Raw genomic sequence first — 102,882 nt, forward strand, 5'->3', positions numbered from 1 at the left:
TCTTTTTTTAGTCGACAGTTATTGTGACTAATGAAGTGACTCAGAGTGGACTTTTCTCATTTGCTTGGGCTCTATGAGGAACCAGAACTTTGATATCAGCAGTGTCCCTTTGCACTTATCCACCTCCTCAGGGAGTCCAGGTGAATTTAGTTATGTCTCTCCTGGTTCTCAGATCTCCCATATTGGTTGATGATCCTGAATTTTATTTGATGGTGGAGCAGGTTATTTGCCCCCTTCCAGGTGGAAGACACCAGGGGGCAGGCTCAGGTGAAATATACCAGGGCATACCTGTTAGGCAGAGTGGTCGGCTCAATGAGGTGCATCACAGCGCCGGGGACCTGAGTCATGTTTCCTGTTTTCTTGAAGAACATTCCTTAACCAAATAAGGAAAAATTTCTATATGCGATAGCATAAGGAAGGCGTTGCATGAGCTCATTCTGCCTGTCCAATCAGGTATCGCCAAGTACCCTGTAACTGAGACAAAGAGCTGACTGTATATAAACCGCCATACTGCTTTGTTCGGGGCTCTCGTCTGATTCTGCTGCGTCGGATGAGGCTTGAGCCCTAGCACGCTAGAAATAAAAAAATTCCCTTCTTGCCTTTGCATTACCACGGTGGACTTGTTCGCTCTCTCGGTCGGTTTGGAGATACGGGCTCTGTGCATAAGAATACCCACTCATGGTATAGACACTGAGTGGGGCTTAAGTGAAAGATATTGAGGAGTACCCTCCCAGTTGAAAGATACTGGTGGGGGGCTGGTTGGAAAGATACCAGGGAATACTCACCCAATGGAAAGGTAGTGGGGAGGGGAATCAGTTGAAAAAGACCAAGGTTGCTCATTTGTAGGAGTTCGAGTAGTCTTTGCTGAGTAGTTAGATAAGAGGCTGATCTGATGCTTTTCCTCAGTTCAGGTGCCTTAATAAAATTTGTCAGGATAAAAGTTAAGAGTGAATTTCATCCATGACAAATTCAGCTTAAAATGGGAAATAGAGCTTCTCAAACACAGAAACAGGGGGTATCAGAAAGCAGCCCTAACACTTCAGTCAGGGTTATGCACGTACAAAACTTATACTTGCAGGTACCTTCTTAATTGGGGAAATTACTCTAAAGGAGAGCTCAACCTAAAATGTCCAAATTGAGGTTCTTTTGATATTCCAAAATTGATGTTTTTGCACATATACTTAGAAAAAGCTGGCTGTAAAAGCAGACAGACTGAATGGAATGCTTAGTTTGGTATCTAAAAAGTTCTAAAAGAGGAAACGATAGAGTAACTTCTTTCCAAGAAACCAGTAAGAAATTGCCTGAAGCTATATCAGACCTAAAAAAGGCCACTAGCATTGACTCTGCCAGGTTCAGTGGGACTGGGAAGTCACCTTTGGGGTATTTATGCCATTTGACTTTTGACTTCTGGGCATCTCTTTGTTACCCTCTTGGGGAATTTTTTGCCATTTGGCTTTTGCCATTTGTTTTACTTGGAGTGTGATTTCTGGCTGGTTAGGTTCTGGTTTGGTTTGGTTACTTTTGGTTTGAGCATGCAGATTGATTTGAGTGTGCAGATATCTGGTACAAACTGCTCAAGCTAAAATGTGAAGTGCTTCCTCTAAGGTTCCACACCCAATCTGGGAACATTTTGGGAAAAACTTTATATGACTGGTCAACCTATAGTTGTGATCCACTGACAAAGAAAAGTGGCTTCAAAATATCATATCTTTGTTGCCACAAGATGGGAAAATGGACCCACCTCTCAGGAGGAACAGTCCATGCTGGGGACCAGTCTGCCCTTGTTATCAGGGACAATTTGAGCAAATATTGTTTAAATTTTGGCTATGATACCATGACCACAGGGGAAAAAACACAGTATGGCCATGATATTAAGACTCTGGATAAAATTAGTTAAAATGAAATATTTTTGAAATTACAAAACTGATTCTTCTTGCATGTACAATTAGAGAAAACTAGCTTGTTAAACAAAAATATGCCTAGGAGAAAGTTTGAAGTTAACTGTTATCATATCCTTGGAAAACACAGTCCTCTTTTGCCTGAGACTTCAGCCTTGGGCAAATTAGTAGAACTTCAAGTCGAGTTTTAAAAAAGGTAAAGAAACATTTTAAATCTCAAGAGGTAAACTATGAGATCTCTGTCTGGTTTATGTATGTCTTAGTGCGTCTTTGTCTTTGGATGATATTGCTGAGGTTAATTTGTAAATGAGCTGTAATTTAATTGGCCTAAAGAAAAGTAAGCACTTACAAAGCAAACAATTCTAAATACAGGAGAAACTAAGCTAAATGAATTTCAGGTTCACGTGAACTGGGAAATATTCAGTATCAAATTAATACTTGGTTTTAATGTTTGTTTGTTGATTTATGTGTCGGTATGGTCAAATAAGACTATTCTATCTGTTACAAACATGTCAACAAGAAAAGTAACTCAATGTGGAAAACTTTAAGAAAACTAAAATACATGTTTTCAGTAAAAGAAAGTGTGAGGAATAAACAAATAGTGAAAAGAGTTATGCATGATCAGGATTTCCTGAGACTGGACTGAGTTTAGTTGGGTAAACAAATCTTGTTGGGAATAAGCTAAGACTTGGATTTGCCTTTTTCTTTCTGCTCAGAGAAGAGTTTTCTGAATGCCATTTTTGATAATAGATTATATGAATCTCTTTGCTTTTAAGTGATTTGAGATCTCTGATTAATTTGATTAAGAAATTAGTATTGTCTCATAATGACTGATCTTATTTAACCAAGTGTTTTAAAACTTTTTGACAAGCTTCCCAAATATCAAATTTTAATTAAAGTTCTTCTGATTTCTAGCTAATTTTGGGATGCTTCAGAAGGCCCCTGAAACATCCCAAAGAGAGATTAATTAAGTTCATTTGGTATGTTAAATTGCATGGGAAGTATTGTCAAATGAGTAATAAATCTCCTCAGGCTATATAGTATGTGTATGTGCGCTAAGTTGTTTCAATCGTGTCCAACTCTTTGCAACCTTATGGACTGTAGCCCACCAGGCTCTTCTGCCCATGGGATTCTCCAGGCAAGAATACTGGAGTGAGTTGCCATTTCCTTCTCCAGGGGATCTTTCTGACACAGGGATCGAACCTGCGTCTCTTACATCTCCTGCATTGAAAGGCGGGTTCTTTACCACTAGTGCCACTGGGAAGACCTAGATAGTATGGTAAATGTTACTAATATAGATATCCTAGAAATTACATGGAGTGCCTAAAATTCTATGTCCTGGTAAAATACTATCAGTCATAATTCTAGTTACTATCTTCAAATGTTGTCACCGTAGTACCTAAGTTTCAGATTTTCAGCATGCCTAAAGTCTTTTGTCATTATAGACAGTTATGGTTTTATTATGATGCTTTTGTAAACATGCTTCCTCTTTAGATTTATAGAAAGGACTTTTGGATAAATACAAGTTTCTGATTTTTAAACCATAATGCTGATCTGGGTAAAAAATTAAAGAATTCTAATGGGAAATCTGATGGTTTCAAAAGATGAACAAAAGGGCTGAATGAACTGGTGAATATGCTTATAACTTTTATGGTTTCTATCTGAAAAACTACTGGTTTGAATCTGTGTTTTCCAGGTATAAGGAAAACCTTTCCCTCAAACTAATTATGACTTCCAGTAATTTGGTAAAATTATATACTTTTGTCAGCAAAATCGAAACATTTACCTTTTCTCTCTATCTGATACCTCCAGATATTGGAAACTATTAGGTTCCAGTAGCTTTATCAGATAAGTTAGGAAGACTATCTCACTAACAGGTACAGAAATTTCAAGGAATTTTGGAGACCTTGAGAAGGGAGGAATTTACCTCCATCTCTTTTTCCCAAGAGAATGCACTGGTCATAGCAAACACCCTCTTCCAACAACACAAGAGAAGACTCTACACATGGACGTCACCACATGGTCAACACTGAAATCAGATTGATTATATTCTTTGCTGCCAAAGATGGAGAAGTTCTATACAGTCAGCAAAAACAAGACCGGGAGCTGACTGTGGCTCAGATCATGAACTCCTTATTGCCAAATTCACTGAAATTGAAGAAAGTGGGGAAAACCACTAGGCCATTCAGGTATGACCTAAATCAAATCCCTTATGATTATACAGTGCAAGTGAGAAATAGATTTAAGGGACTAGATCTGATTGATAGAGTGCCTGATGAACTATGGACAGAGGTTCGTGACATTGTACAGGAGACAGGGATCAAGACCATCCCCATGGAAAAGAAATGCAAAAAAGAAAAATGGCTGTCTGTGGAGACCTTACAAATAGCTGTGAAAAGAAGAGAAGTGAAAAGCAAAGGAGGAAAGGAAAGATATAAGCATCTGAATGCAGAGTTCCAAAGAATATCAAGAAAAGATAAGAAAGCCTTCCTCAGCGATCAATGCAAAGAAATAGAGGAAAACAACAGAATGGGAAAGACTAGAGATCTCTTTAAGAAAATTAGAGATACCAAGGGAATATTTCATGCAAAGATGGGCTCGATAAAGGACAGAAATGGTCTGGACCTAACAGAAGCAGAAGATAGTAAGAAGAGGTGGCAAGAATACACAGAAGAACTGTACAAAAAAGATCTTCATGACCAAGATAATCATGATGGTGTGATCACTCACCTAGAGCCAGACATCCTGGAATGTGAAGTCAAGTGGGACTTAGAAAGCAACACTATGAGCAAAGCTAGTGGAGGTGATGGAATTTCAGTTGAGCTATTTCAAATCCTGAAAGATGATGCTGTGAAAGTGCTGCACTCAATATGCTGGCAAATTTGGAAAATTCAGCAGTGGCCACAGGACTACAAAAAGTCAGTTTTCATTCCAGTCTCAAAGAATGCTCAAAGTACTGCATAATTGCACTCATCTCACATGCTAGTAAAGTAATGCTCAAAATTCTCCAAGCCAGGCTTCAGCAAGTTCTCGTGAACCATGAACTTCCAGATGTTCAAGCTGGCTTTAGAAAAGGCAGAGGAACCAGAGATCAAATTGCCAACATCCACTAGATCATCGAAAAAGCAAGAGAGTTCCAGAAAAACATCTATTTCTGCTTTATTGACTATGCCAAAGCCTTTGACTGTGTGGATCACAATAAACTGTGGAAAATTCTGAAAGAGATGGGAATACCAGACCACCTGACCTGCCCCTTGAGAAATCTGTATGCAGGTCAGGAAGCAAGAGTTAGAACTGGACATGGAACAACAGACTGGTTCCAAATAGGAAAAGGAGTACGTCAAGGCTGTATATTGTCATCCTGCTTATTTAACTTCTATGCAGAGGACATTATGAGAAGCGCTGGGCTAGAAGAAGTACAAGCTGGAATCAAGATTGCCAGGAGAAACATCAATAACTTCAGATGTGCAGATGACACCACCCTTATGGCAGAAAGTGAAGAGGAACTGAAAAGCCTCTTGATGAAAGTGAAAGAGGAGAGTGAAGAAGTTGGCTTAAAGGTCAACATTCAGAAAACGAAGATCACGGCATCTGGTCCCATCACTTCATGGGAAATAGATGGGGAAACAGTGGAAACAGTATCAGACTTTATTTTTTTGGGCTCCAAAATCACTGCAGATGGTGACTGCAGCCATGAAATTAAAAGACGCTTACTCCTTGGCAGGAAAGTTATGACCAACCTAGATAGCATATTCAAAAGCAGAGACATTATTTTGCCGACTAAGGTCCATCAAGTCAAGGCTATGGTTTTTCCAGTAGTCATGTATGGATGTGAGAGTTGGACTGTGAAGACAGCCGAGCGCCAAAGTTCAGTTCAGTTCAGTTGCTCAGTTGTGTCCGACTCTTTGCGACCCTAAGAATCACAGCACGCCAGGCCTCCCTGTTTATCACCAACTCCCAGAGTTCACTCAGACTCACGTCCATCGAGTCCGTGATGCCATCCAGCCATCTCATCCTCTGTCATTCCCTTCTCCTCCTGCCCCCAATCCCTCCCAGCATCAGAGTCTTTTCCAATGAGTCAACTCTTCGCATGAGGTGGCCAAAGTACTGGAGTTTCAGCTTTAGCATCATTCCTTCCAAAGAAATCCCAGGGTTGATCTCCTTCAGAATGGACTGGTTGGATCTCCTTGCAGTCCAAGGGACTCTCAAGAGTCTTCTCCAACACCACAGTTCAAAAGCATCAATTCTTTGGCACTCAGCCTTCTTCACAGTCCAACTCTCACATCCATACATGACCACTGGAAAAACCATAGCCTTGACTAGACGGACCTTAGGCGGCAAAGTAACGTCCCTGCTTTTGAATATGCTATCTAGGTTGGTCATAACTTTTCTTCCAAAGAGTAAGTGTCTTTTAATTTCATGGCTGCAGTCACCATCTGCAGTGATTTTGGAGCCCACAAAAATAACTTCTGACACTGTTTCCACTGTTTCCCCATCTATTTCCCATGAAGTGATGGGACCGGATGCCATGATCTTCATTTTCTGAATGTTGAGCTTTAAGACAACTTTGTCACTCTCCTCTTTCACTTTCATCAAGAGGCTTTTTAGCTCCTCTTCACTTTCTGCCATAAGGGTTGTGTCATCTGCATATCTGAGGTTATTGATATTTCTGCCATCAATCTTGATTCCAGCTTGTGTTTCTTCCAGTCCAGCATTTCTCATGATGTACTCTGATTATATAACAATAATGTATGAGGACATGTTTCTCCTTCTTAAGAACCCTCTGACTAATCATGTTATCTTAAAATGTAAGTTTTGGGGTGGGTCTGGTAAGACCTTTTTATTGTTAGTAACCAATTGAAAAAGTATATAAGGCCTTGATAAGACTAGCGGGTGGAGCACTCTCTGTCCCCATCTTATGTCTGTGTCAGAAGATTTCCCAATCCCTTTTTCACTGTAATAAGATTTTTGCCACAAGAAGCTCGGAGAGCCTGAAGCCTCATCTCTGGTTCTAAAGCTAAATTTTCTTCTTCGGCGATCACAAATCCAACACCATTCACCATAAACTATCACTTTGACATGACTTTCTTAGCCCCACGAGGTTTTTTTTTTGTTTTTTAAGTTCAGTCTGAGACTCTTCATAAAAGCTTCAGCAAAGCAAAAAGAAAAGTCTATGACCAATTATGGTTATATAAATCATCAAGTTTATTGAAATCAGACTTATTTTGCAAACAAAGTAGTCTTAATTTGGCTATGTTTGGTAAAAATGAGGGTAATTTTAGGGAGAAAAAAAGTTTCAATTAATGTTAAATCTCAGTTTGTTAATGGAGGTCTGTATCTACTGAGAATCATTTCCTGGGTAGTTCTTTGCTGTTATGGTATATTAATGTAAAATTTAATGAGTTATTAAGGATATTCTAAGTTTGTTACTGAAGCTTATCTCAGGAAGCTATCTTTGGATGAAGATCAGATGCCTCACGACCTGCAACCAAGACTGGAAAAAGATAATTTAAGGGATTTTCTCCAACCTGGAATGGAAGGACTTTTTATCAGGTACTCTTAAATAGCTCATGCACAGTGAAACTGAAGGGAACTTGACTCTTGGATTCATATTTCCCACTTAAAAAGGGCCCCTGCACCAGACTGAACTGTAGAGAGGACTGCTCATCTCAAACTCACTTTGAAATGGTGATTGAATAGAGGAGGAACTACCTGCACACCAGGATGAGAAGAGGAAGTAGCCAACTTGCCCAAGATGCTGGACCTGATTTGTATGATCATTTATAATGATTTCTTGACTTCTTAGACCTTTGCATATAAATCAAATGCTTTCTAACATGGATTCAGTTCTATGCTAGTTTAAAAACTCAACCCAGTTGTTGGGTTTGTGGCCAATTACCGATATCTAATATTTCTAAATTACCTTGGTGGATTTCTCTACTCTAAAGCTCTGACTGGAGAGTCCCTAGGAAATTTATTTTAGAAGAGAGTTCAGTCCTTTTCTGTTTACTCATGATATTACTAGATGGGATTCTCTTACCTGGCCAGTTAATAATACCTGCTCTGACTTTGGCCATAAATTCAAATTTTCTTTTAGGGTCATTTAAACCAGTCAATCTTAAAGGAAATCAGTCCTGAATATTCACTGGAAGGACTGATGCTGAAGCTGAAGCTCCAATATTTTGGCCATCTGATGTGAAGAACTGACTCATTGGAAAAGACGCTGATGCTGGGGAAGACTGAAGGCAGGAGGAAAAGGGGATGAGAGGGATGAGATGGATGGATGGCATCACTGACTCAATGGACATGAGTCTGAGCAAGCTCTGGGAGTTGGTTATGGACAGGGAAGACTGATGGGCTGCAGTCCATGGGATTGCAAAGAGTCGGACATGATTAACTAAACTGAACCAAAACTCAATCAGAATGATGAGTTAGGTCTCAATCAAAAACTGTAACCTCTCATCTACTTAAAAGAAAAAGCCTCCCAAAATTATGGGATAGACCTATATGGTTAACACCAGGCTGGGGTCATTTAAGTTTTAAGCACCCCCCCCACCTTTATTTTGGGAACAATGAAATTATACTAAGGATAACCAGCCTAGTAACATGAGGGAACTAAGCTAGGTACCTTATGGACAGTGTCAATATATAATTTTCCTAAAAATAATACATAATACAGATTGGTACAGAATAGACTAAGATCACCTAAGAACATACTGGGCTACACCTAATGGAAGTTCTTGGCTTAATTCTCACTTACGACTTTAATAATATTGCTAGCTATGTTATTCATACTTTGCCTGTTTTATAAGATTATTGTTTTTTGCATTACCAGGTATGTAACTGAGGCTTCAAGGAAAATAATGATGACTAAGCAACTTGCAGCAGTTGATGAAATACATAGTTCTCCATATGACCAATGACTATAATAGTTTAACTCTAGATATGAGAAGATGCAACAAGGGGCAACATTTTCCTGGACCATAACTAGAAAACAGGTGTCCAGAGATTTTCGACTATTAAGATCTAGACCAGTAATAGCACATTGAATGGCCTATGAGCAAAATCTTTTCCAGAACTACACATGAGCCTTCCTAGCAACATGGGACAAAATGGTCATGAAATGTCTCCCAAAGTGTGGTCAAATTTATTACCAGGAGGAGACCCTGCCAACTACAAATTGGTGCTTGCTGAGGGCATTTGGCGGAGAAGGCAATGGCAACCCACTCCAGTACTCTCACCATGGACGGAGGAGCCTGGTAGCTGCTGCAGTCCATGGGGTCGCGAAGAGTCAGACATGACTGAACAACTTCACTTTCACTTTCATGCACTGGAGAAGGAAATGGCAACTCACTCCAGTGTTCTTGCCTGGAGAATCCCAGGGATAGGGGAGCCTGGTGGGCTGCCGTCTATGGGGTTGCACAGAGACGGACATGACTGAAGCGACTTTGTGCAGCAACAGCAGAGGGCATTTGCTGTCTGCCTCTGCGGGGACTGAATCCTCTGCTGCTGGAGCTGTTGATCTTCAACACACCCTGAAGGGAGTTCAGGGTGGAGGACACTTTGTGCTCCAGGAAAACTTGTGGAACAGGTCTTTAGATAGATATTTTCAGGAACTGATTTCATGATCCCAATCCTTGCATTTCCTCATATCTCGAAAAGCACTAAATCCCTTCATGATGACATCAGCTCCTTGTGACTAGCAGAAAATCTTTTGTAAAATAAACAGTTGATAGCACTGAAATCCTTCTTCACCAAAATCATATATGTTGACTGTCCCCTCAATCTCCTCAGAGCAGACTCTCAGAGCTATCTGAGGTACTGTCTCCCTAGCAGTACATTGTGCATCTTTTTTAGTTGACAATACACTTTTCAAATAATTTAGTCAATTAATTTATTTTTGGCTCTGCTGTGTCTTCATTGCTGTGTGGGCTTTCCTCTAGTTGCAGTGTGTGGGTTTCTCACAGTAGTGGTTTCTCTTGCTGCAGAGCATGGACTCTAGAGGGTGCAGGCTTCAGTAGTTGCTTCGTATGGCTCAGTAGCTGTGGTTCCCAGGTTCTGGAGCACAGGCTCAATAGTTGTGGCACATGGGCTCTGTTGCTCCATGGCACGTGGGATCTTCCTGTCTCCTGCATTGGCAGGTGGATTCTTCACTGTTGAGCCACCAGAGAATTCCTTCTATATACATTTTAGATTTAGCTTGTCCATACGTACAAAGAGTCCTGCTGGAAATTTGGTTTGTGCTGTGCTGTGCTTAGGTGCTGTGTTTAGGTGCAACTCTTTGTGATTCCGTGGACTGTAGCCTGCCAGGCTCCTCTGTCCATGGGGGTTCTCCAGGCAAGAATACTGGAGTGGGTTGCCATGCCCTTTTCCAGGGGATCTTCCTGACCCAGGGATAGAACCCAGGTCTCCTTATTGCAGGCAGATTCTTTACCGTCTGAGCAAGGGAAGCTTTACTGTTTCAGGCAGGGAAGCCTGGAAATTTGGTGTGAATTACATTAAATTTCTTGGCCAATCTGGGGGAGACTATATATCTTAAGTATATGATGTCTCCCAATCTATAAACATGGTATGCTCTTCCTTTTATTAATTCTTCTTTGATTCCTCTCATTAGCATTTTGTAGTTTCTAGCATTTAGATTCTGTGTGTTTTGTTAGATTAATATCAAATCATTTCATTCTTTGGAGCTATTGTAAATGGTACTGTATGAACTCAAATCTGTTCCCCTCAAATTCATATGTTGAAGTTCTCTCCCACACACATCTCAGATTGTTACTGTATTTGAAGATAAAGACTTTCAAAAGGTACTTCAGGTTAAATGAGGTCAGATGGGTGGGCCCTAATTCAATATGACTCATGTCCTTATAAAAAGAGGGAGCCATACTAGGGATGTGTATGCCCAGAGAAAAGGCCATGTGAGGATACAGTGAAAAGACGTCCATCAATAAAACAGGGAGAGATGGGACAGGAGAAAGCAAACTTCAGACACCTTGATCTTGAACTTCGCATCCAGAACTGTGAGAAAATAAGTTTTTGTTCTTTTACTTACCCATCTGTGGCAGCTCTAGCAAACTAATACAGTTACTATTCTCAAAAATGTCACGTTCCAGTTCTTCATTGCTAGTATACTGGAGTATGATTGAATACTGTATATTGATCTCAAGTCTGTGACCTTGTTAAACTTGTTTATTAGATCTAGGAGTTAAAAAAGAGAGAGATTGCTTAGAATTTTCTGCATAGATGGTTATATCATCTGTTAATAGGGATAATTTTATTTATTCCTTTACAATATTAAGCATTTTCTTTCTTTTTAAGTTTCTTTTTCTTGCTTTACTGTACTTGCTAGAACTTCCAGTACTAAGTAAAAGGGGTTGAAAACGCCCCAAGTTTGGTGAAAAACAATAGCCTGTGGATCAAAGAAGCACAAGACTGGTAAGAGTGTATTTCTTTGCCCTGTTCCTGATTTTAGGAGAGAAACACTCTGTTTGATATTAGCTGTTAGGTTTTTATAGATACCCTTTATCACATTGAGACGGTTCCATTCTAATCCTAGTTTGCTGAGAATTTTCATCAAGAATTTTCATCAAGAATGAATGTTGCATGCATGTGTTAGCTGCTCCGTTGTGTCTGACTCTGCAACCCCATGGGCTGTAGCCCATGGGGCTCCTCTGTCTGTGGGATTCTCCAGTGAAGAATACTGGTGTGGGTTGCTATTCCCTTCTCCAGGGGATCTTCCTAACCCAGGGATTAAACCTGGGTCTCCTGCATTGCAAGCACATTCTTTACTGTCTGAGCCACCAGGGAATGAATGTTAGATTATGTCAAATGTTTATTTTTTTTTTTTTCTGCATCTCCTGAGATGATCATTTCTTTTTTAAATTTGTTAATACAGCGAATTCCATATTAGAATTCCATTTCAGTTTGAAAAGAGGATCAGAAACAGTTCTAGTTCACACAGAATGGTCAAAAATACTTTAAGTTTTGCACTTGGGGTTATGTTAACTTTCCTGGTCTTTATCATAACGTAGTCTGAAGACAATTGGACCATCTGCACTTCATGCAGAATGCTACCATGGTCCTTTACATTGCTGACATCATACTGGTTGGGCAAGATGAACATGATATGGCTAGCACACTAGAGGCCTTGGTAAGACACATGCATTCCACACGGTGGGAAATAAACCCTATGAAGATTCAGGAAACTGCCACTTCAGTAAGGCTGTATGGGATCCATTACGCAAGGGCATGCCACGGTATCTCTTCCAAGGTAAAAGACTGATTACTGCATCTTGCATCCTCCACCACAAAGAAGGAAGCACAGTGACTGGAGACCTTTTTGGGTTCTGGAGACAAGACATTCTTCATTTAGGAACACTGCTCCAGCCCAGGTATCAGGTGACACAAAAGGCTCTCAGCTATGGGAGGCATCAGGTGCTTCTGTATGTTTGTTTTAATTATTATTGTTAAGAAATATATAATATAGTACATTCTTTTACTTGACAAAGGGACGTCTTTTTCTAATTTGAATAAAGACATGATATGTACTAGAATGTGGTTGAGATGAAACCTGTTCGATATACATGGAGAGAAAGACAAAAGTGGTTCCAGCCTGTGAGAGAAAAGATACAGGCTAGGGACTTCCTTGATGATTCAGTGGTTAAGAATCCACCTTCCAGTGCAGGGAACTCAGGTTTGACCCCTGGTTGGGGAACTAAGGTCCCGTATGCCGTAGTAAAGTCGCTCAGTTGTGTCCGACTCTTTGCGACTCCATGGACTGTAGCCTACCAGGCTCCTCTGTCCATGGGATTTTTCCAGGCAAGAGCACTGGAGTGGGTGGCCATTTCCTTCTCTAGGGGATCTTCCCGACCCAGGGATCGAACCCAGGTCTCCAGCATTGCAGACAGATGCTTTACTGTCTGAACCACCAAGCAAGCCCCCGTATGCCGTGGGGCAACAAATAAGCCTGAGGGCCGCAACGGAGACCCAGCGCAGCCAAAAAAGAAAAGACCCAAGCTAAATGTCCCCAAGTCGGGTAAACCTTGGAAAGTGCGGAGGAAGTGAAAGTCAAAGGCTTGAAATTTAATGTCATGGTATCACTTACCAAACTGCGTGTTGGAGGAACTGCAGGAACAATGCAGTAATCCAACTCCTCAAGCTTCTTGGCACTCTGAAGTTACAGATGGTCTTTTAATTACAGCTTTATAAGAAACACAGATATATGGAATTCGCTTAGTAATTCAACCAAGACATGTCTTTTCCAACAGTGTCTTCCTCGGAGGTTGGGAAGACCTGAGTGAGAAGTGAACATTTTTCAATTATTTCTTCAAGTACTCTTTCAGTTTTACCCTTTTTCTCCTTTCCTTCTAGGGCTCTGATGACATTAATGTTAGCTCTTTTGTTACAGCCCCACAGGTTTTTATTTGTTTTTTCAGTCTGTTTCCATTTTGTTCAGATTTGGTCATTTCTATTATTTTGTATTCTATCTATTGATTATTTCCTTCATATCCTCAATTCTGTTGTTGAGGCCATCCACTGAGGTTTTTATGTCAGTTATTGTATTTTTTGGTTATAATATTCCCACTTGGTTCTTTTTATGGGTTTAATTTCTTCATTGGTATTTTCTATTTGTTTGCTGAGGCTATCTTTTATTTGTCTTAAACATATTCGTAATCTTTTGTTGAAGCCTTCTTATCATGACTGCTTCATCTTTGTCAGATAGTTCTAACATCTCTGTCATTTTGATATTACATCTAGGGATAGTTTTTTTCTTCCTGCATTTTACAAACTGCCTGGTTCTTGGGATGAGGACTGTTTTTCAACTGAAATGTGAACAGGTTTACACTAGATTGTGAGACTCTAGAACTTATTTAAATTTTATATTTTAACTGGCTTTTTCTGACACCAGTTTGCCAGGTGGAGGTAGAAAGTCTAAGTTTCTCACTGACCTCTGCTAACACCCAGGGGTGGTGCTCCTTTTCACTGATGGGCAGAGGTGGGGAGCCTCCCTCCAACTGGGATCTCCACTGACACCACAGGTTGGGGGTAGCCTTGCTGTCTCTGGTCCCTGGTCAAAGTCCTGACTCCTATTGGGTTTCCTGCAGCATCATCCCAGCAGGGAGAATGAGAAGCCCCATTTGTACTGCTGAGTGGGATAGAAAGGCAGGCTTTCCACATGGTTTCGGCTCATGTGGTGAAATACATGAGTAGGGGCCCAGGGGAGGCCTCATCGCTAGCAAGTTGAGAAGAAAGTCTTGGCTCTCTACTTGGTTTTCTCCTGCATCACAACGGCGGGGTACTGGGGCACCTCCTTGCAGCCCGGGCACAGGTGGAAGTTTAGGCTCCTCACTGGGCCTTTGCTGCTGGGACTGCAAGTGGGCACAGATTCTTCTGGGGAATTTGGCTAGGATATAAACTTCTTTTGTCTGAAAGTTTCTATCTTACCAGCTTGCTCCTGTCTTGGTCTGTTGACTAGAGAGGGAGCAGGTTTTTGGTGGGCCCTTTTGCTGTTCTTCACACCCATTGGCATTTTCTGAGTGGTCAGCTTCTTCACTTCTAAATCTGGGTATATAGGGCAAAAAGAAAACCCACAGAACTCACTGATGTGTCTTTCCTCAGATATTGAGGTCCTCAGATAATCTGCCTCCCTTTTTCTACCTTTCGCAGTCCTTCTGCATTTGTTTAAATTATACTCAGCAGAAGGAATAGGGAAAATGCTTCTACTCCATCTTCTCACAAGTGGTAGACTCTGTGGCTCTTTCTGTTTATTTCACTTGTTTATCTGGTTTTGTGTGTGTGCATAAAGGGCTTTCCACACATCTCTTATTTCCCCTGACGCTTGCTCCTGTGAACTTTGCTGGTGAGTGTCCCCTTCTCGGGTTTGCGCTGTGGCCCACTGCTGTGTTTCCTCTGGACACCGCACTGCCTCCTTGGACTTGCCTCCTTCTCCCTTTTCTCATTTCCATGATCTTCCCCCTAGTCAGTCAGTAATGTCCACATGGCCGAGAGCAGTGTGAAACAGAGCAGGCTCAGTAGTCTTTGTTTTGTTTTAGGAATTGGCTCTCGAGTGTGAAATGGAAAGGCTTCAGGGAAACAGGAGTTGATGCCAAGTTGACACCTTGGAAAGAGACTCAGGACAGCAAGACTGCCATGCCCCTTCCCAGGGAACCAGCTGAGGGTCCCCTAACTTAGGAGGTAGGAGAGAAGGGAATGAGGCCTGACTTGGGAGAGGGAGAAGGACAAGCATAAGAGGGTGGGTCAGCTTTTGGAGACATCTGTGGCCAAGAATGGTGAGCCCGGGTCAGCAGAGCCAGTGTAGACCCCACCCATCACCATCGGAGTGAGTGACCACAACTGAGTCAGCTTCTGCTGGCTACGTGCCCCTGTGGTACAGAGCTGTGCAGAGCCTCATCTGATCTTCCTGGGTGGATCCCTGCCCTTTGTTGATGGGTCAAGACACTTCTTAGAAGCCCTGCCTTAAACAGAAGGGGAGTCCTTGCCACCCAAGTAGCTGTGGTGCCATAAAGAGGACTAAAGGCCTTGTTCTTGGAGGCTCTAGGTAAATGGGTAGAGGGGAGGCCCTCAGTGTCCCATTGGATCCTCCTTACCTGCCAGTGTACCCATCCCCCGCCTGTGGGAGTGTTGGCCACTACCCTTCCCTCAGGTATTGCTTCTGGCCCAGTGGGAGCTTCTGGACCCAGGGGTTCCAGGCTCTACCCCATCTGGCAACCTGGGCCAATGACCAGCTGGCCCAGGGATACTACAGCCATCTCCTTGCCGACTGTCATATGGCATCATGTTAGGTCCCGCTGACCCCACATTCTCACTGAGCTCTTTCCCTCACCCTGCTCTGCCTCCCTCAGCCCCTTTCTTCCAGAGAGCACATCCATATGGATTCCAACCCCCATTTCAGGTTCTGCTTCCAGGGAATCCACCTAAGGGGATGGGCTTATGGCAATGTCGTCTTTCCTCCTGGGTTGGGTTAAGGGAAGAGGAGGCCTTGCTGCTGCTTTTTCTCCTGCTCTGGCAGCCCCACTGCACAGGTCTACACACAGGCACATGTGCCTCCTTGCAGCCCTCCTCCTCCACCTTCTGCAACTAAGCTGCTCCCTTGCAGAAGTGGGCTTGGAGGAGTTCTGTCAACCTAGAGGCTTGATGATGAGTTTTTGGTTTTCAGGTGAGACTGAGAGAGGGGATGGCCCCACATCACTCAAAAAGGGGCAGAGCGCAACCTGGTCGCCTCTCGTTACCTGTTCCCGGCCCGGCCTGCCCTGCCCCTGGGGATCCGCTAGGGCTCCATGCTGCAGAACCACGCGAGCACCACTGCCAGGCGTGCCAGGCTGGGGCCTGCGAGCAGCCACTCAACCACATTCCACGCGGCAGGCAGTTTGTCTTGGCGAGGTGGCCCTCCGGGCCTGGCTCCAGGAAGGGCTTGGGGAGCAGCCCAGACAAACTTGCTTTCACCACAGAAGCCAAAGCTGGCTGGGCTTGAGTCAGTGTCAGTCCCAGTGGCCAGACCCTCCTCCACCCACCTGAAGGCGGACTCAGGCCCTGGGTGAGGGGCGATGTGTGGAGGGGGGCCAGGCTCCCAGCTGGGTGGAACCCCAAAAGAGGCTGTAGGGGCAGGGAGCCAGGCCAGAGGGCTTTCCTGCCCAGCCCTCCACCCCAAGGCAGACCTTCAGGAACTGGACTCACGGGACGGCTGCGCATTATAGTATGGCCTTTGGCCATGGTGCCAGGTGGACAGACTCTTACACCCTGGCCATGGGGAGGCACCCACACCTCCCCTGGGAGCCCTGGCAGCTCACCCCAAGGGGCCCGTGGCACAGCCAAGGGTCCTCAGGGCAGTGTTCATTCCCAGGCTGGCAGGGAATGAGGAAGGGAAGTCTTTGGAGAACCAAGATGCCAGGATGCTGGGCTCCAAGGAACAACAGATCTCTGCTTGACAGTGTTTTCCTTCCCCTTTTTTAAACACTTGGCTCTTTCTCTCTCAAGGAATAAAATTGCCACAAGGAATGTGCATAAATATCTTGTTTGTCTTGAAAGTCCTGTTTCTGTTACTGCCCTGCTGGGAAGTCTCTTCCATATCTCTAAAGTCACCCTGTCTCTTCTGCTCCATCTCCAGTGGGGGCTGTGTATGTACTCAGAACACCCCCTTTCCCTTGCCAGTCCCTTCAGCTCTAATCCCAGCAGCTGCCCCTCCTCACTCCTCATCTCCTCAGGACTGAGGCAAGGTGGGGGCAGGGGTGGGCTTGGACATCTTCTCCTTTGAGAAGTGACTAGAAGCAGGGGCACCTGGACAGAGGGTCCATGAGTGTCTTTCTGAAACTCCAAAAGAAGGGACTCAGAGCTAAGGGTTCAGCTGAGGGGAGACAGGTTTGCATCGAGGTAGAATGACTTAGTGAGCATTTGATTTGTAATGGTTCAACATTAGACATTTAATGAATGCAATTCAGCACAACAAAATAATGGAGAAATTTATACGATTCTCTTTATATGCACATAAGCATTCCATAAAATTAGGCATCCATTCATAATTAAACTTTTTTTTTAGAAAATTAGGAATAGAAGGATGCCTATAAAACCAAACATGACATTTAATGTTAAAAGTTTGCCGTTCATGACGAGGAATGAAATGAAACTGCCCACTAACACTACTTCTATTTAACTTTGTATTGAAGGCACCAATGGTGTATTTAAGAAAGAAAAGGAAAGAAAAGAAATAAGGATTGGAAATGAAGAAAAACACTGATGATAACACAGATGACAATATCAACTTAAGAAAATCCAAGATGATCTGTGGAAGTATTACAAACTGTGAGTTAAACTTGACCCCTTGCTCACACCATATATAAAAATTAAAGTATCTTCTTGATTTGGGGATAGGTGAAGGTTTCTTAGAAAGGATACAAGAAACACTAACCATAAAGAAAAGATTGATAATTTAGACTACATTCAACTAAGAAATTCCAGTTATCAAAAAATCCCTTAGTGACAGTGAGCAGGAAAGTGTGGAAGAAGTGACAGGAGGACCTGAGTCCATCAGAGAGGTCAACGCCCACATCAGTCAGGACTCTCACTTTGGGGGTCTTCTTATGAACAACAGACTTCAAAGTAGCTGGCTTCAAGCTGGCTCATTCCCTTCTGTCACCCAAAGTGTGTTGTTACTGCTTGCTGGAATGGCAGCAGAGGAAGGAAGCTCGTGGGTGTATGTGCAAAGCTGTGGACAAGGAGGGGAAGTTGGTCAGACCAGGAGTAGGAGCAAGGAGCCTCTGAGAATCACTGAAGAGCCTGGTTCTTCTAGAACCAGGGGACAAAGACACTGTGTGATCTGTGAACTTCTTTCTATCTGGAGAAGTAGTCTTAGGGAAGAGACAAGAGATTTGGGGGTCCATTTGAAACACCTCAACCATGTATAATGCTTGTCTCATTCTAAGTTGATCATATGGTGGGGGAAATAGACCTTAGAGGTTACTCTGGCAAACAACTAACAACTTATATTCAAGGGCATGAGGTTTTACTGTTTTAGCTTTCACATTTATGTCCACAGTTCATCTTAATTGATTTTTGTGAATGCTGTGTAATAGAGGTCAGGTTCCATCTTTTCATATGAATATTTGATTGACCCAAAGTCATTTATTGAAAAGACCAGCCTTTCTGCATTGCACGTCAGTTTCCATTTTTCTGGGAGATTTTTCTCTTTTTGGTTGCACCATGTGGCTTGTGAGATGTTAGATCCCCGACCAGGAATTGAACTCAGACCACAGCAGTGAAAGCTCTGAGTTCTAACCACTTGACTGTCAAAGAGTTCCCTGGGAGATTTTTCTTTTTGGAAGAAACTAAGGGCGCCTCCAATATGGGCAGGGATGGGAAGAGGAGGATGTTTAGCAAAACAGTCAGCATCAGGGCTGATCAAAGGTGCGGTCAGACTTCCTTGGAGTCAGTGAGGCCTGTTCACAGCGGGTCCTGTCTGAGCCAAGTGCAGCCCCAGAGGCTGCTGGAGGATGCAGAACACAGCAGCGTGGTTCTGCTGGGAAACAAATGGGAAGGACACAGGATTTCCTGGGAGATGCTCTTTCTCTAAAGGTCAAGTGACCAACAACGTGACCCCCATCTTATTCCCACCCCATTAGCCCTGTGGGAAAAAAAAGCCTGGTGGTGGGCTGATGCTGAGAAGGATCCCTTTGTCATCTGTCATCTTGGTACCTCCACCGGAAACAGTCTGAGCAGAGTTTGCGTCATGTGGTCTCAGGACAGGGATGACATGCAGATGATGAAAAATTCATAAACTGACTTCAACCAGGAAAAACTAACTTCCTCTTCCACTGCTGGACTGCCTGGGGCCACCTCCGGTGCACACAGTCACTCCCTATCCAGAGCCCCTCATCTTTGCCTCTTCACTGTGCACCTGTCTGACTTCGTCTGCCAGGACTGCATCCCTTTGCCTGAGATATTTCTCTAGTTTCTGGGGCCTGTTGTCACCCTAGAAGTTCCAGGAAGGTGGTGCTCTCCTCTCACCGCCCCTAGAAGCTTCTGACCACTGACTGATGCTTGCTCCTTGACCCTCAGGTGGGAAATCTGAGGCATGTGTTTTACATGGTTTCCCAGAGTTTTCTGGTGGGACTAAGCCTCAGATAACTCACAAAAGTGACTTGCTTACACACACCCAGTATTGGGCTTCCTTGCCTCCCCTGCCTCCCTTCCTCTGTCTCTCACTACTGCTCCCTGAGATTACGCCCCAAATAAACCCTCCAAGACCAAATCTTTGTCTCACACTCTACTCCTGGGGGAATCCACGTGAAGACAACCCCCATTCCAGGTGCATGATGCCACCCTAACCAATATGAATATAGGCACAGGGTTAGAACTTTCACCATTGGCCTGTTGTGTTCAGCACTTCCAGGGGTCAATCCCTGTGACCCAGTCTTGTCTTGTCTACAAAGCCTCAGGACTGTTGCTAGAATTAGGACCTTGTTATATGCTAGCATTTGTTGGGCAGTGGGGTCTCCATAGAGATTTATGTAAGATCAAGACCAGGCCTCTGTCACTAGTTTAACATCACCCTGACTCAGGATGGCTGGACAAACTTTATTTTCTTGGGCTCCAAAATCATGGTGTGTGGTGGCTGCATCCACGAATTTAAAAGACACCTGCTCCTTGGAAGAAAAGGTATGACAAATCTAGACAGCATTTTAAAAAGCAGAGACATCACTTTGTCAACAATGGTCCTTATAGTCCAAGCTATGGTTTTCCCAGGAGCCATGTACAGATGTGTGAGTTGGACTATCAACAAGGCTGAGTGCTGAAGAATTGATGCTTTTGACCTGTGGTGTTGGAGAAGACTCTTGAGAGTCCCTTGGACTGCAAGGAGATCAAACCAGTCCATCCTCAAGGAAATCAGTCCTGAATATTCATTGGAAGGACTGATGCTGAAGCTGAAACTCCAATACTTTGGCCACCTGATTCGAAGAACTGACTCATTGGAAAAGACCCTGATGCTGGGAAAGATCGAAGGCGGGAGGAGAAGGGGAAGACAGAGGATGAGATCACCACTGTCTTGATGAACATGAGTTTGAGCAAACTCTGGGAGATAGTGAAGGACAGGGAAGCCTCGCATGCTGCAGTCCAAGAGATTATAGAGTCGGACACATCTGAGCAACTGAACAACAGGATGGCTGGCGTGATGGAGAATAGAGTACCTTTCAACTAGAGAACGCTGGAAGTCCACAGACATGTTCTGACTGTGAGAACCAGAAAAAAAAAAAATGCCTTCGTTGCTTTGCTGGAAGCGCTGCAGACCCAGATGCAGGCCCAGACTTGCTTGCAGGCTTGTCTCGTACTGATCCACGACTCATGGTCCAGATTCACTCACTCACTAATTTATCAGTTGCAAAAAGGCTTGGTGCGATTACTTGCCAGATATGGTTAACAGTTGTCATCTCACGTGACATCCCTGACTAGAGACTGTGTTAAAAAGGATTTTGTGACCCTGGTGGTTCTGTGGAATAGAAGAACTGTTGGTTATACATGTCCATGTCCCCTCACTGTTTCAGAATTTGTTTACAACATCCTACCACAAAGCCTGCTGGTGGCTTTTTCCCTGCAGGAAGGACAAGCAGGCCAGAAGTGTTAATCTCCTGGGAGCAGCCTCTAGGCAGTGACAGATGAGGGCTGGAAGATCAATATCCCAGATCCTCTTGCCCTTTGGGTGAGAAAACTCAGATGTGCTCTACACTGTCTTCCAGAGTTCTGCAGCAGGGAACCTGTCCCAGGTTCTGCCTCTAGGGGTACCAAAACCAAGATACATGAGAAAGAAAATTGTGTCAGTCAGCTAGGCTGCCCAGATAAAATACCATAGACTAGGTAGCTTAGACAAAGAAATTTATTTTCTCATGGATCTGGAAGTTAGAAGTCCCAGACCAAGGTGCAGGCTGATTCGATTCCTGGGGAGGACTCCCTGACTTGTGGGTGGCTGCCTCCTCGCTGTGTCGTCACACAATGCAGAGAGCTCCGGGCTCTCTTCCTCTTTACACACGGTCACCGGTTTCATCAGATTAGGGTCCCACTCTTATGACCTCATGTAACCTTCATCACCTGCTTAAAGGTCCTATTTCCAAATACAGCCACAAAGGCAGAGGGGTTTGGGCTCCATGTATGAATTTTGAGAGGACACAACTCAGTCTAGAGCAAGCATCGTAAGTGATTGGCTCTGTCTGCTATGAATGAGGGAGTGGGAAGTGTCTTTACCGATTGACTGGCTGCACTGAGCAGTTTGTGGGATCTCAGTTTCCTGAAACTGGACCCCCAGCAGTGGAGAAGTGCAGGGTCCTAACCACTTGACCCCCAAGGAATTCCCAGGTGTGAGCAGCATAGACTCAAACTGTGGCTTGGGTATAGTTGTGAGATCCATGAGGACAAATACCGCATCTTGTTTACACCAGCCACAGCACCTGACCCATTCCAGGAACCAGAGCTACCACTGCTCAGTAATGACCTGCATCTCGTAAGATCAGCAGGTAGCAGTCAGTCAGTTTGGGAGGGCCCTGGGCTGCAGAAACTGCTCAAAGCACGCATGGAACAGGGTGTGGCTGCCAGGCTTTGGGGCTCTGCAACACAGGCTGAAGGCAGGGACTGAGGGGAGGCGAGGCAAGCACTAAGGCAGGATGACCCAAGGCTACCCCGTCATGGGCCCAGGGGAGATGAATCCCAAGGACTGCAGGAACACAAGAGGAGAAAGTGGAGGCCTCTGAAGGACAGGGCCAGCCCATCTGCCTTGGCAAGTGTATTAGTCCAGAGGCCTGCAGGGTGCAGACTCAGGGGAAAGATAGGGTTTCCACAGGCCAGAGTCAAGGAGTGCCGGCAGGAGAGAGAACGAAGCCTGAAGCCTGGAGCTGGACCCTGGGCTCTCTGGACATTGCCTCAAAAAAGTGGCTCCCAGTGTCATAGAGGCAGACCTTTGGGGTCCAGGGGACACTGGTGGGGGAGCGACTGGGATTCATCCTGAGTTGGGTGAATGAGCCTGGGAATCCTGCCTTTCTAACCACCTCTCTTCCCAAACTCTAGGACAGGAGAGCTGGCAAGTGCCTAGAGCTGGGGAGGAGCGAAGAGGTTAGGGGTGTTAGGCAGCCTTAGAAGCAAAGTTTCCCCACCCAGAGGCCTCCAATCAGGAAGAATTTCACTTCTGAGCCTCTGTACATTGGGGTAGTATTTAGTTGGCTCTGTTCTGGTTCCCAGCAATGTCCTTCTGACAAGACCCTCTCCAACCCGCTTTGGTCCCGGTCAGACAGCTGGGGGACTGATTCCTCAGTGCTCAGAATGTGTTCCCAGTCAGTGCTGTCAGGGCTGAGCCCATGTCCTGGGTCTTCAGGCCTGCTGGCTTCCCACCCCTCCAGGGCCCCCCTACACAGTACCCGAGAGCATATCTTGGGCAGGGAATACTTGTCAGTTGAACTCCAATGCTATCGAAAAAGTCCAAGGTATAAGAAGGCTGCTCAGGGGCATTTCAGAGCTGTAGAGTGAAGCAGACCCATGCCAAGGAAGCAGACAGAGAGGCCAGGTGGCTAGCTGCATTTGTGTTTATTGTTTTTTTCCAACCTCAGCAGAACATGAGGCCAGGGGCAGCTGGGCCCATGATTCTATGGGGCCAGGTAGAGTCATCTGTGTGGAGGGCCAGAGTCCATGAGACATTCACCGAGGGCAAGATCAACCAATCCAAGGGTCCTGGCGCCTCCTCTTCTGTGTCCTTCATGCCCAAAGCCCCCTCTGAGATTCATGATGTGGCAAGAATGAGTGAGCAGGACCCAAGGAGTGGGGCAGCCACGGGATCAAGTAGCTGTCAGAAGCTCCATGGGAGCCTAGGCAGGCTGCTGGGCACCACCCCTTGCCCCAGAGAGAACTGGGATGCTGGGATGGTTGAGATGGTCAGATGCAAACAGGACCTTCCCAGGCCACCTCTCCCTGAGCTCTTTCCCCCAGTCCCCATCCCTGCTCGTATCACCAGATGTCCTTGGTCTGTACAAGGTCCATCTCTTTCAGAGGAACTGACCCAGCAAGTAAGGTCAGGCATCCCAGCACCTCCCTAGGATGCTCTCCGAACAAGAGCATCAGCACAGTGCTGGGGCTTCCAACAAGCCCCAAGAAAAGGGAGGTGAGAGAAGCCTGTAGGACTGAAGTGCCCTTGAGCACAGGGAGGAAGGGCTCTCCCCATTCATGGTTGTGGGTTGAGGTCTGCCTGCAGCCCTGGCCCTGCATCTGTCTGTGCTATCATCCACAGCATGGGAGTGAATCCTGGAGGGACCACTAGTCCGAGCTCAGTGGGGGCAACACCTGTAGACCTGGTGGGGAAGGAAAAGATGAAGATCCTGGAGGAAGGCTGGCCACAGGCAACGGGAAGCCACTTCTCTCTTCTTGTTTAGCCTGGGCCACTGGGTTTTGTGGTCCTGACAACTGTCTAGATGGGCCCTGGAGAGGGAGACCTGGACCTCAACTCCCCATCCCTGCTAAAGGCTTTTGGAGAGAGCCCATCCAAGGGCGGAGGTGGGGGTGGGGAAGGCAAGACCCAGCCAAAGACCTACCGTAATTAGGAGTACGCCAGGCCTTGAAGTCCCCGAGCTGGAGAGTGAAACTTGTCAGAATCTTCAAAAGGCTGGTCTACAGTAACCAAGGAGGGGAACCATAAGCCATGTGTAGCCTGCACCCCTCTTGATTGGAAGCAGCAGGCACTTTTTCAGGGCAGAGCTATCAAGAGCCTTGAAGGTAGTCAGCCGCCCCCACTCCTAGCCTGGGCCCAGCACTGCAGACAGTTAGGTGAGGTGTGTCCCTCAGACCTCTTAGGAGGTGCAGCCTCAAGCTCTTGCTCCCCTAGTTTCGTCAGTCAAGAGAGATGACTCTAGGGGTCGTCTTCCCTCTTCTTCCCAGCATTTCTCCTTCTGAGGGCCTCTCTCAAGGTAAGGAAGTGGACAGCCATGTATCAGGATGGGAAAGGACAGAGGGCAGCCTCCAGAAGTACTGATACTTAATGCAGTGATGGCAGCAAGTCTTCCTCCCACATCCCACGAAATTCACCCCTTCCATCACTCTTGCCTCTGCCTAAACCCCTCACTATGGTCTGCTGCAAAAGAAACTGGTGGTCCTCTGTCCGTCCTATTCCCTGCATTTTAAGCTTCAAACACACTTAAGAAAAATTATCCAAAAATTGGAAACAAGGACAAATATGACCGTGTTCTACCTCAAATCATCCTAGAGCGTCATCTAACAAGCCCACCCCACGAGTCATCTTATTCAAGGGGATGCAACTCTTTTTGACTTGCTATATACATTACTGGTTAGAGCCCAGGCTTTGTTAAGTTGGATGTTGACTTGGAAGAGATTGATAAATGGTACATAAATTATTTCACTAATGGACTGTGGGAGGGTGACCTGGTCTCAATTCCCTATCTATAAAATGGGGAAGGCAAAGCTAGGCTAAAGTTTATCTAAGGTCAGCCTCCCTCCATTCACTGAGTGACCAGGTCTCTCATGATGGTGTATGCTACCCTCCGGTGGACGCAGGGAGGTACAGGTCAAAGGCATGCAGTCCACGCTACGGTTCCTCCAGCTGTGTGTTGGGTCTTTACTCTGGGCTCAACTGGATGGGGGTGAGGCCCTGGAGTGGTTTCCAAACCTTTTCCGACTAGTATCTGAGTCTTTTTGATGGTCCAGAGTGAGACCATCGCAAGCTATGAGGCCCAGGGAAGAGGGTCCAGATAGGCCTCCTTGGACCCCTGCAGAGCTTCCTTCTCTGCACCCCCCAGGGAGAACTGGGCAACTGGCTTGAAGCTCTTGTGAGATACGGTTGGAGTGGGCCCCGCAAGCCCAGCTGCTCCACCAGGTAGGTCCCAGCGAGGCAGCTCAGAGCACTCACCTGGAAGCCCCTCTCCGTGGGTTCTGGGGCAGGCCTGGGGTGGGGAGCTGGGCGGGCGCAGCACGGGGGCAAAAGCGCTCCTCTGTTTGACAGCGGAGATCATGTGGACAGGCGAGAAGGAGAAGACGCTGGTGGTAGGGGCAGCCGCCGGGAGGGACATGGAGGAGGCAGAGGCCAGCGGGGGGCTAGAGGGCATGACTCCGGGGCGGGGCGGGGAGGGGCAGGCGCAGCAGGGAAGGCAGTGGGAGACACAACAGGGAGACAGCACCAGAGTGAGCAGCCTGGTTGCTGTCCTGGCACGAGCAGTATGCCCTGTGTGGGCTGCTGAACTGGGTGCCAGGCTCAGCCCTCAGTGGGAGGCTGTGAAGGTTTTGGGGGGACCAGTACAGTGTAGAGTCTGAGAGCCTCTAGGATTATGGGCTAGCACTTGCTGTTTGGGGCAGCGGGAATCTAGAGACCCTTTCTCTTAGGGTTGGAGATGATAAGACCAGAAGAGGTTAAAAAAGAAAGAAAGAAAGAAAGCAAAACCAGAACATCCAATGAAACCAAATACAGAGAGGTGTCCATAAAGATAAGAATGAAGATGAGATAGAACAAGTTAGGATTCCTGCTGAAAATCACCGGGATTCTGAGAAACTCAGAAATATTGATGGGCCCTGGGGCATCAAGGTTAGAGTCAAAGGTCACGGTTCACAGCAGAGCTGGGGCAGGTGGTCAGGGTGAAGTTTGGGGGGTTCACATAGGCTCCTGTTATAAGGCCCCTCTGTCCAGGATCACAGCTCACACAAGAGCCCTAACTCCCCCTGACAAATATGTGCCCCTTACAAATTGCACTCCCTTTGACCCTCAACACTTTGTTCTCTTCCAGCTTAATGCCAGTCCTCATCATCTTCAGCCCTGGTCCTAGAGGCTTCCTCTATCTCCTTCTTCCAGCTCCTCAATTTTAAGGAAATGTACAAAAATCCACATTCTCAGATCGTCCTGTTCTCTAACCCCCTGACCTCCACAGCTGTGGCTTGTTCTGAGAATAACCAGGGAGCCTCCCACACACAGCCTCTGTCTGCCCCTCCTTCTTCTGCCCCACCTCCTCTCTTGAGGCTCCTGCCCAGGTCATTTCTGGATCCCTCTTTCTACATCCTCATCTGAACCCAATTCCCTGCCTCTCTTTTCCAAACACCAATAGGACTGTGATTTGAGTGTTGTTCAAGAAGCGGCCAGTGGGGTGAGGTTGGGGGTTTCCTGAAAGAAAACAGTAGCCTGAGAAAACTGCTTTTGGCATTTAGAAAACACTCTCATCCCCATCCCCCGCCCCCACTTCGGAACAGTGATGCCTTCAACAGCTGTCCCTGTTCCAAATGTGCTCAGCCCCATGGATCATCTCCTTTAAGACAATGCTGACTGCTAGCTAATGAGGCCCATGGAACTCCATGGAGGGCTTGAGATGAATGGCAGAAATGTACTGTATCTTTCAAGGCCCAGAGCTCACAAATGCATTTTGCATCTTGGGTAGTACTGGGAGTTGTGGGTCAGTCCAGAGCTGCTGGTGGCTGAAGCAGAAGGCAGAGAAGAGGTCTAAGCAGACAGCCTCTGGCAGGGACAGTTCCGGATGTTATTACAGGCATGCCCTGGCAAACTCACTGAGAATGACACCCACTGGAGTGCCACCACAAAGCATGCCCAAGGGGAGTGGATGGGGACTGGACAGGACACTACTAGATGGGACTGGAGCGGGGCTGTGATGCTGGAGTAGGGCATAAGCAGCTAGGGAATTCTTGACCTCTTGGCTGAATGGGAAGACTCCAGGCAATTGGCTTTCGCCCCCTGGGGCACTTTGTTCCTCCACTGCTGACTGATTGTACTGTGTGTGTGATGGATAAGGGGGGCTGGTGTTTCAAATTCCACCAGCTTTGATCTGGGGGGAACCCTGAGACAGGTGGTAAGAGTACTGTGCAGAACTGAAGCAAAGTGGGAGCACTGTAGCCTAGCTAGAGCAAAGAGGAGACAGGAGTCTTGGTGGGGACACCATGCATAGGGGGCTTCTGGTCCCAGACACTGAGCCCAGGCCAAAGGCAGAGCCCCAGAATCCAACTCACAGCCAAAAAGGAGGTAGGCCATGGCAAGGAAGTCTAGGCAGGTGCCAGATATGTTGGTCTTCAGCAATAGCAAACGAAAGACAGGGGACAGGCTAAGGAAAGGCAGGAAAAGCCACGCAACCAGCTCCTTCTTGGCCGGCTTTCCCATTCCTCTGGCACAGCAGTATCTCCCAGGAATCAAGGTGCATGCTGTCTTACAATTGCTGGGCAAGCTCCTTGAAGGTGAGCAAGGGTGGAGCTATCCCCCAAGCCAGGTGCTTTACAGAGTAAGTGCTTCATACATGTCTGCTGAATAGCTAAGCTATAGGAACCTGTAGACAGGCTCTTTTGGAACTTAGTGTTGGAAGGAGGGAGTTGAGGGCCATGCATGGTAAAAGCATAAATGCCCTCTGCTCATCTACCCAGCTCTGAGCTGCACACCTTAAAAAACCATACAGAAGATGGTTCGTGCCCACAGCTAGTGCTGGGATGCAAAGTCACGCACTCTTTCTGAATTGTGTCCAAGCCCTTTATGTACACTTGAACATTCAGGTCTGAGAACAACCTTAAGCAACAGGTGATACTGATCCTGTTTTACAGAGAAAACTGAAGTAACTTGCTGAATGTCAGCTCATTTCAACAAATGCTGGATCCAGGTGTCTGACTACACAGAATTCTCTTGCTCTGCACAACCAGATTGTGGGAGCTACCTCTTCCCTCCTCAAGCCCCCGCGTCTCCTGGGGGCCGTGGGGCCAGGTGGACACCTACTTTTCTTGCGCCCTGAGTTTCCTCACGCTTCCGGCAGGGGGCACCAGCCCTCCTTCTGAAGCTCTGGCATACAAAGGGAAGGCCGGCGGGCCACTAGATTTAAGGAGGATACCCTCGTGTTAAAGCTCATTTCAGCAGGAGGGAAAAGCTAGAAGCGATGTGCACAACTGCGGCCAGCAAAGAGATAAAGGTGCGAGAAGTGCCCTGGCCCCAGGGTGGCGGGGTGGGTCTCCAAAGGCAGAGAGAGGTCGCACACAGGAGGGCAAGGCCAGGGTCGACGCTCACCGGACAGGTGCCGGGAGTTCCTCCCAATCCCATAGGCTAGGAGGGGGCCGAGCTGAGCCCCATTCTGCTCCCCGGGGCCTAGTCCGTCCCCCCCGCCCCCCGGGCAGGGGACACTCACTGGCGAAGGGTGAGGTGGCCGTGGAGCCATTGAGGAAGCTGGGGGACCCGGGCACACCGAGGCCGGTCACGCCCGGGGCCCCGTAGCCGCCGAGGCCAGCTCCGAGGCTGCCGCCGTAGCCGCTCTGCTGTGAGCCGGGGCTGGGCGCGAACCCGCGCGGGGACGCGCTGCCACAGCTGCGCGCATACCCTGCGGGAGAGCCGCCGTCAGTGGCGCGCGCCCGCAGGGAAGGGGCCTCCGGGCGGCGGCGGACGCACCTGGCTCCGGCCCCGGCGTGGCGTCTCCGACGGCGATGGCCAGCGGGCTGCTGAAGGCGTTGATGCCCACGACGGCAGGGTGCGGGTGGCTGGGCGCCAGGGGTCCGAGCGGCGCCGGCGGGCGGGGGGCGCTGTACAGAGCCTCAGCCACGTCCGCCGCGCGCTTCAGGAGGAGCTCCTGCGAAGACAAGAGCGGGCACGGCCGGGGCAGCAGCGGGCGCCGGGAGGCGGGCAGCACCGGGCCCGGCGCGGGGAGGCGGGCGGAGGCGCCATACCTGGTTGCCGCTGGGCACTCCGTACAGGGCCTCTGCCAAGTCGGCCGCCCGCTTCAGCAACACTTCCTGGGGGCAGGGGAGGAGACGGCGGACGGAGGGGCGGCCCCGGGCGGGGGTGGCGGGGGTGCAGGGGGCCCGGAGCTACCTCTTCCCTCCCTGTCCCCCCTCTGGCCACCAGCCACCGTCCCCCCTGCCTCGCCCTTTTGAGTACCTTGGGCAGCCTCTCGGGGTCTCCGGGGTGTCTGGGAATAACTTTCTGCAGCCTCTGGAATCCGTAGTCAATGGTGGGCTCATTCAGGGCTGGGGAAAGGGGCGGTGTTTGCAGGACGCCCCTCCCCGCATAGCGCCTACCAGCAAGCGGTCCCCGAGCCTGGATGCAGAACCCCTCCTCCGAGCCCAGCCCAGGCCTCTGGGAGAACTCCAGGCACGTGGGTCGGCAAGGTTCGGGAAATTTCCTCAGTTCCTTTCGTGCTCATTGATTCAACAAATGTTTAGCCAGGCCCTGTGCCAGCTGCTTGGCATTAACACACATGCACTATAGGATCCCATTTGTGATTTGAAAAAAGACAACGGTATAAAATAAAACTTCAGTACTCCTAGGGACAAGACTGGAGTTTTGTCTGCAGCTTTTCTTTGAGTTTATAAGGAGTAAACTATTTACCATAAAAAGAGAAAAAACGCGCAACAGTCTCCATTTATCACAGCTCTGGTGGACTCTTAGCGGCGCCTGACTGTTAGGGGTACGCCTGTGCCCCAGGAACGGGCTGGCCCACACCCAGGGCTCTGGGGTGGATGCTGCAGCCTCCTGACCAGGCTTCCAAAACCTCTTCCCTTCCCCTCCCCCCTCCTCTGGTCTGGCGGAGACCTATCTCACCAGCCTTAAAGCCCTACCTACCTTCTCCACTTCAAACTCTGCATTTAGTGAATTTCCTTTTTTGATGTTGTTTAGTTGCTAAAGTTGTGTCGGACTCTTTTGTGAGCCCATGGGCTGTAGCCCACCAGGCTTCTCTGTCAGTGGGATTTCCCAGGCAAGAATACTGGAGTGGGTTGCCATTTCCTTCTCCACGGGATCTTCCCGAGCCAAGGATAGAACCCATATCTCCTGTATTGGCAGATAGATTCTTTACTGCTGAGCCAGCAGGGAAGCCCATCTTAAGGCACCACTTCAAGGGTCTGCGTACTTGCCATTCCTTCTCCTGGGACACCTTTTCCTCCTCACCTCTACCTCCTTATTGACCCCTCTGGTTCCAGCTTAGCAGTGTAGCCGGCACTCCCACCTGGAGGTTTGCTTGGACCATCTACCAGCTCTTCCACTGTGTAACTCTACCAGCCCATGTGGTGTTCCCTGCTTGTCCCCTCTCACTCTTATATTGGAGCTCCCAGCAAGCAGTAAGTAGGGTGCCTTTTGAAGGGCTCAGTGAATATCTCTTGGGTGGGGTGGGGGAATGGGGAGAAGTGCTGGAAGGTGGCAGTGGAGAGCATACTGGCCAGGGGTCAAATAGAGCCAGGACGGGGGATGAAGCCAGATCTTCAGGAGTGGCCTACACGCCTGTCCTCTGTTAACTTTTTGCCCTCGCTTCGTGCAAGGTATGTGTGTGTGTTTGTGTGCATGCAGAATGAAGCCTGGGGTGGCTTGGGGGAACCAGGAGAACCAGGAAGATCTGGGAAGCAGCAAGTTATCTGGGGGCATCTTTTTTTTTTAACTTTTTATTTTGCATTGCAGTATAGAAGGGGACGACAGAGGATGAGATGGTTGGACGGCATCACCGACTCAATGGACGTGGGTTTGGGTGGACTCTAGGAGTTGGTGATGGACAGGGAGGCCTGGCATGCAGTTCATGGGGCTGCAAAGAGTCGGACACGAGTGAGCGACTGAACTGAACTGAATAGCCAATTAACAATGTTGTGGTAGTTTCAGGTAGATGGCAAAGGGACTCAGCCATACATTTACATGTATCCATTCTCCCTATTGGGGGGCATCTTTGAAATAAATCTCCCTGTGGAGATGTTCTAGACACTGGGGAGTGCAGAAGGTGAAGCGGGTGAGGGGAGTTGCTCTGGTGGAGGCCAGGGAGTGAAACAGAAGTGAGGGAAAGAAGGTCCAGAGAGGAGGTGTCCTGGGGTGTGGGGTGAGCACCAGCAGGGGCTTAGGGGGTCTGGCCGCCTGGCCACACCACAGCGATTTGCCGACTCCCATACCAGGGCTAGTGTGTGTGACGTGGGGCTCCTTCCTGCAACCCTGGGTCTCCCCTCACCCACCTGACTCCTTACCTGTGTAGACAAAGCGTCCCGGGGCTCCCTTGCAAAATTGCTTGGATTTGTAGGACAGGGTCACCTCCACCACCCCAGGGATGTGCCGTGGGGGCGTCTGTACCCGTATGGCATGGGGCGTGATGAGCTGCGAGGGGAGAAGGGAGGCCTGCGGGTTCTGACCCGGTGAGGGCAGGGTCCAGCCCCAGGCTGGGAGGGAGACTGGCGGGAGTGGCCCACCTCACTCCACACGAGCACGTTCCCAAACACGACCTGTAACCCGTCGAAGAAGTTGTCGCCGATGACAATGACGGTGGCGCCGCCTGTGGTCCAGCCCTCCCCGGGACTGATGGCCTTGATGCAGGGGGTGGCAGCTGGGAGGCAGGAGAGGAGCCAGGTCAGGGGCCCACGCCAAGGTGGGGACTGGGGCTAGCTGGGCCCGGGGCAGTAGGGTGTGGACTGGGGGGTCCTGACCTTCGGAGGGGTCCAGGCGGCGTGCCCTGCGGCCATGCTTGGAGTTGTTGTGCACAAACATGTTGTCTGACACAGCCAGCACATGTCCGTCCACGCTCACTGTTGTGGACACCACCACCTGTGGGGAGAGCCAAGGCCAGCCTGGCTGGGGCTCCCAGTAAGGGACTGCTGGGGGGGCACTGGCAACTTGAGGCTGGTGGCTGGATACTGTAACTGTAGTTCAGAGTCACTGGCATGAGGAAGAGCTTCAGCCCTGCTGGGGCTGAGCTGGTGGAAGGGGGACCAACTGGATCAGGTGACCCTCAGATACACAGTCTCTGGCTGCCCAGGGGAATGGACCCCCAGGAGCTAGAAAAATCGAAAGCCCTGAAAAAAAAAAACCTCTGACTCCTTGGGCAGAGTGGCTGCTATTTCTCCACTCACATGCACCACAGGCTGTATCCTTGGGGCGCCAAGTCAGGAAGGGTCTTAGGCAAGTGCAAGTGAGCGTTTTGATGGGGCAGGGGGGCATCAGCTTGAGAACCCGTCAGCAGAAGCCCCTACCCTTGGGAGGAAATTGGGGCTACCTCCTTCTCCCCTCTACCCTTCACTGGGAGGGGTGTGCAGGTTGGGGATGTGCTAAGGGCAGCTGCTCTCTGCTTCACGCTATGCAAATTAGCTGGGTCGTTAATCATGTAAAAATGTCACAATTAGCATCTCCTTAAGTGGGACTCTAATGAAGCCTCCCTTGGCAGCCAGAGTAAGTGGAGACAGAGCTGCCCCACCCCCAGCAGGCACCAGGCTCCAAAACATGGGTCTGAGCAGAGATCAGCCCCTGGGGCCTTAGGATGGCAGGGTCACATCATGCCCGCCACCCCCCCTCCCAGCAGGAAAGGGTAGCAGACCCTCAGACCCACCTGGAAACGGCGCATGTCTCGGGGATTCCCCGCATTCTTTAGGCAATTCTGGTTGCATTTGAGGAAGAACTTGAGGAAGAACCTGAAACAGTGTGGTGGGTGGGCTCAAGGGGCTGAGGGTTCTAGAAACAGATGGAGATCCAGCTGCTTTCTGCCACGCTGCCTCCCAGCGGGGCAACTTCCCCTCTGCCTGCTCACACAAGGCACACACCCCACATTCCCATCCTAAGCTCCATATGCACAGGGTACATGTCACACATCCAGGAGACCTGTCCCAACAACAACTTCACTGTCCAGAAAATCTCCCACCTCCACAGTCTATAGATTACATAGTGCTTTACTGTCTCACAAAGTATACACTCATCATATCTATACACAGTATATTCATCCTAGAGAACACATCCATTATATATATACTATATATACCTAGTACTCATGAATTATTATATACTCCATATGTAACAGGTACACCCACTTACTAAAAACTTATCCCATACCATGTATATTTGTCATAGTATATGCTCATCACTGGAGAAGGCAATGGCAACCCACTCCAGTATTCTTGCCTGGAGAATTCTGTGGACAGAGGAGCCTGTTGGGCTACAGTCCATGGGGTCACAAGGGGCGGGACACGACTGAATGACTGAGCGCAGCACATGCTCATCACATACAGAGTGCATTCGTATCACATAGTGTAGCCTTCCCCCAGAGTGTACCTATCAGTCTGGAGATGTTTACTCATCATGAACAGTAAATATACTATCTACACTGTATATCGGAGAAGGAAATGGTACCCCACTCCATTATCCTTGTCTGGAGAATCCCACTTGTGGGCTATAGTCCATATGGTCGCAAAGAGTCAGACATGGCTGAAGTGACTTCGCATGCACGCACACTCTATATGCCTTATATACTACTACGCACAAGATACAGCCGTCACACATAAAGTAGACCTATCGCGCTTCACGGAAGCATTTATAATATGTACTCTCCATCAGCCTGGACATGTGGTATGCTGATCACATACAGTCTCTATCATCACGCACAGTGTATGTCCATCCTACACTGTATATGCACTGAAAGGATATGAGTGCATACCTGAGTACACCATTTTTATGTTGTATGTGATTTCCCAGAATAGTCACTGCAGACATTGTACTGTCATCACATGTAGCAGATTCCCCCTTCCTTCGTCACCAGCACATCCCCCCAACAAATTCCCCTCACACACAGACCCTCTGTCCCACTACATCCCCAGCAAACAGATCTCCCTCACACACATTCTATATCCTTTATGTGTATGCTTAGTCTCTCCGTCGGGTCTGACTCTTTGCAACCCCATGGATAGCCTCCCAGGCTCCTCTGTCCATGGGGATTCTCCAGGCAAGAATACTGGGGTGGGTTGCCATGCCCTTCTCCAGGGTATCTTCCCCGCTGAGGGATCAAACCCAGGTCTCCTGCATTGCAGGCTGATTCTTTACCATCTTAGCCACCAGGGAAGCCCTATATTCCTTATACACATAGCAAACACTACACAGAGCATATAGTCATCATATACACGTGGTGTACCTGTCAGACACACTATACAGATACACAGTGGATACCTTCTTTTGCACATACAGTAATTAGAAAAAAGCACAGTATATGCAGTGATGTGACTGTTATTTTAGATAAACACATGAGAACTTGATCCTTCTTTTAGGCATTTGATGGGGATGGTGAGACCTTCTCTTCCCCCGCCCACTCTCCATGAGGTAACCATGGATAATACTCTGGTTTTGTACTGTTAGTAAACTCAGGATACTATCAGTCATCTGCCTTTACCACTGCAGGACTCTGTGAACATCCGGGGAGTTGCTCTTTACAAACTGTAGTATTCTGGGCTACAGTCTGTGGGGGTCCCAGTACAAAGCATAGCCTCCTGGGCTGCTCTATGAGCTGAGCTACTCCAGTCAGCTGCCTCAGTTGATCAGCTCCCTGGTTTTGAACTCCAGATGTGTACATCCATTTAGCTCATCAGAGTTGCTTCCAAACTCTATGAGCATGAAATCAGATTTGTAGTAGGCTGTAAAAGCCTAGTCCCCAAAGCGGAAGTCCCCAAGTCCTGGGAGGGGTGGGCACCACCCCTGGACAGAGGTGTCCCCAGGGGAACTTCCACCCCTCAGTGGAAGGTGGCAGCAGTCGCTTTCCCGGAGATGTGTCTCCCCTCCCACCTCTGACCCCTTAGCCCGTCATGTTCTCCCTCACAATGGGTCCCCTCCTGGGAACCCCTTTTAGTTCTCGTTCCATAGAGACATTCCACCAGCACACATTTTCACCCCTAGTGGACACCACCCAAGGAATACTTTCATATAGTGTAGACCTTCTGTACACCCCTGCAGAGCATTCTGAGGTGCAGTCACCTCCTGTGACCCTGAACAGTGCATACCTCACAGGATACCCTGTAGCACAGACAGCTTATATGGCCCCCAAATTGTAGTCTCTACCGTGTAGATACCCTATATGCCATAGTAATAACTCCCTAGACCCCTGTGAGGGCCCTGTGGTGTATAGCCCTATACCCACAGTGCTGCTGCTGCTAAGTCGCTTCAGTCGTGTCCAACTCTGTGCAACCCCATAGATGGCAGCCCACCAGGCTCCACCGTCCCTGGGATTCTCCAGGCAAGAACACTGGAGTGGGTTGCCATTTCCTTCTCCAATGCATGAAAGTGAAAAGTAAAAATGAAGTCGCTCAGTCGTGTTCGACTCTTAGCGACCCCATGGACTGCAGCTTACCCGGCTCCTCTGTTCATGGGATTTTCCAGGCAAGAGTACTGAAGTGGGGTGCCATTGCCTTCTCTGACAGTAGTTACCTCATATATGTCCCACAGAGTGTAGACACCCTAGTTACACGTGGTGCAGACCATTTCTTTTAAACTCCATATCCATGTGCTTAGGCCTTTACACAGAGCTAGAAGGAGGAGGACAAGACACTGGATAGGACTCAGTCTCTGTCCTAAAGTGGATTAATGCTAGCCCTTGGACATCACTGAAGACTCAACAAGCATGGGACACACTTCCTTTACATCCACACATGTGCCCTGGACACCCCACCCCACTCCCAAACCTGTAGAACTCTGGGATGCAGCTGGAGATGAAGACTTCCCAGGTACTGCCTCACTGTGTGGCCTGAGGTAAATCTTTTCACATTTCTCGGATCCTTCCTCATCCATGAACCAGGAGAGAAGCAACTGATGCTTGCTGAGGTCCCTTCTGATCCCACCTTCATTTCAGCCTCCCAAAGCCTCAGGCTGCTGCTACCTGCAGGATCCTGGCTCCCCCTGGGAGGCTCCCTCATCAACCTCTCCCATAACCCTTGTCTGGCAGGTCTCGCACCATCTCCCTTCCCTGTACAGGTTGCATCTGTCCTTTGGATCCACGCCAATTCCCAGTCTCTGTCTGGCCAACCTCTTCTGGCCCTTTTAGGCTACAGAGACCACCCCTCCCTGAGAACCCCAAGACTCTGCTGGTACCTCCATCTTTGCAGGCCTTTCCTGGGACATCTCAGTTTCTGAACCCCTGGTTGGCATCATCTGTAGGGTAGTACTGAATAAAAAGCAACCACACAAGGCCTGGGCTCTCTGTTGAGGGTACTGAAGCCAGTCCCCCTTTTCTTTCTTCCTGAACCTCTAGCTCAGAGCTCCACACAGTTGATGCCATCAGTGGTGGAGAGGCAGAAGTCTCACCCACCGCCATCTGGTAGTTGCTGAGGCAGTGTCCAGACAGCACCCATCCAGTCAGAGGCCAAGCTGATGCTAACACTGCAGATAGCCTGCGGCTCCACCACCACGGATATTAAGCAAAATCATCTATGACTTGGAAATAAGGCAAAAAGATGACAGTGAGTTCTTTCCAAGTCATCCTTGGAACAGTGGTTTTCAGAGTGTGGTGCCCAGACCAGCAGCACCAGCATCAGCCGGAACATGCTAGAAATGCAGAATCTCAGGCTCCACCCGAGACCCACTGAATCAGACACTCTTGAGGTGGGACTTAGCTATCTGTGTTTTCATAAATCCTCAGGTAATTCTGATGCACCCTAGGGTTTAAGAATGACTGCTTTAGAGCTGCACTATCCAATACGGCCGCCACCAGCCCTCAGTGGCACTGAGCACTTGAGATACGGTTAGTCTGAATTGCGGTGTGCTGTAAGCATAAAATACACGCTGGCTTTCAAACATTCAGAAAAAAAGGAATGTAACAATATCTCATTAGTAATGTTTTGGTATTGATTACATGTTGAAATAATATTTTGGATATCTTGAGTTAAATAAAATATATGATCAAATTAATTTTACCAGTTTTTATTTTTTAAAATGTGGCTACTAGAAAATTTAAAAATGACAAATGTATAATGGCTTATATCATATTTATATTACACAGTGTTTTTCCAGACTATTATGTTAACAAAGCCACCTAAGAATTAGCTGATTCTCTAGGGGAATAGAAAACTTTGACTCATATTTGCTATTAATTAGGGCCAGACTCTGTTAATTTAGGTGCTTATTTGCAGAAAACTGATGAGGTGCAAATCATTTTTGTTGGGAGAAATAAATAACTTCTGCTTGGTAGAGAAATGAGCCCTAAAGATTACAATTTTATTGTTCTATGGACATTAACTAGTTTTTTGTCTAACTTGGCAATCTTATTCAAGTATTTTTCACATAATCTGTTTTTTCTCCCTCCCTCTCTCCTCAACTCTTTCCTCAGTGGTCTATATCAGTCCTCTTAGCCTTTGAACCAGCCTTGTCATCCTGCTGGTTCTTCCATCAATAAGTTACAGAAAACTTCAACGCATCCTGAGTAATAATTTATGTGAGAATCATATTTCTAACATATTGAATATTATGCTTTAACAAGGGTGACTAGCACCCAAAGGGTCCTGTCCTCCAAGGTTAGTCTCAGAAATTCTGTAGCACAGGGCTTGGAGTCGGGGGGACTGTTCTAGTCTAGAGAACCAGAAGTAGTGCCCAGATGTGTCTCCATCCTCTCAACAGTACCTGGCTACCTTCAGCCTTGGAAAGGTGTCTCTGGGCCCTTCTTTCCCCACCCCGGGACAGTGACGCACCATCCACGTCCCCGGAGGCTGGAAGGCTGGGGTGGGGGAATTAACATGAGGACAGTCCAGGAAACCTCTCCATAGGCTGGCGCCACATGTGACACTTCGTTCCATTCTGAGGAGAGGAGTAGAACCCAGAGCAGTCTGAGAAGGATGAGAATGAGAATGGCATCGGCAACAGGAAAGAGGAGCAGCAGGTCCTTCAGCTATGTCTATACAGAGGTCAGATGTGGAGGCTGGGAACTGGGGAGGGCCAGGTAACCTGGTGGGAAGGGGAGCTGTAGGAGACACCCTATGGGGACCTCAGGCAGGAAGGCACGTGCCCTTCGTTGAGGGCCTGTGAGATCCTGCTAGTCACCAGGGAAGCATCCCCTACGCCCCTAGCCTGGATGAGTCCTGGTGCTGGTGTTTCTGAGCATCTCCCCTCCCCAACCCCATGGAGCTGGAAGAGAGCTGGAGGAGTCTCCCCTTCTCTGGCTGGGATGGGCCACAGGCTTGAGAAAGCAAGATCAGGCCAAACCCACAGAGCTGGCTGACTTGTGGGTGAGCATTTTAGGATGCCGCCTGGGTTGGGACAAGGATCTGTGCCTCATAGAAAAGTCGAGTACTAGAAGCTGCCATTAGAATTACTAGAAGAAACCACCATAAATACAAACATCAGTTACAAATATAACGCAAAACTATGCAAAAAAAATTTAAACAGTGATTCAAGTCTTATTAACTGAGCACTTAACAAGTGGCTGGAATTCTGCTGAACCTACAACTTGCATGATCTTATTTAATCCTCTCATAATCTTGCTGTAGGTCTGCAACCATCCTCACTTTATGGATGAGAAAACCAAGGATCAGCAAGGATAAACGACAAAGTCACAGTAGATGCCAAAGTCAGGATACAAACTTGGGACTTTGATGAACCACTGATACTGACAGGAAAAGTGAAAGTGAAAGTAGCTCAGTCCTGTCTGACTCTTTGCGACCCCACAAACTATACAGTCCATGGAATTCTCCAGGCCAGAATACTGGAGTGGGTAGCCTTTCCCTTCTCCAGGGGATCTTGCCAACCCAGGGATCAAACCCCGGTCTGCTGTGTTGCAGGTGGATTCTTTACCAGCTGAGCTATGACTAGAGTCATGGAAAAGTACTTTTAATTGGGGTTCTCTCAACCCAGGCCTGCCCTAGCCACAAGGCTGCCACTGCGGGACAATGCAGCAAACCTTTCTTCAAAAGCAGTCCTGAGAGGCAAGCTGTGCAGGGACCAGGTGAGCCATTTCATGGGGATTTCCTCAAGGTGACAGATTCATCAGGGGTGCAAAGGAGAGACCAAGATTTCCTTCCTCCTAGTGTGGGGCCTTTGGCTATGGTGACAGCTGCTCTCAGTCTGAGAAGATTTTCAGGATTAAATATCAGGACTTTAAGATGAGCATAGAGTTGCTCATTGTTGAAGTTCAGTAAAGGACAGATGTGGTTCATTATTTTATTCTGCCTATATGTTCAACATTCTTTATAATAAAAAGCTTAATAAATGACCACATGAGTTGTGAACAGTGGTCATCCAACTAACAAAGCATTTAAAAGGTGGAAGTTCTGCACCATGACTCTGATGCCTATGATTTAAGTGAAAGGTAAGAGTAGTTCACCCGCACACCTACCTTGCCACATCCTGAACTCAGTCTAGGCTTCCTAATCATCTCTATAAATGCTTTTTATTTCTCTCTGTAAACACAACTCAAGATGAAATTAAAATGAACCTTCCTTGTCAATGGAATATTCCATACCAAAGAAGCAAATGCTGAATTGAATGTGACTCAAGTGCAAACATCTGACTTATACATAACTTCTTCAGTGTGACACCACTGCATAAGGAAAGCTCCCCTCACACAATGCTTTACTCAAAAGACACTCAATACATACGGGAAATGTGGAGGTGACTGATGTGAGTCCTCTGGCTTCTCAAGGGGTGGAGAGCAGAATGGGATGGAACTGTTCTTTGGAAGGCTGTGTCCAGGTATCAGGTGGGCTGGTGCCTGCCTGGATTCCCCCACTCACAGCTCCTGAGAGTGTTATTAAAGGCTCACAGCCAGGGAATTCCCTGGGGGTGCAGTGGTTAGGACTCAGTGCTTTCACTGAGGGAGCCTGGGTTCAGTCTCTGGATGGGGAACTAAGATTCTGCAAGCTGTGTGATACGGCCAAATAAATAAATTAAAAATAAATAACTAAACAAATGGCTTACAGCTTCCCCCACTACTGGAAGATTATCCTCAGCCAGAAGCATATGCTCCTCACCAGCAGGCCGTGGCCAAAGAAGGACCGACATCACAAGGAGCCAACTCTTAGTATGTTCATATTCAGAATTCCCCAAAGGGGATTTCCCTGGTGGTCCAGTGGCTAAGACTCCGTGCTTCCAATGCAGGGAGCCTGGGTTTGATCCCTGGTCAGGAAACTAGATCCCACAAGCTGCAACTAAGAAGTTTGCATATTGCAACTAAAGATTGAAGATCCCGTGCGCTGGAACCAAGACCTGGCACAACCACATAAATAAATACTAAAAAAAAGAGAGAGCTCCCCAAAGGATCAGGCTGATGCTAGACTCCAGCTGAGACTATCTCCTGGCTAAGCTGCCTCTCATGTCCGGTCCTGCTTCCCTCACTCATTTCACCCCAGAGCTCTCCTCCAATGAATCACTTTCCCAAGAAACTCTATCTCCAGCTCTGCTTCTAGGAATCTCATCCTAAAGAAATCAAGGCAGAGAGCTTTCACCAGCTTTTCACTCCCTACACCCTGGTGAGATAAATACTGAGAGCTGAGATTATGTTCACACTTCCAAAAAGAAAGCTGTCAGGAACTGAAAGAGATGGGCTGAGCCCAGGGGCACTTGCAGCTACAGGACTGTCAGGAGCAAGGAAACAGAAATCTGATCATAAATCCTATCTGATAGAACTTTTCCAAAAATGATATCCAGTAGCCACCTGTGGCTTTCTTTTCCATTTTAGTTTTAAAAGTTTATTGATTTTTATTGGAGCATAGTCGCTTTACACTGTTGTGTTAGCTTCTGTTGCACAGCAAAGTGAATCAGTGGTAAATATACAGATATCTGCTCTTTTTCAGATAACCCTCTTATTTAGGTCACCACAGAGCATTCAGTAGAGTTCCCTGTGCACATGTGGCTTTTGAGCATTTACAATGATGCTAGTGTAACTGAGAAACTAAAATTTCAAAAAAACTTTTTCTGCTATGCTGCAGAGCTTGTGGTATCTTATTCCTCTGACCAGGGATCAAACCTGGGCCCTTGGCAGTGGAAGCGTGGAGTCCTAACCACTAGACCACCAGGAAATTCAATAAAATTGAATCTGGCCTTTGGGGTGAAAATTAGTGGAGGACCCCTCCCCCCAGTTCTCCACCCCAGGTTGCACTTGGAAACGAGTGTCTAGTGTGATTCTGCCCTTTGCTCTCAACCTGCTTTCTCTCCCAAAACCTTCCTACTTGTTTTGAACACGTGCTTCAACCCATGTATCTTTTGCAACACTTCCTCTTTCTAGGTCTATACTGTCTGATAGGGTGGCTATGAGCCACCTGTGACTAAGTTTAAAGTAATTAAAATGAAATAAAATATCCTGGCTTAGCAGGGGGTGCCTTACTTGGAAGAGTTATTTTGCTTCCAGGGAGAGTCAGGCACCAAAGGGCCTAGGCCAGAGAAAGGACGGTGAATGAGGAGGTTGGCGTGACAATCTAAGCCCAAGTGCGGGTGGCCACAGTGGCGGTGGCCCGTGCTACTTCCTGGTCTTGGCCTGGGGCAGCAGCCAAGGCTGAGTGTCCCCAGGGCCATAGCCACCTGCCAGGCCTGGACCTTGCCTCTCCACCATGATCCCCACTTGGGGCAGAGGTGGCTGCAGTGCAGATGGGCTGGGGGACTATAAATAGCTGGGGCGCATACATTAGCATGCCAATTCATCCGCACCCCATCCTCTATGCTAATGGCCCACCATGCGCCTGAACACCTTCTGTTCCCTTGCATGCATTTGCATGCACAATTAGCATAATCTTGTATAATTAATGAACAGCGTCAATTTTAGCTCCTAAGTAATTTGATTAACATGTTGATAGGGCACTTACTAGGCTCTCCAAACCTCAGGGCTGGGCATGGGGCCTGAGGAGAGGGGGAGAGGAGGTAGAGAGACTGCTAAGGGGCCCCCAGCTGCCCATGAAGAGTGGTGGTAACTCCATTTTCCCTTCATGGGGCCTGAGGGGAGAGGAGGAGGGATGAAGGGGCTGCTAAGGGGAGGCCTCTGGGCACCCCATGTGGAGAGTCTGGGACAGACTGGAGCGGTGGGTCACCTGAGCATGAAGCCCGTTTGTTTTTGTGTGGACACAGACATACACACAGTCCCCTTGCCTGTCTCCCCAGCCTGGGGAATCTTCTGTGAACGTGGAAAATTGGATTGCAGGGGAAGAACAGAACAGGAGGAGCGACTGAGAAAAAGTAGGAGGGCTGGGGGAGGGGGATGGATGGGCAGATGGAAGCTACAGAGGATAGTGTGCTTATGAGTGATTTAGGGATGTAAAGAGGAAGGTGGGGGTCCCAAGACTAAAGGGAAGAAGTTGTGTGTCCCTCTGGCCTTGGGTGGGTGAGTCAGGCTCCAAAGCCAGAGACTCTGCACTTCCTATCTGTGAATCATGTGAGGAAGAGGAGGGAGGTTGGCATGGCTTGGCAACTTCCACAATGTGCCAAGCAAAACAGGGCAGAGAGAACAGACAGAAGGTTGAATGTTGCCCCCATCCTATTAGAGCAGGACCCATTAGCAGCTCAGACCTCCCAGGGTACCTGGCAGAGGCTCACATTCTTCTCTTGCTCAGCTGTGTGGCCAGAGTCAGGAAGTACTTCTTTGACTCTGAATGGACTTCCCTGCTACTGTCTAGGCTCAGTTTACTTACCCTCAAAGAGGATCAGCTGGGGTGAGACTGGGATGGGGGCGGTAAATAATATTGTGGCAGGTTCTGTGCTGGTATCTCATAAATACATCTTACCTAACTTTACAACATCCTTACCGACTGAGGTCAGCTTCATTTGACAATGAGGAAACTGAAGCTGAGGGAAGTAAGGCCTTGCTCCGAGTCATATGATGAGACAGTCCAGGTTGGCATGAGTCCCCCAACATTGACTAGCCCTTTATGGAGAGAATTTATCATTGAAATTGTAGACAATTCACTCACTAGCCACCTGCCACTCCACCTATTACACTCCCCAGGCCTCCTCCTGCCTGTACTGTCTCTCTCCTTCAATATCCTTTAAAGGCATTAACCACAGCTCTACTCATGCCTCAGCATCGGAGCCAGACTGACCCCGAGGTTGGCTTCAGTTGCCTATATGTCTTCCCATAAGTCCTTGCTCTGGATTAAGGGTAGCTTGGGGACCCTTGTCCCCGTGATTAGCATCTGGCCCACATGACTCCCAGGGCACATGGGGGAATTTCTTATTAAACCCTTTTGTGATTCTTCTTCCCTCAAATGCACCCAGCTCTGAAAAGAGTGAGGAAGGAAGTGAAGGTCATTTTGCAAGCAAGAGGGAAAACCTTTGTCCCACTTCGGCACTGACCCAGCAGGGAGGTTATAGGATTTCTATTTCCTCAAGGGGAACTACCAGAATGGGTCCTAGACAAAGAGCTGTGTTTGCAACATTGGTGTGGGAGTAAAGACATCTTACTGGAAATCATGGAAGGAGACAGATGCTACTGTGAGCTTGTTTTGTGGCTGCAGAGAAAAACAGTGACTGTTGCATTGACCATTGGGTTAGGAGGAGGAGCTGATTCTTTCACAGGCCCCACAACCCCTTCTCATCAAATTGTATTTGTCAGGTTGTGCCTGATCTAGGGAGAAGGCAATGGCAATCCAAGCCAGTACTCTTGCCTGGAAAATCCCATGAACAGAGGAGCTGGGTAGGCTGCAGTCCATGGGGTCACTAGGAGTCGGACACGACTGAGTGACTTCACTTTCACTTTTCACTTTCATGCATTGGAGAAGGAAATGGCAACCCACTCCAGTGTTCTTGCCTGGAGAATCCCAGGGACGGGGGAGCCTGGTGGGCTGCCGGCTCTGGGGTCGCACAGAGTCGGACACGACTGAAGCAACTTAGCAGCAGCAGCAGCCTGATCTAGGCATTGGGGTCTAAGTTTGTCCACAATGAGGTGGACTAGAGCTTGCCTCTACCAGGTGGCTCAGACACGATTTGTTTCAACAGTGTCACTGTACAACATCTACTGTTCACCAGACACAATTACATACCAGAGAGTATCCACAGCCCACAATGCCTTTCCACCCACAGGAGCCAGAGGAAGAGAGCTGTGGGCCTCTCATGGGAGAAAATCTTCCCCATTCACTCCTGTACCATAGTCATCCTGGTCATTTAGGTAATTATTTAGTTTTAATAGCTGTGGCATCCAATTAGATAGCCATATGTGGTTATTTAAGTTTGAATTAAGTAAAATTTAAAATTCAGTTCCTCAGCCATAGTAGACAAAATGCCCAGTAAGTAGATGTGGCTAGTGAGTACCATATTGGTCAGTGCAGAACATTTCCATCATTGAAGGAAATTCTTTTGCAGAGTGTGTCTTAAAGCCTTATATTGTTCTCTAGTTCCTCTTATCATTATGTAAAGGCTCCTGTAATTACATTTGGTGTCCTCAACAGCTCTGTATGCTTTCAGAAGGCAGGAATCATTGTTTGAACCTCTCTATCTTTTCTCAAGCCTCTATCATAGTGCCTACCCCACAGCAGGTGCTCACAGATTCATAATTACTATGACAGGATGAATGCTGTATCAAGTCCCCAAATAGAACTCTGAGAATTGAAGAGCAAGGATCTTTGAAAATCTGTTCCTCCATAAAACAACAGGAACACAGGCAAAACCTGTCAAAATCAACTTTTTCAGAATTCTGAAAATTAACAAAAGGTTTACAACAGTCCAAGGAGTATTTATTTAAGAAAAATGACTGAATCTTAGTAAGAACAAAGAACTTTGCAGTTGTTGTTTTTGGCCATGCTGCACAGCTTGTGGGATCTTAGTTCCCTGACCAGGGATTGAACCAAGGCCCTCAGCAGTGAAAGCACAGAGTACTAACCACTGGACTGCCAGGAAATTCCCTGCAGTGTTTTAATTTGCCCTATTCCCAGATCTGCAGTAGTCTTGCAACCATAGTAGTTGTAAAAACTAGCAGCCTAGTAGCTACTAAAAGGGACAGACTGGGTTTGGAACTTCTCAACAAGTTGTATTTTCATACAGCTGTCACTATTTGATCTGTCTGGCAGTTCCCTGACAGCCCTATTTTCAGGACTTGTTATCTGGCCTGACTTAGAACTTGCTTAGTGGGAAAAACCCTATCCTTAGGATATTTGTTGAAAACAACCAGTAGCAACTGTTTAACATTGCTGTTGCTTGAGACAATGATAGTGGTTGAGGCAAGACAATGAGTCTGGCCAAAAAGCCTTAGAGGAAAAAGTGGGAATGAGATGTTTACAGGGGCCTCTGAAAAGTTCTTATATATTCCTCAATATCTAAATGGCCATGTGTATGTGCAGGGAAGAGCACATGCCCAGGAAATATCTCCAGAGGCCTGAGTCTCTCCTCTTTGGCTGACCGTGAAACCCTGCACAAGCAGAAAGTAAAGGTTAAAGCAAAGCTGAAAATTGCTGGAGCATTGAATGTAACTATGTGTGCCCAATACACACATAGAACATTTTGGCAAGAGCTGAAGACTTATTGGTTCAAGGATTTAAGGAAATGCCTGTCCAATCATGAATTGACCACTAATCTAACTGAATAGAAACTTTAGTGGTCACACATGACAGAAAATATAGACTCTATAATTAATCCAGAAAAGTCACTAAACAAACAAACAGCAACAAATACTGGGAAGGGGAATATGATATCCAGAGTTACCACACTATATTATTAAAATATCAAGTTCTCAGCAAATAATCAAGAAACATGCAGAGTGACAGGAAAGTATGGTCCACATGTGAGATATAAAGTAGTCAATAGGAACTGTCCATGAGGAAGTCCATATGTTAGATTTACTGGACAAAGATCTTATATCAGCTATTATAAAATATGTTTAAAGAACCACAGGAAACCATGTCTAAAGAACTGAAGAAAAGTATGAGAATAATATCTCGCCAAATACGGAACATCAATAAAAGATACAAATTATTATAAAAACCAAATTTAAAAGAAAATTAACATTCTTTACTCTAAAATAAAAATTTCCTAAAAGAACTCAACAGCAGGAGAAAATGAGTTGACAAGAGAAAAACATCAGTAAACTTAAGATAAGTCAATTGAAATTATCCAGTTCTGGAACAGAAAGGAAAAAGAATGAAGACTGAACAGAGTCCATGATATTGTGAGATACTTCCCAACAGAAGAGAAGAAAAGGGGGCAAAAAGAATGAAGAAATAATATCCATAAACTTCCTAAGTTTGATGAAAAAACTTATCTGATATATAAGAAGCTTAAAGAACTCTTAGCCATATGAACTCAAAAAAATTCACATGTAGATACATCATAGTCAAACTACTGAAAGAAAAAGACAAAGAAGGAATCTGGTAAGCAGTAAGGAAGAGAAGCAACTGATCATGTAAAAGGGATCCAGAATAAGATTAACAACTGACTCATTAGCAGAAACCAGGGAGATCAGAAGACAGTGCGATGAGGTAGTTAAATTGCTGAAAGAAAATGATGTCAACCAAAAATTCTATATCTAGCAAGACTATCCTTTAAACATGAAGGATAAATTAAGCAAATTTACATGAATAATATAGATGAATTAAGACATTTCTAGTGACTTCTCTGGTGGTCCAGTGATTAAGAATCCAGCTTGTAAAGCAGGGGAACATGGGTTTGATGCCTGTAGGGGAACTAAGATCCCACATGCTGTGAGGCAATGAAACCCATGCACCTCAACTAGAAAGTCCACGTGCCACAAACTGCAGAGTCCATGCACTTTGGAGCCCATGTGCTGCAACTACTGAGCCTGTGTACCACAACTAGACAGAAGCCCATTTGCTGCAACAAAGATCACTTATGCCGCAACTAAAACCTGATGCTGCCAAGAAGTAAACAAAAAAAAATTTTTTTTAAGGAATTTCTAGATAAAGACTAAAAAAATTTATCACCAATAGATCTCCTCTATAAGAAATACTAATGGGTGTCCTTTAGTGTGAAATGAAGGATACAAGACAGTCATATAAACCTATACAGGTAAATATAAAAGACATTATAAAGGTATTTTGTTTGTAAATATCTTGTTTTTCTACCTAATTTAAAATACAATTGTACATGTGTGAGGGCAGGAGATATATTAAACACTGTACTTTTTGCTCACATTTTCTATAAATCTGAAATACTCTAAAAATAAAATCTATTAAAGAAAACATCAGAAAGCAGTATTATAAGACTGTGTTGAAGGGTTTATAATGTGTAAAGATATAATTGATAAAGATGTGATAAAGAAGAAGAAGGGGAATGGAGCTATATTGGAGCTATATATGGAATCCATTATATATTGTTTTATATACTTGCATACTTTGAAATTAATCATCTAATATAGATAATCTTAAATTAAGATACCACATGTAATTCCCAGGGCAATCACTAAGGAAAAAAGTATTAAGGGAGGAAGGGACAAACTAAATATATGACAGAAAACAGCAAAATGGCAGACATAATCCTACTTTATCAGTAATTACCTTAAATATAAATGGATTAAACCCTCCAATTAAAAGGCAGAAATTGGAAAAATGGATTAAAAAAAACCCTCCATATGCTGTCTATGTGAGACATAGTTTAGATCCAAAGATAGAGAAATAAGTTGATGATAAAAGGGCTGGAAAAGATATATTAAGAAAACTCTAACCAAAAATTGCTGGAGCAGCTTTACTAATAACACACAGAATAGACTTTAGCACAAAATTGTTACATAAGAGAAGAAAAGAATGACACTTTATAATTATAAATGTGTCAATCTAATCTATTAGAAAGAAATAACAATTATAAATATGCACACCTGATAGTAGAGCTCCAAAATACATGAAGCAAAAAATGACAGAACTGATGGAAAAAATAGATAATTCAACAGTAATAGTTGCAGATTTCAATGCCCCACTTTCAATAATGGATAGAGTGACTAGATAGAAGATCAAGAAGGATCTTCATCTGTCATAAAGATTTCCTTTATTATGATCAATCACAAAGATTTCATTTCCACCTAGATTGATCTGAATTAAACATGATCTCCATAAAAATGTTACACAATCAAGACTGGAAAGACAATCTTCAAAATGAGAGATAACATTTGCAAATCATATGTCTGACAAGGGATTAATATTCAGAATATATAAAGAATTCCTACAACTCAACAACAACAACAGAACAAATAACTCAATTAAAAATGGGCAAAGGACTCCAATAGGGATTTCTCCAAAGATGATGTATAAATGGCCAACAAGCATCTGAAAGGATGCTCAGTGTCACCTATCCCTAAAGAAATACAAATCAAAGCCATAATGATACATCATCTCACACCCATTAGGGTGGCTACCATAAAATTTTTTTAAAATACAGAAAATAACAAGTGTTGGTAAGGATGTAAGAAATTAGAACCCTGTGCCCTGATGGTGGGATTATAAAATAATGCAACTGCCATGGAAAACTGTATAGTGTTCCTCAAAGAATTTAAAAAACAATCATATGACTCAGCAATCTCATTTCTGGGTATATATATCCAAAAAAACTGAAAGCAGGGTCTCAAAGAGGTATTTTCATACTCATATTCATAGGATTATTCATAGTAGCCAAGAGATAAAAGCCCCTGAATGTCTATCGATAGATAAATGTGGTATATACATAAAATGGAATATTATTCAGCTTTAATAGGGAAGGAAATACACATAATGTGAGCATCCTGTTACTTGCTACCACATGGATGAAACTTAAGGACGTTATGCTAGTTACAAAAAGACTAACACTGTATGATTCCACTTATATGTGGTATCTAAAGTAGCCAAATTCATAGAAACAGAAAGTAGAATGGTGGCTATGAGGACTAGAGAAGGGAAAAATGGGCAGATGTTTAATGGGTATAGAGTGCTTTGTTTTGCAAGAAGAAAAATTCTGGAGATCTGTTGCACAACAATATGAATAAACTTAACACTACTGAATTGTACATTCAAAAATAGAAAAGATGGCAAATTTTATATTGTCTGTTATTTTACCATAATTTAAAAAATAACATCAGGAAATCATTTTTTTGGTAACCTAGACAATCTAACTGTAAAGTTAATATGAAAAATATGATTAAGAATAGTTGGGAAAACATTAGAATAATGAGGATGGAGTACTAGATCTACCAGTTACTAAAACATGTTATAAATCTTTGAAAAGTAAAACATCATCATATTTCCACATAAATAAATAGATAGTAGATATAATAAAATAGAATGGAAAGTTCAGAAATACATGCAATTACATTTAGACTATAGCATGGGTGATATTTACGGTCTACCCAAGGGGGAAAATGGATTATTCAATAATCGCTATTGGGACAACTAGTAGCTATCAGAAAATAGTATGGATGGACCCATATTTCCTACCTTATACCAGGATAAATTCCAAATGTATGATTTCCTCTTCCAGCATTATGGCAGACTACATGTCTTGAAGTGCCTTCCCATTACAACTATTAATAGATCCTGAGCTTTTATCTAAAAGGTAAGAAAAATCTCCAAGGATATTAAAAATAAAAAAACAAGTGAGTTGAAATCTGAGTGGAAACCATGAACTATCAGGTAACACAAACATTAGGGCTGTGTGTGTTGTGTGTGCTTAGTCACTTAGTTGTGTCCAACTCTTTGCAACCCTTTAGACTACATAGCCTGCTGGGTTCCTCTGTCCATGGGATTTTTCAGGCAAGAATACTGGAGTGGGTTGCCATCTCCTCCTCCAGGGGCTCTTCCTGACCCAAGGATCAAACCTGTGTCCTTTGTCTCCTGCACTGCAGGTGGATTCTTCACCTGCTGAGCCGTGGTGGCAATGCCAATATAAACACTGGAATGGAGAATAGAGACAACTCAGAAGAAGGACCTGGATCCTCTGAGGAACTTAAGAAGGTCCCAGGTTGATAGCACCCCCTGTTCCTGTTAGAATCAAAAGCAAATCCTTCCAGAAGAAAGCATACCCTGTTTTGGACCCAATTTGGTTAAACAAAATATGAGCTGAAATTATCACTGCCATAACAATAATGACAGAAACACCAAACCAAGAAACAAGCTTCATGAAAGGTACCAGAAGTAATGAGAAATAGATTTAGAACCCTAAGGACTTCAGTGTTGGAACTGCCAAAAACAGAATGTAAGATAAGCACAAAAACTTTAAAGGGATATAAAATTAATTTTAAAAATGAGTAAGTAATAAGAGACTACCCAAGTAGTCTGAAAAAGAACTAAGTAGAACTTTTATAACTGAAAAATAAAATCAACAAAATTATAAGCTTACTATAACTAAAATTACAATATTGGGTGAATTAAACAATAGTTTGCTGCTGCTGCTGCTAAGTCGCTTCAGTTGTGTCCAACTCTGTGAGACCCCAGAGATGGCAGCTCACCAGGCTCCCCGGTCCCTGGGATTCTCCAGGCAAGAACACTGGAGTGGGTTGCCATTTCCTTCTCCAATGCATGAAAGTGAAAAGTGAAAGTGAAGTCGCTCAGTTGTGTCCGACTCCTAGCTACCCCATGGACTGCAGCCTACCAGGCTCCTCTGTCTATGGGATTTTCCAGGCAAGAGTACTGGATTGGGGTGCCATTGCCTTCTCTGAAACAATAGTTTAGATATAGCCAAAAAGAGAACCAGTGAGTTGGAAGATGAATAAAAATAGTTACCTAGAATATAATACAAGGTATTATATCAATTGAAAAGTCTAAATTGAGAGTCTCATTTAGAGTGCCAGAGAAGAAAAGAGAGAAAATGAATGAGATGTAACATTAGACAAAAGCTAAGAAATTTTCAGAAGTGATGAAAGATATAAATCCATAGATATAAGTAATTAATCAAATTCAAAGCAGGATTAAGAAAAATCAACAACTACACATATCAGAGTGATACTGAAGAACTCCAAAGACAGACATTCTTATATACAGCCAGAGAGGAGAGGGAATTTACCTATAAAATATGACAACTGTGCTTTTCTTTTTTAAAATTAATTTTTGTATTGGAGTATAGTTGTTTTATAATGTTGTGTTAGTTTGTGCTGTACTTTTCAACAGCAACGATGGAAATATTTTTAAAATGCTAAGTTAAAAAAAATAACTAAATTAATAGAATTAAATTCCCAGGAAAACTATTTTTAGAGAAGGACAGTGATATAAAGACATTAAGAGCAAAGCATAAGTGAACATGCTCTTTACCACCATAGACCGTCACTAAAGTACAAATTTCTAAAAGATATACTTCAGAAAGAGAGAAAATGACCACAGAGGAAGTTGTGAGAGGCAAGAAGGAAAAGAGCAAAAAAATTTGGTAAGTCTAAAGACAAATTATTCATATATAAGAAAAAGAATAATAACAATGGCAGAATTTAAAAAGAGCTCATAGAATGAGTTTGGAAGTTTACCTTCCTCTGCAATTTTCTGGAAGGGTTTGAGTAGGATAGGTGTTAGCTCTTCTCGAAATTTTTGGTTGAATTCAGCTGTGAAGCCGTCTGGACCTGGGCTTTTGTTTGCTGGAAGATTTCTGATTACAGTTTCAATTTCCGTGCTTGTGATGGGTCTGTTAAGATTTTCTATTTCTTCCTGGTTCAGTTTTGGAAAATTGTACTTTTCTAAGAATTTGTCCATTTCTTCCACGTTGTCCATTTTATTGGCATATAATTGCTGATAGTAGTCTCTTATGATCCTTTGTATTTCTGTGTTGTCTGTTGTGATCTCTCCATTTTCATTTCTAATTTTATTGATTTGATTTTTCTCTCTTTGCTTCTTGATGAGTCTGGCTAATGGTTTGTCAATTTTATTTATCCTTTCAAAGAACCAGCTTTTGGCTTTGTTGATTTTTGCTATGGTCTCTTTTGTTTCTTTTGCATTTATTTCTGCCCTAATTTTTAAGATTTCTTTCCTTCTACTAACTCTGGGGTTCTCCAATTCTTCCTTTTCTAGTTGCTTTAGGTGTAGAGTTAGGTTATTTATTTGACTTTTTTCTTGTTTCTTGAGGTATGCCTGTAGTGCTATGAACTTTCCTCTTAGCACTGCTTTTATAGTGTCCCACAGGTTTTGGGTTGTTGTGTTTTCATTTTCATTAGTTTCTATGCATATTTTAATTTCTGTTTTGATTTCTTCTGTAATTTGTTGGTTATTCAGAAGTGTGTTGTTCAACCTCCATATGTTGGAATTTTTAATAGTTTTTCTTCTGTAATTGAGATCTAATCTTAATGCATTATGGTCAGAAAAGATGGTTGGAATGATTTCAATTTTTTAAAATTTATCAAGGTTAGATTTATGGCCCAGGATGTGATCTATCCTGGAGAAGGTTCCATGAGCACTTGAGAAAAAGGTGAAAAGAAAACTACAGGCCAATATCACTGATGAACATAGATGCAAAAATCCTCAATAAAATTCTAGCAATCAGAATCCAACAACACATTAAAAAGATCATACATCATGACCAAGTGGGCTTTATCCCAGGGATGCAAGGATTCTTCAATATCCGCAAATCAATGTAATTCACCACATTAACAAATTGAAAAATAAAAGCCATATGATTATCTCAATAGATGCAGAGAAGGCCTTTGACAAAATTCAACATCCATTTATGATAAAAACTCTCGAGAAAGCAGGAATAGAAGGAACATACCTCAACATAAAAAAAGCTATATATGACAAACCCACAGCAAACATTATCCTCAATGGTGAAAAATTGAAAGCATTTCCCCTAAAGTCAGGAACAAGACAAGGGTGCCCACTTTCACTGCTACTATTGAACATAGTTCTGGAAGTTTTGGCCACAGCAATCAGAGCAGAAAAAGAAATAAAAGGAATTCAAATTGGAAAAGAAGAAGTAAAACTCTCACTGTTTGCAGATGACATGATCCTCTACATAGAAAACCCTAAAGACTCCACCAGAAAATTACTAGAGCTAATCAATGAATATAGTAAAGTTGCAGGATATAAAATCAACACACAGAAATCTCTTGGATTCCTATACACTAATAATGAGAAAGTAGAAAAAGAAATTAAGGAAACAATTCCATTCACCATTGCAACGAAAAGAATAAAATACTTAGGAATATATCTACCTAAAGAAACTAAAGACCTATATATAGAAAACTATAAAACACTGATGAAAGAAATCAAAGAGGACACTAATAGATGGAGAAATATACCATGTTCATGGATTGGAAGAATCAACATAGTGAAAATGAGTATACTACCCAAAGCAATTTACAAATTCAATGCAATCCCTATCAAGCTACCAGCGATATTTTTCACAGAACTAGAACAAATAATTTCAAGATTTGTATGGAAATACAAAACACCTCGAATAGCCAAAGCAATCTTGAGAAAGAACAATGGAACTGGAGGAATCAACTTGCCTGACTTCAGGCTCTACTACAAAGCCACAGTCATCAAGACAGTATGGTACTGGCACAAAGACAGAAATATAGATCAATGGAACAAAATAGAAAGCCCAGAGATAAATCCACACACATATGGACACCTTATCTTTGACAAAGGAGGCAAGAATATACAATGGAGTAAAGACAATCTCTTTAACAAGTGGTGCTGGGAAAACTGGTCAACCACTTGTAAAAGAATGAAACTAGATCACTTTCTAACACCACACACGAAAATAAACTCAAAATGGATTAAAGATCTAAATGTAAGACCAGAAACTATAAAACTCCTAAAGGAGAACATAGGCAAAACACTCTCCGACATAAATCACAGCAGGATCCTCTATGATCCACCTCCCAGAATTCTGGAAATAAAAGCAAAAATAAACAAATGGGTTCTAATTAAAATTAAAAGCTTCTTCACAACAAAGGAAAATATAAGCAAGGTGAAAAGACAGCCTTCTGAATGGGAGAAAATAATAGCAAATGAAACAACTGACAAACAACTCATCTCAAAAATATACAAGCAACTTATGCAACTCAATTCCAGAAAAATAAACGACCCAATCAAAAAATGGGCCAAAGAACTAAATAGACATTTCTCCAAAGAAGACATACAGATGGCTAACAAACACATGAAAAGATGCTCAACATCACTCATTATTAGAGAAATGCAAATCAAAACCACAATGAGGTACCACTTCACACCAGTCAGAATGGCTGTGATCCAAAAATCTGCAAGCAATAAATGCTGGAGAGGGTGTGGAGAAAAGGGAACCCTCCTACACTGTTGGTGGGAATGCAAACTAGTACAACCACTATGGAGAACAGTGTGGAGATTCCTTAAAAAATTGCAAATAGAACTGCCATATGACCCAGCAATCCCACTGCTGGGTATACACACTGAGGAAACCAGAACTGAAAGAGACACATGTACCCCAGTGTTCATCGCAGCACTGTTTATAATAGCCAGGACATGGAAACAACCTAGATGTCCATCAGCAGATGAATGGATAAGAAAGCTGTGGTACATATACACAATGGAGTATTACTCAGCCGTTAAAAAGAATACATTTGAATCAGTTCTGATGAGATGGATGAGACTGGAGCCGATTATACAGAGTGAAGTAAGCCAGAAAGAAAAACACCAATACAGTATACTAACACATATATATGGAATTTAGAAACATGGCAATGATGACCCTGTATGCAAGACAGCAAAAAAGACACAGATGTGTAGAGCGGACTTTTGGACTCAGAGGGAGAGGGAGAGGGTGGGATGATTTGGGAGAATGGCATTGAAACATGTATACTATCATGTAAGAATTGAATCACTGGTCTATGTCCGATGCAGGATACAGCATGCTTGGGGCTGGTGCACGGGGATGACCCAGAGGGATGTTGTGGGGATGGAGGTGGGAGGGGGGTTCATGTTTGGGATCGCATGTACACCCGTGGTGGATTCATGTCAATGTATGGCAAAACCAATACAGTATTATAAAGTAAAATAAAGTAAAAATAAATAAATAAATAAAAAATAAAAATAAAAAGAGCTAAAAATCTCTGCTACATGGCTTATAAATCCCTTGGACTTCAAGGAGATCAAACCAGTAAATCCTAAAGGACATCAACCCTGCACATTCATTAGAAGGACTGATGCTGAAACTGAAGCTCCCATACTTTGGCCACCTGATGCAAAGCGCTGACTCACTGGAAAAGGTCTTGATACTGAGAAAGACTGAAGGCAAAAGGAGAAGGGGGCAGCAGAGGATGAGATGGTTAGGTAGCATCACCAACTCAATGTTTTTTCAAGAATCTGAGCAAACTCTGGGAGATAGTGTAAGACAGTGGAGCCTGGCAAGCTGCAGTCCATGGGATCGAAAAGAGTTGGCTACAACTTAGCAACTGAACGAAAACAAGATCAGTGGTGTGCTGGTAATTTAACAACCACTTCTAGAGGGGAAAACCCCTTATTTATGTTTGTTGATTTCCACGGTTTTATATATATATATGTTCCCCCCATGGCTGATTTCAAGCTACCAATGTGATGCTACTAAAGCTACCAATGTGATGCTACTAAATAAGGTGTTAAGAAGAGATGCTAACAATTTGCTCCTGTGGACCAGTATGAGCCAGCTCCAGCATACCACTGTCAAAGATCCTAATATTAGTCAGGAAAGGAATTACAACTTTGTTAAGAGTAGTAAATTTCAAGGGTAATAAATAAAAGCATAGAAATGAAGTAAATAAACTTCTAAACCAGTAAATGGAAAAACTGAATAAGAAATATATTCACTACATCAAACAAAATATTCATTTTTTTTAATAGCAAGAAAGGAAAACAAAGAAACAAAAAAGTGGAACAAATACAAAGTGCAAAGCAAGAGGGTAGAAAAGAGGAGAAGTAAATCAATAATTTCAATAAGTACATAGATAAACTTAGTTAAATAGACTAGATTAAAAAAATAAGTCCATCAATATATCATTAAAAGAGAAATACCTGAAACATAGGGACATATAATGGTTGGGGAAAAAAAGGATAGAAAAGGGTATATGAAACAAATATAAACAAAAGTTAAGAGATCCTTTAAATAATATCATATAGGGAATTCTTTGGCAGTCTAGTGGATAGGACTCACTGTTTTCACTGCTGGGGGGCCCAGGTTCAACCCCTGGTTAGGGAACAAAGGTCCCATAAGCCATGAACTGTGGCCACAAACATATAAATAGCGTCAGATAAAACAGACTTTAAACAAAACTATTGTTAGGAATGAAGGATCAATGCTGATAAAAGGTTCAATTCAGAAGGAAGCTGTAAGATTTTAAAACTTGTTCACACTTAATAAAATAGTCAATATATATACATATACACATATATATTACTAATTATATATTAATCTTCCACATGAACTTTTAGCTTATCTTTGTAGGATAAAATTAATGAAACCCACAATGATAAGCTGAAAGTTCATGTAGAAGATCATAATTTCATCTCTCTATTTTTAATAGGTCAAGTAGACCTATTTAATAAATAAAGACAGACCTGCACATCACAATTAACAAACTTGAAAAAACAGGCATATATAAAATGGTAGACCCAGTTAGACACACCATGAGGTTTGAAATTAGTAACAAAAATAACTAGGAAAATATCAAACGTTTGGAAATCAAGAAACACATTTCTACTTTTGCTTCTTTTTAAGATCGAGTCACAGAGACACCACATTTATTACCAACAAAACAACAGACAAAATACACAAAGCACCATTTTTAGAGACATTAGACAATAAAGAACAATGACTCCTGAAAGGTGGGAAATAAGCAAGGTGAAACTGACAAATTCCTAGCATATTGCTTTGAGAGTTTCCAGGCTTCAGCACTGGGATGGGACACCGAGGCAGAGCACAGCAAACTCCTAGTGTTGAGGAGATAGAACGAGTATCCAGGGGAACCAAGGGAGCCAGACTCCACAGGATGGAGTCTCACAAGAGAGAGACGTGCAGAGAAGGAGAAACTAGAAACTTGTAGAGGGTCCCCTTGGGCATGTGAGGAAACTAACCAATGCCAAAGGAATAAAGGGAACAGCCCTGGTGTTCACATAGTGATGAGAACAGTCCCTATTTCTAACAACTAGAGTGAAAAAATTCACAATTCATGGGACGTTGGATAGTGTTCTCAGGAAGGTATTACTTTAGTAGAGGGGAAAATTAGTCCCAGATTGAGTACTGCTGTGGACCCATCCAATAAATCGTTAAAACAAGACTCAGAAAGATCAAACTGTTTCCAAGTAACTTAACTGCATCCGAGAATAAAGAAGATTTATAGGAATACAAAATTATCCTCCACCGACAAGGAAAAATTCAGTGTCTGGCATCCAATCACAGATTATGAGCCAAGTCTAGATGCAAAAACAATACAGCTCAGAACAAGAAGAATAATCAATCAATTGATACTGACATAGAATAGACACAGATTTTAGAATTAACAGGGAAAGACATTAGAAGAGACATTTTAATTGTACTTGGTATGTTGAAAAATTTAAGCAGAGATATGGAAGATGTAAAAAGATATAGATCCAACTTGTAGAGATGAAAATTAAAATATTTGAGATAAAAAAATATTGGAAGCGATAAACCATAGATGAAACACTACAGAAGAACATTATAGATTAGTGGGCTTCAAGGCACAGCAGTAAAAAATATGGAAAACAAGAAAAACATCCCCCCAAGTGAAAGAATTATTGGTGAGCTACAGGACAACCCAAGAAATTTAACACTTGGATACCTGGAGGAGGAGGGGCAAAAAAGATTTGAAGAAACAATAGTTAAAAAAACTTTCCAAATGTAGTGAAACTGTAAACTCCTAGATCCAAAAAGATTAATGAACTCCAAGTACAAGAAACATGAAGAAAACTATACCACAGCATATCACTGTCAAATTGCTAAAAATGAATAATACAGAAAAAATTTTAAGGCAGTCAAAGATAAAAGAAATGTTATGTACACAGTAATAAAGATAATGATGGTATCATATTTCTTACTGGGAATGCAAGAGAAAAGACAGGGAAGCAACATTTTAAAAATAATAATAATTACTACTGCCAATCTATAATTCTATACCCAGTGAAAATATCTTTAAAAAAATACATGAAATATTAAAGGATGCCATTCAGGCATAATAAAAATGATGCCACATGGAAACCTCAAATCTATGGAAAAGAATGGAGTGCACTGGAAATAGTTACTACATGGCTGAACGTATGTGTGTGTGTGTGTGTGTGTGTGTGTCTGTGTGTGTGTGTGAAGTCACTTCAGTCATGTCTAACTCTTTGCAGTTCTATGGACGGTAGCCTGCTAGGCTCCTCTGTTCATGGGATTTTCTAGGCAAGAGTACTGGCGTGGGTTGCCACGCCCTCCTCCAGGGGATCTTCCCAACCCAGGGATTGAATCCAAGTCTCTTATGTCTCCTGCATTGGCAGGTGGGTTCTTTGCCACTAGTGCCGCTTTGGAAGCCCTGGGTAAATGTATATTTTCCATATAATTCAAATCTCTTTAAAACTAATGGACTTTGAAACTAGTATCAATGTACTTTGACTAGTATGAATGTACTGTGGGTTATAGAACATATATAAAAATAAAATTCAAGACAATAGTATGAAGTGGTATAATTGAAGATAGAGGACAGTAAGTTAAAGACATGTCCTAAATTAATATTAAAATAACAATTTTGCTAATAAACCAACAAAGGAGACAATGTTGAATAATTTAAAAAACCTGAATAATCTAGAAGAGTGGAAAAAAGGGAAAAGAACAAAAAAGAGACAGAACACATAGAAAGAAAATATGAAGGTGATAAGACTCAAACCTAATCATATCAATAATCACACTAAATGTAAATGATCTAAATGTACCAATTAAAAGGCAAGGATTATCAGATTAGACAAAAAGCAGAACTATATGGTGCTATATGTTCTTGCCTGGAGAATCCCAGGGACGGTGGAGCCCGATGGGCTGCCATCTATGGGGTTGCACAGAGTCGGACACGACTGAAGCGACTTAGTAGTAGTAGTAGTAGTAGTAGTAGTAGTATGGTGCTATAAGAGGTGTATGTTAAAAATAAAGAAACAAATAGATTAAAAGGATGGAAAAGATTTATCATGCTAATAGTAGTCAAAAGAAAACTTGAATGATGATATTACTATCAAAGTAGATTTTATGGATTCATAATAAAAGGGTCAATTAAACAAAAGGGCATAAACAATCCTATACATCTATGTACTTAATAACAGTTTTCAAATTATATGAAGCAAGACTGATAGAACCTCAAGGAAAAACAGACAAATCCAGAATATCAGTTGGTCATTCCAGTACCCTTTTCTCAATAACAGGAAAAAAAAGGCAGAAAATCAGTCAGGATATAGACTGAAACAACACATCAACTAACTTAACCTGTTTGATAGTTATAGGTCACTCTATCTAAAACAATAAAATACACATTCTTCACAAGTGCACACAAAATAGTTACCAAAGTAGGCTACATTCTGGGCCATAAAATTAGTTTCAAAAGATTCAAAGGATTAAAATTATACAAAGTGTATATTCTCTGACAATTGAATTAAATTAGAAACCAGTAATGGAATTATCCTAAGAGAATCCCCAAACTTTTTGAAACTAAATAATACATGGGTTAAAAAAATTCAAAAGAGAAATTAGAAAATATTTTTAATTAAATGGAAATGAAAGCATAATTTGTGGCATGATACTAAAGCAGTACATAGGGAGAAATGTGTAGCACTAAAAGTTTATTTTAGACAGAAAAAAAGTATGTTTTAGACAGAAAAGTTACTCAAATAAATGACCTCAGCTTCCACTCCAGGAGGCCAGAAAAAAGAGAGGAAATTAACCCCCAAATAAGCAGAACTAATAAATATCTAAATAGGAAATAGATAAACAATGTAGAAAATCAATGAAACCAAAAGAGTTCTTTCAGAAGGTCAGTAAAATGGATAAACCTGTAGCCTGACTAGGAAAAAAGAGAGAAGACATAATTTGCCAGTATCAGACATGGGAATGGTGACATCACTGCAGATTCTAAAGATACGGGTAGGGAATACTACAAATAATTTTACGTCAACAAATTCAACAACTTTAAAAAATGGACAAATTCCTTGAAAGATACAAATTACTAAAGTACATTCTAGAAAAAATAGATAGCCTATTCTGTTAGAGACATTAAAATTATAGTCAAAATACTTGCCACAAAGCAAAGTCCAGGCTCAGATGACTTCACTGGTGACTTCTACCAAACACTTAAGGAAGAAGTAATACCAATTATATACAAACTCTTCCAAAAAATTGAAGAGTCAGAAATACCTCCCAACTAAATCTATAGGCCAGTATATCAGCATAAAAAGTGAAAGTGTTAGTCACTCAGTCACGTCCGATTCTTTGTAACTCCATAGACTGTAGCCTGCAGGGCTCCTCTGTCCATGGAATTCTCCAGGAAAGAATATTGGAGTGTGTAGCCATTTTCTTCTCCAGGGATCTTCCCAACCCAAGGATTGAACCCAAGTCTCTCACATTGAGGGCAGATTCTTCACCATCTGAGCCACCAGAGAAGCCCCATATATCAGCATACCTGTCTGGTTTTGATATATCAGTATATCTGATATCTGATATAGCAAAACCAGACAAAAGTTATAGGAAAATTAGAAAATTGCCAGTGGCTTTTTTCATAGGACTAGAGCAAAAAATCTCAAAATTTGTATGGAGATACAAAAGATCCTGAATTCCCAAAGCAATTTTGAGAAAGAAAAACAGACTTGGAGGAATCAGGCTCCCTGACTTCAGGCTAATAAAAAGTTACAGTCATCAAATCAGTATGGTACTTGAACAAAAATAGAACAATAGATCAATGAAACAGGATAGAAAACCCAAAAATAAACCCATACACCTATGGTCAATTCTTCTATGATGAAGAAGGCAAGACTAGACAATGTTGGAGACAGTCTCTTCAACAAATGATGCTGGGAAAATTGGGCAGCTATATGCTAAAAAATGAAATTAGATCATTCTTTAACTCCATACACAAAAATAAGCTCAAAATGGATTAAAGACCTAAATGCGAGACTGGATACTATAAAACTCCTAGAGGAAAATGAAGGCAGAACAGTCTCTGACATAAATTGCTGCGATATGTTTTTCAAACTGTCTCCCAGCATAATGAAAATAAGAACAAAAATAAGCAAATGGGACCTACTTAAACTCAAAAGCTTTTGCACAGAAAAGGAAACAATAAACAAAACGAAAAGACAACCCACAATTTGGGAAAAAATATTTGTAAATGATGTGACAGATAAGGGATTAGTCTCTAAAACTTAAAAATAGCTCAAGATGCTTAACAAAATCAAAACAAACAACCCACTCGGAAAATGGGCTGCTGCTGATGCTGCTAAGTTGCTTCAGTCGTGTCCGACTCTGTGCGACCCCATAGATGGCAGCCCACCAGGCTCCCCTGTCCCTGGGATTCTCCAGGCAAGAACACTGGAGTGGGTTGCCATTTCCTTCTCCAACGCATGAAAGTGAAAAGTGAAAGTGAAGTCGTTCAGTTGTGTCTGACTCTTAGTGACCCCATGGACTGTAGCCCACCAGGCTCCTCCATCCATGGGATTTTCCAGGCAAGAGTACTGGAGTGGATTGCCATTGCCTTCTCTGCAAAAAATAGGCAGAAGACATAAATATACATTTCTCCAAAGAAGACATACAGCTGGTCAAAAGGCACATGAAAAGATGTTTCCTATCACTAATTATTAGGAAAATGCAAGTCAAAACTATTGATACAATGAGATGTCACCTCATACTAGCCAGAATGGTTATCGTCAAAAAATCCACAAACATAAATTCTGGGGAGGGTGTGGAGAGAAGGGAGCCTCCTATACTGTTGGTGGGAATGTAAACTGGTACAGCCACTATGGAGAACAGTATGGGAGTTCATTAAAAAACTAAAAATAGAGCTACCACATGACCCTGCAATCCCACTCCTGGGTATATATCCAGAGAAAAACAAGATACATATTGGATACATGCACCCCAGTGTTCACTGAAGCACTGTTTACAATAGCCAAGACATGGATGCAGCCTGAATGTCTATAGACAGAGGAATGGATAAAGAAGATGTGGTATGTATATACAATGGAATATTACTTGGCTATTAAAAAGAAAAGAAATAATGCCATTTGCAGCAACATAGACAGTGTCATATGAGTGAAGTATGACAGAGAAGGAGAAATATCATATGCTATCATTTATATGTGGACTCTAAAAAGAAATATTACAATTGAGTCTATTTACAGAACAGAAGCAGACTCACAGACTTAAAAAACAAACTTGTGGTTGCTGGGAGGAGCGGGGCAAGGATCAGGGGAAGGGATACTTAGGGAGTTTGGGATGGACATGTGCATACTGGTATATTCAAAACGGATAACCAAAAAGGAACTACTGTATAGCACATGGAACAATGTTACGTGGCAGCCTGGATGGGAGGGGAGTTTGGGGAAGGATGGATACTTGTATATGAATGGCTGAGTCCCTTTGCTATTCACCTGAAACTATCACAACATTGTTTGCTAATTGGCTATACCCCAATATAAAATTTTAAAAGTTTTTAAAGAGAAAAAAAAACAAAAAAGAAAATCAGAGACAACTATTCATCATGAACATGCGAAGACTCTAAACAAAATTTTATTAAATCAAATCCAGCAATATATTAAGAAGATAATACACCATGACTAAGTGAGGCTCATCTTGTAAATGCAGGGTCGGTTTAACATCAGAAAAAAAACTGATGTAATTCATCATATTAAACTAAAAAAACAAACAAGATCATCTTAATAGATGTGGAGAGAGCCCCTGACAAAAGTCTAATATTGATTTCTGATTAAAAAAACAAACCTCTCAATAATGAAAGATAGTAGAGAACTTCTTCAATCTGACAAAGGCATCTACGAAAATCCTACAGCTATACACACACACATACAGACAAAACATACTTAAGGGCGAAAGACAGTACTTTTCACCTCAAGATCAGGAGCAAGCTAAATATCCATCTTTTCCATGGCTACTATCAACACTGTACTGGAAGTTCTAAGCAGTACAATCAGGCAAGAAAGATAAATAAAAGACATCCAGATTGGAAATAAATAAATAAAAGTGTCTTTATTTGCAGATGACATGTTGTCTATAAAGATAATCTGTTGGATTCTTTAAAAAGGTACTAGAACTAATAAGCGAGTTTAGTTAGGCTGCAGACTACAGAATCAGTTACATAAAAATTCATATTTATGTGTACCATAAATAAACCATTGGAAATTGAAATGTAAAACATTTACAATAGCATCAAAATAAACAAATAATAAGGGATAAATCTGAACAAGCAATGTGAAAGATCTGTACTCTAAAGATTATAAAACATTGATGAGAGAGATTGAGGAAAATGTTCATGGGTTGGAAGACTCAATATTGTTAAGACGCCATTTTCTCCAAATTGGTTTTTTAGATTCAAAGTAGTACCAATCAATAGCTCAATGGGATTTTTTTGTAGAAATTAACAAGTTGATGCCCAAATTCATATGGAAATGCAAAGGAAAAAGTTGCAATGAAGAAACAAAGTTGGAGGACTTATACTACCTTATTTCAAGAATTATTATAAAGTAACAGTAATCAAAACAGCATAGTATTAGCATAAAAGCTAGAGTAAGGAATCGATGGAACAGAATAGAGTCCAGAAATAACCCCACATATAAATAAACAATTGATTTTTTTTTTACAAAGTTTAAAAGAAATAGAACTGGAACAAGTGAATATATATATAGAGTAAAACAACAAAATGTCTTGATTCTATACCTCTCATATCTACAAAAATTAACTCAAAGTGGATCCTACACCTAAACAAAAAACCCAAAGCTACAAAACTTATAGAAGAAGAGGGAAATTTTCTGTGACCTAGCTGAAGATTTTTAGCTATGACAACAAAAACACAATACACAGAGGAAAAAATGTGTAAATTGGACCTTATCAAAATTAAAAACTTGTGTTCTTCAAAAGCACTGTTAAGAGGGCTTCCCTGATGGCTCACCGGTAAAGAATCCATCTGCCAGTGCAGGAGACATGGGTTCAACCCCTGATCCAGGAAGATCCCACGTGCCATGGAGCAACTAAGCTAGTGTGCCACAACTGCTGAGCCTGTGCTCCAGAACTCCAGAACCTCAACTACTGAGTCCATGTGCCACAGCTACTGAAGACCGCATCCCCTGGAGCCCGTGCTCTGCAGCAAGAGAGGCCCCTGCAATGAGAAGCCTGCACACCCCCACTAGAGAGGAACCCCTGCTTGCTGCAACTAGAGAAAAACCTGGGCAGTAACAAAGGCCCAGCACAGCCCAAAATTAATTCATTAATTAATTTAAAAAGAATCTGATGAGAATGAAAAGGCTAGTTATGGATGGGGAAATTTTTTTTAATTAACTTATCTTGGGCTGCACTGAGTTTTCATTGCTGCATATGGGCTTTCTCTGGTTGTGGCCAGCAGGGCCTACTCTCTAGATGCAGTATGTGGGCTTCTTACTGTGGTGGCTTCTTGTTGCAGATGCACTGGCTTCATTAGTTGCAGCACACAGGCTCAGTAGCTGTGGTGCATGGGCTGAGATGCCCTGCAGCATGTGGAATCGTCCCAGACCAAGGATCGAACTCATGTTCCCTGCATGGGCAGGAGGATTCTTAACCACTGGACCACCGGGGAAGTCTGGGAAGAATTTTTTTGTAAAATATTTATCTAATTTTTTCCACAGTATATAAAGAACTCCCACTCAGTAATTAAAAAATAACCCAAATACTTGACCAAAAAAAATATGAATGGCAAATAAGCACATGGAAAGATGTTCAACATCGTTAGTCATTAGGGATATGCAAATTAAAACCATAATGAGATATGACTATACATCTATTAGAATGGGTAACATTAAAAAGAGAGATCATTCCTGTGCTGATGAGAATGTAGAGGAATTAAACTCTCATACACTGCTGCTAGGAAACATAAAGTGGTACCACTGCTTTGGAAAACATAGGCAACTACTTATGACGAATGATCAGTATCTAGGATCTATAGGATCTATAAAGAACTGTTAAAATCAATCAATTCCTGGTGATTTCAGTGTCAAGGTAAATACATAACTCTTCCAATACATTCTTCTCTCTATTCCTTTTGTATCTCTCCTCCACTGGCCTTGCCTCTACACTCCCCTGGCCACACATTACCAATAAACACACTTTCCAAATAATCCTACCTACAGGCAACCCATTCCTTAACCACCGGCTCTACCCACTTCTAGTACCTTAACTCCAATAATTCTTTCGTCCCATCCTCCACTCATCATCCTTTCTATTCACTCTCCCATACTCCTCTCCTTTGTGAGCTTAAATTCCTTGTTCTATTTTTGTAAATACCCTTTTCTTACACTTTTTACTCTCTTGCCCTCTCCTTTCATTGTATTCACATAGCAAACTTCTAACTCTGGCTATATGCAACCACTCACCTGTTCTGCACATGCACTCTTGTGGCTCAGCAGGGCTGGGGAAAATTGCTCACTTAATTTATGACCACAGGACTTCCCTAGTGGTGCAGTGGATAGGAATCCAGCTGCCAGTGCAGGGGACACGGGTTCAATCCCTGGTCTGGGGCGATTCCACATGCAAGGGAGCAACTAAACCTGGGCGCCGCAACTACTGAGCCTGTGTGCCACAACTGCTGAAGCCCGCGTGCTCTAGAGCCAGCAAGTCACAGCTACTGAGCCCGCACGCAGCAACTACCAAAGCCTGTGTTCTACAAGAGAAGCCACTGCAATGAGAAGCCTGTGCACGAGAGAGTAGACCCTGCTCTCCACAACTAGAGAAAGCCTGTATGCAGCAACAAAGACCCAGTGCAACCAAAAATAAATATAAATGAACAAATAAAAAAATTCCTGACCATAGGGAATTCCCTGGTGATCCAGTAGTTAGGACTCGGTGTGCTGGCTGGGGAACTAAGATCCCACAAGCTGTGTGGTGAGGCCCAAAGTGAATAAATTTTTTAAGTAAATAAATAAGTAAATTTATGAACATATCTCAGGTGGGCCCTTAGTGCCACTTGGCAATCACAGAATATTTCCATAGTCCCCCCACTCTCCTGGACAACTATTTCATGCCCTAGTGTCTCCCTCTCCATCCTCACCTCAACTGTTGACCTTGTTTCCTATTTCACTGAGAAAACAAAGCAACCAGAAAAGGATGTCCGCAAGCTCCTATGTGGGATATATCCATTTATCCACTTCCATGCCCAGATTCTCTGTTTTCCCTGCTGTGCTCCCAGGTAAAACCAGTTCTCCACCTATGCAGGAGACACCGTGCCTTTTGCTGTCTAGAGGACATTGCTTCAGCGATTCTCCCTTCTAACTCTTGCATCATAATTTTCCATTTCCTACTGGATTTTTGTCAGTAGCATCTGAACAAGCTGTATTTTTTCTTAACCTTACACTATGCTCCTGCCGCCACCCTATTTCTTTGATCCCTTTAGGGTGAAAGCCCAGAGCTCCTCTGGTCACTGTCCCTAGTGTCGCCTCTCATTCCCTCTTAGACATACTCCTATCAGAATTCTGCCCCTTTTGCCACCGAAATAGCTCCTGTTGAGGTCACCAATGTCCCCCACATTGCTAAGTCTAATGGTTAATTCTTATTCTTTTTATCATCTCCATGAGCAGCATTTGATGCTGTTGACTACAGCCTTCTTTGGGTAAAATTTTTCTAGCTGGGCTTCTGGGACTCTACTCCCCTGATTTTCCTCCCACTTTACTGCAGCTGCTTCTCAGGCTCCTTCGCTGGTTCTTTATCTCTAGACTAGAGCAACAGGCATTCTCAAAATAGCTGTATGAATATCAATTGGTATAATTGCTACTGAGGACAAATTGGCAATAACTATCAAAAGTACAAATGTACATCTCCTTTGACCCAGAAATTCTGCTTTTAGTAATATCCTTCATATAAATGTGCACATGTGCTAAGTGACACATGGACAAAGTAATTCACAACATATTTTATCCCTGAAGAAGAATGAAAACAGCCAAAATGTCCAGCAATAGACACTAAAGAAATTACAGTCCATCCATACAATGGAATATTTTGCAGTAGCAAAAAAAGAATGAGGAGACTGTTTGTGTATGCATTTTCTTGCACAGGCTAGCTCATGAAGGATACTCATGAAACTGGGGACAATGCTTGCTTATTTGGAGGGCAATGGATGAGTCAGAGACAGAGGTGGAAGACCTTGCTGTCAACCCTTTTAAACTTGAATTTTTAGTACACTGTGAATGCTTTCTCCATTAAAAGGAGAACAAGGCAGGGTTTAGTTCCAATATGGAATGAGTTCTAGGATATTAATATATTGTTACAAATAAAAAAGGTAAGTATTAAATACAAAAGATTGTGTACAATATGCTATACATAGGGGTAGGGCAGACTTACTTTTCATTATTTACTCTTTTGTGTTATCTTTTGAATTTTGTACCTTATATATATATATTTCCTATTCAGAAAGAAAAAATGCATTTTCACATGCATCACCTCTACAATCCTATGACTGAAACTCACCAAGTATTTCCCTATTTTTCTAACAAAGGAAATGAACAGAGAAGTTAGAGGAGGCACCAGGACTGGAGCCCACTTTCCCTGCCACGCCCTGTTAGCTCCTCCAGCTGTGGCATCCCTACCACCTCCCACCCCTGTCTTCTCTGGCTTCTTCCCTCAGGAAGCACAACCCCTAAGTCCAGCCTCAGAAAGTCTGCCACCAGGGGCTTCACTCAGGGGACCGTTTCTCTTGCTCAGAGCCACCAAAGGGTGCTGGGAGCCACTGTGCTCTGGGGCTGATCCCAGCCTGCCCTGACCTTACAAGCTGCCAGGCCCTCCTCCCCTGGCCTGTACCTGTCAATGATGACGGGGTCTGAGGGCGTCTCATTCCGGTTGCCACAGCTCTTCCGGTCACAGCATCGGCTGAAGGAAAGGTGAGGAGGGAGGGAAGGAGGAAAGAAGGAGAGGGAGATTACAGTGTGGGGTGCGTTTTTGTGTGTACGCGCGTGTGTGTGTGTGGCTCTAGGGTGAGGATGCTGATGTCCTATCTCTGAGTGTGGAATTCCTGGCCCAGAAGGGCTCATTCCCAGAACCCAGCCCTGGGGATAAGGTTGGCCAGGAAACCCTTGTCCCAAAGGCATGCTGCTCCTGGAAGATCCAGGAAAGGGTAGAATGCTGACCATCTACTCTCTCTGTACCCTGTTTATACATATAGAAAAGAGCTCCAATTGTAAGCATGTATCACATGAATTTTCACAAAGTGAGCTCACCCATGTAACCAGACCAAAAAATACCATGTGACCAGCATCCCAGAAGCCCCATCCTGGTCACTGCCCTTCCCAAGGGTAGCCACTGTTCCAACCAGATTTTTGAACTCTAGTTTCTTTTCCATGTGTGAGGAGTTGCCTAGGATGACCTTGTTTGACTGACACCTCCTGGGGAGCCCTTGCCTAGAAATGCCAAGCTCTGGGGTAATGGAGAAGAACCAAGAGCTGTGCTCCACCTTCCTCATCCTGCCTGACCAGGGGTTTCCCTGAAGGTCACATAAGAGGCAGAAAAGTTTCCTCCTTCAGCTCTGGAGCTAATCCAGGAGGCCCAGGCCCTGCCCCCACCTCCCAGCGAGCCCTCTCCAGAGCTTTATTAGTTAAGCTTCCCAGTAGCAGCAGGAGGCCTTTCTTGCACAAACAGTCGGAGAAGCCACATAAACAGGCCAGGCTAATGGGGCCTCAAGGACCCTCTCCTCAGCCAGCACTGTGCCCAGGGACCTCACTCTTCCTTCATCACCTCCCCCTACCAGGCTTCCCTGGGGATCAGTGGGGAGGGGGTTGGGCCAGCGCCCCAGCCCTTCTCACCTGCACATGATCTCATGAGTGAGCAGCACACGGCACATTTCGGGGTTCTTGTCCTGCCCTTCGTAGATGATGGCCTGGGGAAGAAGTGCACGAGCTTGGGGGGAAGGAGGCTCCTCTCGAGGCCAGGTGAGGGGCAGGTAGGCCCTCGTCCCAGAGAAGAGTATGCCCTCCAACTCTCTCTGGGGGCCCAGGAGTGCAAAGCAGGAGCTGGGAACCTAGCTTCCCAAACCAGGACCACCATCAGAATGGGCAAGAATGGGGTGAGGTCTACAGCTTCTGTCCACAGGCAGCACTTTCTGGAGCCAATTCTGCCCTGGGGCAGGGATGTCCACCGATCACCCTGACCAAGACCAGGCATATACTCCAGACTCCACTCCACGGTTCTCACAGGCATCGTCCCCCCAGGCTCTCCTGCCAGCTCCTCGGCTGCGCTCCCCATCCCTGTCATCTCCGCAGGCCAGGTCAGCGGCTTCCTCTGGGACCGTTGGATCAGCCCCCAACCCCTCAACCAGTCCCCAGCCTCTCCTTGGCCTTGAAGCAAGGAGTAAGCTTCCCAAACACACATTTGGCTTCCAACTTAAAACGTCTGGGCCTACCAGCCATCCCTCATTTGTGGGTCTCTCTCTCTGTGGACAGTCTCCAACCTCTTCCACGCTTGTTGGCCATACAATCCCACTTTGCCACTTCCCAGTCTGCCTCCCAGACCATAGTGACCACAGGCATCCTAGAAACGTACCACTTCTTCCTCTACCCTGGGATTGGGTGGAGGCTGCTGGAAGCCTGTCTGTGTGGGAAAGCCCAAGCCTCCGCCTCCAGTTCAGGGCACTGATTTTCACATCTGAGACTCAGCCCTGTTCCTTACCAGCACACAGAGTTCTGAAAAGCCTAAGGCTGCAGAGTCCACGAGGGCTGACTCAGATTTCAGTTGCCCAGCGCTCCTCTGGCTTGCCCCAAGCCTCCTCCTTTCCTCTTTTCAAATCAGCAAGGTGCTGAGGGCCAGTGTTGGAAGCTCTGGGGCCCCACCCAGTGCTGGACCAAGGCACCCATCCCTGTGTTAGCTGCTAAGGGCTTTCTCTTGAGAACTGCTCTCAGCAGATAGGAGCTGCTTCCCCTGAAAATGTCTAGAAGGTTACACACTTCCCTTGGGAGTGGTCCCCAGCCAGTAACTGACCAATACAGGGGACAGAATCTTGGCCTCCTGGCCTCAAGGGGCAACAACTTGGTGCCATTCCTCCTCTAGCCTGAGGATCAGGCTGAAGCTAGACTCCAGCTGACATCACATTCTTGCTGAGCATCCCCTGCTCTGTCTTGCTTCTCCCTGGTCCCCTCCTGAGATCTTCTCTCCTCTTCCTCAATAAACACACCTGAATCTCCATCTGGGCTGAATTTCTAGATAACAGGACCCAAGAGCAAAGTCTTTGTGAAAATGTCTTTTTCTTGTCTAGAGGACAAAAGCCACATATCCTCCTCCTGTGGACTGTGGGGAGTTAGATTGGTGAGGATGAAGCGCACGGGGGATGTGGAAGCAGGGACAAGGATGCTTGTTCCGATCTCAGGGGAGATGGTGGCTGGCTCACCTGCTTGGACATGGAGTCAATGAGACGCACGTAGAGATCCTGTTCTGTCCGAAGACCTGAGGGTGGGAAGGAGGAGAGGTTTGTTATTTAGGGAGCTCCTGTGGCTTCTGATGACTAAACATGCTCCACACCCTTCCCAGCTGGAGCCAGGCCCCCTCCACCCTGACGGAGGGGTACTATGTGTCACATGGTGCTGTGGTACCCCATGGGTGGTGGGCTTTACTCACCGTTGTTATATACCAGCCGGAGGCGGTAATGGATTCCGTTGTTTGTCTTTTCAGCCCCAGGCTCCTGCAGGGACAAGATAGGGAGGATGCTCAGTGCTCCCAGGGATCCTCCAGTCACTCCCCTCCCCCTCCACTCCCCACCCAACCTTCCTCCCTCTCCTCTCCCATCCGTTCACCACCCGCTTCTCCACTCCTCCACGGCCTATCCGTCATCTGTTCCAGTGGGAAGGGGTTCCCTGAAAACCCCCCACCCGCACCTCCCCACCCTCTTCCTTCCCGGTGAGCCCACAAGCCTCTCACTCGGTCCTTCTCCACAAAGTCGATGAAGGCTGTGCGCTCCACCTCCACCGGCTGCCCCTGCCGGTCATACATGGCCAGCACGAAGTGGAAGAAGTTGGATTTCCTGAGGTTGGAAGGGGGCTGCTTCTCAAAGTGCGCTCGCGCCAGGCCCACACCACTGTGGGGAGGAAAGCTGCTGGAAACCACTGGAAGTGAGTGCCCTTCGGAAAGACACCTATCACCTCTGACCAGGACTCGGCTCCGACAGTCAAGAGTTAACTGGACGGGCCCATGCCACCCTTGCCAGGGCCATCTCAGTTTCAGACAGAGGCCTCCCACTGTTGAGATCACCGAACCTACTCCCGCGGGGATAAGTGGCACATTGGGGGGTATCCCTGGCAGACTCCTTCCTAGACTTTTCTCTGGGCCCTACATTTTGGAAGCTGGTCCCTAAAACCAAATGAACACATGTTACTGACCTGAGAAACACATCTTACTGACCTGAGACTCCTGTGACTGCCCTTTAGGGCCTCAAGGGGCAGCTGGGTGGTTTGGGAATGAATATCTCACTGTACCCCAGTTCACAGCTGTGTGCATGAGCCTATGGCATTGCCTGGGAGATGATGAAGCCCGTCAGATACTCAGAGGCACTGAACTGGCTCAGGGCACTAGACTGCCCAGCCTGGACTCTGGGCTACGGCTGAAGGTGGAAGAGTCCTCCTCAGGTGCAGGGGGACCTGCCTCCACACTTTAAGAAGGATACCACTGGATCCCTTGGGCAGAAGCATCTTGTGGTCTGGTCTTGCTTTCTGCTGGCTTATCAGAAATCAGCCCCAGAAAGAAAGCCATGGTTAGACACAAGTAGGAGAACCAAGGCCCTATTTACCAAATATTTCCTGAGCCCCAGTGACGTATTAAGCTCTGGTCACATGGCACCATGTGGGGCCAGACCGAAACACCTGGAAGGGGAGAGAAGACAGATACAGAGAGCTTACTTAACAGGAGACAGAGTGGTGAGTAACCCCTAAGAGATGTTCCTACATAAAAAACAATAAAAGTAAAGGAAGAAAAATTGAATTCTGTGTGAGATGAAGGGAAGACTTCACAGAGATGGTTGCTTTCCCTCTGGTCTTTGAGGAATGAATAGGAGCTTGACCAGGGCAGGAGGCAAAAGGGCAGAACTACTAGCATAAGAAATGGCTGTAGGTGTGAGTGTCACTGGACCACAGCTTTCAAAGTGGGAAGCGAGGAGAGAAAAGGTTTGTATTGGAAGTGCCAGACTATGTAGGCACACAAAAACCAGGCCATGGAGTTTAGACTTTCTTCTCTGGGTCAAGGTCTTCCAAAATGTTTTCTTTAGCTCTCTCATGGCTCCAGATCTTCGTTCAACAAAGCAGTGCTATGGCTACAACTGCTGGGAGATGCGGCTTCATGCAATACTCGTGAGTGTGTGTGTTGGGGTGGGGGCGTCCTTGGGGCACCCTCCAGGAAGGGACTCTCTTTGACTCGCTCAGGCCAGTGCTCCCCATGTGTGGCAACCAGCCTCCAGGGTGGTTCTCATGACCCCTGCCTCCTGGAGCTCAGGTCCTTGCACAGTCCCTCCTTCACACTGTCAGGATTGGTCTCTATGGCCTATAGAATCTGGCACAAGTGATAGCAGATGATTTCCAAGGTTAGGTCATACAAAATACATGGCTCCTGCCCTAAACAATCAGTGACTTAGGCAAAGCTGGCTGTCGTGTTGTGAGGATACTCAAGCAGTCCTGCGGAAGGTCCACATGGAGAAGAACCGAACCCTCCTGCCAACAGCCGGCACTAACTGATCAGCTGGGTGAGATCCACCAGCCCTAGGCAAGCCTTCAGATGACTGAAGCCTCATAAGAAACCCTGAGACAGAACTACCCAGCTACACTGCTCCCTGGTTTCTCACTTTAAGAAATTGTGTGAGATAATGAATGTTGTTTTACGTCACTGAGTTTGGGAATAATTTTTTTTTTTAACGTGGCAATAGATTACCCACATACCATGCTTACTTGACTGCGGAGCATTTTGGTGGAGGCATGTGGTTTGGGAAACATGACTAAAGGCCTCCAAGAGGTTCTGAAATCAGGCAGGGCTTAGAAGATGATGCAGGCAGGGAGTACCCAGGGTGTTGAAAGTGAGAGGCCACTGCAGGGATGCAGAGGTGAGGATGGTGGAACTGCTTTGACAGCCATTTAGACCAGAGTCCATCCTGGACATGCCACTGTGATGACCTCTGCCATACTCAACGATGCTTAATATTTTTCTTCATATAATTGTAAATCAACTTATTATTACTTGGCTTCATGCAAAGCTATAATATCTGAAATGTCATGGGCTTGAGAAGCTTGTTGTATTTTTACTTATATAGATTACAGTAAATACATAACCAATAGAACGAAAATTGTTCCTCCTCCTGAAAGCCTGCTTGGGAGCCCCAGTGGTCCAGACTTTCCCATGTTTGGGAAACATGACTAAAGGCCACCAGGAGGCTCTGAAGTCAGGCAGGGCTTAGAAGATTCTGAAGGCAGGGAAGGCCCAGTGTACTGAAGTGAGAGGCTGATCAAGATGAGGAAGTGGCCACCAATACCTTCTCTTTCCCACCAAAAGTTATTTCTACATGTTCCTTCCTCCAGGATCATTCTCCTCCCTCCTTCAGTGTCCCTCCCTTCTCCTCTGCCTCAGGCTTACTGTCCTTTCACGTCCAGGCCTTGACTATCCTGCTTTCCACTTGCCAGGAGGCAGAGAAGCCTGAAGAACTTCGATCGCAGCAGGTCCCTGATTACTGTTAATGAATATACTAAAGGTGGAAGTAACCCTGACTCCTTCCTCTGCCCCCTCTCCCACCCAGGACCAGCTTCAAGAGAGGTTCCAGGACCACCTAGGGGGACTTAAGGCCAGAGGGGGGTGGACTGTGAAGCCATCCCAGATCACTCTACCCTTTATTCCATCATCTGGCCCAGAAAAGGTGCTGGAAGGCTCTCAGACAGTAGGGAGAGTGGGTAGAGAAAGAAAGAGGCCTTACAAGAGCAGGGATGGAGGCTGAGCAAGAACACAATCCCATGTCTACACAACATACCCTTATCTACACAGCTACTCCTGCACTTCCCAGGCCAAGAGTCAATCATTGATGCTGAGCCTACTCTCCCATCCATCCCTCTTGGCAAATACCAGTCAGTCCTGGGTCCTGGCTGCCTGCTGGCTCCTGCCAGGCTCCTAAGGACCAGAGCTGGGAAGTCTGCCCTAAGCCCCAGGCCAGGCTTCCTTCACAGGGCCTGCCCTCTCAGCAGGAGGGGATTCCCAGGGAGAGAGGTTGCAGGGGACACTTCCCAAGAGGGAAGGTAGCAGGTACCCCTGCCTGGGGTTTGTGAACCAGTATCCATCGAGGGGCTGCACTGACCCACCCCACTGTGGGATCAGGCTCAATCCCACTTCCCTTGAGGTAGCCCAGCATCACCCTCCATGCTCCACCTCAATTAGTGGAGGCACTAAGGCAAACACACAGTCACACACATCCAGGTAAAGCAATGGGACAAGGTGGATAGCTTACAGTTCTGGGACAGGGATCACTATCAAGAATGACAGCAGAAAAATATGAGTAACAGACTGACCCAGCAGACCAAGAGAGGACGGCAGAACGGGCAAGACGCCTGCTTGCACGCCCAGGACTGCTCCTGGTCTGCAACTGTCTCCAGTTTACTCTGTTCATACCCCTGCAGGACAAGTGAGAAGACCAAGGTGAAATAGAAAGGGCTTTGGTTTAAAGAAATCCTTGTGGGACTTTCCCAGTGTTCCAGTGGTAAAGCATCTGCCTGTCAATGCAGGGAACATGGGTTCAACCCTTGGTCCAGGAAGACCCCACATGCCACGGAGCAACTCAGCCTGTGCGTCACCACTACTGAGCCCATGTGCTGCAACTATGGCAGTCCGCGCACTCTAGAGTCTGTGCTCTGCAACGAGAGAAGCCATCACATTGAGAAGCCTGAGCACTGCAACTAGAGAGGGGTCCCTGCTTGTCACAAATAGAGAAAGCCCATGAGCAGCAACAAAGATATAGAGCAGGCAAAAAAAAACACCAAAAACAAATAAATAAATTTTTTTTAAAAAGGAAGGAAGCCTATGTGTCATGCCTTAAAAAACAAACAAACAAACAGAAATATCCTCACATTTCCTATGAACACAGAGAATGACATGAGGATTAGCACAGTGGCTAAGTGCAGGAGGCAGGTCAGTCTGGACTGTGCCTTCCTTCTCCTGGCTCCCCCAGGCAGCTGCACTGCCTCCCTGCCCATGCAGCAGATGACCAATCAGCATCCTTGAGCAGAGCTGCAAGCCCCAAAGGAAGACGGAGGGAGGGGGAGACTGTTGTTCTCCCCTTGGGAGGAGCTGATGCTTTTGTAACGAGGAAACAAACCAAGATTAAAGAACGGAAAGAAAGAAATATGCTCAAATAACTCAGATGATAGACCCAGGCCATGGAGAGGCCTGAGAGGCCTGCTGGGGCACCCTGGCAGCAGACATGTGCTCCTACACTGGCTTAGAGGCAGGGATGTGAATGAAGGCCAAGGTCTCTGATTCTGTGGTCTCCAGAGTGGGACTGCCCAAGGCCCTCACTGGAGTGTGGGGAGAAACTGCAAGGGTGTCTATTGATAGGAATCGGTTCTCTAGAAGAAAGAAGCGAGGCAGGAGAGCCTGGGAGGTCTGGAGAGGCAAGTGTTTTATTTGGGCTTCCCTAGTGGCTCAGATGGTGAAGCGTCTGTCTACAATGCAGGAGACCCGGGTTCAATCCCTGGGTTGGGAAGATCCCCTGGAGAAGGAAATGGCAGCCCACTCCAGTATTCTTGCCTGGAAAATCCCATGGACCACGGAGCCTGGTAGGTTACCGTCCATGGGGTTGCAAAGAGTCGGACACGACTGAGCAACTTCACTTTCACTTTCCAGAAGCAGAAAGTGAGACAAGGACTCCAATGCAAATACTTTTTGTGGAAACCCTGGTGGGGGTGGGGAGTGACCAGAGGAAAGGCAGTCCTATTGGGTGCATCACCCGGGAGGTCCCACTGTGGGCAGCTGCAGCTCAGCCCCCATGGAGCCCTGGAAACAAGCCTAGAACTTGTGCTTCAGCTATCCCGTCAGAGGGCTGGGCGTGGAAGTTGAGGTCTTTATCCACCAATGCCATCAGCCACTGGCTGAGGGCCTCTGGGGTGTCATTTCTCAGTGGGATTGGCCTGGTGTGCAGGTGGGCAGAGCAGACTCTGGTGGTCTAAGAAAGTCTTAGGAGGCAAATGTTGGCGGAGGAAGCAGACCCTTTCCTAAGGGTCCTCAGGGGACATGGGTGGGGTAGCAACTCCCAGCCACCCAGGGGCCTGCGGTGTGACGGAAGCCAGCAGAGCTCCACCTGAGTGCAGCCTGGCAGATGCCTCACCTGGTCTGCGTGCTGCTGGAGCCTATAATTCAGAAACATCTCATTCACTTAGCATGATTAGTGTACAAAGCATGCTACTTGTGCGCCTTTTCTGGATAAATGCGGCTGAGTGATGAAAACAGCCACATGAACCACTTTTGTAGGATTCCAAAATGATTTACACATCTCCTTGCTTTCTTAAGGGCTTCCCTTGTGGCTCAGCTGGTAAAGAAGCCGCCTGCAGTGCAGGAGACCTGGGTTCAATCCCTGGGTTGGAAAGATACCCTGGAGAAGGGAAAGGCTACCCACTCCTATATTCTGGCCTAGAGAATTCCATGGACTGTATAGTCCATGGGGTCACAAAGAGTTGAACACGACCGAGTGACTTTCACTTGCTTTCTTAAAAAGATTATTTTCAACCAAATGTTCAAAACACTTTGCTATCAACCCTGGAATGTGCTGAGGTGGTGAGTTCTTTGCTCCTGTACTAAAGAGCTGGGATATGGGAGGAGAAAGGGCTCATTTTCATACATCCACCAGGGCCAACTCATCCCCTTCCTATCTTCTGTTCTGAAATAGCCCCCAAATTAAAGGAGGCTGTGACAGAAAAGGTCGGGTAACAGAGCTATTTTTTGGCTGGAGGACATCCAAGCATGGGCGTGTGTAGGCTTCCTTAGTACTTCCTTGGGAATCCAGGTTAAAGGTGACACCAAGAGCAACCTGATCTTTCCAGCCTGAGTCACTCAGGTAACCCGTGTTTCGGAGTACAGGGGGATGCAAACCTGGGGGCTGCAGAGTCGTCTGGCTGCTATTGCTTGGGATCCCTCGAGATGCTCCTTTTCGAGGCAGAACAGGATGCCCCAGGGCCCTTCTCATACCAGCTGGACCTTGCCAAAGCTGTCTAAGGACAGATGCTACTTCCTTCACAGTCAGTCTCTGCTCTCAACTCAGAAGGCAGTTCACATGCCTTTACAGCCTTGATTACATGCTAATTATTCAGTTCAGTTGCTCAGTCATGTCCAACTCTTTGTGACCCCATGAACTGCAACAAGCCAGGCCTCCCTGTCCATCACTAACTCCTGGAACTTGCTCAAACTCATGTCCATTGAGTCAGTGATGCCATCCAACCATTTCATCCTCTGTCATCTCCTCCTGCCCTCAATCTTTCCCAGCATCAGGGTCTTTTCCAATGAGTCAGTTCTTCACATCAGGTGGCCAAATTATTGTAGTTTCAGCTTCAGCACCAGTCCTTCCAATGAATATTCAGGGTTGATTTTGTTTAGGATTGACTGTTTTGATCTCCTTGCAGTCCAAGGGACTCTCAAGAGTCTTCTCCAACACCACAGTTCAAAAGCATCAATTCTTCCACACTCAGCCTTCTTTGTAGTCCAACTCTCACATCTGTACATGACTATTGGAAAAACCATAGTTTTGACTAGATGGACCTTTGTTGGCAAAGTAATGCCTGCTTTTTAATATGCTGTCTAGGTTGGTCATAGCTTTTCTTCCAAGGACCAAGGGTCTCTTAATTTCACAGTTGCAATAACCATCTGCAGTGATTTTGGAGCCCAAGAAAATAAAGTCTGTCACTGTTTCCATTGTTTCCCCATCTATTTACCATTAAGTGATGGGACCAGATGCCATGATCTTTGGTTTTTGAATGTTGAGTTTTAAGCCAGCTTTTTATTAGCAGGAGCATTTTAAAACAAACATCCCAAGTCCCACAGACAGTGGCTGAGAATGAAGCTTTGGCCCTCCCTGAGAGGCACCCTCAGGCCTTCCGTCTCCCCACCTACCCATCCTCTACCAAATCCTAACTCTTGGCTGCCTTGGCAGCCCAAAGTTCTGAGCAGTGCCTTGGCTTGGGCCTGATCCATCTTGGAATCTGGGATGCTGGGTGATGGAGAGAAGTCCTGAGGTCCTTAGCAGGGAGGGGAGGCTCCTTTTTAATCCCCCTCCACCCAAGAGGTGGAAGGAGTAAGACTGCATATCTTCTGCATCTCATCCTTTGTCTCAGCTTCCCTAAGGTCTCTGCTATATCCAGCTCTTCTTTCCCCCATCTTAGCATGATTACATAAGTCTCCCTTTCCTCTCCTCTGCAGCTTCTCTTCCTCCAAGCATTCCACAGGCCCCAGCTCTCCCGGCAGGCATCCCTTGGGTCCCTGGGACTGCTGATAATCATCAGGCTGGGCCTGGCATTTCTGGTCTCAGCCAAGATCTATTGGCCTAGCCCTGCCCAGAGCCTAGGACAGTACATGCAGGAGGAGGACCTGGTGCCTAGAGGCAGCTGCCCAGGACCTGTATCTAGAAGGGCCAAGTGGAGATGCTTTGGGGCTGCTTCATATCCCCTACTCCCACTATCCCAGAGGGCCTCTGTTTACCTGCCCCAGGAAATTCTCTCAGCCCCAAGGCCCCTGGATTGGGGTAGGAGGGTTGGGAACAAAACTCACTAGCTAGCTCTCCCATGCTTCCTCTTGCTCTCGCTTCTACCTAAAGACAGTCCACCCTGCTTCTCTCTGCCCACCCCCTCGCCACCCACCCACAGGCCTGCCTGCCAGGTCCCAGGCTGAGGAATGGCTATTAATTATTAAAGCAAACAAAAGCATTTCCTAGCAGGGAGGCTAGCCTGCAGCTACTTACAGGAAAGGCAGCCCCAGCTGGCTTCCCTTTCAGGGCGCTGCTAGTGTTCAGGGACCAGCTCACGGGGGAGGGCTAGCCTTGGTCCTCCAGGAGTCTACCCAGGCTGGGAGTCACATCAGGAGAGAACTGAATTGCTTCTGTGCTGAGCACCCCAGCAACAGCTTGTGGGTCTGCAGAGGAGTCCAGAGAAGGTGGGCTAGGGCTGGGGTATGAGTCTCTGAGATAAAGTCCTGTTGGACCAGGGGAGGGAGGGTCATGGCAATGGCCAGGGATTCTTGGACAGAGTTCCCCACTGGGAAGACCCTGCCAGCCCAAGGCTCCAGCCTTCCCTATCACCTCCAGGGTACCTCTCTTTCACCCAGAACTTTCCTTCCTGTTGGCAGATCTTCCCTCACTGATCTTAGCAGGCTCTGGGCCTTCTCCTCCTTCTGAAAAACTTTGATGCTGCAAAGCTGGGCAGCAGTAGCTGTTCCAGTGCCTGGTTCCTGCGATCAGGTGGACCACCAATGTGAACAGGGGAGTCTAACCAAAACAGACTTGGTAACCTTGTAACACACACTCCTGCTTCCTTCAGCAGATACTCATTACCCCCCTAACTGCTGGATCCTGGTGTCCAGGACCACCATCCAGGCCCTAAAGGAAGGTGTAGGCTGGCTGGGCAAGGAAGTCCAGGACAGCAGGGCACAGATGACTCTGGCCTGTGACAAGCATCCTTAGACGGTACTTAGAACTACTCCCCTTGGCTGAGTGAGAAGGCACAGAGAGAAAAGGTGCTAGGGGGAGGGTCCTAGAGGTTGTAAAATTTTATCCAGTGTGTGAATGGGTCCTGGGAGCAAAGGAACTGTTTCAGGAGACATTGTTGAATGCTGAGTGTCACACAGAGGCTGAGAGGAAGCTTGGGATCAGACTGTGACGTGCCCTGAATGCTGAATGTCTGGGAGGCATTGGGGAGGCGGGGGGCGGTCACTGAAGTTTTTAACTGGGGAGGGACACGATCAGAGAAAAGTTCTTTGGAAATTTTCTTTGGCCCCCTTTGTGGCAGATGCTTTGGGGGGTGTGGTGAGAGGCTGGGGCCATGGACTAGCAGGCTGAAGTGTTACACTGGGGTAGGTTAACTTCAAGCCAGGGAGGAAAGTCTTGGAGGACACGTCTTTGTGTTGAGTATGGGTCATGGTTAAGAGCTGGCCATGGGCACTGCGATTAGGAATAGGATATGGAGGGACCATCCAGAAGCCCTGACAAACAGGCGGCTGTGGAGTGAAGGCATAGAACACATCAAAGACAGCTGTCAGACCTCAGGCAGCCTTGCAGGGAATGATCCAGGGCAAGTTCTTCTGAGACAGAGGGAGCAGAGCCTGTGGAGGTGGAAGAAGGTCAGGGCAGGGAAAGGAATTCCTGTCATTGTGGTTTTAGGATGAAAAGACACGAACAGAGGAATGATGAAGGATCAAGAGCCAACTGGTGAGATGATGGCACCTCAGGAAGAGTAAGAAAGGAGTATCCCCCTCACCTGCTCCCCTTGATGCCCAGAGGCAACCAAAGGTGTGGGGACTCCCAATCTGTGTTCTGAGACAAAGAAGTCTCTGGACTTAGAGATAAGCAGTCAGGACTGAAGAAATGCCTCTCTTCAAATTGGGGATGGGAAGGTGGGCATTCTTAGTCCTGGGGATGTGGCCCTGAGGACTCAGACTGGACACATTCCCCTTACTCAAGACCTCTTCCCTATGTGCACACAACACTGCTAATGCTCCATCTTGTGGGAGGAGTCTCATCTCCACACTTCCTGAACCTGCACAGGATACAAGGGCTTCCTCCTCATTAAACCTGCTGGCAGGGTCAGAAGGGAAGGTCAGAGACAAATAGGAACCATAAACCCCGAGGCCCTAATGGAACCCTCCATCCACTCCTACAAGGAGCTCTCACCACACAGCCAGTGATGGAGAAAAAGACAAAGAAACTGACCACCTCAAATTAAACGAGCGCTTTCCTCATAGCTCAGTTGGTAAAGCATCTGCCTGCAATGCAGATGAGACCTGGGTTCAATTCCTGGGTCAGGAAGATTGCCTGGAGAAGGAAACGGCAACCCACTCCAGTATTCTTGCCAGGAGAATCCCATGGACAGAAGAGCCTGGCAGGCTAACAGTCCATGGGGTCACAAGAGTTGGACATGACTTAGTGACTAAACCACCACAAGTTATATGAAAAACCAGAACCAACAGAAAAACAAGCAGGATACAGAACTGTGTGTATAACACAAGAAAAAAAAATGTCAATGGGAAGGAAATACATTACAATATTGACAGTTTGTTGTATTAGAGAGGTGAGGTTTGTTTTCTATTTTCATTTTTTTCCTTGGAATATAGTTATATCATGAGCAAAAGTATGGAAATTGATTCAAAGACAAGATCTTTTCTCTTCCTGAAGAGGTGAGCTCGGGAGAGAAGCCCCAGTGCTCCCTCTGGACAGTCATGAACGGAAGGAGTGCAGGAACACCATTCAGTTTGAACATGAAACAAAGTGTGTGTCTGTTAAGAAGTTAGGTTGGGGTTGGTGGTGAGGTGGTATCCTCTGAACAGGACTGGGGATGCGAATGTGTGGCTGGCGTTCAGATCTGGTCTGCCCTGAAACCTCCCAGCAGCATCCTTTCCAGCGGCTGGACAAGCAGTTGCTCAGACCTCTGGAAAGTTCAGCTCCCATGTGCCGCAGGTGTCTGCAGAGGCACCACTTCCTTAGTCCCAGCCACTGAGATCTCCAAGTAGGATGTCCAACGTCCCCTCCCCTTGTTCACAACTGGGGATACAAAAGCCGCGAGCCCAGGTGTTGGGTGAGGGGGCAGGTCCATAAACCTTTATACTTCCTTTCTAAATCCAGGAGTCCATCCCCCACCCAGGCTCCTGCGCAGACTCCTGTGGAGGAATCAGAGGAGATGGGCGTGGGCGCTGGGTTCCTAGGGACCCCTTGCCTTGGGCCGGACCCACCAGAAAAACAGCTGGCGAACCTGCCCCATCCTCAGTCCCGATCATTCCTTCAAGCCGATTGCCCACCTCATCTCTTCCCCCACTCTTCAGCCTGCAGCCGCTTCGCCGGCTCCCACACACCCCCATCCTCCAACTCTGAGGGATTAGAGAAAGCAGTAAGGTGGCTGGGTTTTGTGCCTTTCCTGGCAGAGATCCGTGGAACTGGACAAGGAGGGGCACTTAAGCTGCCTGAGAAGGAAGGGCCAGCAATTCCTTGACGACTAGTGGCTGGGGGACTGCGGGGAGCCCGGAGAATTCCTCCTCTTGAGCCACGGACCGCTGGGCACGCGAGCGATAGTCAGAAATCAGAGTCGGGACATCCAGGAGTGGAGGCAGAAGCCCCGCCCCGGCTGCCCCCTCCCCCCATCCTCTGGAAGAAGCACAGGCGCTCAGGGCAGGGTGGGCGCAAGAGCTTGCTGGGACAGTGCAGAGTTAGGGCTTCGTCCAGCCCCTCGCCCCAGCAGTTCAGCAAGCTGAGCGAAGGCGGCACGGAGCCGTCCAACCGGAGCGCGCCAAGTCGCGTCCGAACGCTTACCTCTGCGCCGCGGTGCTGGCGTCCAGGATGCCCGCGCCCTGCATCCAGGAGCGCACCGAGCCCAGGCCCGCGGGCAGCAGCGGCTCCTCCTTCAGGTTTAGCCCGCCGCGGGGCAGAGCGTCCTGAGCAGGGAACATAAGGGCGCGCAGAGTCAGTGGGCGCCCTCACCGCCGAGGATCCGATCCCGCCGAGGCTGCCGGGCGTCCTAGCTCCGCGCGCCTAACGGCACCCGGCGACTGCAGGAGCGCAAGCAGCGCCCGTCCCGGCCACTCAGTGCGCGCCAGCCTCCTGGGCGCTCCCTCGGAGAAAGCGGGTCCGCGAGCGCTGTCCCCTCCCCTCCCCGGGCGCGGGGCGGGGAGATGGAGGGATTTCCCCGCGGCCTGAGCGCCAGCGGGCGGACTGCGCGCGGGGCGGGGAGGGAGGGGAGCGGAGCCGGCAGCCGGTCCGCGCAGAAGCGCGCTCTGGCGGCTGCCCAGGGCCGCGGTCGTCGGAGGGGGTGGGGGGCCCGAGGCCCCGGGAACTGCCTCAGGCGAGGCGGGGGCGCGGGGCTGCCCGCCCTTTCCCCTCGCCGCCCCCACCCCCCGCTCGCCCGCCCGCCCGCGGCGCCGGCGCGGGACGCTGATTACCATCCGGGAGGAGGATGCTGCGGACGCGGAGCTCGGCGGCGGCGGCGGCGGCGGCGGCGGCGGCAGGAACAGCAGCAGCCGCGCGTCCCGGGGAAAGGCAGGGGCAGCGCTGGGCCAGCAGACACCGCCGGCGCCCCGCGTGCCCCGGCGCCCCGGCCCTGCCGCAGCCCCGGGCGGCAGCACCTGGAGCAGCAGCAGTAGCAGCCCCGCCGACTCCCCCCGGGGCCCGGTTCCCGCGCTGCCCCGCCGCGGCCGCCGCCGCCCGCCGCTCCCCGGGGCCTGGCCGCGGGCCCGGGCCATCCCGCCGCCGCCGCCGCCGCCGCCGCTCCCTGGGGAGCGGGAGCCGAAGGGAGGGAGCGCGGGCGGGAGGAGGGATGGCGGGAGCAGGCGGGCCCAGGGGACTGGGGGCCGGGGGAGGCGGGGGCGGGGCGGCGCGGCCGGCCGAGGGGCGGCCAGGGACGTGACATCATCGGGGGAGGAGCGGCCGGGCCCGGGCCGCCGCGGCGGGGCGGACCCTGGCGAGTCGGTCGCCGGCACTAGGGTCTGCGGCCTGCCCGAGGCCGCGGGAAGGGACTGGAGGGACCAGCGTGGACCCGGGAGGCCCAGGCAAGGAGCGCACGGGCCTGCGCGGCGGGGGAGCCCGGCCGAAGCCGGAGGAGCTAGCGGCCCCGCGCTCAGAATCCGCCGCCGCCTCTAGGTCGCCGCTGGACTAAGCCCCGGCTTGGTCTCCGCTATCTTAGTCTCCCAAGTCCCCGCCGCACTCTCGGCGCTGATGCCCAGTTCCCGCACTTGCCGCTCAATTCGACGCCTTCCAGCTTTTACTCTTGTTCTTTGCTCTCCCGGGCCCTTCTTCCCGCCTTTCCCCTGACCTCGGTTTCACCTCAGCCTTGGTCTCAAACCTCTCTCCCTTAGGCTGGGCCCCAGACGAGCAGAACGCAGTCGCTGCACCCACCCCACTTAGTTCAGTCCGTGACTTGCCTAAAACTAAAGCGTTCTTGTTTCCAACCTCTGCCTTTCAAACACCCCTTAGGTTTTGATGAGAGTTGGATACTGAGTTAGGATTCACTTCCTCTTGCTCTCCAAGAGCCAGAGAATTTTCCCTCTTAGATTTCATACCTCTTAGTTCCCAGCCCAGAAATCAACTCACCCTTGATCCCAGAGCTGAGCCATTTCTACCCTTCTCCCCACATTTTGGCCTGGTGTGTCCTGGCCAAGCTTTGAACAAGCTCAGAAAGAGTCCAGCAGCTGCTTCATTCACACACCCCTGGAATATCTCTTTTCTGCCCCAGCTGACTCCCATCCTTTTTTGGGGTGCTTCCAAATGTGCAGTTAGTGGTCCACCCCATAAGGATCCAAATGAGGTCCAGAGCCACTGCTGAGCTTCCTACCACCCCAGAGGCACACCCCACCCCCTGCACCTCCTTTCCTGACCTCTGCCCTCTACCATCTCTCTCTCTCTATGCTCCCTCACCTGCCCGGCTGTCACTCCCACTCAGACTTCTCAAGGTCTCAGTTTTTACCCCAGGTGAGATTATCAAAGGTAGTCTCCCCTGAAGATGACTTCTAATGGCAGTCTTTTTCTTCATCTCCTTTTCTGACTCTAAATCCTTGCTCCTCCCAATGTGGTCCTTCAACCAGCAGCTTCAGCATTAGTGAGAGCTTGTAGAAATGCAGAATCCTTGCCCAGACCTGCTAAATCAGAACCTACTTTTTACCATGATCCCAGGTGACTGGCATGCATATTACACTTGAGAAGCAGTGCTCTAGAGAAACCCCCAAGGCTGTTCCATACTTGCTCCAACCCTCTCTCCAACCTGCAAACCTGCCTCTGGCTCTAAATTTCCAGCAGACAGCCTACCTGTTATTTACTGGAGAGATTACAGGGAATCTTGGCAGAATCCTGCTGTCTTTCTCAGCTGTCCATGTTTTTCCTCCTTTCTCAGTCTTCTCACCCATCCTCTTTCCCCCACTGTGTCCCAGAGAAGCATGTGGGCTTAGGGACCTCTTTGCTCAGTCCCTTCTTCTGCACCTCCTGATGTTGTTCCATCTGATCTGATTGTTGATCCTCCGTCTTTCTTCTGCTCAGACCTCCTCATTCTTAAAAGAACCCTCCTTTTGTCCCCGCCTCCTCCTCCTCCAACTTGTGCCCCTCCTGTTTCTAAGAAAGTCCACAGGCACACTCCACCAAGGCTGCCTTGTCAGCACCCAGCAAGCCACTCTTGAAACCCTCATAGTCTGGCTCCCTTCCAGCTCTGCTGCTGTTTGTTCCTCTCTCTGCCTCAGGCCCTCTGACCCCCATGCAGCACTGGGCTCTGCGCCTGCCTTGTTCACACACCTGAGAAGGCCATCCTGATGACCAAAGCATACCATCTCTCCTCTTATCCCTGGGTGTGCCCCAGCCTGCTGTGTGCTGCTCCCTTCTTCCTTTCTTCTTTCAGAGAACTCAGGCTTTTCCATAGTCTCAGAGGCCATCTTTGAGGCAATGATGTCCTAGTGTGGGCCTCCATCTGCTTCTGTTGGCCCTGAACACCCACTGGTGAGGACAGAGCTGGCCTTGACCCATGGGGAGGAGGGGTGCTCCTGCTTCCAGGGAGCGACCCTCTCCCAAGTAGATCTCCCCTTGAGCTGGAGTTGGGATTGCTTCATCTCCACGTGCCCAGGCCACACTCATGGCCGTTCCCCACAAACCAGCTCTTCATCTGCGGCCCTAGGTGATGAGGGTACCAATTGTACCCAGCAAGTAGAAAGCCACTGGGCAAATCTTGGGTCAGTTTTTAGAGTCAGAATTAGGTATTTCTGCTTTAGATCCAGCAAGTCTGTTTCTTGGAACTCTTTATTTTTATTTTGTATTATTTATCTTAGTTCCTTTGACAAAATTCTCTCAAACTGTTGTAGCTTCATGAGAAAGGGCTTTGGGGGCCTGTTGTAGCTGTGTTCACAGAGAGCTGGAGGGGTGGTGGTGATGGAAGATGCTGGTCCAAGGCTGCCAGAGAATCTTCCCTTTCAGATTTCATTCTTCTTAGTTCCCGGCTCAGAAATCATCCCGCCCTTGATCTCATGGCTGAGACATTTATGCCCATTTCCCCACATTCTGGCCTGGTGTGTCCCGGCTAGGCACTGAACAAGCCCAAATTGATACAGAATGTCTTTCTGGCCCAGGCAGAGGCTCACCATAGACCACCAGCCCAGAGCCTCTGACCTCATCCTTCTCCATCATGGACATTTGTGCTCATCCCACAGCGAGGGCTCTTATCATGTGCCTGGTGCTAGATAATAAGTAAAGCCTAAAACACAGGCCATGTCCTTATGGGTACCACAGTGTGGCGGTGGGAGATGTGTAAATCCTCATTGTCACTCCAGAGTGACCTGGGCTGCTGGAAAAGATGCAGGTGCAAGTACTCAGATCAGCACAGAAGGGCCTGAGCCTGAGAGGGGAGAAGCAGTCTTGGGCAGAGGATCAGCATCTGTAAAGACGCAGAGATGAATGAGTGGCTTTGTAGCACTTGCTTCAAAGTAGAAGCTTTTAGCATCTGGAGCATCATGCTTGTGCTTAGGGTTCCATGCTGAGGAGCTTGGGCTCTTTCCTGTAGGCGTGGGCCTTAAAACAATATTTTAAAAATCGGCAGAACCCCCTCCTTTCTCTAAAAGTTAGAGTGCAAAACCATAGAAAACAAATCCAAAGTGGTGTATTAGGCGGAAGTGCACTTTCACTTTTCACTCTCATGCATTGGAGAAGAAAATGGAAACCCACTCTAGTGTTCTTGCCTGGAGAATCCCAGGGACAGAAGAGCCTGGTAGGGTGCCATCTCTGGGGTCGCACAGAGTCGGACAGGACTGAAGCGACTTAGCAGCAGCAGCAGCAGCCCTGGATCAGACTGTGTTGGGCCATAGCGCCCCCTGGAGGCTCCAGAGTGTTAGCTCAGCATTTGGATCCACTTCATATCAACTTCCCTTGCCTGATGGGAATTAAAATACAGGAAGAATTTAAAAACTAAAGCATGCACTAGATATGACTGTTCACATAGTTCTAGAAAGAAACAAAAATGGCTAGGGCCATCACAAAAGGCTTCCTGGGGGGCATGCCCCAGCTCTCAGCCTTCCTCTCTGTTGTCTCCTGAGGTCTCTTCAACTGCTCTAGGGAGACCTGCACTACAGGTGTTATTTGACCTCAGGATGATTCTTCATCCTATTGCCCACACTGAGGCTGAGTTATTCAGTCTTATATGATACAAGTACTGGTGGGTACTTTGTCAGGAGTGTTGTACTCCCACCTTCATTCGGTCTCTGTGCTGGAGCAAAGGCTGTGTGTTGCCTCAATATTCCAAGTTGTCCACATCCTTTCCAAACACAAACCATCTCAAAGACAAGCAATCTCAATTGCAGTCCCCACTGAAGAAGAAGAATGGAACCATCCTCCTGTGGAGCAAGATCTCTACAGGGCTGACCCTTTGTTCACCCTCCACCTTTCAGAGAAGTTTCAGGAACTGCAGGTTCTAACCTAAAGCTGTACTATCACCAGCAGTATCCCTGAAGGGCTGCCCCTTAGCTACCCACAAGCAGTGGTGGAAATTTTGAAATGATAGTGTGTGTGTATATATATATATATATTGCCCTCCTCCCGCCCCCTGCAATTGTATAAGCTTCAGTCAGCAGGGAAGAAGGCTACTAAATCTTCCCTTAGGATCTGGAGTTGAGTAGGAACAGGAACAGTTAGGTACTCACATACTCAGTCCCATAATACTCTCTTTCTCTTTGGCCCTGATTCATCTTGACCACTTCTTAACCCCCCAAACATCTGCCACACTCTTCAAACCCTTCTTTCTAATTAGCCAATTTCCTCATATTCTCAACATTTCTTTAAATGGTTTCTCTCATCTCTAGCCTTACCTGAAACCTGATGTCACCTGTTGTAGACTGTATGTTTATGTCCTTTGGGAATTCATGTGTTGGAGCCCTAGCTTCCAATGTGACTATATTTGGAGACAGGCCCTGTGAGGAGAGGATAAAGGTCAAATTATGGTCAAAGGTCAAAGGATGGTCCTGACTTGATAGGACTGTGCCATTATAAGAATAGGAAGAAATAATAGAGTTTTCTGCCTCATGTGAGGATACAGCAAGGAAGCAGTCATTTGCAAGCCAGGAAGAGAGTCCTCATGTTATCAGATCGAACTCGGATTTGCTCTCCTGGTGTGAAGCAAAGCAAATCTACTGACATTCGAGTGTGGTGATGGAAAGTACAGCCTTTATTGGCAGGGCACCAAGTAAGGAAAATGGGTAGCTAATGCTCAAAAGACCCAAACTCCTTGACGTTTTTTAGGGAAGAGTTTTTAAAGGCAACATTGGGATGAGGGTTGCAAGGTGCATGATGTGCTTATGGAAATTCTTCTGATTGGTTAGTGGTGAGGTAGCAGGGTGTTTCAAGAATCTTTGTCATTTATCTCCTGATTCTAACAAGTCTGAGGTCTTTATGCTTGTGGTCTGCAATTTCTATGGAGGGGGTTGTAAAACAACTTGAGTAAAACAACTCAAGAATATGTGTCAGATTATTATCTTTACCCCTTGAGGAGGAACTAGGGGTCCTGTGACTGTTTCATGGCTGAACTATTGCTTAAGTTATTATTACTTTTCTTGTTTGACTGATTTTCCTTTATTCTCTGCATTCCCTCGCTTCTCTGACTAGTAACTACTTGAGTCTGCTCCTTGGAATTCAGGGAAGGCCTAGGTGACTAAAACCCTCTTCTTCTTCTTCTTCTTTTTTTTTTTTTTAACAAACAGAAACAGGGGAACACAGAGCAATCTGCCACTGGGGAGGCTTTATAGGCTTCTGCTCAGTTTCACTCACCAGAAACTGAATTGACTAGTGCCTTGATCCTGAACTTCATAGCCTCCAGCACTGTAAGAAATAAATCTCTTTGGTTAAGCCACCAAGTCTTTGGCATTTCTTATGGCAGCCTGAGCAGACTAAAGCAATACCCTAAGACACCCTTTGTTCTAAAGGCCCTTTCTAGCAGTTACTGTTTATTCTTTCAGCTCACTACATGTAACTACTTGAAATTTGATTTTGCCCCACTTTCAAGCTAATTGATTTACCTGTTATTGTTTCATGAATGCTGGTAGAAGACATGAGATTCCTGGATCAGAGACAAAGAACAGCAAAGTACTCAAAGCACAGCAAGTAGCAAAAGCGTCGTTTTCATCAGTTCCTCTTGCTCCCACTCCCAAGTCCCATGGGAACAATGTGAAGGAGCCCTGTGGATGCCCTGCATACAGTGGGTTTGTTTTGCATTTGAGGAACAGGAGAATGGGGAACCCACTTCTTTTATAGAAGACAATAAGCAAGCTCTTTGTCCTGGAGAGGGATATTACTTTATTCCTCAAGATTGCTGTCTGCACACACACCCTGAGAAATAGTGCAGGCAGAGTGCTCAAGACCTTATATTCTTTGCATGCCCTGTAAAAATGTGCAGTGATGCACAGGGTCTATGGCATCTAAACTCTCTCAACAATTGACCTACACATTATTGGCTGAACTTGACTATTTATGTGAATATACCACTCCATTCACCACTCTCATTAATCTGATCAAATAGAGACTGAGACCAAATCTGCTCAATCTGTCTCAATCAGAATTTAATTAAGGCTACTATCAATAGACCTGGAGAAGGAAATAGTAACCCACTTCAGTAATCTTGCCTGGAGAATCCTGTGGACACAGGAACTTGGCAGGCTACAATCCATAGGGTCACAAAGAGTCAGACACGAGGGAAGCGACTTAGCATGCACGCACGCACTATCAATAGAAACTCAAGGGACTTCCCTGGAGGTCCAGTGGTTAGGAGTCCTCCTGCCAGTGCAGGGGGGCATGAGTTTGATCCCTGGTCTGGGAAGATCCCACATGCCTCGGAGCAACTCAGCCCAGGTGCCACAATTACTGAGCCCACATACCTAGAGCCTGTGCTCTATGAGAAGAGAAACCATCACAATGAGAAGTCCAAGCACCGCAATGAAGAGTGGCCCCCATTTGCTGCAACTAGAGAAAGCCTCAACATGGCAACAAAGACTGAGCATGTAGCAGTAAGGTGTGTGGACCAAAAGGAGATGAAGGAAGTAGTCAGAAGTGTTTTGAGTTTATTTATTTTTAATTTATTTATTTTTACTGAAGGATAATTGATTTACAGAATTTTGTTGTATTCTGTCAAACCTCAACATGAATCAGCCATAGGTACACATATATACCTTCCTTTCTGAAACTCCCTCCCATTTCCCTCCCCATCTCACTACTCTAGGTTGATACAGAGCCCCTGGTTGAGTTTCCTGAGCCATACAGCAAATTCCCGTTGGCTATCTATTATATATGGTAAGGTAAGTTTCCACGTTACTCTCTCCATACATCTCACCCTCTCCTCCCCTCTCCCCATGTCCATAAGTCTATTCTGTATGTCTGTTTCTCCACTGTTGCCCTGGAAATAAATTCTTCAGGACCATTTTTCTAGATTCTGTATGTATGCATTAGAATATGATATTTATCTTTCTCTTTATGACTTACTTCACTCTGTATAATAGGTTCTAGGTTCATCCACCTCATTAGAACTGACTCAAATGTGTTCCTTTTCATGGCTGAATAGTATTCTGTTGTGTATATGTACCACAACTTCCTTATCCATTCATCTATCAATGGACATCTAGGTTGCTTCCATGTTCTAGCTATTGTAAATAGTGCTGCAATGAGCATTGGGATACATGTGTCTTTTTCAATTTTGGTTTCCTCACGGTATATGCCTAGGAGTGGGATTGCTGGGTCATATGGTAGTTTTATTCCTGTTTCTTTAAGGAATCTCCATACCGTCTTCCATAGTGTCTGTATCAATTTACATTCCCACCAACAGTGCAAGAGCATTCCATTTTCTCCACACCCTCTCCTGCATTTATTGTTTGTAGACTTTTTGATGAGGGCCATTCTGACCAGTATGAGGTGATACCTCATTGTAGTTTTGATTTGCATTTCTTTAATAATGAGTGATGTTGAGCATCTTCTTGTGTGTTTGTTAGCCATCTGTATGTCTTTTGTAGACAAATGTCTGTTTAAATCTTTTCCCCACTTTTTGATTAGTTTGTTTGTTTTTCTGGTATTGAGTTGTATAAGCTGCTTGTATATTTTGGAAATTAATCCTTTGTCAGTTGTTTCATTTGCTATTATTTTCTCCCATTCTGAGGGTTGTCTTTTCACCTTGCTTAGAGTTTCCTTTGCTGCCAAAAGCTTTTAAGTTTAATCAGGTCCCACTTGTTTACTTTTGTTTTTATTTCCATTACTCTAGGAGGTGGGTCATAGAGGATCTTGCTTTAATTTATGTCATTGAGTGTTCTGCCTATTTTCCTCCAAGAGTTTTATAGTTTCTGGTCTTACATTTAGGTCTTTAATCCATTTTGAGTTTATCTTTGTGTATGGTGTTAGGAAGTGTTCTAATTTCATTCTTTTACATGTAGTTGTCCAGTTTCCCCAGCACCATTTATTGAAGAGGCTATCTTTGCCCCATTGTATATTCTTGCCTCCTTTGTCAAAAATAAGGTACCCATAGGTGCATGGGTTTATTTCTGGGCTTTCTGTCTTGTTCCATTGGTCTATATTTCTGTTTTTTTGTGCCAGTACCATACTGTTTTGATGACTGTAGCTTTGTAGTATAATCTGAAGCCAGGAAGGTTGATTCCTGCAGCTCCATTCTTCTTTCTCAAGACTGCTTTGGCTATTCGGGGTATTTTGTGTTTCCATATGAATTGTGAAATTTTTGTTCTAGTTCTGTGCAAAATGCCATTGGTAATTTGACAGGGATCACATTGAATCTGTAGATTGCATTTGGTAGTATAGTCATTTTTACAATATTGATTCTTCCTACCCAGGAACATGGAATATCTCTCCATTTATTTATGTCATCTTTGATTTCTCTCATTGGTGTCTTATAATTTTCTGTGTACAGTTCTTTTGTCTCCTTCAGTTCAGTTCAGTTGCTCAGTTGTGTCCAACTCTTTGCAACCCCATGAATCGCAGCACGCCAGGCCTCCCTGTCCATCACCAACTCCCGGAGTTCACTCAGACTCGCGTTCATCGAGTCAGTGATGCCATCCAGCCATCTCATCCTCTGTCGTCCCCTTCTTCTCCTGTCCCCAATCCCTCCCAGCATCAAAGTCTTTTCCAATGAGTCAACTCTTCGCATGAGGTGGCCAAAGTACTGGAGTTTCAGCTTAGGTAAGTTTATTTCTAGATATTTAATTCTTTGTTGCAATGAAGAATGGGATTGATTCCTTAATTTCTCTTTCTCATGTTTAATTATTAGTATATAGAAATGCAGGTGATTTCTGTGTATTGATTTTGTATCCTACAACTTTGCTAAATTCACTGACTAGCTATAGTAATTTTCTGATACTATCTTTAGGGTTTTCTATGTACAGTATCATGTTATCTGCAAACAGTGAGAGCTTTACTTCTTCTTTTCCAATCTGGATTCCTTTTATTTCTTTTTCTTCTCTGATTGCTGTAGCTAGGACTTCCAGAACTATGTTGAATAATAGTGGCAAAAGTGGACACTCTTGTCTTGTTCCTGATCTTAAGGGAAATGCTTTCAGTTTTTCACCATTGAGAATAATGTTTGCTGTAGGCTTATCATATATGGCCTTTACTATGTTGAGGTAGGCTTCTTCTATGCCCATTTTAAAAAGAGTTTCAATAATAAATGGGTGCTGAATTTTGTCAAAGGCTTTTTCTGCATCTATTGAGATTATCATATGGTTTTTATCTGTCAATTTGTTAATATGGTATATCACATTGATTGATTTGTGTATATTGAATAATCTTTGCATCCCTGGAATAAATCCAACTTGATCATGGTGTATGAGCTTTTTGATGTGTTGCTGAATTCTGTTTGCTGAAATTTTGTTGAGGATTTTTGCTTCTATGTTCATCAGTGATATTGGCCTGTAGTTTTCTTTTTTTGTGTTATCTTTGTCTGGTTTTGGTATCAGGGTGATGGTGGCCTCGTAGAATGAGTTTGGAAGTGTTCCTTTCTCTACAATTTTTTGAAAGAGTTTTAGAAGGATAGGCATTAGCTCTTCTCTAAATGTTTGATAGAATTCTCCTGTGAAGCCATCTGGTCCTGGGCTTTTGTTTTTTGGGAGCGTTTTGATCACAACTTCAGTTTCAGTACTTGTAATTGGGTTGTTCATAATTTCTATTTCTTCCTGGTTCAGTCTTGGAAGATTGAACTTTTCTAAGAATCTGTCCATTTCTTTCAGGTTATCCATTTTACTGGCATATAGTTGTTCATAATAGTCTCTTACAATCCTTTGTATTTCTGCACTGTCTGTTGTAACCTCTCCATTTTCACTTCTAATTTTGTTGATTTGATTCTTCTCTCTTTCTTCCTTCATGAGTCTGGCTAAAGGTTTGTCAATTTTGTTTATCTTCTCAAAGAACCAGCTTTTAGTTTGATTAATCTTTACTATTGTTTCTTTCATTTCTTTTTCATTTATTTCTGCTCGAATCTTTATGATTTCTTTCCTTTTACTAATTTTGTTTTTTTTGTTCTTTTTCCAGTTGTTTTAGGTATAAAATTAGGTGTCTATTCAATGGTTTTCTTGTTTCTTGAGGTACGATTGCTGTAAACATCCCTCTTAGAACTGCTTTTCCTGCATCACATAGGTTTTGATTGAGTATATTTTTGAGGAGGCCATTCCAGTGCTCAGTAATACAGGATAATGGCATAGCCATTGGATACCTTGACTATTGGCTCATTGTTGGGTGGCTTTTGCAGCAAAGAGTGCATTGTTGCTAGGCAGTAGATGACCTGAAAGTCAAAAACAACATGGCTTAGTTACAAGGGCTACAATGGTGAGGCCATAGTCTCCTGATCAAACTAGAACAGCAACACTGTAACTTGAAAATGTGCCCCCAGAGTAGTGAGGCACCAGTGACAGTCCAGAGGAGGGGTCAAAGGTCTGGGATAGTCAATCATTCAGGAGTAGGAGGGAACAATGCCCTGTGCAGTGTAGCCTCTTTCAGTTCAGTTCAGTTCAGTCAGTCGCTCAGTCGTGTCTGACTCCTTGCGACCCCATGAATTGCAGCACGCCAGGCCTCCCTGTCCATCACCATCTCCCAGAGTTCACTCAGACTCATGTCCATCGAGTCAGTGATGCCATCCAGCCATCTCATCCTCGGTCGTCCCCTTCTCCTCCTGCTCCCAATCCCTCCCAGCATCAGAGTCTTTTCCAATAAATCAACTCTTCGCATGAGGAGGCCAAAGTACTGGAGTTTCAGCTTTAGCATCATTCCTTCCAAAGAAATCCCAGGACTGATCTCCTTCAGAATGGACAGGTTGGATCTCCTTGCAGTCCAAGGGACTCTCAAGAGTCTTCTCCAACACCACAGTTCAAAAGCATCAATTCTTTGGCGCTCAGCCTTCTTCACAGTCCAACTCTCACATCCATACATGACCACAGGAAAAACCATAGCCTTGACTAGACGGACCTTAATCGGCAAAGTAATGTCTCTGCTTTTGAATATGCTATCTAGGTTGGTCATAACTTTCCTTCCAAGGAGTAAGTGTCTTTTAATTTCATGGCTGCAATCACCATCTGCAGTGATTTTGGAGCCCCCAAAAATAAAGTCTGACACTGTTTCCACTGTTTCCCCATCTATTTCCCATGAAGTGATGGGACCGGATGCCATGACCTTCATTTTCTGAGTGTTGAGCTTTAAGCCAACTTTTCACTCTCCTCTTTCACTTTCATCAAGAGGCTTTTTAGTTCCTCTTCACTTTCTGCCATAAGGGTGGTGTCATCTGCAAGACAAACAGCTTAACTTTTGGGAGGTGTCACAAGTCTGTTTGAAGTGGTGCTTTCTGCATCAGAAACATAGAGTTCTTTACTTTGTGCCCCATTCATGTTCATGGATGTGTTGCCACATCTGGTGCAATGATGGATCCAGGCAGTCATGGTGGTTATATGGGTAGTACAGGCTGGATCAGCAGCACGATTTAAGTTGATCTTATTAAAGAAGCACCCTTAACCATGGGCATCTCCATGAGAGGCCCAGATAATCTGGTTGGCAGCTGAATTTGTTGCCAGTTTGTAGTTCCAAAGAAGAATGTCTTCAACTTGCCAGTTTTGCAGACAAGACAGTTAGGCCATTGGCAACTACAAAAGGCAGTAAAAATGTATTAAGTTTCAACAGGAGAGGCATGGCCAGAACTATGAGCACTGCCTTGAGTGATGCCCATTGAACAGAATAACTATGCCTGGTTTTGATTCTGCATAGCTGGTGCTGAGGTTGAACATGGACATCGCTGGTGTCAGCTGAACCACCAATGAACCAAGCAGGCACTTAGCAGATCCTCTGTGAATTGAGGGCCCCATTGAGTTAGCACTTATGCTTCAGGTGATGAAGTGAGGAATAAAGTTTTGCCCAAAGGGATTACTGCCACCCTTTCATGTAAAACCCAGATAATGTTAGAACTAGGTCAGGTATGCTCCTAAATACAGCAAATCTCCTGCATACAAATGAGTTCCATTCTGATAGCACATTCACAAGTCCAATTTGTTTGTAAACCCAACAACATTAGCCTTGGTAACCAACTAACACAATGCACTATATAATACCATACTGTATTACTGTAATGTAATACCATTTCTGTACCACATGTAAGAGGTTTATTGCCGGGGTCCAGCCCCCGAAAGATCCAGGGGAACCTGAAGGAAAAACGGCATCGGCGATTGATTTAGAGAGAGATAAGAAAAGAATATTATAGATGAGAAAATAGAGGAGAGAAAGAGGCTGATATTTCTTGGTTTACGTAGAAAGCCAATAAAACTTCGAGACAAGAATTTTGCCCTGTTCACGGAGGCCACAGGTACCTTCCCGGTCTCCCGAGGGAGTGAAGATGCAAAACGTCTTCCTGTTCAGGTCTTAGAAACCCAGGCAGATAAGTGAACGCAGGGAGCCTCTATGCTCCAAGGGATCAGCCTGAAGAAAGAAAGTAAGAGAGAAAAAAAGAGAAAAAAGAAAAACACGGGGTGACCAAGCTTCTTCAGGAGAGGCCCATTGTTTTTATTTTCAAAAGGGTCTTTTATACCTTTACTTGTACATAGAGGGAAATGAAAGATGCAAAGTCATGGAGTCAGCCCAAACATTATATCTGTTTTGTCTTTATCAAAACCAGGATTTTTCTGCAAACCTTTCCCATAAACAATATTGTGTACATTATCTTCTGGCCTTGGAGGCCTGTGAACATTTTATGACCCTCTTTTGATAAAGGCTTCTCAACCAGAAAACTTATTTTCCCTTGAAATGTTTTTTCTTACATTTCTAAACTATGTCAGCCTCAAAAAGTATTAAACAGAGTTACATTCTCAGGAAGCAAAGGTGCAGTGAGTTACAAGAAAGAACCAATCAGCTCAAAAGTCTGATGTGGTTAACTTCAAGGCTACACTTGTTTTTCTTACTTTCTAACTATGTTAACTAATGCACTCCCAGGTGCACAGTGGATAAGAGATATGGGAACTTAGCAACAAGCATTGGCCCAATAATGAAATCCTATGCCTAGCACTACTCTAATAACTTTTAACTCTTTAAAAGGCTCTATGTTTTAGGCTTTCCATGCCTCTCACAGTTGGGAGGATGTAAATAATCATATGTGTAGCTGCAAGAGTCTGGATATATCTGCCAAGCAAGCTAAAATGCTAACAGAGGGGTTTTGATTGGAAATATTCTTCTCATGTCCAGAAGACTTATTAGCTATAGCCCTAAGTTGATTTTCTCCAGAGAAAGGTGGTCAGGAATAGCCCCCTGTTAATGTCAGAGGAGTTGGTGAAAGTCATGAAATAGTAAAACAGACAGATTCTGGTTTTGGGGTAGATGTTCGAGAAAGCCTAGGGAGCCCATTGAGTTCTGAAGCCTTGCTTAACAGTTCTCTTCCACATGACTTTTCTCATGGGTGGGATCTCCCGTGGTGGCTCCTGGCAGTTATAATACTTTTCACACAAATAATACATAAAAGAACAAACACAGAAAATAAAGAAAATATTTTGAATCATAGTACAGTACCTTGAAAGGTACAAAGTGTTAGTCACTCAGTCGTGTCTGACTCTTTGTGACCCCATGGACTGTAGCCCACCAGGTTCCTATATCCATGGAATTCTCCAGGCAAGAATACTGGAGTGGGTTGCCAGGATATCTTCCCAATCCAGGGATTGAACCTGAGTCTCCCTCATTGCAGGCAGAATCTTGACCGACTGAGCCACCAGGGAAAATCTTGAAAGGTACAGTAGTAGAGTATAACAGTTGGCACACAGTGGCTGGCATCGAGTGAACAGGCAAGAAGACTTACTGACTGGAGGAGGGAGAGAAGGTGGGAGGTGGTGGAGCTGAAGAGGGGAAGATGCAATACCACTCACACCTGATATTGACAGCACAGGTTTGGGCTCTTTGCTGGATTCAGTTCAATCTATCCTCTTGAAAAAATGATCCAGGGATATCTGGGTAGTAGCTCTTTTGTATCTCTTCATAGATGACTCTTTAATACTGGATAGCATTCTGAATGGGTGCTGCAACCTTCATGTACCATTCTACATTTGGGTCCCGTGCCTCAAAAACTAACAGTGTCTCTTCAAATAAAGAAAATCACCTTGCCATTTCCTGCATCTCTTTGGTTCTTGCATCTCTTTGGTTCTTCAGTTATTTCTTCTTCCTCTCGTCTCTCTTCATTCTTTCTTTAGGCCTTCAATTCCATCAGGTCTTCATTAGCAAGCTCCTCAGATTGCACACAAGGAATTGAATGAAGTCATCTCCTCTTGAAGACTTAGCTCCAGCTTTTCTTGCTGAAGGTCACTAAGTTGCTGAAGACCTCTTTGGACTCCTCATCCACCTTCTCAAATCCACAAAAATTGTGAACAAACTTTGTCTTCCAAACCCTAGTCATGGTGATGGTTGTAACCTCATGCTAAACAAAGCCAATTTTGTTTATGGCCTTGTAGATGCTATAGTTCTTCCAAAGTTGTCACAAAGTTGTTCCTCATTCATCACTCACCCTTACTGCTTGATGAAAAGTGTGACATAAATTATTGTTCTTGAAAGTCCCTTTAACTCCTTGGTCCCTAGGTTGGATGAGCCACACTGTATTCAGTGGCAGATGCATTACTTCAACATCGGGATGAAAGTCATCCGTGAATGGGGGTGGCTCAGAGCATGGCTGAGTAGCAAAAGAATGTTGAATGGGGTGTCCTCTCCAAGTAATATTTCTGTACCCCAGGGATAATATCCCGGAAAATGGGATAAAGTCCTGAGAAAACCAGTCCTAAAAAAATGGCCTGTGTAACCCAGGCTTTGGCATTACTCTTCCAGACAATAGGAACTGCTCTTGAGTTCTCTAAAAGATGAAGTAAGAGAGACTTCAGCTTCATATCCCCAGCAGCATTGCCACCAAACAACAGAGTTAGCCTATCCTTTACTGCTTTAGAGCCTGGCATCATCTTTTCCTCCTTCCTTACTGATGTAACTTCAGTCTGGCATCCTCTTCCAGGACAGACCCGTCTCATTCACAGTAAAAGCTGGGCGGGTAAACACATACCTTCATCAGTAATTTCTCAAAGTGTTTCAGGAAATTCCTAGGCAGTTACCATATCTGCACTTGCTCCCTTGCTACTTACTTACGGTTGGCTCTAGCCTTCAACTGGTGAGAACAGTCATGGCTGGCAGGAAAAGATGCGCCCTCTGATTCTTCACCATGGTTCTCCTCCAGATCTTCATAAAAGCTTTTAGCTTTCTCTTGAATCAGCATTAAGCTGAGCAGGACTCGACACAGATGCTTATCCTACATCCACACACCGAGAATTTTCTCCATTTCCTTCATCACGTTCACACTTCTTCATTATTGTTGACAGCATTAGCACAGCAAACTTCACATGTTCCATGATCTTGTCCCTGTTCTTTAGGATTGTGCCAATGGTTGAATGATTCATGTTATAAGAATTAGCAATGTCTACCATCTTTTGCCTTGCTCCATTCTCAATTATTTTCACTTTTGTTTCCATTATTATTGCTTGACACTTCTTAGCAGCACCAGCTACATCACTGCTGATTTTCCACTTGGTTTTGGACATCCCGGCCTTGAAATACAGATATTGCACTCCTGTACTCTATACTCCTGTACTGTGCAGTAAAGTACACAAAGGCACAGCCACTCAGAGAGGATGCCTGCATGTGGCAGTGTACACCAGACACCTGATTGTACATGGAGTGCATATTTGCATGTTTGAAAGATTGCAACATGAAGGTTTGTATGTAGGGGACCTACTGTATAGCATTTCCATTTGACTAGCAAGGCCTTTGACTAAAAACAAACTGTGGAAAATTCTTCCAAAGATGGGAATACCAGACCACCTTACCTGCCTCCTGAGAAATCTGTATGCAGGTCAAGAAGCAACAGTTAGAACCAGACAGGAAACAATGGATTGGTCCCAAACTGGAAAAGGGGTACGTCAAGGCTGTATGTTGTTACCCTGCTTATTTAACTTAAATGCAGAATACATCATGTAAAATGCCAGGCAGGTTGAAGCACAAGCAGGAATCAAGATTGCTAAGGGAAATATCAATAACCTCAGATATGCAGATGATATTGCCCTTATGGAAGAAAGTGAAGAGGAGCTAAAGAGCCTCTTGATGAAAGTGAAAGAGGAGAATGAAAAAGTTGGCTTAAAACTCAACATTCAAAAAACTAAGACCATGGCATCCGGTTCCATCACTTCATGGCAAATAGATGGGGAAACAATGGAAACAGTGACAGACTATTTTCTTGGGTTCCAAAATCACTGCAGATGGTGACTACAACCATGAAATTAAAAGACACTTGCTCCTTGGAAGAAAAGCTATGACCAACCTAGACAGCATATTAAAAAGCCGAGACAATGCTTTGCCAACAAAAGTCCATCTAGTCAAAGCTACGGTCTTTCCAGTAGTCAAGTATGGATGTGAGAGTTGGACTATAAAGAAAGCTGAGCACCGAATAATGGATGCTTTTGAACTGTGGTGTTGGAGAACTCTTGAGAGGCCCTTGGATTGCAAGGAGATCCAACTAGTCAATACTAAAGGAAATGCACCTTCAATACTTTGGCTACCTGATGTGAAGAACAGACTCATTGGAAAAGACCCTGATGCTGGGAAAGATTGAGGGCAGAAGGAGAAAGGGACGACAGAGGATGAGAGGTTGTGTGGCATCGCCAACTCAATGAACATGAGTTTGAGCAAGCTCTGGGAGTTGGTGATGGACAGGGAGGCCTGGTGTGCTGCAGTCCATGGGGTCACCAAGAGTCAGACATGACTGAGTGGCTGAACTGTCTGGGCAAGGCCTATTTTGTCCTTCCTTGGATAGCCACCCAGTCCACATATGTGTGTGTATGTGTGTTACTCACTCAGTTGTGTCCAACTCTTTGTGACCCCATAGACTGTAGCTTGCCAGCCTCCTCTGTCCATGGAATTCTCCAGGCAAGAATACTGGAGTGGGTTGCCATTTCCTTCTCTACGGGTTCTTCTCAACCCAGGGATTAAACCAGTATCTTTCATATTGCAGGCAGATTCTTTACCATCTGAACCACCAGGGAAGGCCAGATCCAAGTTTACCCATCCCTAGCCAACAAATTTGGGAAACTCAGCAGTGGCCACAGGACTGGAAAAGGTCAGTTTTCATTCCAATCCCAAAGAAAGGCAATGCTCAAACTACCACACAATTGCACTCATCTCACACGCTAGTAAAGTGATTCTCAAAATTCTCCAAGCCAGGCTTCAGCAATATGTGAACCGTGAACTTCCAGATGTTCAAGCTGGTTTTAGAAAAGGCAGAGGAACCAGAGATCAAATTGCCAACATCCACTGGATCATCAAAAGAGCAAGAGAGTTCCAGAAAAACATCTATTTCTGCTTTATTGACTATGCCAAAGCCTTTGACTATGTGGATCACAATACACTGTGGAAAATTCTGAAAGAGATGGGAATCCCAGACCACTTGACCTGCCTCTTGAGAAACCTACATGCAGGTCAGGAAGCAACATGTAGAACTGGACATGGAACGACAGACTGGCTCCAAATAGGAAAAGGAGTACGTCAAGGCTGTATATTGTCACCCTGCTTATTTAACTTCTATGCAGAATACATCATGAGAAATGCTGGGCTGAAAGAAGCACAAACTGGAATCAAGATTGCTGGGAGAAATATCAATAACCTCAGATATGCAGATGACACCACCCTTATGGCAGAAAGTGAAGAGGAACTAAAAAGCCTCTTGATGAAAGTGAAAGAGGAGAGTGAAAAAGTTGGCTTAAAGCTCAACATTCAGAAAACAAAGATCATGGCATCCAGTCCCATCACTTCATGGCAAATAGATGGGGAAACAGTGGAAACAGTGTCAGACTTCATTTTTCTGGGCTCCAAAATCACTGCAGATGGTGATTGCAGCCATGAAATTAAAAGACGCTTACTCCTTGGAAGGAAAGTTATGACCAACCTAGATAGCATATTCAAAAGCAGAGACATTACTTTGTCAACAGAAGTCTGTCTAGTCAAGGCTGTGGTTTTTCCAGTAGTCATGTATGGATGTGAGAGTTGGACTGTGAAGAAGGCTGAGCACTGAAGAATTGATGCTTTTGAACTGTGGTGTTGGAGAAAACTCTTGAGAGTCCCTTGAACTGAAAGGAGGTCCAACCAGTCCATCCTAAAGGAGATCAGTCCTGGATGTTCTTTGGAAGGACTGATGCTGAAGCTGAAACTCCAATACTTTGGCCACCTCATGCGAAGAGTTGACTCATTAGAAAGGATCGTGATGCTGGGAGGGATTGAGGGCAGGAGGAGAAGGTGACGACAGAGGATGAGATGGCTGGATGGCATCACTGACTGAATGGACATGGGTTTGGGTAGACTCCAGGAGTTGGTGATGGACAGGGAGGCCTGGCGTGCTGCGATTCATGGGGTCGAAAAGAGTCAGACACGACTGAGCGACTGAACTGATCTGAGTCATATAGACCTCTATGGATCAGTTGGGCCTCCCTGGCGGCTCATATGGTAAAGAGTCTGCCTACAAAGTGGGAGACCTGGGTTCCACCCCTGGGAGGGGAAGATCCCCTGGAGGAGGGCACGACAACTCACTGCAGTATTTTTGCCTGGAGAATCCCCATGGACAGAGGTGCCTGGCGGGCTATAGTCCATTGGGTTGCAAAGAGTTGGACACGACTGAGCGTGGGTCAGGAAGAAATTAGTAGGTTCCAAAAAGAGAGACTTCTCTGGCAGTCAAGTGGTTACAATTCCCCTGTCTCATTGCAAGGGACACAGATTCATTCGATTCCTGGTTGAGGAACTGTGCCATGCATTTAAAAAAAAAAAACAAGGCCAAAAGGGAGGTACCGACTATGTCCGAAAGGTGATGCTGTTGTGCAGGAAACTGGTCTCTTGAGTAATCTCAGTCATCGAATCAACTTTTTCCCATTTCCCTTTCTCTTCCTGGAAGCTTATGGGGTTTCTTCTGGGTTGTCTAGAGGTTTCAGAAATCAACTCTGTACACGTAGCAGTGCCTGAATGAGTGAATCCCCTCTGATATT

General features: G+C 45.5%; 1 protein-coding gene across 1 annotated transcript; it reads right to left on the reverse strand.

Annotated features, from left to right (window-relative positions):
* Positions 1-23,061: 23,061 nt before the first annotated feature.
* EBF4 (EBF family member 4) lies at positions 23,062-83,263 on the reverse strand. Its single transcript, XM_052650540.1, has 18 exons — positions 83,257-83,263; positions 82,631-82,752; positions 71,038-71,194; positions 70,738-70,801; positions 70,511-70,566; positions 68,934-69,007; positions 67,936-68,004; positions 32,693-32,774; positions 31,797-31,914; positions 31,563-31,696; positions 31,344-31,470; positions 29,284-29,372; positions 29,073-29,138; positions 28,798-28,975; positions 28,541-28,729; positions 25,297-25,494; positions 23,969-24,044; positions 23,062-23,728 (listed from the first exon to the last, which is right to left on the reverse strand). Exons 1-17 carry the CDS (start codon positions 83,257-83,259, stop codon positions 23,974-23,976), a joined length of 1,797 nt encoding a protein of 598 aa, XP_052506500.1. The 5' UTR covers positions 83,260-83,263; the 3' UTR covers positions 23,062-23,728; positions 23,969-23,973.
* Between the last annotated feature and the right edge of the window lie 19,619 nt (positions 83,264-102,882).

Source organism: Budorcas taxicolor, chromosome 13 (genome assembly GCF_023091745.1).
Source record: "Budorcas taxicolor isolate Tak-1 chromosome 13, Takin1.1, whole genome shotgun sequence".
NCBI lineage: Eukaryota > Metazoa > Chordata > Mammalia > Artiodactyla > Bovidae > Budorcas > Budorcas taxicolor.

What these genes read in the sequence shown, in the direction of transcription:
- EBF4 (XM_052650540.1), bottom strand. An exon ending in ACTTTGTGGAGAAGGACCGA is followed by an intron (nt 70,802 to 71,037) that starts GTGAGAGGCTTG and finishes TTGTCCCTGCAG; the next exon opens with GAGCCTGGGGCTGAAAAGAC. An exon ending in CCGGCTGGTATATAACAACG is followed by an intron (nt 70,567 to 70,737) that starts GTGAGTAAAGCC and finishes TCCCACCCTCAG; the next exon opens with GTCTTCGGACAGAACAGGAT.